The 138,814-nt window shown below is 50.6% G+C and overlaps 7 protein-coding genes and 1 pseudogene across 12 annotated transcripts in view; 3 read left to right on the plus strand and 5 right to left on the minus strand.

The window, feature by feature from the left end:
• CATSPERG (cation channel sperm associated auxiliary subunit gamma) overlaps window positions 1-20,796 on the minus strand; it is a 28,794-nt gene extending 7,998 nt beyond the window's left edge. The window contains exons 1-17 of one of the 2 annotated variants that reach the window (XM_040252878.1): window positions 20,511-20,796; window positions 20,370-20,423; window positions 15,606-15,750; window positions 15,113-15,239; window positions 14,861-14,933; window positions 13,715-13,870; window positions 7,568-7,739; window positions 6,388-6,525; window positions 5,338-5,397; window positions 4,985-5,104; window positions 4,091-4,141; window positions 3,856-3,985; window positions 2,883-2,994; window positions 1,549-1,707; window positions 1,345-1,457; window positions 411-624; window positions 27-89 (exon numbers count right to left, since the gene is read on the minus strand). In XM_040252878.1, the coding sequence (XP_040108812.1) occupies window positions 27-89; window positions 411-624; window positions 1,345-1,457; window positions 1,549-1,707; window positions 2,883-2,994; window positions 3,856-3,985; window positions 4,091-4,141; window positions 4,985-5,104; window positions 5,338-5,397; window positions 6,388-6,525; window positions 7,568-7,739; window positions 13,715-13,870; window positions 14,861-14,933; window positions 15,113-15,239; window positions 15,606-15,750; window positions 20,370-20,423; window positions 20,511-20,765 (2,142 nt within the window). In that variant the 5' untranslated portion in view covers window positions 20,766-20,796. The other variant, XM_040252877.1, reaches the window with a different exon arrangement.
• Window positions 20,797-28,210: 7,414 nt separating this feature from the next.
• Window positions 28,211-36,839, minus strand: KCNK6 (potassium two pore domain channel subfamily K member 6). Its single transcript, XM_040252882.1, has 3 exons — window positions 36,446-36,839; window positions 28,916-29,311; window positions 28,211-28,745 (listed from the first exon to the last, which is right to left on the minus strand). The coding sequence occupies exons 1-3, from the start codon at window positions 36,765-36,767 to the stop codon at window positions 28,525-28,527; spliced, it is 939 nt and encodes a 312-aa protein (XP_040108816.1). The 5' UTR covers window positions 36,768-36,839; the 3' UTR covers window positions 28,211-28,524.
• Window positions 36,840-39,194: 2,355 nt separating this feature from the next.
• On the plus strand, window positions 39,195-48,529 carry YIF1B (Yip1 interacting factor homolog B, membrane trafficking protein). Of its 2 annotated transcripts, none has more exons than XM_040252883.1 (8): window positions 39,195-39,333; window positions 43,999-44,237; window positions 44,322-44,426; window positions 44,572-44,650; window positions 44,781-44,838; window positions 45,821-45,976; window positions 46,064-46,157; window positions 48,135-48,529. In XM_040252883.1, exons 1-8 carry the CDS (start codon window positions 39,282-39,284, stop codon window positions 48,288-48,290), a joined length of 939 nt encoding a protein of 312 aa, XP_040108817.1. In that variant the 5' UTR covers window positions 39,195-39,281; the 3' UTR covers window positions 48,291-48,529. The 2 variants fall into 2 exon arrangements, with proteins under 2 accessions (XP_040108817.1, XP_040108818.1); XM_040252884.1 differs by having other exon boundaries at window positions 39,196-39,324.
• A 95-nt stretch (window positions 48,530-48,624) lies between these two features.
• Window positions 48,625-49,452, minus strand: CUNH19orf33 (chromosome unknown C19orf33 homolog). Its single transcript, XM_040252885.1, has 4 exons — window positions 49,326-49,452; window positions 49,110-49,210; window positions 48,901-48,981; window positions 48,625-48,766 (listed from the first exon to the last, which is right to left on the minus strand). Exons 1-4 carry the CDS (start codon window positions 49,345-49,347, stop codon window positions 48,662-48,664), a joined length of 309 nt encoding a protein of 102 aa, XP_040108819.1. The 5' UTR covers window positions 49,348-49,452; the 3' UTR covers window positions 48,625-48,661.
• Window positions 49,453-59,527: 10,075 nt separating this feature from the next.
• Window positions 59,528-87,841, minus strand: SPINT2 (serine peptidase inhibitor, Kunitz type 2). Its single transcript, XM_040252886.1, has 7 exons — window positions 86,484-87,841; window positions 67,143-67,313; window positions 63,786-63,839; window positions 62,506-62,559; window positions 61,809-61,970; window positions 61,437-61,475; window positions 59,528-60,166 (listed from the first exon to the last, which is right to left on the minus strand). Exons 1-7 carry the CDS (start codon window positions 86,587-86,589, stop codon window positions 60,000-60,002), a joined length of 753 nt encoding a protein of 250 aa, XP_040108820.1. The 5' UTR covers window positions 86,590-87,841; the 3' UTR covers window positions 59,528-59,999.
• Window positions 87,842-94,853: 7,012 nt separating this feature from the next.
• PPP1R14A (protein phosphatase 1 regulatory inhibitor subunit 14A) lies at window positions 94,854-99,442 on the plus strand. Its single transcript, XM_040252888.1, has 4 exons — window positions 94,854-95,301; window positions 97,336-97,416; window positions 97,999-98,031; window positions 98,853-99,442. The coding sequence occupies exons 1-4, from the start codon at window positions 95,101-95,103 to the stop codon at window positions 98,979-98,981; spliced, it is 444 nt and encodes a 147-aa protein (XP_040108822.1). The 5' UTR covers window positions 94,854-95,100; the 3' UTR covers window positions 98,982-99,442.
• A 7,950-nt stretch (window positions 99,443-107,392) lies between these two features.
• LOC120873296 lies at window positions 107,393-107,619 on the minus strand (annotated as a pseudogene).
• A 21,152-nt stretch (window positions 107,620-128,771) lies between these two features.
• The window catches only part of DPF1 (double PHD fingers 1), an 11,421-nt gene continuing 1,378 nt past the window's right edge, over window positions 128,772-138,814 (plus strand). Inside the window, exons 1-11 of one of the 4 annotated variants that reach the window (XM_040252895.1) lie at window positions 129,414-129,570; window positions 129,645-129,752; window positions 131,156-131,283; window positions 131,553-131,642; window positions 132,035-132,113; window positions 132,296-132,427; window positions 133,313-133,363; window positions 133,456-133,575; window positions 134,635-134,747; window positions 135,301-135,412; window positions 135,505-138,814. The exon at window positions 135,505-138,814 is cut by the window's right edge and continues 1,378 nt beyond it. In XM_040252895.1, the coding sequence (XP_040108829.1) occupies window positions 129,546-129,570; window positions 129,645-129,752; window positions 131,156-131,283; window positions 131,553-131,642; window positions 132,035-132,113; window positions 132,296-132,427; window positions 133,313-133,363; window positions 133,456-133,575; window positions 134,635-134,747; window positions 135,301-135,412; window positions 135,505-135,575 (1,029 nt within the window). In that variant the 5' untranslated portion in view covers window positions 129,414-129,545 and the 3' untranslated portion in view covers window positions 135,576-138,814. Of the gene's footprint in view, window positions 129,571-129,644; window positions 129,753-131,155; window positions 131,284-131,552; window positions 131,643-132,034; window positions 132,114-132,295; window positions 132,428-133,312; window positions 133,364-133,455; window positions 133,576-134,634; window positions 134,748-135,300; window positions 135,413-135,504 lie in introns of all 4 variants that reach the window. The other 3 variants (XM_040252896.1, XM_040252894.1, XM_040252893.1) reach the window with 3 other exon arrangements.

The following is a 138,814-nucleotide window of genomic DNA, read 5'->3' on the forward strand; positions in this document are numbered from 1 at the left end:
CCCGACTCGCCATCCTCTCCACGCACCTGGTCCTGCTTCTTGTTCTTCCACCAGCGCCAGGTGGGGTCGTGCGCTGGGTCCGCGTACGGCTGCAGGAATTGCAGGCACCGAGGGGAGGGGGTGGGTATGTCAAGGGGCGTGCCCAGACAGGCAGTGTCCCCAGCCTCAGTCCCTGCCCCTGACCCAAACTGAAAGATACACACCCAGCCCCGGCTTTCGGCCCGACCGCCTACCCTCGCCCCCAGCCCAAAGCCATCTCTTCTGAGCCGAGCTTGATCCCCTCCTCGGCCCCCCTTCAGCCTCGGAAGCACCGAGACGGCTCTGCTCTGCTCCGCCCTCCGCCGCGGTTCTCCGGCGTAGAAGCCCCTGTGATACCACCTCAGGTAGGACCCGCCCCGGACGGCGCCCACCTTGTCGTACTTCGAGTGCAGCCAGAGCAGGTAGTAGACGAGGCCCTGATAGACAGCCAGCGAGTTTTCGCTGTGGAAGCCCCAGGGTTCCGAGACACGTGGCGGCTGAGCGCGGTAGCGCTCCTGGCGCGTGTAGATCTGCGGGTTGGGCAGCTCCCGCAGACGCATTACCGTGAAGGGGCAGAAGTTGGAGAAGGACAGCGTCAGGTGGCTCCTGAGCGGAGATAGTGGAGGACGGAAGCTTTCCCAGGATCCGCGCCAGGAACCTCCGCGGGCCTGCTTCCCACTCCTGCGCGGCTGACTACGCAAGGCTGATTCTGACCTACGCAATCCCTGACCTTCCTCCTCAGGTTAGGCCCCTGGACGTATTCATCTGCTTGTCCCTCGACCCCTCAGAACAGAGTCCTGGACCGCATTCTAGACTCTCCCCGACCCCTCCACGGTACTCAACCTTCTAAGGGTTCTTCCACCTCACTCCTCCACCACTCCCAGCTGCCTCCCTGGGCTCCTCTGCAGGTGAGCAGAAGGATGTAAAATCTGACCATGAAGTTCAAGTTCCTCCCTGTGACCTCCAGGGTCATCTTTTCCGCCTGGTCTCCAGGGCACTTCATTGGCAATGCATTCTATCCATACTACACTCCCTCTCAGTTGTTGATCACCCAATCTCCTTTCCACTTGGCACAAGTGGTTCCCCGTTTGGAACACCCTTCTCCATCTACCGCCTCGTCAGTTCTCCTCACCCTTCATGCACCTCTTCTCGTTGAAGCCCTCCCTGATGCACCTTGCCCCTAGGCTGGTTAGACCCCTCCTCCTTTGAGCCCAAAGGCTGTCACTGGGGAAGGCTTGGTCTCCACCCCCCACACCCCAGAATGGGAGCTTCAGATGGCAGTGCCTAAGGCTCTCTGACTGTCTCTATGGTTCAGTATCTTCTCACCCTTGCCGTTCCAAGACATATTCATCACTGATCTGCTGGTATATCAGTAGCTGCTCCACGGGCATGAGCCTCTTGACGAGCCTGCCCTGCTGGCTGTCTATCAGGTACACCAGCTGCAGTGGGAAGGTACGGGCCACATGAGCAGGTGTCAGCCACCCTGCAGCTCCCCCCTGCCTCGCCCGCGCTATCCTCCCGCCTTGGCACCTGGTACAGTTTGTTGTCTTCGTAGAAGAGGGTGACCATGGTCTCATTGGGGGCGTAGAGAGAGGACTGCTGAAGAACCTGGAGGTTGATGTACATCTCCCAGGCCTTGGACGGGAACAGCTGGTACACATGGTAGCTGCCGTCCAGGAGATACCAGATCTGGGGGTGTGACAGCCAGGTGTGTGTGTGAGGCCCGTGGGCGCTGTGACCCCCACCCCTCCCTCTGAGGGGTGAGGACCCCACTCCCTGAGGGGTGAGTCTTGGGTGCTCACCTCCGGCTGGGACCAGATGAGCCATCCTTCTGCTTCTCAGACCCCACCACCTCTGCTTCCAGCCCTCACTCCCCATGATACGCTTCTTCACTGTTTCAGTCTGCTTGAGTTTTTATTACTTGCAATGTAACCATTCCTAATATACACAATGGCTGAAGGCTGGGGATCTGAGGGCTAAGCCCTCTTTTTCCCTTCTCACCCTTTTTAAGATTCTTTTTTAAGGTGGACCATTTTTAAAGTTGTTATTGAATTTGTTACAATACTGCTTCTGTTTTCTGTTTTGGTTTTTTGGCCCTGAGACATGTGTGATCTCAGCTGCCTGACCAGGGATCGAACCCACACCTGCTGCAATGGAAGGTGAAGTCCTAACCACTGGATGGCCAGGGAAGTCTCCCTTCTCACTCTTTGCCCCCTTCAGGGTCTCAGCATCCCCTTGGCCTCAGTTTCCCACCTCTGCACTGATGCCCACCCTCTCATCCCCTAACTCATTTGGCTGTAGACCAAACCTCCTCCTTAGCTTCAGCTTGGAGGATCCTCTCCAGCCTCCAGCACATCCTCCCTCCATGTGGCCTTCTCTATGAAGCCCTCCCTGACGCATATACCCCCAGACAGGGTCTGAACTTCCATGGGTGCTGTTTTCCTCACTGCAGCCTTGGTTGCTCTGAACTGGCACTGTCTGGGAATGAATCCATCCTCCCAACTGGACTGGGACCCTGTGAGGGCAGGGCCCACAGCTGACTCACTGCCCACTGTGTCTCCAGCAGCAGATCAGGTGTGCTGAGCTGCATGGCGGAATGAAAGGGGGCTACCTCTGGGCATCCCCTCATGACTCTGAGCACAGGCCCTTTACCCTACTGAGTAACTTTGGAAAAGACACATCCTTTTTGAGTTCAAGGATTTTCAGCTATAAATGGAGCTTCTGCTGCCCTTCCATTCCCCAGGGTCCCTGAGAATGTTCCCTCTCCTGGGCCCTTTTACCCTGACGGAGTGGGGGGAAAAGAGAGACCCCTGGGCTTTGGGGCTGGGCAGAAAGAAAGTGGGGAGAAGGGCAGGGCAGCCCACCTCCTCATTCTCGGTGACAATGGCCATGTCCCCTCGGAAAGAGTTCACCAGGTACTTGATGGACAGCTCCTTGGGGAAGTCCGCCAGGTAAATGAAGTTTTCACTGTTAAAACTGAAAGGGCAGAGGTGGGAGGTCAGGACACCCAGGTGAGACCCGGAGAATATCTGCTTCCCTGACTAGTCCTGACATGCCGCTGCAGGAACCACCTACTCGCTTCTCCGCCAGGCTGATGAGAACGCACAAAGGAAGCCTGGGACTCTAGTTTCTGCCCCCCATCTCCAAACCCTCTGGCTGACCTGCCCATCCATAAACAGGAGCCATTGACCAAACTGGCAGTTTACCAACATCCCCCCAGAGTTGGCTCTGGGTCCTCCAGCTTCCTGGAGGGTGAAAAGCATCCTACCCTCTCCCCGGACCATGTCCCTCTATTGCTCACACAGGTTGGGTCCTCATAGCAGGTTTCATTTAAGAAAGGATTCCCACCACTGGGACTTCCCTGGTGGTCCAGTGGTTAAGAATCTGCCTCCAATACAGAGGGTATGACTTCAGTCCCACACGCTGCAGAGCAACTAAGCTTGTGCACCACAACTAATGAGGCCAAGTGCCTCAGCTACTGAAACTCTCATGCCTAGAGCCTGAGCTCTGCAGCAAGGGAAGCCACTGCAAAGAGAAGCCCGTGCATCATGACGAAGAATAGCCCCTGCTCGCTGCAACTAGAGAAAAGTCCATGCACAGCAACCAAGACCCAGTGGAGCCAAAAATAAATAAGGATAAAACATTGTTTGTTTGTTTTTTAAGGACTCCTAGCTTTAAAATATCAGCTTCCCCTGTTTTATCTGTGCCCACCCCAGCCCATGTTTTCCCCCATGATGGTTCTGATCACTTCTGGCCTTGGGCATACACACCCTGAAAACTTGGTGACTTCAGAATGGAGCCCCACCCTACGTGGGGCTGGGGAGGCTGGCTCCATACCTCTGGAGGAGGAAGTTGCCCCAGATGAACAGCAGGTTGTTATATGGGTTGTAGGACATGCCCTTGGGGACCATCGGAAAGTTGGTATAGGACTCTGTCCCTAGAATCATCAGGAACTCCAGGCCTCGAACTGGCAGGGGGCACAGGCAAAGTGGACACAGCAGTGAGGCGGGGTTGCTTGGGCCTCTCCTGGCACCCACCTGCTTTTCCAGCCCCCTCTGCCTTCCCCTCCTACCGTCAGGGATGAATTCTGGGATGGTGTGGAGCACAACCAGGTAATCATTGACTGCAGGTGAGGAAGACACAGCAAAATCTCCTGAGACCCTGAGTTTTCCAGACCTGCAACTGAGCAAGTCCCCAGCTCCCCAACGCCTCCAACCCCATCCCAACAGCTTCCTGTTTGGGCCCACTCTTGTTGCTGTTGTTTAGTTGCTAAGTCATGCTAAGCTCTTTGTGACCCCATGGGCTGTAGCCCACCAGGCTCTTTAGCCCTTAGAATTTCTTCATGTGAATTATAAAAAGGCACTTCCTCTAAGAGGATACAGTCCTGTGAGGGCAGAGGACTTGATTCCTTGGCTGGGGAGCTCCAGACACAGCCTAAACAACTGTACATGCACACCTGCTAAGTTGCTTCGGTAGTATCCAAACCTATGGACTGTAGCCCTAGAGGCTTCTCTGTCCAGGGATTCTCCAGGCAAGAGTACTGGAGTGGGTTTCCATGCCCTCCTCCAGGGGATCTTTCCAAACCCATGTCTCTTGTTGTCTCCTGCATTGGCAGGCGGGTTCTTTACCACCAGTACCACCTGGGAAACCCTAAACAACTGTACACAGCAGCCCTATTCTCACTCCATCAGCTCACATCAAATCTTACTGTGAGCCACAAGGCCCTCCCAGGTCTCACATCTGCTCATGCTTCCAATCTCCCTCCCTCCCCTTCCCCCTCTGCTCCAGTCTCACTGACTTCCCGTTTTCCTCCTGTTCTCCACCACTGCCGCTGACCTAGCAGTGGCAGGAGCCACATTTCCTTTCCGTTATCTGTGGAGCACAGATGCCACAGGATGGAGCAGCAGTTCATAACCCCAGCTCCTGCCCCTTCCCGCTTAGCAGCCCCCAATGGTGCCCCAATTACCCAGGTCATAGCTGACCACCTGGAAATACTTCGAGGAGGCAGGGCCTACAATCTCCACCAGCATCAGTAGATTGTAGTCACCAGCAACGAATATGGCCCAGGTGATGGAGCAGTTGACAACTGGGGAGGGAAGGCAGAGGTCCAGAGAAGCCCCTTCGGCCCCATCCCCCTCCGTGGTTTCTGTGACTGCCATGCCTATCCTGGTGACTCTCCACCCATCCCCAAGAAACTGCCTGTCTTTTCCCATGGCCTCTCCCCCGCCTTCCCTGCTCTCCTACATCCCCGATTGCCCCCCAACCTTCCCAAGCCCACCCTATTCCCCGCCCCCACAGACCCATGTGGGAGCAGGGTACCTAGAATTGCACTGCACACGGACCGATGCCTGGGCAGCAACTGGAAGGACACGAGGCCATCTGAGGAGCAGAGCAGGTCAAGGCTCAGGCCCTTCCCAGCCCATCTGGCACCCCACCACATCAGCTCTTCAGTTATCCAGGGTTGAATACCTGTGCCTCCTTCTTAGCCCTGGGGCAGCTCTCCCCCAACTGCCCTTTCTGTCCATTCACAACCGGCCTATCAGAATATGTCTGCCTGCTGGTCACAGTAATTGGCTCAGGTCTGAGCACATGACCCAGAAATGGGCCAGTCAGAGTGAACCCTGGGATTTGAGCTAAGGCCAATGGGGGAAGAGTCTGCTGTCACTCGCTAGGGGTGACTCAAACCAGTGGGAGATGTGAGTCCCGACTTCCTGGTTGCCATCTCTAACCCCTGCGAGGGGAGTACCTATCTGAAAATGAGGCCAAATTACAGGGCTAATAATGATAAACCCTTGAGTAGGACTCACCATGTCCCTAGTGCTCTAAGATCTTCATATATGCCAACTTATTTAACCTTGATAGCAACACAATGATGTGGGTATTAGTATTCTCAGCCCCATTTTGCAAATGAGGGTAAGCACCCAAAAAGAGAGGTTGAGTTACCTGTCCAAAGCCACAGATGACTTGAGTTGGGTGTGTTAGAGCAGTCTGTCTCCTGAACCCATGCTATAATCCCTAGGCTATACTCCCTTGCCAAGGGATAGTCCTGACGATTCACCCTGCAAGCCCTGGATCCAGCTATGCCTGATGCTGCACTGGGTCTTTTCATCTATATAAGTCTACACATTTTCTACACTTAAATGATTTTTGAATTGGGCTTCTGCCCTTTGAAACCAAACACACTGTGAAAGATACAAAACCTCCCAATGCTGCCAAGCCCTGCCACTACAAAGGCATAAACCTATCTTGACTCACAGCCTGGGACCCCTCCTGAAGGGAAGGGTGAGAGGTGAGGGCCTGGGGTCAGAACTCTTAGGAGTGAGCAGGTTCAGAGGGGTCTCTTGGGCTGCTGGAGACCCCTGACCTTACCTGTGATGGTCCCAAAGTGGACGTAACCTTCGTGCTTGCCAGTGGTGAGGGCCATCACATACTCGGAGCCATTGCTGTGGAAATGCACGGGGCACAACCTCTTGACGCACTCGTTAGCCAGGACTCGAACCCATCTCTCTGCGGGGACCAGCATAGACATTTGAGCCTGGGCCTTGAGCCCCCAGACCCAACTATGCCTCAAACCAACATGCTCCTGAGTTTTCTAGCTGTCTAAGCCAGTAAACCCCCCTTTCTTTGACTTATATCTATTCTAACCTGGTTCTTCCCACTGTCAAAGTTCCCTAAGAAAGAGAGTGAGAAAAATAAAGCCTTTGGGAACACTCACTAACTAATGAAATAGGGGTTACAGTGTAAGTTTCTGTGATCCTGTAAATTCACATCGCTCATTTACATGGGGCAGGGGCAGGGGGCGGGGGTCAGAAGAACTAGGGCTTTGACATCATTTAAAAGACGAGGCCGAATCCAAAGTCTCTCTTAGGATTTCCCCAGTGGTCCAGTGGTTAAGGCTCTGCCCTCCCAAAGCAGAGGGGCTGGGTTCAACCCCCGGAGCTAAGCACCACATGCCACAACTAAGAGTTCACATGTCTCAGCTAAAGATCCCACGTGCTGCAGCTAGGACCTGATGCAGCCAAATAAATAAATGTTAAAAAATTAAGTCTTTCTTTTCCTCCCTGATCAATCTCCTTCATGGCTCTGCCTTTTCAACAGCCCATCTCTGTTTCTCTAACTTTCTGCCCCTCCCCAGCACCTCACACTTCTCACTTGGTGCGCATCTCTCTCTGGTATGACTTTCTGACCCTCTCGGCGCCTTTGCATATGAGTGAGCATGCACCTGTGTCTTTCTCTCTCTGCTCCTCGCCCCCCACTCTCAGGCCTCTCTCTGCCCTTAGTCGGTTCAAGACTCCTGGGAAGGTCTGGATGAAAGCCTTGCCCCAACATACAGAGGGTAGGAGGAGGTGCCTACAGGGTGGGAAGTGATGCTTCAGGAGCTTGGGAAGTCCCTCCTACATCCCCCTCTCCCCACCCATGGTAATTCCATTCCCAGATGCCTCCAGTGATGGAGTCCCTGAAGCGCCCTCCCTGGGGCTCCAACAGGCAGGTCCCACGGCCTAAGATGCCCAGGAGGCCAGGGCATGTGACCCGGCCAGTGACCCCTCACCGCTGCCACGTTTGCCCTCGTAGAGTGTGGTGTAGGTGCCTGTGAAATAGTAGATGAGCTGGTTCTGCCGGATGAAGAGGGTGCTCTCAGTGGCAATGGCATCGTAGATGGTGGCGGTGAAGCTGGCTTGGGGGCAGTAGAAGGAGCCTACCCAGCAACTGTCAATGCTCAACTGCGGGGGAGTGGAGCCAGTGGTGAGCAGGTGGCCTTGATCTCCACTCCCGTGTCCCGCCTTGTGGGGAGGCACCTGCTCTGACCACTGCTTGGGGTGGACGCATGTGGCTGCCCCCAGGGCTCCCTTCCTGCTCACCCTACAGCAGCATCTTGGTGGCCAAACTTCCCCCAACAAACTTCCCCTGGAAGCAGGCGACCCAGGCCAGAGCCAGTGGGGGCTTTCTGTGCTCCCTGGAGTTGGGTAGTGCTCCATGTACTCAACAGGGCTCAGCACACCTGGGTCCCCAGGCCCCAGTCAGGATTGTCCTCATGTGGATCCAAAAGATTCCATGCTTGGCCTAAGGCACATTTTAATAATCCTATTCTGTATTTTTCATATTTATTTATTTTTGACGGCACTGGGTCTTTGCTGCTGCACGTGGGCTTTCTCTAGTTGTGGTACAAGGGCTTCTCATTGCAGTGGCTTCTCCTGTTGCAGAGCACGGGCTCTAGAGCACGGGCTTCAGTAGTTGTGGCTCATGGGTTTAGTTGCACTGCGACATGTGGGATCTTCCCAGACCAGGGATCAAATTCATGTCCCCTGCAATGGCAGCTGGATTCTTAGCCACTAGACCACCAGGGAAGTCCCTATCCTATTCTATTTAAACGACTAGCTATCTGGACTCACTGACTGATCACTAACACTGGCAATATCATTAACAGTGGGAAAGCACCGCCAATGAAGGGCTCTTGCCTAAAAGATTGAGTATAACTTCAACCAAGCTTCTAGAACTCACTACCAGTTTATAGGCAATATAGGGTGTTGTGGCTAGAATTTACATGTTGAAGCTCTATCTCCCCACCATGACTGTGTTGGGGCCTTAAAGGAGATAATTAAGGTCCAACGAGGTTATAAGGATGGGGCCCTAATTCTACTGGACTTGTGTCCTTATCCGAAGAGGAAGAGACACCAGAGCCACCTCTCTCTCCACTCATGCACACAGAGAAAAGGCCACATGAGGACAGTGAGAAGGTAGCCATCTGCAAGCCGTGGAAACAGGCCTCACTAGGAACCAACCCTGCTGACACCTTGATCTTGGACTTCCAGACTCCAGAACTACAAGAACATAAATCTCTGTGCTTAAGCCACCCAGTCTGTGGTATTTTATTATGGCACCCTGAGACTAATATTCAGTACATAAGGTCAGAGGAATAAGTTAATTGATTCTATGAAGAAGAAAACAGCCAGGGCTTCCCTGGTGGCTCAGTGGTAAAGAATCCACCTGCCAATGCAGGAGACATGGGTTCGATCCCTGGTCCAGGAAGATCCCACATGCTATGGAGCAACTAAGCCCTTGAGCTGCAACTACTAAACCTCACGTGCCTAGAGCCTGTGCTCTGCAATAAGAGAAGCCAGCGCAATGAGAAGCCTATGCACTGCAGAGTAGCATGCATTCACCGGAGTAGCACGCATTCACCACAACTAGAGAAAGCCTACGTGCAGTAATGAAGACCCAGAGCAGCCAAAAAAAAAAAAAGCAGCAAACAGTCAAATTATATAGGACAAAAGGCCTGGCTCCTTAAATTACCTGCGAAAAAAAGGCGATTGATGGTTGTGGGTTGGGGGAGAGCAGACTTACAGGTGAGAAGAGAATTAAGAGAGTTCACAACCAAATGCAACAGGCACATTCTGATTCAAGCAAACCAACTGTAAAACACATTTTCAGACAATGGGGGAAATTTAACTATGACCAGGTCAGATGATATTGGCTGAAACTGAGATATGCTAAAGCTGAAACTCCAGTACTTTGGCCACCTCATGAGAAGAACTGACTCATTGGAAAAGACTCTGATGCTGGGAGGGATTGGGGACAGGAGGAGAAGGGGATGACCGAGGATGAGATGGCTGGATGGCATCACAGAGTATTTCCAGAATTTACAAGTGAAATGGTATGATGGCTAGAATTTTCTTTCAAACATTCTAGGGGAAAAAAAAGTAGGGCAAAAAAAAAAGCAAAATGTTAATTATTGAAGCTGGGTTCATTATACAATTCTATTTTTCTGTTTGACTGAAAATTTCCACTAGAAAGTGGAATTTTCTACTAACTTTTCCAACAAAAAGCATAAATCAGAGATTTCCCAGTGGTCCAGTGGTTAAGACTCTGAGCTTTCAATGTCCAGGGCATGGGTTCGATTCCTCGTTGGGGAACTAAGATCCCACATGCTGTGCAATGAAGACAAGAAAAAATAATTTTTTACTTTAAAAAAGTATACATCAAAATAAAACTCTAGGCTCTGCTGCTAAGGGAAATTTTACCAAGTTAAGAGGAACATAAACATTCTCACTTCCCCACCTATTCAGTACATGAGATTTCTGCAGACTACAGACTTTGTTGCTATGCCTGGGCAAACTAACCTGCACCCTCTCAATCTGTCATTTTGATTGGATATCACAATGTATTGCCCTGTTAATATTTAAAGTGCTGCCTCTGTTTTCTGGAAGAAATACTTGGAAAATTTATTTGTTAAAGTAGAAGATCATCACACCTCCCCTCTTCCTCCACATGCCTGAGAAAAAGAAAAGCTGTGAGTCAGCTGGATTTCTTATTTGAGCAGTGTTTGAGAGTTCTGACTCATTTCCCCCAACACGCAGCCTGTTGGGGTTCTTTGGCCACAATGACTGAGTCAAGGTGGGCGAATGGTGAGCCACACCAAGTGGAAGGAATCTTGTGATTTGAGGGTTAGAAGATAATGGGAAAGATATTTCCCACTGAATGTGGGCCTGAGAAGATACAGCCTTTGCAGTTCCAAGTCCAGAGATGTTTGAGCATAAAGTCAATCGTTTGAGCAAGCTCTGGGAGTTGGTGATGGACATGGAAGCCTGGTGTGCTGCAGTCCATGGGGTTGCACAGAGTTGGACATGACTGAGTGACTGAACTGAATTGAACTGAACTGAAAGTCAGTACAGAGGAATCAGGTCTGAGAACTGGAGAGAGAGAGACTCAGATTTGGTGACACTGTTTGAAATCCTGGATCAAACTGGACCTGAAGTCCTGAAATTTTTTGGTTACATGAACCAACAAATTCCCTCTTCCATTTTTGGCAGGTGGCTAGTTGGGCTCAACTCCATTTCTCCCATTTTCTTTGGTAATGGAGTTTTAGTAGGGTATGTGCCAGCCAGGTGGAAATGAGACTTCCCAGCCTCCCTTGCAGTGGATGTTGCCAACTGACTAATTCCTCAGCAATGGAATGTGACTGCAAGTGAAACTTGCTTAAGAGAAAATAGCTTGCCCTTCACTTCTGCTCTTTCTCCTTCCAAGCTGGCTTCAGTATGGACATGGGCATGACGCAGCTCCAATCACATGGGTCAGATCAACACCTGGGGCATAGAGGATGGTGAAGCAGGAAAGTAAAAGAGATTGGGGTTTCTCACATCTGGGCTGTTTGGCAAATGAGCAATAGCATCCATTTAAGCTGTTCTCTCTCAGGAGTCTCTTTGATACAGCATCTATTAATTTTTTGTTGGGGGGGGATGCACCATTCAGCTTCTGACCAGGGATTGAACCTGGGCCACAGCTCTGAAAGCCTGGAGCCCTAATCACTAGGCTTCTGGGGAGTTCCTGTTACAGCATCTAAACCTGACCAACACAGGGCTGAAGATGGCTGCATAGTGTGTGTGTGTATGCGGGGGGTAGGGGGGCGGGGGTGTTCTTATGAGATCCTAGGGGCAGTTGACAGAAGTGCTGAGGTGTGAAACAGGAAGAAAGAAGGAAAACAGCAGAGACAGCAATGTGGGAAAAGTCCTTCTGGTTAAAAAATGAGAATAAATAGACTTTGATTTTGGAGTGATGGAAATTCTTTGGAGATAGAGTTGGTGATTGCACAATACCGATATATTCAATGGTACTACACTGTTCACTTTAAAATGGTGAATTTTATGAATTTTATGATTTTCATCTGGATAAATTAAAAAAAAAAAGCATGCCTGAAGTTCAAATTGCAATTTTAATTCTCATGACATAACTCCCCTCCTTTGCCCTCCAAATCTCTTCAGCAGAATTCATTGGCTACATCTCTCCTGTGGGTGTGTTTTGGTCAGGAGCGTGAAAACTGAACAAGGTCTGCAAAGACCTGGGTCAGAAGCAGAGAGAGCTGACAGGACAGCTCTATAAACCAGAGATGTTCTATAAACAGAAGGAGTTCAACAGAAGCAGGAATTCAGAGCCAGAGGGAACTGAGAGAACATTAATCCAAGTGGGGTTGTCAGAAATCCAAGTGTGGGAGGACTTTGTTGGTGGTCCAGTGGTTACAAACCTGCCATTCAAGGCAGGGGATGTGGGTTCTATCCCTAGTGGAGGAACTAAGATCCTACATGCCTCGGAGCAACTAATCCCATGGGCCACAGTACAAAAGATGCCACGTGATGCAATGAAGATCCCGCGTGCTGCAACTAAGACCTGATGCAGCCAAATAAATAAGTAAACAAATATTTTAAAAAAATAGAAATCATGGATGGCACTTTCAGCTTTGATGGGAGGAGGTTCAAGCAGTCTTTAGGGGGTTGCTGTGGTGCACATTGTTATCTTAGACAAAATTAACAACCAGCATCTTGTCCTCCCAGCTTGTGGCAAAGCTACCCTGATTTCACTCCGGGGGAGTCATCCTGTCACTGTCTCTTGTCTCGGGTACCCTCCTCATTAGGATAGATCTCATGACTCGTGCTAAGCCAGCTGGCACACTCCATTCTTTTGGGACACATGACCCAAGCTGGGCCCATCAGGACCAAGTAAATAAATTTCAGGAATTTTTAAAAAGTCTATTTGGGAAAGAGGTGCTTCCTTTCTCTGCCCATGAGCTGGGATGATATGAATCACTTTGAGGATGGAGTTAATCCAGAAGAAGTGAAGCTGAAAGTTGGAGTCCTCATTCGAGCCCTGAATCAAGCCAGGCCTGCAGGCTGCTCTGTGTCCAGGCTTTGCAGTTGGGTGTACCTATTCAATCCTATTTCTCTGCTGAAACCAAACTGGTTTGGAGCTCTGCCTACAACTGCAATTAACCCAAACATGTTTGTCTTTCACATTGAAAGGACCCTGCTTCAGACACTACTTCCATGTTTTGGAAGTAATATAGGCTCACAATGCCGAACTTGAAACCCTAGAGGCCAGGTGTATATTGAAATTCAGAATTTTCCAGTGTTTAGAAGGTAAGATGACACATATATGAGGCTTCCTCAGTGGCTCAGGAGTAGAGAATCCACCTGCAATGCAGGAGATGCTGGAGCCCCCTGGATCAGGAAGATCCCCTGGATTAGGAAATGGCAAACCATTCTACTATTCTTGCCTGGAAAATCCCATGGACAGAGGAGCCTGGTGGGCTACCAAATTATCGGATATGACTGAGTGGCTGAGCACGCATCATGGCATATATATACCACCCAAAAACCCAGTGGGGCCTGGGGCAGCACCCTATAGTCAAATTCCTTACTATTTCTGCAGGGCAGCATCAGAATATTATTAAATAGAATGTGTAAAGATAAAAAAAAGAAGTCTTTGTTAGCTCAAGTCAGAGTTTCTCGACAAGTGCGTTTTAGCCTTGAATTGTGAAAATGCCATTTCAAAGATTTGGGATTTCAGAACTACAAACGGTGGACCTATAAATAATAATAGCTTCAACTCCCATATTACTCATTCTGGGTCTGACTGCTATGCATTTGTGCCATTCTTAGAATCATTCTGTAAAGTAAATATAAATATCGTTCCCATTTTACAAATGGGGAATCTGAGGCGAGGGTAGGTGAAGCAACTTGCCCAACATCACACAGCCAGGAGGCGGCAGAAGGAGGATTTGAACCCAGCCTGCAGAGTCTGTCTTTTGTTGATGTTATCTGCCTCTTCTGGGTGTTGGTGTGCCTTTGGGGACCCCTTCCGTGGCCCTGGGCCCCTTTCCACTTTAGGAGCTAAAACCCAGCCCACCATCTGCCCTGCAGTGACTCACCTCCACGAGAAAGAAGTCCTTGAAGTTTGTGTCAGTCAGTAGGATGGCCTTCTCCTCAGGGATGCCACCCAGGATGAGCACAGGTGTCTGGTCCACAGTGTACCACAGCGGCCTCGATGGGACATTCACAAAGTACTGGGGTATCAGATGGAAGAGCTGCGGGGCAGGGGCCAGAGGGCTGCTCAACAACCCCCTCTCTTCCCACGGTTCTGTCTCATTTAAGATAAAACCTAAAGAACTTACCCTGACTCACAAGGCCATGCGCAATTTGCCTCCATCACCTCTCTGACCTCATCCTCCACCACTCTCCCCCTTGCTCACTTTCTCCCGGCCACATGGGCTTCCTCACTGGTTCTCAGAGCCTTCACACCAACTGTTCCCTCTGCTCGAAATGCTCTTCTAGTAACCACATAACTCCTGCTCTGCTCCACCAAGACTGTACTCAAATGTCGACCTTCTCAATTACACCTTTCTTGCCATCCCCTCCTGTGTGTGAGCTCAGTTGTGTCTGACTCTTTGTGAGCCCATGGACTGTAGCCCACCAGGCTCCTCTGTCCATGGGATTTCCCAGGCAAGAATACTAGAGTGGGTTGCCATTTCTTACTCCAGGGGATCTTCTTGACCCAGGGATCAAACCCGAGTCTCCTATGTCTTCTGCACTGGCAGATAGATTTTTTTAGCCCTAAGCCACCTGGGAAGCCCCCGCCACCCCCTCTTACAGGGACCTAATTCCCCTCACTCTGAACTCTCCCCAGTGCACTGACCACTTTTTAACCTGCTGTGGAATTAACTTGATCTCATGTGTGCTGGTCTGGTGTCTGTCTCTCCCACTAGACTGTCAGCTCAGAGAGAGGGCACGGTTTTGGGTCTGTGTGTTCACTGTTATGTTACCATGGCGCCACACTCTGTGCTCAGGAAGTGCCTACTGAATGAATGAATGCACTGTGATTAAGAATATGGGTGCAGGAGTCAGGTAGACATATTACAAGTCTGTGGGCAAATGGCTCCATCCTTTTGGGGCCTCAGTTTGCTCCTCTTTAAAATGGGTATACTAGAGGACCTACTCTCACAGGTCACTGTCAAGACTTAACGTGTACTTAGCAGAGCATGGCACTGGGGCCCTTCCCATCACGGAAGCCCCCTCACCTCATTTCCCACAGTGAATTGGAGTTCCTGGTCTCGCCCATGCTCCAGGAAGCCGTTGATGTTCACATGAAACCTGGAGGTGGGTGTGGGGCAAGCACAGGTGTGGGCTCTGGCTGCTGCCAGAGCTCACAGCCACTTCCCTGCCCCTTTCCCTCCCTGAGGACCCCTCTTGTCTTCTATGGGAATCCGGAAATTAGGAAGCCCCTCCCAGAGTCTCCGTGCCTCACCCAGCCCGGGATCAGGAAAGGGCACCTTTTATTGGGAATGAAGGGCCCCAGGCCATTGCTGCTAACGTCCACGCGCATGACCACGCTGCCGTTCTTCATGGGCATGGGCGTGTACCAGCTCATGAGACACACCTCCTCTGCGTCACATCTCTCTGCTGGCAGGTGGTAGGCACTGAGGCTGCTGGGGCCTTCCAGTAGCCTCCTCCCACCCCGGCCACAAACCACTGGGATCTTCCCACAACTCAACTTGGCATGCTCCATTCTCAGCCATGGATCCCCTGGGGCCTCTGTGTGGCCCCATCTGGGCCCCGGAACCTGCTGAGGCCTCCTTGGCCACCCGCCTCCCAGGTCAGAGATCCCTGTGAGGCCCCCAAACACCCCCACATCCCCACCAGGTCATAGGCCCCTCTGACGTTCCTAGCCGCCCCTTGAGACCATGAACCTTGCTGAGGTTCCCTGGCCACGCCCACACGGCCACGCCCCCACCCACCAGGCAGGCTGTGACCCTCCAGGCTCACCTGGGCTGCGGAAGGGGGCTGCCTCCATCTGGATCTGCAGCTGCTCTATCTTCCAGCGATGGAAGTTGACTGGGGACTGGAAGGTGACCAGCACCACTGGCTTCAGCCCTGTCAGGTGGCCCTTGCGGACCAGGGCCTCAGAGGACTGAGGGTGAGATGGCCCCACAGGGTGTCCTTAATAGAGCCTGTGGGTCCCCCTGCCTTGACCCCACCTTTACTAGCCTGCCATCCTCCTAGGCTGGGTCAGGAGAACAGACTCTCCACCGTGGGAAGGTCAGAGAACACGTTCTAGGTTTGGGGCTCGGGAGGGGGATGGGACCAGTCTAGGAGAGGGGCTGAGATGCTTTCGGCTGGGAGGGGGTCAGGAGGTCTTCCCGGAGGAGGTGAGTCCAGTGCAAGGTCCTCAGACAGAAATTAGACATAGGGAATGCATAGGGCAAAAAAGCATGGGATAAACAAAAAAGGTAAAGGTGGGAGCACCTGGCACCCATAACTACTAGCAGCCTCTTCCCTCATTCAGGGATTCCATTCTTACTCTTGGGGCTTCTGGTTTAGGGACTGGGATCTGGGGTATGATGGGGCAGTTAGCCCCTGGAGAAAGGCATGGCAACCCACTCCAGTATTCTTGCTTGGAGAATCTCATGGACAGAGGAGCCTGGAGGGGCTACAGTCCATAGGGTCACAAAAAGTCAATCATGACTGAGGTGACTTAGCAAGCAGGCAGGCAGGGGCAGTTAGAAAGGATCTAGGGACGAGGGTGACCAGGCGGCCAGGGACAACCTCCCAGAAATGCCAGGATCCTGGCTGGGCTAAGAAGGGAGGGCAGGGCTTAGAGCAGCCCCCAACCTTTTTGGCACCAGGGACCAGTTTAGTGGGGACTAAATTTTTCCCCTGACCACGGTTGGGGTGGGGGAAGGTTTTGGGATGATTCAAGTGCATTACATTCATTGTGCACTTTATTCCTATCATTACAACATCAGCTCCACCTCAGAACGTCAGGCGTTAGATCCCAGAGTCTGGGGACCCCTGACTTAGCATGGAGATGGACGGAGGAAGACATGTATTCTGGGGTATGTGCTGTGCTGTGTTTAGTCATTCAGTTGTGTCCAACTCTGCGATCCCATGAACTGTAGCCTGCCAGGGTCCTCTGTCCATGGGGATTCTCAGGCAAGAATACTGGAGTGGGTGGCCATGGCCCTCCTCCAGGGGATCTTCCCAACTCAGGGATGGAACCCAGGTCTCCCACACTGCAGGAGGATTCTTTACCATCTGAGCCACCAGGGAAGCCCATGCATACTGGAGTGGGTAGCCTATTCCTTCTCCAGAGGATCGTCCCAACCCAGGAATCAAACTGGGGTCTCCTGCATCGCAGGGGGATTCTTTACCAGCTGAGCTACCAAGGAAAGCCTGTTCTAGGGTATAGAACAGCATTAATATTTCATTTTTTGACCAGATCATGCGGTATGCAGGTCCCTCATAAGTGATCAAACCCATGCTCCTGGCACTGGGAGTATGGAGTCTTACCCACTGGACCACCAGGGAAGTCTCTAGAAGAGCATTAGCAAAGGCTTGGAGGCATCCCCAAGAGACAGCTGTGCTCAAGTCACTCTGGGCAGGGGTGTGGGGGGAGCTATGAGACACGGGTGGGAGACTTAATGAGTCTTATTCCTTTGGCACAGGCCTTCATCCTGAGGAATGCCTCGGCCCGGGCCCTTTCAATCCTGCCCCCTACACCTGTCCCAGCCCTACCTCTGGCTTCCAATCACAGGGGAGCAGGTGCTGGTGTGTTGGGGACCTCTTCCTTATCAGGACTATACTGGCCACAACTGCCCTGGTGCTGTCCACCCTTAACTCTTGTCTGGACCAAGCATCAGCCTCCTTCCTGTCTCCTTGCTCCTGCTCTGCCCCCCATTCAGCCTGTTAACACCTGAATCCCATTGCATCCCTCCTCTGTTCAAAACCTCATGGCTTCATCTCACTAGAGAGAAAGCCAGGTCTCACTCTCCCCTCCCACGGTCCCCCTCGCTCAGTCTGCTCCAGCCACACACGGGCTCTGGGCAGTTCCTCACATACACCGGCTTCAGTCCTATTTCAGGGCTACTGCACCTGCTGTTCCTTCGGCCCCAATGTTTTCCCCAGTTCTCTCCCTTTTCATCATTCAGGCCTCTGCTCAAGCTCTTCAGAGATCTTCCCCAACCATTCCAGCTAACGCCTTCACCTCATTTTATTTTCATCTTTGCACTGATTACACTAATAAGTTGTTTTCTGTATTTACTTGTTGATTGTCTGCTTCCCTGGTGGGCTGAATCCAGAAGAAAAAGCAGGGCACATTGTTTATCACTGTACCGCTTCCCCACCCCGTTGTGGAAAAAAAAAAGGGGGTCTGACTCAGAGTTCAGTGTTGCATGAACAGATGAAGGAATGACTATCAGGCTTTCACAGATAAGGAGAGAAGGTTTATGGAGTCAACTCTCTGCCCAAGTCACACTCTAGAAACTTATTGCTAGTGTTCACTTTCTATGAGCCAGCCACTGTGCTCAGTGCTTCACACATATTTAATCATTTTATGAAGTGGGTATGATCATTATTGTAGTAGCCTGGTTAAGGAAGAGGAGACTTTGGTACAGAGAAGTTAAGTGACTTGCCTGAGATCACTCAGCTGTTATGAGCAGGACTGGGGTTTGAAGCCAGGCAGCCTGGCTTCAGAGCTCAAAGGATTCACTATCATGCTATACTCCTCCAGATAAGTATGAGTCCATGGTAGATTCAAACCCAGGTCTGTAGCCTTCGAATTTCAGTTCTAAACCACAACATTCTGCTTCTTTCAGTCAAAACAATCTTAAATAAGAACGAATTTGGAAGACTCAAACTTCCCAATTTGAAAGTTACTACAAAGCTACAGTGATCAAAACAGTGTGGTACTGGCATATGGACAGACATATAGAACAATGGAATAGAATTATATCCAGAAATATACCCTTATACTTATAGTCAATTGATTTTTGACAAGGATGTCAAGACAATTCAATGAGGAAAGAATAATCTTTTCAGTCCTGGCATAACTGGATATTCACGGGTAAAAATTAGACCCCTACCTCACACCATATACAAAAACTAACTCAAAATGAATCAAAGGCCTGAACATAAGACCTAAAACAAACAAACAAACTCTTAGAAGAAAACATGGGAGTAAATTTTCATGACTTCTGGTTAGGTAAAGCCTTAGACAACACCAAAAGGACCTGTAACAAATGAAAAAAAATTTGAAAATTGGGCTTTATCAAAAATTAAAACTGTGGTGCCATTGTATGATATGTGAATTATATCTCAATAAATGTAAAGCTTTAGTGCTTTAAAGGACATCATTAAGAAAGTGAAAGGACATGGAAAGTGAAAAATATTTACAAATTATATATCTGAAAAGAAACTATTTTCCAGTATAAAAAGAAATTTTATAATGTGACAATAAAAAGACAAATAACCCAGTTTTTAAATGGGCAAAGGATCTGAACAGACATTTCTCCTAAGAAGATAGATAAATGGCTAACAGGCATATGAAAAGATGTTCAACATCATTAGTTATGAGGCAAATACAAATCAAAACCACACTGAGATACCATTTCACACATACTAGATGGCAAGAATCAAAGAAATGGACAATAACAAATGACAATATAGAAAAAATGGACCCCTCATACACTGTTTATAAGAATGTAAAATGACATGGATTTGCTTTGGAAAACAGCCCGGCAAGTCCTCAAAAGTGAAACAGAGTTATCATGTGACCCAGAAATTAACTTCCTAGGTATATACTGAAGATAACTGAAAACAGATGCTTTTATAAATGCAGCATCATTCATAATGACCACCCTCAAAGTGGAAATAACTCAAATCACCATCACTTAATGAATGGCTAAGCAAAATGTAGCACATCTGTACAACTGAATATTGTTGTTCAGTCGCCCAATCGTGTCTGACTCTGTAACTCTATGGACTGCAGCATGTCAGGCCTTCCTGTCCCTCCCCACCTCCCAGAGCTTGCCCAAGTTCAAGTCCATTGCATCGGTGACTCAGCCATAAAAAGGAAATACTGATGATCCATGTTATAACATGGATGGGTCTTGAAAACATGTTAAGTGGAAGAAGTCAGATACAAAAGGCCACATATTGCTTGATTCCATTCTTATATGAAATGTCCAGAATAAACAATTTCACAGAAGTAGAAAACAGATTAGTGGTCTCCAGGTGCAGCTTGCAGAATTTTAGTTCCCCAACCAGGGATCAAACCTATGCTCCCTGCACAGCAAGCCGGGAGTCCTAGCCACGGACCACCAGGGAACTCTTGAATTGTGTATTTTTAAATGGTGAACTTTAGGACATGTGAATTCTATCTCAATTTAAAAAAATATTTTCTTTACTTTATGAGGAAAATATGTGTCTTTTTCTTTTTGACCCCAATATCTGGCACGTGGGATCCTAGTTCCCTGACCAGGGGCCCAACCTGTGCCTCCTACAGTGGAAGCTTTCAGTCTTAACCACTGGACCACCAGGGAAGTCCTTATATCTCTCTGGTTTTTTTTTTTTTTTTTTTAATGGAAATTAAAAGCTAATAAAGACCAACTATGTGCCTGGTGAGATATCAGGAATCTTGAATCTTTAAGGTCCTTAGGGTTCAATGGTGCCATGCCTATTTAAATATTAGAAAGGGGGAAAAATGAGGCCCCAACAGAATAAACATCCCCTGCCCCTGCACCCACTCACCACTTCTCCTGTGCAGGAGTAGTTGATCTTCAGGTAGTAAGGAAAGCCCAAGTATGTCTGCAAGAAGATGGTGAGCAAATGTCCAGAGCCCAGAAGGCTGCAGCTCCAGGACCTCTCCCATTCGCCTGCCCCTAGTCCCCTCACCTCGTCCCGGTCGATGGGTGCGTCCACTAGCAGGTCGAACACTTTGTCCACTGTGTACAGCTCTTGATCGACGAAATGATCGATCGCGTCGTTCTTGCCTACTGACTCTAAGTTGTTCAGGACAACCTGCCAGGTGCACTCCTGGGTTTCCTGTATCGCCCACAACCTCCACGGTGCCAACAGCACCACCAGCAGTGCCCACAGCGCCCGCAGGACTCGGAGCCTCGGCCACGGAGCAGGGCCAGCAGGAAACATCTCGGGCAAGTGGGTAACGTGGCTTCAACCTGGAGAAGGCGGAGGTCACCAGCCGGCCAGACTGTTCTTGGTAGGCGCCGTCTTAGATCCCGCCTTATTCCTGCGCCCCGCCCAGGCCCTGCTCCTGGTCCCGCCTCTGCTTAGATGTCTGGCCCCACCCCTATTCTTGCTCCTCGCTCCACTCCTACTTTTGCTCCTCGCTCCAGTCCTGTTCTTGCTCCACGTTCCTCTCCTGCTCTCGCTCCTGGCTCCGCCTGTGCTCTTGCTCCTGGCTTCTCTCCTGTTCTTGCTCCTGGCTCCACCTCTGCTCCAGACCTCCCGCCGGCAACTACCGCTCTTCCGGACCCTGCCTCTGCTGCTACTCCTGGGCTCTCCCCTACTGTTGCTCCTGGCCATGCCCCTACCCCTGGTTTCGCCCCGTCTCCCAGGCTCACCCCTTAAACTTGCCCTATCCTTCTTTGCTCTGCCTGTGCTCTGCCTCCGACCCCTACTCTTCAGTCGGTCTCTATTTCTGTTTCCCGGTTTAGCTATGCCCCACCTATTGCCCCCAGTTCCTCTCCTCCCATACCTGAGCCTGGCTCCGCCCCCACGTCTTGCCCCGCCCCCCCACATTTCTCCGCACCGCCCCTTTCTCCGTGCTCGGGACCTGCCCGGGTACCAGATCCTGCCTCTAGACCTGTCCCTCCCTCGAACCTGTACCTTCCCCATGCCCCACCTCTTCCCCTGTCCTCGCTTTGACTTCTCTCCTGTAGCTTGCCCCTCGCTCGGCTTCTGCGCCTTGTCCCTCCCCTTATCGATTCGCCCTCCCCCCTCATCCTGGGAGAGATGTTCTTCCCAAGCCCGTTCCTTGCCCCGCCCCCTCCTGTGACCCCGCCCCTTCTCGTTGGAGACCCTTTCTTTGCCTCGGGAACTCTCGTCGCCATTGGCCTTCCGCTCGCTCCGCACCCTCTCTTCGCCCTGCACCTCCTCGTTCCCTGCCGGCGCTGCCTTGTCTGTCAGCACTTTCTCGGTCCTCACCTTCCCCCTGAACCGCGGTACCTTGTCTCCTCCCCTGTTCTCGCCACCTCTTTCCATGCCCTGGATAGCCCAGCTCTAAGCTCCGCCTCTTCTAGCCCCGCCCCTATTCATCGCCCGGCTTCTTTTCTTGGCCTCTCCAGGCTCCTCGCCCCGCCCTCTCTCCGCCCTGCCCCTCCTGTGCCCAGTCCCTGGTCTCTTCTCCTTTTCCTCAGCCTTTCCCCGCCTCTCCTCCCCCGGTCCCTCTCCTCCCCTTCTTAACCCCGCCCCCACCCCCTGCATCCCTCCCAGGGAGGCCCCAGGCACTCCCTCTTCTCCCTGCCCGGTGGTACCTGTCACTAAGTTAAAACCGGTCAACCGTCACTCTGCCGCTCCAGTCCCGCCCCTCTTGCCCGGTCTCAAAATGGCCGCCTACACTTCCACAACCGACTTCTTTTCGCGAGGCACGCCTGCTGCACCAGCCTGTCTCCGTGGTAACGCGCTTCCCGACTAGCGCTTAAGGCTTGAGGGACCGAGGGAGGGAGAAACTCAACAGTCGCGCGGGCCCTGGACTGCAGAGGGAGCTGCGGACGAAGTTTGTGATAGGAAGGCCTTCAGGGAGTTCCTGTTGGTGGTTCTGGCCTACTTATCCTTCTACCCAATCAAACTTTGATATCACAGTTCTAGTGAAAAAAAAAAAAAAATTAGGTCTCTGTGTGGGAAATTAATCTGACTGCGGTTTAACACCCTCTTCTGCAGAATAAAGACAAAGGCAGTCATCTCAAGAAGTCAATAAGATAACACGTGAAGAGTACCTGGCACAAATCAATATTCAATAAGTTAACAGTTTTCATTGGTACTCTTGACGCCTAACAGTTAAGGACTCAGACCGTCTTTTCATTTTATTTTGCCGCTGGGATCATAGTTACCCCACCAGTGACTGAACCCGAGCCCCTTGGAGTGGAAGCCTGGAGTCCCTGCCACTGAACCGCCACGGAATTCCCCAGACCATGACTTTCTGATGGACTGCAAAGCTGACTTTAAACTCCAGTGGTTTTAAACTTTAGAGTGCATTAGACTCAATCAGAAAGTGAAAGTGAAGTCACTCAGTCGCTCAGTCGTGCAGACTCTTAGTGACCCCATGGACTGCAGCCTACCAGGCTCCTCCATACATGGGATTTTCCAGGCAAGAGTACTGGAGTGGGTTGCCATTGCCTTCAGAAGGGCTTGTTAAAACAGGTTGTTAGGCTCCACCCCCTTGGACTGCAAGGAGATCCAACCAGTCCATTCTGAAGGAGATCAGCCCTGGGATTTCGTTGGAAGGAATGATGGTAAAGCTGAAACTCCAGTACTCTGGCCACCTCATGCGAAGAGTTGACTCATTGGAAAAGACTCTGATGCTGGGAGGGATTGGGGGCAGGAGGAGAAGGGGACGACAGAGGATGAGATGGCTGGATGGCATCACTGACTCGATGGACATGAGTCTGAGTGAACTCTGGGAGTTGGTGATGGACAGGGAGGCCTGGTGTGCTGCGATTCATGGGGTCACAAAGAGTCGGACACGACTGAGCGACTGAACTGAACTGAACTGAAGTCTTTAGATGGGGCTGGAGCATTTGTATTCCACGTGATGCTGATACTAATGGTTTGGGGACAACACCCTGGGAACCTTCCATACCTCCCCAGGACCCCAGGGAAACATCCAAACTAAATTGTTTTCCAGAGTTCTGTATAATGTCCCTCCTATCCACTCATCTGTTTCTCTCTGTGGTCCAAAGCCTAGTCTTGAATATCCTTGATCCAGTATGCTGGCTCTCCTCCGAACTGTGCACACACTGTAGACCCCTTCTGGAATACTATTCCCTACTTTGTCACCATCTGAGCACTTTCCTTCCTTCATGTCTTGTCTGTGATACAAGAGCAGCCCTCATCCCTCCCCTGACCACACTAGGCTATGGCTGCCTGGGAGTGCGTCTCTGTTTCCCACTGCATCACAGGCTCTGTGAGGGCAGGCCTGGGGCTTTGTCAACCATTGTTGTTTCAAATTCTGTGCAACACAGTGCAGAATAAGTGTTCCATGTAAATAAAGAGCTGATGAAAGTCTGTGCCCCCCACCCCCTAGCCCATCCCCACAGACCAGGGAGGGTGACTTCATCTGAGGGAAGAAACTCAGCAGCTGTGTACCTGAGCCCTTCTAGATTCACAGAGGCAGAGAGACTGGGGTGTCTTCATGGTACTCCCTGACTCTGGAATATAACCGCCTCAGGAGAAAGTACTTCTGTTACTCACATGCCCAAGGTACACCCTACAGCTTCATTTATGCTAGCAAAAGACTAGCAGCCACCCACATGTCCATTAGTGAAACAGGGAAATAACTTGGACTTCCCCAGTGGCTCAGTGGTAAAGAATCCGCCCGCCAGTGAGGGAGCTGCAGGAGATGTGGGTTCGATCCCGGGGTCAGGAAGATTCCCTGGAGGAGGAAATGGCAGCCCACTCTAGTATTCTGTGGGATGTGTGTCCTAGAGGAGGCACAGCGGACATAAAAAAGGATGTAAGGGACTTCCCTGATGGTGCAGTGGATAATAATCCATCTGCCATGCAGGGGACACAGGTTTGATCCCTGGTCTGGGAAGATTCCACATGCTGAGGAGCAACGAAGCCCGTGTACCACAATTTCTGAGCTGATGGGCTGCAACTACTGAAGCCTACAAGCTTTAGGGCCTGTGAGCCACAACTAATGAGCCCCTGTCCTACAACTACTGAAGCCTGTGCTCATGTACTGCAACAAAGGGTAGCCCTTGCTCACTGCAGCTAGAGAAAGCCCACACACAGCAATGAAGACCTAGTGCAACCCCAAATAAAAATAAAGAAAAGGATATGAGACCTACCCTTGTGCCTCTGAAATGATCTCTGAATGACACTGAGTTGGTAAAAAAAAAAAAAAAAGCAAGGTGCAGAAAGAGAATATTAGAAAAGCATATAAAAATTATATATGCATATATGAGACATATAATATGAAAAAAGTGCAGAAATGAGCCAATATTTTATTGAGCACCAGACACTGTTCTAAGAGCTTTACAGATATTGCTTAATTCTCCAACAAGTCCACGAGGTAGGTGCTGTTATACCATTTCACAGATTGGCAAACAGCACAGGAAGGTGAAATGAGTGGCCCAAAACTACAGACTTAGGAATGACAGAGTTCAGATTTATACCCAGGGACTTTGCCTCCAGAGTCTGTGATTGTAATTACCTCACCATTCAGTACCACTTTTGCAACGTGAAAGAAAAAAAATTGACACACGTATACACACAGGTATATTGCTGGTACATGCCTAGGAGGCCTGAGAAAATCTGTCATCACAGCCTACATACAGGAGAAAGACTTATTTCTATTGAATATTCTTCTACTTTTTCCATTTTTAAGTGTGCACTTTTTTTTTTTTTAAGTATTGGTTTCTTTTAGAGGAAGGAATTTGGAAGGAGAAGTGGTGGGGAGCAGAAGCCAGATCACGCAGGCACCTTCCTCCCTCAAGCAACTGCCTCTCACCCAGCTGCTGACTTTAGCAGCAGGGTCAACAACTGTGCTGAGGAGCCAGGAAGGCTGGGAGACTGAGAAAGAACTGGACAGTGGATATTTCTGAGCCTCTATGTGGCAAGGTGACCAAAAAAAAACCAAAAATCCTCATCTAAATCCCCGTCTTGCACTTCCTGTGTGATATTGGATAAGTTATTTAACCTCTCTGGGCCTCCTGTCCTCATCTGCAATATGGAGAAGGTACCAGACTTAGAGAGTTGCTGAGAGCATAAAATAAATTCTGGTGTATCAAGAGCTTGGAACAGTGCCTGGCAGGTAGTAAATCCTATACAAGTGTTCTCTCTCATGTTATTAAAATGATTTTGTGTGACTTCTTCTGACAATGTTGACTTTTCCCTTTTTAAAAGTCTCTCAACTCTCACCAATATTTCCCACTCTCCTGGTTTTCCTACTCCTCTCTTGAACTTCCTTTCTGCCTCTTTTGTAAGTTTTTCTCTTTGGTTGAGGGGTCATTGCTCATCATATGGGACTATGTTAATTAGAAAAAGAAGTCTCCCCTGAAAAAAAAGAAAAAGAAGTCCCCTTTGGACATATTCAGCCTGGAACTTCTGCTCCAAGTTGTTTCCACCCTGCCCGCCAGGCAACCCTTATGCAGGTCCCTACCTGCATAATTATACATCATCACCCTGGCTGACTAGTTTCTTGATAGCTCCCATTACCCCAACTTTCTGCCTTTCTAATAGAAGCCCAGTTTTGTTCAAGTATTTACCAGCCTGCAAACTAAAACCTCAGCCCCAGCCTCAGTCCCTGGTGGCAGGGGGAATCCTGAGGAATTCAAGCTAATCATAGAGATGCCATGATCACTCTGGCCGATGATTGATTCAGGAGCCAATTTTGGTCAATGATATTGAAGAAGAAGTCTGCTGGGAGACACTGGGAAAAGGTTTCCTTCTTTCCAAAGAGGCACCATGGGAAGACACACCCCTTTCCCTCTTCTTGCACTAAAAATTAACATGTTTTATTGTGATGCCTGGACCTGTGGCAGCCACTTTGTGGCCATAAGGAGAGCCCATGTGGGAGCCAAGCCTTCAGCTGAGGGTAATAGAGCAGAGAGAGAGGGAACCAGGAAACACAAGACCCTCTTGGAGTTGTGAACTGTATCTTACCCAGAGATCTCTCCAACTCGGATGATATACAATATATAAACATCTTACTGTTTCAGTCAGTGCCAGTCAGGATTATGTTACTTGCAACCCAAATCTTTCCTTACTGATATATATATATATATATATATATATATATATATATATATATATATATATATACCCTATGGCTGATTTCTCAGGGCTGGTCTTCTCTTCATTCCCACCCAGGGCTGTCAATACCCACGTTCATAGTCTTGGTTTCCTCATCTGTCCGCAGCCTCAACCACCCCCTAAGTCCTTGCTCTGAGGGTCCTGTGACTTCCTGCTTCCTTCTCCTGGGTGTCCCTTTAGCCCTTCACAGCCACCATATTCCAAACAAGCCTCAACATCTCCCTACAAATTTGTTTTCTTACAGGTCCCCCACCTCGGGGGCAGCTGAGCATTGTTGGACCTTTCCCTGGCCTTGTCCCTCCCAAGTCTGTAAGCCTTATGGCCCGTCCACCTGGCCTTCTGAGCATCCCTTGACTTGCCCCCTCCTCCCCTTCCCTCAGCCTCACCCAGTCCCATTGTCTCCTGCTTCATTCCTGCCCCAGCCTCCCCTCGGCACCCAGCCTCAGTCTCCCCCCAACCCCACAAACACACAGCAGCAAAAGCCCAAATCTAACCATGGCCCTCTCCTGCTCAAATCCCTTCCATGGCTCTCTAGTGCCCTCAAGAAAGAAGCCAAGTTCCCAAGATGGTCATTTAAGGACACTTACAATGTGCCCACATCCAATGATAATACTGCATTATCTTCCTTATGTGTAAAGTACCCAGAACAGGGCCTAGCCAAAGAGATCATCCCAGAATAACATGGCAGGCTCTGTGAAACCATCTTTTGAATGATCATTATTGCCATTTTACTGATGAGGAAACCAAGGAAATAGGGGCAAAATGACCACCCAAAGACACGGGCACGACACCGCTGAGTTGGGATTTGAGCCAAGGCAGGCTGGCTCCAGCTGGAGAAGGGCATGGCAACCCACTCCAATATCCTTGCCTGGAGAATCCCATGAACAGAAGAGCCTGGTGGGCTACAGTCCATGGGGTCGCAAAGAGTCGGACACGACTGAGCGACTAACACAGACACAGGCTGGCTCCAGAGCCCAGGGAACGTAATGTAATTAGTTCTTGGTAAACAGGAACAGCTTCTACGATGGTGTCTCACTAAAAGCAGTACCTTCCACACTGGGCTAGGATCCCATCTCAGCTTCCTGGAAGACTATTATGCAAGCCTACCCCAGGCATATCTGAATATGTCTAGCTCCCTGGACACACTGGAGCAAAATGAGTCAGGTACACCTTCTTCCCCAGACTAACTACTCTTCAGATTTCAGGCCTGAGTACAGTTGCCTCTTCTTCCAGGAAGCCCTCCCTGACCTTCCCAGCTGGATTGGGTACATTCCCTGTGCTTCCTCTACCCCAGCCCTGACCACTCTGCGCACCTTCCCCTGCCCCCACTAATGAAGTCCTGCCTGTTATGAACTGTCACTGTATGGGAGACAGGACAGCAAGCCCCATGAGAGCAGGGCCCAGAGCATCTGGAACACTGTGGTGGCCCCAGCGCTGCCCAGCACGGATTGGCACAGAGGAGGGAGTTTTGAATGAGGGAATATATTCTTTCCACTTAACCCAAGAGGTGAATCAAGGCTCAGAGCAGGCCAGTCACTGGCCCGAGGTGAAGTGATCAATCTAGCACCTGAAATGAGGTCTAAGCCCAGAGCCTGGGAGAATTAGCAGGTGATGAGTGGCTACTTGAGTGAGAGAGGCAGATGGCGCGAGGCAAAGACTGAGAAATACAGAGTCAGTGAGAAAGTCAGGGAAGCAGAGTGTGCTGGGAGGTAAGAGGAGGGGCAGGGGAAGCAAGGCAGTGTTGCTTCCTGGATCCAGGCAGCGCTCAGGCCGGTCAGACAAAGGACAGACTGTGGAGGCAGGGCCTCAGGAACACTAGCGTGTGCTTGTAAACGGGCCAGTCCATCAGTTCCAGTCCCGAGGGCCCCTCAGCCACAGGCCTGGTCTGCAACTGCCCCAACACTTGCCCCAGCTACCTGGGGATGGAGGCGTAGTCCACGTGCGAGCCAGCGGTGAGCTGCTGGTGTGGCTCGGGCTCAGGGCTCAGGATGTCCACCCGGTCATCTTCCTCCGCGAAGCTGGTGGGGCACGGAGTGGGCAGCAGGATGAGCTCTGTGAGGCCGTGAAGATCAGACACACGGCGGAAAGTCTGCACCAAGAGCACCATGGCAACCAGGCCCAGGAAGAGGTAGACTGCAGAGATGGCAGAGAGGCAATGAGTGGACCCAGACTGCCCAGATCATGGCCAGGGGGCTATGGGATCCCCCAGGATGGGGCTGTGACTCTCAATGCCCCATCCCTCCGGGACGGGGCCAGGTCACCCTCACACCAGCCCTCAGTCCCCAGCCAGCCACCCCACTCACCTGTGACTAACAACTTGTAGACGGCCCGGTAGGGCTGGCCGGGGGCTTCTCCCGGCACGTAATCACCCAGGCCGATGGTGGACAGAGAGATGAAGCAGAAGTAGAAGGCATCCAGGAAGCTCCAGGCCTCCTCAAGGTGGGCAAAGATGGCAGCTGGCACCAGGAAGCAGACGGTCACCACGACCCCCAGCAGGATGGCCAGGTGCCAGCGGGCTGCCTTCCGGGGGGCACAGCCCCAGCGCTGGCTCACCCAGGACAGGGGCGTGTGGGTGAGCAGCAGTGACAGTCGCTGGGCAGAGGCGGTCAGCAGCAGCATGGTGGCTGGGACGCCCAGGAGCGCAAAGGCGATGGAGAAGGCCTTGCCCCCGTCGGTCAGTGGCGTCGTGTACCCGTAGCCTGCGGGAGTCAGGGGGAAATCCTTCGGCCCACTCAGCATCCACTCTGGAGTCTGTGATTGCCCTAAACTGAGCACTAATTTCAGTCTCAAAGCCACCCCTCCCAGACTCTTATCTCTGGTGATGGCACCTCCACCCTCCCCACAGCTCAGGCTGAGAGCCTGGTGTCATCCTCGGCTCCCTCGTCACTCACATCCACTCTGTTGTCTCAACCTTTGCACAAAGCCCAAACCTACCCACTTTCCCCCTCACTCCACCCCAAGGCTTCATCCTGGTCCTGTTCTACCGGCAGCCTCCTCCCTGGTCTCCCTTCTCCCCCCATGCAGCCAGAGGGACCCTGTGAACACGGGAGTCAGGTCATGTCCCTCCCCTGCTCAGGGCCCTCTTGTGGCTCCATCTCAGGTCAAAGCACTTTGTCTGGTGACCCACGGGATGCCACACAATTCAACAGGGCAGCACACGCCCGGCAGGGGATGCAGGTTCTATCAGGGGAAGAGCCCACATGCCCTAGAGCCCACGTTCCACAATGAGAAGCCCACACATCGCAAATAGAGAGTAGCCCCCACTCTCCTCAACTAAAGAAAACCCATGTGCCGCAACGAAGACCCAGGGCAGCCAGAAATAAATCAATTTTTAAATGGGTGTGACAAGCCCCACCGTGCTCTTGGAGGACTGTGGGAACACAGGAAGGTCACTATGGGTGTGAGTTCTGCAAACAGAAATATGGCAAAGGTGAATTCAGGTGTTAGTGAAACTGGCTAACTTTGGCAATGCATAATTTCCTAAATAAATCAAACCAAAGGGTCAGAGATATGACTGGGGTGGTAAGGGGCTTGATTCATGTTGACAGTAAAATGTCTTGCCCAAAAGACCACAGATCCAGCCTTGTGGTCCATAAGAAAGTTTGAAAGCATCGCCCATATGAGCAGGCTTTCCCCTGAGCCCATCTTCCACACAAAAGGATCCCCTGGCTCTGACTTTTTTAAAAAACAACAACGAAAAAGTATTTATTTATTTGACCAATCCAGGTCTTCTTAGTTGAAGCATGTGGGATCTAATTCCCTGACCAGGAATTGAACCCCCGCCCCCTGCATTGAGAGCATGGAGTCTTAGCCACTGGACCACAGGGAAGTCTCCCCCTGGCTTCTATATAGTCAAAGGAATTGAAAGCAGGGGCTCAAGAGATACCTGCACAGCCATGTTCATAGCAGCATTCTTCACAATAGTAAGAAGGTGGAAACAACCCTCGTGGCCACCGATGGGTGAATGAATCAACAAAATGTAAGTACAAACAATGCGATATTACTCAGGCTTTGAAGGAAGGAAATTCTGACACATCCTACAACATGGATGAATCTTGAGGATATTATGCTAAGTGAAATAAGCCAGTTGCAAAAAGACAAAGCCTCTGCAATTCCATTTATATGTGGCACTTAGTGTAGTCAAAATCATAGAGACAGGGGACTTCCCTGGTGGTCCACTGTCTAAAACTCAGTGCACTCCCAACCAGGGGGCCAGGATTTGATCCCCAGTCAAGGAACTAGATCCCACATGTCGCAACTAAAGATTTTGCGGGCAGCAACAAAGACTGAAGATCATGTGTGCCACAACTAAGATCTGGTTACAGCCAAATAAATGAATTAATTTTTAGAAAATAAATAAACATTAAAAAAATCACAGAGACGGAAAGTAGAACAATGGTTGCCAGGAGTCGAGGAAGGGGCAAGTGGGGAGTTAGCGTATACAAGGGTATAGATTCAGTTTTGCAAGATCCAAAGAGTTCTGGCGACTTCCCTGGGGGTCCAGTGGTTAAGGATCCATCTTCCAATGCAGGGGATGTGGGTTTAACCCCTGGTCCCGCTGAGGAACTAAGATCCCACATGCCTTGGGGCAACTAAGTCTGTGTACTACAACTAAAGAGAAGCCCCTATACCACAACAAAGACTTGATGCGGCCTAAATACATAAATGAATATTTAAAAAGTAGAAGTAGAAAGAGTTCTGGAAATGGGTGCTGGCAATGGTTGCACAACAATATGAATATACCTAATACCACTGAACTGTACACTTAAAAATGGTTAAGATAGTAAATTTTATGTGTATTTCTCCCCAGTTTAAAAAAAAAAAAAAACTAGGGAAAAATAAAGGATCCTCTAGATCTTGCTGGATACGTGGCTACTGGGAATAAAGACAGCTAGATGTGGTCTGGAATAATTTATGGCCAAGGAGATAGAGATGAAAGAAGCAAGTAACTTCAGAAAGTGTCCTTAAAGATAGGGAGATGCCTATCTCCCTCCTTTATTCCCTCCTCCTGCTGACTAGATCACAGAGAGGAAGGCTGGAGCTGAGCAGCCATCTGGGACCATGAGATGAACTTGGGAATAGAAACTGCGCCTGGTTGAGAGTTATACTGGAACCTGAGGGTCTCTGACCATGCAGCACCAATTTGGTCTTGGACTGACTCCCTTGAACGTGAACAAGAAATAAACTCCCATTATATTTAAGCAACTGTTATTTGAGGTTTATCACTTATGGCTCCAAGCTTCATTAATACAAGGATTTTGATGGAGAAACTCCAGCAGCCTGGCTGAAAGGACAGGTTTGCAGATGACATGAAATCCTTATAAACAGAAAAAATCAGAGTTAGAACAGAGTTGGGGGCGGGGGGGCTTCCCTGGTGGTCCAGGGGCTAAGACTCAGGATTCCAGATGCAGAGGGCTGGGTTTTGATGCTTAGTCAGGGAACTAGATTCCACGTGCCACAACTAGGAGTTTGCATGCTGCAAAGAAGACTGAAGATCCCTTGTGCCCCAACTTTGACCCGGGGCAGCCAAAAAAATAAACAAATATTTTTGAAAAACTAGTGAATATTTAAAAAAAGAAAGAAAGAAGAATAGAAAGTGGGCTATGAGCCTCAACTTGCGACTTCCAAGAGTTGAGTCCAAAGCAGTGCTTTGTTATTTGGTCCCTGAGTGATATTGGCCAAGTGACTTCTCTCTGAGCCTGTTTCCTCAGAGTACTTGAAAATGGCCTCATAAATGATCCCTTCCTTGAGTACAGGTTGGGCAGGGCACCTGGCATAGTCATGGAAAGAGTCAGCAAGACTGGGATGCTCGCTCCCTCTCTGCATTCCCAGTTCCAAGCGGGCCAACTCCTCCAGCCCTGGCCTCAACCGCAGTAAGGCCACCTGAACCAGCTCCAGGCCTCAGATCTTTCTTAGAAGACTAGGGCCTATAAAAAGCCCAGGAACGCTGTGGGAGAGGCCTCTCTGAATGTTGTCGGGTTTTCCATTTCTCTAGATATATTCAGGGCTCCTGGTTTCACCAACAGCCCTAATGATAAATGAGGCTCTGTCAATCTCGGTTATTATTATTGGCATGTCTCATGGACACAGCCTTCCTGCTTGACCAAGCTTGAGTCAGGCCCCTCTGAGTTCTCTTCATGATTAAGCCCAGTTTTAGCAGGAATCCTAAGGTAAGAATCTGCCTGCAGTGTGGGCGATGTAGGTTCAATCCCTGGGTCAGGAAGATGCCTTGGTGAAGCAAATGGCTACCCACTGCAGTATTTGTGTCTGGAGAATTCCATGGACAGAGGAGCCTGGCCGGCTACAGTCCATGGGATTGAAAAGAATTGGATGCAACAATGCCACTAAGTTTATTTAGGGAGAATCCCCCACACTTGACATCTGATCAAATTTCTCATTATCCACCACTTGTATTGAAGTCCTTGGCGGTCTTTAACAAGAATCCTGTTAAGCCAATTTAGCAAGAATCCTCCTAGCGTCCATATCCCCTCTTAGTACTTTTCCATCCACTAGTCCCCTCCTTCTGCTCTCAGCTCTAAATCTCCAGCTATCTTTGCTATACTCTGAATTGAGGTCAATCTCTCTCCCCTATTGCAATAACTTACCATTTTTAAGGAATGTCAGAAATTTTTTTACAATATACATGTATCGCCCTTCATCATTCATGGAAGCCTAAGAAGTAGTGTGGTGCACTGGTTAAGAGCATGGGACTCTGCGGAATTCCTTAGTGGTCCAGTGATTTAAGACTCCATCTTCCAATGCAGGGGACTTGGGTTCGATCCCTGGTTGGGGAACTAAGATCCCACATGCCACAGGGCAACAAACTTCATGTGCCACAACTACTGAGCCTGTATGCTCTGGAGCCCGTGCTTCACAACTAGAGAAGGTCTAATGCCACAACAAGAGAAGCCTGCATGCTACAACTAGAGAAAGACCACACCACGTGCCACAACAAAGACCCAGCGCATCCAAAATTTAAAAAAAAATTTCTTTTATTAAAAAAAAAAAGCATGGGACTCCAAGGCCTAACAGCCTCGGTTCAAATCTGCACTCTACACTTCCTAGCTGTGTGGCCTTGGGCAAGCTGTCCAACCTCTCTGGGCCTCTGATTCTATTGCTAAGAAATTGGACCACACACAGCACCTGGCTCACAAGGCTTATTGTGATGAGTGAGTAAAGTCCATATGTGGTGTGGTTAAGTCTTCTACCAGTTCTTACTATTCCTGTGAAGTAGGAAGTGTGATTATCCCCATTTTACAGATGACGGAGGACAAAGAGGACTAGAGATCAGGAGTGCCTGAACAGGAATCTGAACCTGTGCCTGCCTTGAGTTTGGCTTCTTCACCTGTCCTGCCTGGGATAACTTCTCAAGCCAGGATCTAGGAGGAGACAGGGAGAGTGAAGCTCTGAAGCAGGTTGGGCAGGCCCAGCCAGCAAGTGGGCAGAGTCTGTGAGATCCAGCCCAGCTGCTGGGGCCTGGTTTGCTGGTCCTCTTGAGAGTGACAAAAGGGCCTCACGGTGACAGATGGCAAAGGCTACTATCAGCAGGGATGGGGAGTTAGGGGTGTGGGCTAGCTGAGCCCCAGACCCCTCCCCAGTCCAAATCCTAGCATGCTAAATCGCCAAGCCATGTCCAGCTCTTTGCGACCCCATGGACAGTTGAGCCCTCCAGGCTTCTCTGTCCATGTAATTTTCCAGGCAAGAATACTGGAGTGGGTTGCTATTTCCCTCTCCAAGGGATCTTCCCAACCCTGGGATCGAACCTGCCTCTCCTCAGTCTCCTAGATTGGTAAGCAGATGCATTACCACTTGAGTCTCCTGGGAAGCCAAATCTTAGCTAAGAGGCAAAGAGGAAGTTTGGGGGCTGGGGAGGGGTTGTGGGAGGACCAGCAGAGCCTGACAAACAAAGGGATTTTCCAGGTCTGAGGAGCGTTGAGGTGAGGGATTTCCCAGGTAGGGCTGATGGAGGGGTGTGTTGGTCCTCCTTGAGGCTGTAGGAGTCCAGAGAAGGGGATCTGTGGGGTCCAGTTAGTAATCTGAAATCAGAGGCCAGTGTCCTGGTTTGAAACAGATCCTGGTTTGGGGCTGGGTCCTGGGTCCAGAGGAAAAAGGGGGACGGGCACCAGTGGTATTACAAATGGGATTAGGAGGGGGGGTTCTTAGGTAGAGGGGGCTTCTGAGCCCAAGGATGCCTGAGGCAACATGATGGGGGGAGACAATGCTAAGGGGATGATGGGAGGGCGTGTGTGTCTCATGTCCTGGCTGAGAGTGTCCAGGGTGAAAACTGGTAATGGTCTTGAGTGAACAGTGGGGAGGGTTCTGGGGTACAAAGAGCCTGGAGCATCCTTGATGGAGGGAGAGTCCAAACCAGGCTGGGACACAGCTGGGGCAAAAGGTTCCAACTGTGGGTCTGGAGGAGACTAAAGGGGTCCCAGGTCCCAAGGAGGTTCCCTTTCTTGGGAAATTCATGGTGGACAGGGGGAGTCTAGGGGCAGGGGCAGCAGGTTCAGAGAGTAGAGTCTCTGGGCTGGTACCCTGGTTGGGGGGGGGTGGATTCTTGTCTCAAGGATAGCATGTGTGACCAGCATTGGGGTCCCAGGTATTCAGGGGCTCTTATAAGGAGTGTCAGGGACCAGAGATTGGTGACAATCTCAGCTAGGGTTGTCACATTCAAAGAGGCCCCTATAGAATTCCCTGGTCGTCCAGTGGTTAGGACTCTGAGCTTCCACTGCAGAGGGCACAGGTTAAATCCCACATGCTGGGTGGAGAGGTCAAAATAAATAGAGGCCCCCATGGGAAGTCCCTGGTCTGGAAAACACTAGGGGTTTTCGCTGGAGCTGTTTTGGGACTGGAGGGGTGGAAGTCCTGGGTGAGGACCTTCCGGTTAGAAAGTCAGTGGTTCTTCCTGGAAGGCGCTCGACTTCTCTCCCACACTTCCACAGCTGAGGGCTGCAGAATTGGAAATCACAGGTTTAGAGGGAACAGGGGTGTTCCTAATGGAAGGGAAGCCCTGCATTGAGGGCTCCCCCAATACAAAGGAGATGCCAAGAAGGAGTGGGATGTGAAGAGGGGTCCTGTGTCTAGAGTCAGGGCTACCTGCAGGGAAGTATGACAATGGTCAGGAGGAGGGCAGGGGCCCTTGCTGGGGAGTGGTCTAGGTCCAGAGGGGTGGAAGTCTGAGATGGATTCCCTGGGTCTTTGCTGAGGGATCTCTACTGGCAGTAAGGTCTTTAGTGATGGTGCCTGGAGAGGGTCTGGAGATTGAGGGTCCTCACTGGGCCACCAGGGTCAGGAGGAGATTGAGGTAAAGCTTCCGGAAGGACATATCCCAGAAAGATATATTTGCAGAATCGGGAGACAGTGTTGGAGGGGATGGAGGTCTGAGCCAGAGAGAAGGGCGGAGGTCCTGGGTGGCTAAAGGGGAGAGAGTCTCAGGCAGAGGGCCCTGCGTTCTCAAAGGAGGTCTCTGAGGATTGTTCTAGGCCCAGAGGGGACTGGACCCAGGTCTCCAACGTGGCTAAGGCAGAGGAAGGGAGCCCTAGATGCTTGCCAGAAGGTACTTTGAGGATGATCCTGGACCCTAAGTGAACTACAGGACTTCCTACTGGGAGGAAAGGTTTGGATGGGGACTCCCCAAAGTGGAGGATCCCACAAGTGTGGGTCCCAGGTTCTCATCAAGGGGTTTTGAGGGGATCCTGGGCTCAGAGTTAACTGAGAATGATCTGCTGGGATCGGGGTATTTTTGTGGTGGCTCTGGGGTCCCTAGGGAGGCGAGGGGAAGCAGGGGGTCCCGGGTCCTCGTGGGCCGGGGACTCAGGGCGGCGCTCACGTACCCACGGTGGTGACCAGCGTGCTGGCGAAGAACAGAGCAGAGGCGAAGTCCCAGGCGGGGTCCGAGGCGTTGGCAGACCCGGAGGCATTGGCGACCGCGGCGCGCCCCAGCCGTCCGGCCGCCAGCACCCGCTCCACGAAGGCGTCCAGGGCAGGGGCGGCCACACACGGGCTGCGCCGCAGCAGCTGCTGGCGCAGCATCCGCAGCTCGGCTCGGAGGCGGGTTTCGTGCGGCCCCTCCAGCCGGGCCACCAGCAGCGCGCCGAGCACCAGGTACGCGATGTATGCTGCCAGGGCGCCCGCCAGGAGCGCGCCCCGTCGCATGGCTCAGCCGGCCGGCCCGCGGAGCCCCCCGCCGCCCCGCTGACGTGGCCCCCGCCTCCCGATCGTTCGGCGCCGGGCTTCAGTTCCGGGAGTGCTCGACGCTCTGCCACCAGCGACCCAAAGAGGAAGAAGAGAAAAAAGGGGAGGGGCGGAGGTGGAGGAAACTGAGGCACGCCCCACCGCCAGGTGTGGGCACCGAGGGGGAGGAGCCCAGCGCTCACGGACCTAGGAGACCGGCAGGGTGCTCTCTGCCCCTAGCGGGCGGCTCCCTATACCAGAGAGAATCCGAAAACTCCTTTACGCCCGTGGACCGAGGAGTCGCTGCCCGACTGCGCCCAGAGGAACAAACTGAAACCCAGCCCTCCATCCATTCGTCAAGTCATGCGTTCTGGAATGGGAATGCATCCACCTGGAGGGGGCGCCACAAAGGGGGCACCACAGGGCCAGGTGTCACCTGTGCCCTCACAGACTGGGGATCCTTGCTGCTGCTTCTGCTAAGTCGCTTCAGTAGTGTCCGACTCTGTGCGACCCCATAGACGGCACGCCACCAGGCTCCCTCGCCCCTGGGATTCTCCAGGCAAGAACACTAGAGTGGGTTGCCATTTCCTTCTCCAATGCATGAAAGTGAAAAGTGAAAGTGAAGTGGCGCAGTTGCATCCAACTCTTAGCAACCCCTTAGCTAGTCACTAAATCTTTGTTCAGCGCCCACTTTGTGCCCGGCCCTTTCCTGGTTGATGCCAGGGAAACAGCAGCGACCAAGGCTGTCCTGGGTCCTGCCCTCAGGGGGCTCCCAGCACTTCAACAGAGTGACAGACCAGAGGGTCAGGGGCTGTGATGAGGCAAGCAGAGAGACAGGGGCTGGGAGGGCGTTGCCTACAGGACTGTGGAGCCAGGACTCATAACTGAGAGACCAGAACACTCTTCAGGTTCCCCAGAAAAGACAATGTCTCATAGGAGGAAAGGGAAAGCCACAGTGACAGGGTCACTTGCTGACATCCTTCCGGAATACTACTCAGAAGTCATTTCTACCATTATCTTTGCCTGAGATAACTGGAGGAACTGAGGGACAGAAAAGGGGAGGCTGAGGGGCAGAAAGAGGAGGAGACAGAGTTAACCAGGGAGAGAGAGAGGGCAGACACAGGAAAAACTAAGGTAACAATTTTCAGGGCTCCTCACTATCAGGTGCACCTGTGTGCACTCAGTTTCGGAGGGTTATAGTGTTTTTGGGAAACCAGGTTGAAACACAGGAGCATTTTTATGAATTTGGGGGGAAATGTCTAAAGATAGTGTTAAAAAGAAAACCAGAGACCCCCAAATGTGTCACTTGTGCTAAAGCCCATGATACCAACACATTAGTGAAAGTTGCTCAGTCATGTCTGACTCTTTGCGACCCCATGGACTATACAGTCTGTGGAATTCTCCAAGCCAGAATGCTGGAGTAGGTAGCCTTTCCCTTCTCCAGGGGATCTTCCCAACCCAGGGATCGAACCCAGTGCAGGTCTCCTGCATTGCAGGTGGATTCTTTAAGAGCTGAGCAACCAAAGAAGCCCCATGATACCAAACCTAGATTTTAATATCTGACCTAGTTGCAATTTTGTCCTTCCCCAGGAAGGTAATCTTAATCAGCCGGTTTGGAATTTCTTGGTCAGCACCAGTAAGGTAATCTATCATACGGGACCTCTCCATTTCTACACTCCACACTCCCACCCCCAACTCCCACCTACAAAAGTACAAGTATTCTACATGATAGATTCTCACCTTCCCCCTAAAAGAAGGTGACCTGGCCTGAAACAATTCTTCCTTTTCTTTTGTTAATAACTTCCTTGCCTCCTTTCATAAAAACCCTGCGTTTTGTACAATTCCTACAAACTCCCTCCTATTTACTAGATGTGAGGCTGCCTAATTCATAAGTTGTTGAATAAAGCTCGTTAGGTCTTCATATTTTCCCTGTTTAATTTTGTTTTTCAACAATACACCTCAAGAAAAGACAACTGGTTCTTCCCATCTAACTTGTTGGATGTCCTTTTGTCACTCTAAATAATCACTTTAATACTTAAAGTCTGGCAAAACTGTATAAGCCCCAGAGCCCGCACAACTCCACTTAGCCGCTGGGGAATACAAATGTGTCTCCTCGTGCTCCATACCCTTCTCTGGCTTCCCAGTACGCTCAGGAGCTAAATTGAGCGCTTTTTACAGAGAACTCCATTTCCCATCGGCCTCTTCGCGCGACACCTACATTTCCCAGCATACACGACACCTCCCACTCCACGGATTCTTCCCGGCTCCGCCCTCCTGGCCCTGCAGGCCTGACTCTTGCCTTACGTCACCGGCGTCCAAACTCTCCTCTTACCGCCAACTTCTCTAGGCCTCCGTGAGAGGGCGTGGCTTTTGCGCGATCGAGACGTCCATTGGCTGCCGTGTTGCCGGTAGGGCGTGGTTACGGGAGCCGGGCGGGCACATTTCGAACCGTGGCTGGGGCGGCGGCTGCGGCGGCGGTGGCTACGGCGGCGAAAGATGAACCCGGCAGGCTTGGCGGCGGTGGGGACGCCCCGGCAGCGTAAGTGGCGTACGTGGCCGACCGAAGCATTCGGGAGGGCGGGGCGTGGCGGGGCCGTCTCGGCGGTTGGCGAGGTAGCCACAGGTCAGAGGTCACGAGGTCAGGGAGCTACGAGGTCAGGGAGCTACGAGGTGTGCACAGCGCGGGGATGCCAGGTCGGGTAGGGGGCGCGTTGGGGTCGATTCTTCTTTTCTTTAGGAAATTCCTTTAGAAGAAAACAAGTTTGGGCAAGATATTGTGTGATGTGCAGAAAAACGCGACTTCCATTCATTTGTAGTTAGCCCTCTGGCCGCTCTCCACCCTTCCGTAGCCTTGCGCGGTTGCCCACGCACCATAGGAAGGCGTTTATAGTCCTATAGCCCTGCGTGATCGCAGAGGGCCGTGTTTACTCCTCATTTAAGATTTAAACCTGGATTTGCTGTGCTGCTTTCCCGTGTCTGTACATTTCTGAGTTCCTCTTCATCTCCAGGAGTGTCCGTGCATCTCGTTTATCCATTCAGCGTATCTCGCTTCAGCTCACTTGTGCCAGGCCCTGTGCTGGTGGAATTTGAATACCCAGTGGTAGCCTACAACTTGACAACTTACAGCGCAGAATTTAGTGGAAAGACAGACACTAAAGTCGGAAGTAAACTAGTCAGCAAGATAATTTGGGAAGTAATTAGAACTGTAAAGAGAGTAAATTGGAAATTGATGGGGTGGGGGGCGGGGGGCGGCAGTTAAATAGGCCTCAGGTCATAATGCCTGCATTCCTCCCTTCAACCTTTGTTAAGATATCTGGTTGGCCCTCTGGTAGGAGATCTTGGGGACACAGACGTGCCCATCAGTCCTGCTTCCTGTCTTCATGGAGCTACCAGTACAAAGCGGAAGACAGCAACAGTCTAGTATGATGGAGCTATGTGCAGGCATAGGGCTCAGGGCTGGGATGGGGGAAGCACAGTCAGAGAGCTTATGACTGGGATGGAGGTGTGTGTTAGCCAGATTAGGAAACTTGACCCAGCCCTGCTGTGTCAGTGAGGCTTCCTGGAAGAGATACAGCTGATGATGAGGAATGAGAAGGGGATTTGTGATGAGAGGGAAAAGCCTGGGAGGCTTGTGCTGAGGAAACAAGTAGACAAATGAAGATAGATTTAGAAATTGTGTTAACTGCTTAAAAGAGAAAAAAGAACCACTGGATATTACGAGAAAGAGCAAGGTAGGGCTAGGGCTTCATATGGAGGATAAGGAAGGTCTCTTGAGAAGGAGTCTTTTGAGCTGAGGCCAGGTGCTCTATTGGCCGGTGTTACTTGTGGGAACGTGTTCCAGGGTGATAGCACTGTCTCTTCTAAAGCTTGAGGAGGCGAGGAGCTTGGCAGGGTCAGGGCCCGAGAGGCGGAGGCCCTTGTGGCCAGGTGGAATGAGTCCCAAGAGAGGTAACAAACCAGGGTGGTTGGCAGGGCTGGGTCATGCAGGGCCTCAAAGGCATCTGGATTTTATTCTCAGTGCAGTGGGCAATGATCTTAGGCAGAGGGCATGAAATACTCTCTGCTGGGCCCAAGGATGAACAGGGGAACCTGGTAGGACATTTAATTCAGGTGCAAGATGACAGAATCTGAGAAAGGAGGGTAACATTGAGACATGGTGGGTGAGAACCAATGTCAGAGGTAAAGGCCCAGGGGCAGCCAGAGGGCTGTGGCAGGATATGGTGGCTAGAGACAGCCCAGGGCATCAGGTGGGTGGTTTTGAAAGCCAGGAGTGTGGTGAGATTGCCCTAGGTGAGAGAAGGGTAAGGGTGAAAAATTGGGTCACACAGTTCGGGGAGCTGGAGAGAAATCAGTGACTGAGGGACTGATCAGACCATCGGCTCCATAAAGGCATGAGCTGTTCCCTTTTGTTCACTGCTGTATCCACTTTGCCTGCCAGCAGAGCCTAACACACAGAGGGGCTCAGTCGATGTTTGTGGGACTCTGACAGGAGAGAGGAAAAGGTAGTATGGTGTCTCAGAAGCCAAGAAAGCAGATACTGAGTCAGAGGTTGGCATTTGTGGCAAGGACCTCAGTGCTGCCAAGGGCCTTGAGTCCGAGCAGAGAGGAATAACAGCCCCGGCCTGGTGGTGCAGGTACATTTAAGGGACCAGTGAGAGCAGAACCCCAGCTGCCAAGGTCAGAGGTGGTGACAAAGAGGAAGGAAGGGTTTATGCCAAAGCTTTCAGGAAACCAGCCCTTTGGCCAGAAGTGGGAGAGGGAAAGAAAAGTGGTGCTCAGGGACAAGTGGGCCAGGGCCGGCGCTATTGGCTTTGAGATCGAGGACTTCCCTGGGTCTGTTCTCAGGCTACACATAATGAAGAGGAAGAGTTGAGGGGCTGATAACTGATGGCAGGTGATGAGATGGATCACTCTTCTATGGGCCAGGCCAGGGGCTGAGCAGTTTATGAGTGTCACTTTGCCCCAGAGAGTGGACACCTTTCCACCAAAAAGAAAATGGAGGTGCGAAGAAAGCCGTGATGTGGATTATTTGACCCCTCTCCCCCATCCCATTGTTATCCTACTGCCCTTTTCCCACCATGGCGCTTGGCACAGAGGAGGCGCTCAGTAAATCTGCTGTGGAGGCATTGCTTTGGGTCAGGATGCTGGAGCCAGAGCGCTGGGTTCAGATCCTCCCTCTTCATATTCCCCATCTCTGTAGACAGCACCCCACCCACGCAGATCAGAATCTGAGAAGACAACGTGGATTCCTCCCTCTTCCTTACCCTCCCGCAGCCAAGCGCACTTCCCGAAATCCTGCCCTACCTCCAGATTCATTCAGAATCAGCGCCCCCCTTGCCCCCCACAATGCCCACCTCATCCATCTCTCCTACCTGGACCATCTTCTCGCTTCCTTCCTCTCCTCTCCCTGTCCTGGCCTCCCCATATGAAGCAGAGGGACCTTTTGAAAACTTGAGACCCAGCTCTGCTTCATGCTATCTGTATGATTTTGGGCAAGGACCTGAACCTCTTTGGGGGCATCCCATCTGTAAAGGAGAAGGCAGTGGCACCCCACTCCAGTACTCTTGCCTGAAAAATCCCATGGACGGAGGAGACTGGTAGGCTACAGTCCATTGGGTCGAGAAGAGTCAGACACGACTGAGCGACTTCACTTTCACTTTTCACTTTCATGCATTGGAGAAGGAAATGGCAACCCACTCCAGTGTTCTTGCCTGGAGAATCCCAGGGACGGGGGAGCCTGGTGGGGTGCCGTCTATGGGGTCGCACAGAGTCAGACACGACTGAAGCGACTTAGCAGCAGCATCTGTAAAATGCGATGATGGTATCACCAGGACAGAATGGGTTGTTGTGAGGATTAAATGAGTTCATCCACAGTGTTTAGAACATGGCCTGCTGTGATTTCAGTGGTCAGTTGGGGCTTAATTATTATACTATTTAACAGGTCGACCTGGGGTGGAATCCTGTTCTGTCTCTCCCTTTGCACAAGTCATTTAGCCTCTCTTTATTTATTTATCTATTTACTTACTTGGCTAAGTCAGGTCTTAGTTGCCGCACGTGAGATCTAGTTCCCCGACCAGGGATCAAACCCAGGCCCCCCTGCATTGAGAGCACAGAATCTCAGCCACTGGACCACCAGGGAAGTCCCCATTTAGCGTCTAAGCCTGAGTTTCCACATCTGTAAAATGGGAATGGCCATTTACTCATTCATCAGGTTTTTTTTTTTAATCAAGCATCTACTCCAACCTTGTTCTAGAGGCTAGGGCTTCAGCCACAAACAAGACAGAGCTCTTTACCTTGGTGGGGAGACAGTGAAACAAGAGAAATTAAACAGCTAATATGTCAGCTGGTGCTGAGTTCTATAGATACAAATTAAGCGCAGAAAGGGAATGGGGGCTGTTACCCAGGGAGATGCAGTTGTAGACAGGATAGTTGGGGAAGGTCCCATGGAGCCAAGACTTCGAGGGGAAGAGAGAGTCCTGAGGGTGTCTGAAGCAAGAGCTTCAGAACTGCCAGTGAAGAGGGCCTGAGATGGAAGGTGCCTGTTGTGTTCAGTGAGCAACAGGCCCCTGCGGTTGGAGCTGAATGATAAAGAGGGAACAGGAAGAGAGACTGTCTGTCTAGACAGTCTGTCTTGCTGTAAAAGGCTTAGTACCAGACTTTGTGCAGTCAACCCCAGTACATAGTGGCCATCACTGTCATCATCATCATCGTTATTTGGAAGGATGGATGGATGGATGGCGGCCGCCCAGACCTGACTGGACAACCCTAAGTTCAGTTCAGTTCAGTCGCTCAGTCGTGTCCAACTCTGCGACCCCATGGACTGCAGCACGTCAGGCCTCCCTTGTCCATCACGAATTCCCGGAGCTTGCTCAAACTCATGTCCATCGAGTCGGTGATGCCATCCAACCATCTCATCCTGTGTCATCCCCTTCTCCTCCTGCCTTCAATCCTTCCCAGCATCAGGGTCTTTGCCAATGAGTCAGTTCTTCACATCAGGTGGCCAAAGTATTGGAGTTTCAGCTTCAGCATCAGTCCTTCCAATGAATATTCAGGACTGGTTTCCATGCAGTCCAAGGGACTCTCAAGAGTCTTCTCCAACACCACAGTTGGTTAGATAACCCATCTGACATCAAAACCAGCACCCTACTGTAGCAGGAGCCAGAGGGAGAGCTTCTGACAAATGAATGAGGCTCCCACCCTTCTTTCCCTGCAGCCTCGAAGCGGAGGGTTCCCGTGTCCCAGCCAGGCATGGCTGACCCCCACCAGCTTTTTGATGACACGAGTTCATCCCAGAGCCGGGGCTATGGGGCCCAGAGGGTGCCCGGCGGCCTGGGCTACCCTGCACCCTCTGCCTCGCCCCAGGGGGCCTTCCTGGCTGATCCTGTGTCCAACATGGCCATGGCCTATGGGAGCAGCCTCGCTGCGCAGGGCAAGGAGCTGGTGGATAAGAACGTGAGTGGGCCGGACTGGTGGGAGTTGGGGGGCCAGGCAGGGGCTGTGGGGCCAGGGCTTTAGGTTTGAGCTCTGCCTCCCCAGATCGACCGCTTCATCCCTGTCACCAAGCTCAAGTATTACTTCGCCGTGGACACCATGTACGTGGGCAAAAAGCTGGGCCTGCTCGTCTTTCCCTACCTACACCAGGTGAGCACTGGGCCCCCAGGGCACATGATGGGCAGGGGTAAAGGAGACTGAGGAGCAGGCCAGATAGATTGGCCCCGAGAGAGGGCTTGCAGGGGGGCAGGCACCTCGCTCCAGGTCCTGCCTGCTCCCCCCACTCTCCCCACAGGACTGGGAGGTGCAGTACCAGCAGGACACGCCGGTGGCCCCCCGCTTTGACGTCAACGCTCCTGACCTCTACATTCCAGGTTTCGTCCCACCCACCTCCACCCGGCGACCTCCTCCTTCCGGGCGGGCCTGTCTCGGGCAGACGTTTAGGTGCCCGGAGGCCCCGATGGTCCTTCTTCTGACCAGTGTCTGTGTGTCTGCCTCCCACAGCCATGGCTTTCATCACCTACGTCTTGGTGGCTGGCCTGGCGCTGGGGACCCAGGATAGGTAAGAGAGGCCTGGGGTCAGCTGAGTGGTGTGGGATTTGTGGCACGGGGGGGACAGTCAAGAAGGTCTCTGGTTCCCCTGGGTCAGAACAGTCCTATCGTGTAGCCAGTTGGCCCAAGACAGAGCCCTCGGTACTCTCAGGGTTGCCTTCACCTCTTTCTTCTTCCCCACTCGTGCAGCCCATCACCCCACCCTGTGGCGAGTGACACTGAATCTAGCCTTCCCCTGGCCTCTCCTAACTAACTGCCCGGCCCCCACACACCCTCTGCACCCCAACTCCAACAGGAAGGTCTTGTCTGAGAGGTGGGCCTGGCCGTGCCAACCCCCCTCCGCCCCCTGCTCAGATGCTGTCCCCAGACCATGCCCCAGCTCCAGAGCCTATCACTGCCCGCCTGCAGTCTCTCTCTGCTCCTTCCCTTCACTCTGCTGAGCCACTCTGGTCCTCTTTCTGTTTCTGCCAAGGACCTGGGCTGCCTCCCCAGGGTCTTTGCACACCTGGTTCCCTTTGCTGAGGAGTGCGTTCCTCCCCACTCCTCATGTCTCCACTGTGCTAGTACTGCTTCAGGGAAGCCTCCCCACCCTCCAGCCTGGGTCAGGCCCCCACCTCTTGCTTGCAGACCCCTGTTCATTACCTTCATGGCATGGAAAACCATTGTCATTACAGCCATGAATTGTTGAGGCTGGGGATATGGCAGAGGTCTCCTTCCCCCATCAGCTCTTTACTCTTTCAGCTCAAGTGCCCCTCCTCGAGGACACTCTCCCTCCCCAGGGGGTCACACACGTGCCCCGCCCTGTACTTCCCCCAATCCTGGCCTGACCTCTCTGGGCTGTCTGTCACTCAGGATGGGATTTCCAGGACAGGGCCCACATCCATCTTGGTCCCTGCCGGGTCTCTAGCGCCCACCCCTCCCCCAGAGGCTGTCCCCCCTGCTCTGGGAGGGTCTGGGCCAGCCAGCTGGCTGACAGAGCTCGGGCGTCGCAGGTTCTCCCCCGACCTCCTGGGGCTGCAGGCGAGCTCGGCGTTGGCCTGGCTGACAGTAGAGGTGCTAGCCATCCTGCTCAGCCTCTACCTTATCACTGTCAACACAGACCTCAGCACTATCGACCTGGTGGCTTTCCTGGGCTACAAGTATGTTGGGTGAGTACCCCCTCTGCCTCCCTGCTGCCAGCCTCCAGCCCCGGGGCCTCGTCCTCAGACCAGCCTTCCCCCCGTCTCTCCGCACAGGATGATTGGTGGGGTCCTCATGGGCCTGCTCTTTGGGAAGATCGGCTACTACCTGGTGCTGGGCTGGTGCTGTGTGTCCATCTTTGTGTTCATGGTGAGCTGGGGCTCAAGGGAGGGTGGAACTCTGGGCACAGGCCTTCTGGACAGAGTTGGGGGTCCCTAGGGTCATCCAAGCAAGGGATGTCAGGCAGGAGTTTAGACCCATAGCCATACTGGTGAACTGAGGAGTCCTGGAGTGGCTGCCTTAGCCCTGGGGTCCAGAGAGCTTCCCAGAAGAGGGGGGTGTCTGGGGGGTTGCTGAAGGGAGAGGAGCCAGCCAGTGGACTGTCACTCCACTTTTCTTGTACGGTGGGCTTTCCTTCCAGAATTTCCTTTAGGATGAAAAGACTATAGTGTCCTTGAAATAGCTTCTCTGAGAGTCCTTTCAGCTGGTATAGAAGGGCTGGTTAGGAGCCCTGGGATACAACAGGCCTGGCTTTAACCCCAGGCCTTGCTGGCTCCTGGGCAGCTCACTTCCTCTCTTTAAACCTGTTTCCCCTTTTCTGAAAAGGTTGTTGTTTAGTTGCTAAGTCATGTCTGACTCTTTGTGACCGCCTGGGTTGTATAGCCCACCACGTTCTTCTGTCCAAGGGATTTCCCAGGCAAGAATACTTGAATGGGTTGCCATTTCCTCCTCCAGGAGATCTTCCTGACGCAGGGATTGAACCTGTTTTCTGCTTGGCAGGCAGATTCTTTACCACTGAGCCACCAGGGAAACGCTTTGTAAAATGGGGTGATAATAATTCCACTTCAGGGTACTGAGAGAATCAGTGTGAGCAGGTGTTAGGTGGTTCAGTTGTTCAGTCATGTCTGACTCTTTGTGACCCCATGAACGGCAGCACTCCAGGCTTCCCTGTCCTTCACTGTCTCCCAGAGTTTGCTTAAACTCATGCCCATTGAGTCACTGATGCCATCCAAGCATCTCATCCTCTTTCGCCCCCTTCTCCTGGGCGACAAGAGACTGAGCCAGACTTGCCTGTGAGTGCTTGGGAGTCCAGCAGAGGCATGGGTCAACAGTGGCCTGCCGCAGGGTCCTGACAGTAGCAGTCCCGGGAGGCGTGTGGCACGCTGGCATAAGTCCTTTTCGAGGAGATCGCCCTTACCCTTACCATAGAGCCTATAACCTACCATAAAGACTGCAGACTCTAGGACTGGGCCACTGCAGGCCAAACTACAGGGAGGGAGCACAGCCCCACCCATCAGCAGAAAATTGGATTTAATAATTTACTGAGCATGGCCCTGCCCACCAGAGCTAGACTCCTGTTTTCCCCACATCTAGTCCCTCCCATCAGGAAACTTGCACAGGCCTCGTATCTTCATCCATCAGAGGGCAGACAGAATGAAAACCACAATCACAGAAAACTAACCAAAATGATCCCATGGATCACAGCCTTGTGTAACTCAATGAAACTATGAGCCATGCCGTGTAAGGCCAGCTGAGAGACAGGTCATGGTGGCGGGTTCTGACAAACTGTGGTCCACTGGAGAAGGAAATGGCAAACCACTTTAGCATTCTTGCCATGAGAACCCCATGAACGTATGAAAAGTGTGAGGAGCAGAGAGCAAAAGCTAGTGACTGGTGGGCCAGATCTGCCCCACAGATAAACTTCTATTTACATGTCATTATTTACAACTTTCAGTTCAGTCGCTCAGTTGTGTCCAACTTTAGGGGCGGTTTAAACAAAACAGTTGGGGAGAAAAAATGGCATTTCTGGCTTGTGTTAAAAAGTCATCAAGTGCAGCACAAGCTGATGGTGGCCAAAGGGCCAAGTCTGGCCATCCCCTTGGGCCCGGCCGTTCATTCTGAAGTTCCCCACTTCACCAACTTAAGGCCCTGGCTTGGCAATTTAGTTTGGAATCCTCACATTTTCTCCTAAGGCCTGGGAGGACAAGGAGGTCCTCCCTGTGTGTTAGGAGAGCTAAGAGAAACCCGAGGCTCTCCAGGAGCAGACTTGAGCCCAGCCACTCTATGAAGGAAGGGTGGGGAGCCGAAGGAGGCCGGGCTCAAGAGTGATCTCCCTCCCCGGTCCAGATCCGGACACTGCGGCTGAAGATCCTGGCGGAGGCGGCGGCCGAGGGCATCCCGGTGCGTGGGGCGAGGAACCAGCTGCGCATGTACTTGACCATGGCCGTGGCGGCGGCGCAGCCCCTGCTCATGTACTGGCTCACCTTCCACCTGGTGCGGTGAGGGCGGCCCCGCGACGCCTCCCGCCGCTGCTGCTTCCGGCGGCCGCCGCCCCCTCAGCCCCACCGGCGATGCCGCCACAGCTCATCTCCCGGCCACATGCCGGCCACCGGGGGCGCCCCGCAGCCCGAGCCCCTCCCACCCTCCCCGCCCTCGCCGAGGTGCTGAGATCTCCAGCTGCACAGGCCGCCCCCCAGCAGGGCGGCCACCGTTCCAGAAACAATAAACCGTGACGGACACGGCGTAGCCGGCTTCTCCTTGGCGCGCGGTGTCCAGCAGGGGGCAGGCCCGGCCCGGGGACCGCTCACGGCGCCTCGCAACCAGAAGGCGACCAGGAGGCAGAGCAAAGGTTTAATGAGCCCCGCCCAGACCCATCAGTGGGAAGCCTTCTTCTTCCCTTCCTCCTTCTTCTTCTTCTCCTTTTTCACCTTGGGCTTCTTGACCTTGCCTGAGGCGCTCTTGTGCGGCTCCGAGCCGGGCTGTGGGGCCGGGGGCGGTGGGGGTAGGAGAGGAGAGAGGGTTCCGCCTGTGAGTCCTCGGCCCGCGTTCCGGGCTGGGACTCCGCCCTCACTTGGGGCGCCGGGCACCCGCTACAGAGGGGGAAGCCTCTTACCTTCGCCTCATTTTCCGAATCACTGGAGCTGCTGCTGGAATCTGAGGCGCTCCCTTGGCCGTGGCCATGGCCGTGGTGATGCTAGTTGGGAGGCACACCAGTGAGGCGAGGGGACCCCTTTCCCAGCTCCCATTCCCCCCAAGTCAGAGGCCCCAGACCAAGCAGGGTCCTGGGGTCAAAAAGCAATTCCCAGGAATGAGGTGACTTACCTTTAGGTTATCGGCTGACCCGCCCTGAACTTTGGGGGGGCTGTGCTTGGGGTCTCCCACCTTGCCTGCCCCTTGGGGCTTCTTGGAGGTGGACTCCACGGCTGCAGGGAGAAGAGACATTGGATGGGTTGGCGCAGGCGCAGAAAATGCCCCCCTTGGAGGCAGACCCTTGGGCTTGATTCTGGCCCTCAGGCTCCCCACTCCACAGCAGCGCACCTGCCGACAGGTCGAACTCCATTGTAGTGAGAGGTGTGTATGCAGGGCCAGAGCGCCGGAGCAGGGCTGCAAGGGTAGGGGGCGGGCCTTGGGGAGGGGCGGTGGGCCTGCCAGGAAGTTCTGAGGAGCCCCACCCGACCTCTGTTCAAAGTCCTTAACCCTGACTCATTGCCCCTCCCCGGCACCGCCCAACTGGTCCTCTGGGAAACGGGGAGGGCGTACGGTTAACTGCTATGCTCCCCGACACCTCACCCACCCTGTGGTGTTCAGTCGTGTCCGACTCTTTGCGACCCCATGGACTGCAGCAAGCCAGGGTTCTCTGTCCTTCACCTTCTCCTGTAGCTTATTCAAACTCATATCCATTGAGTCAGTATTGCCATCCAACCATCTCGTCCTCTGTCGTTCCCTTCTGCCTTCAATCTTGCCCAGCATCAGGGTCTTTTCCAGTGAGTCGACTCTTGGCATCAGGTGGCCAAAGTATTGGAGCTTCAGCTTCAGTTTCAGTCCTTCCAGTGAATATTCAGGACTGATTTCCTTTGGGATTGACTGGTTTGATCTTTCAGTCCAAGGGACTTGGGGTTGGGAGAGGAGTATGGGCCAGTGAGGATTTCTGGGGAGGGGACTACTAGCAGTGTTGAAAAGTGAAGTGAAGTCACTCAGTCCTGTCTGACTTTTGTGACCCCATGGGCTGTAGCCTACCACACTCCTCCACCCATGGGATTTTCCAGGCAAGAGTACTGGAGGGGGTTCCCATTTCCTTCTCCAGAGAATCTTCCCTACCCAGGGATCAAATCCGGGTCTCCTGTCTTGTACGCAGACCCTTTACTGCCTGAGCCACCAGGGAAATCCAACTAGCTTCCGCTAAAGGGTCAGATGCTTGCACTTGAAGAAAAGAGAGAAAGGGTGCCTCTGCATGCTCTCTGTACCATAATAATACTGACACTCCTTGTGTACTTTTGTGCCTGGCGCTGTTCCAAGGGTTTCTTGTACATTAACTCACTATAACATTGCCTCTGGCCTGGTGAGAAGCAGAGTCTGAAAGGAAGAAAAGCATGAACTTGGGAACTAGCCTCACGATTTGAAGTCCGTCTTTATTACCTAGTAGTGCTTCCCAGGTGGTTCAGTGGTAAAGAATCTTCCTGCAGTGCAGGAGATGCAGGTTTAATCCCTGGGTCGGGAAGATCCCCTGGAGTAGGAAATGACAGCCCACTCCAGTATTCTTGCCTGGGAAATCCCATGGACAGAGGAGCCTGGCAGGCTACAGTCCATGGGGTTGCAAAAGAGTTGGACACCACTTATCAACTAAACAACAACAGAATGATCTGGGGAAGTTACTTCCCCTCTCGGTGCCTCATCTGTAAATGATAACTACCATATGGCGTTGATGTAAGAATCAAACGGATTAGTTTCCTACAACCATGCCTGCACACAGTTACTAGCAGTACTTTTGAGTGTTTGTTTTTTAAGTAAAAGGTAGGTATGGTGGCTGTCTCTATTGTACAGATGAGAAAACTGAGGGACCAGTTAAGATGATGAGGGGCAGGACTTCCCTGGTGGTCCAGTGGTTAAGAATACGCCTACCAATACAAGAGACATGGGTTCAATCCCTGGTTAGGGAACTAAGATTCTACATGCTGCACGGCAACTAAGTCCATGTGCCACAGTGAAGACCCAGCACAGCCAAAAAAAAAAAAAGAAGAAGAAAAAAAAAAAAGATGGTGAGGAGCAGAAACAGTAATGAACAGATTAGAACTAAGATTCAAACCCAGGCAGTATAGCACAAGTCCAAGTATAGCTCAAGTCCAAGTGTAGCCCTTTGGCCTCACCGTGGGGGAGGGAGCACTTAGTAGGAGGGACAGCCACGGGAGCCCAGCCTTCCCTCCCCACACTGCGTGGGGCCCAGATGAGGCTCGGAGAGGAGTTGGGGGCCTGAGTCATTTATTCCAATTGCTGTGAGGCTAGGTGTCCTTGAGAGTCCCTCTCCAGCCCAGCCCTTCCCCCCGACCTGGCTGCTGGACCTGCAGAAGTGGTGGGCAGGGCTGGTACTTAGGCCTGAGGATAATGACAAACGTGCAGTTATCAGCCTTGTGCACTCAGGTCTCTGCTCCAAAGTCCATTCCTTAGAGGAGCCTGCCCTGACTGCCAACTCCATGGAGCCTCGTCACTCGGTCCCCTTTCCCCTAGCTCAATGACCAGCGTAGACAGCCCTTGCTTCCCACTCTCTGAGATTATCTTTATTCTGATTCCCTCAGCACATAATAAATTTTATAATAAAATATTGAGTATCTACTGTATGTCCAGCACAGTTCAAGTGCTGGGGGCACAGAAGTGAATAAAACCAGCAAAAATCCCAGCCCTATGGAATTGACGTTCTAGTGGGGGGAACATGGCAAAATGTAGAGTATGTTAGAAAAAGCTGGAAACGAAACTGTCCAACAGCTGGTGAATAGATACACGCAATGTGATAGATCCGTTCATACAATGGAATATTATTCAGCAATAAAAAGGAATGAACTCCTGGTATTTATGTAGCAACAGCTACATAAACCTCAAAAACATCATGCTGGGTGAAAGAAGCCAGACACAAGAGACTACATGTCATATGACACCATTCATATGAGTATTCAGAAAAGACAATTACAGAGCTAGAAAGTCGATTAGTGGTTGCTGGGAGCTGAGTGTGGGAACGGTGATTAGCTCTAAATTGGCCCTGAGGGATCTTACTTGGTGAAGGTGATGAAAATGTTCTAAAACAGATCTATGGTGATAGTTGCACCACTTGGTAAAATTACTAAAAGTCCTTGGATGTTTGAAATGGGTTTTATGTAACCAATAACAGCTTTATTTTTCTTCAAGTAATATGTATTAGGAGAAATACAGTAAGAAAGGGAATTAGGTAATAACTACATAGTATGTTTGGGAGGCACTGGATTTCAGATAGAATTACCAGGAAAGCCACACTGAAGTATTTTTTGTTAAGATCTGAAGGTCAGAAAATAAGCCACACAAGCACATGGAAGCATATCTAGGCAGAAGGAACGGCCAGTGCAAAGGCCCTGAGGCAGGAATGTGTCTGTGAGCCTGAAGAGCTGGAGGAAAAGAGGTAGGAGATGAGGACAGACGACAACCGGGGCAAGGGGGCTGTGTGGGGGAAATGTCTTGTAAATCAAAGACCTTTGGTCTTTGAGTGAGAAGAGGAGGTGAATGGAGATTGTGGCTTTGCCAACAACCACATGCAGGATTTGAGAGGCAGTGTCTGTCTCTCCTGGCAGAAAAGAAATTTCAGGAGGGTGGAGGTTTCATTGCTTTGCTCAGTGCCAAACGGTATGACTCAGAGTCAGTGCTCCCTATCATTTGGTCAATTAGGCGACCTGCTGCTGGGCAGTGTGGTGTCCACAGGTTCGAGCAAGCCTAGAATGGCTGTGAGCTCGGTGAATCTTCACTCTACCCCTTACTGCTCTGTGGACAATTTGGTCAGTTACTGGCCCTCATTGTTCTCCTCTGTCAAATGGAGTTTACCTCACAAGGCAAATGGTTTTGCATGGAGCCTGTCTGGGACAAGGTAAATAGATATTTGATAAATGTTAGTGGCTCCTTTGGGTGTTTTTTTTTTTTTGGCTACACTGGGTCTTTGTTGCTTTCTCTAGTTGTGGCGAGTGGGGGCTACTCTTGGTTGAGGTTGCTCGGGCTTCTTGTGGCGGTGGCTTCTCTTGTTGCAGAGCATGGGCTTTGAGGAGTTGCTCCTTGTCTTGTGGAATCTTCTGGGACCAGGGATCAAAGCCCCATCCCCTGCATTATCAGGCTGATTCCTAACCACTGCACCACGAAGGAAGTCGTAAATGTTAGTTTTAACTGTGATCCATACACACAGTCTGATTATTCCTCATGAAACTGATAATACAATCCCCATGGTAAAGGAACTGTCGGACACTGGGCTAGTAGGGAGTGGGGCAGCAGTGTGAGACCTTCCAGACCCAAGATGAGGTCAGCTCTTCACTACTGTGCTAAATAAAATGGGGTGAGTGGGTCCCGGGAGACCTTGGCCTGGGCCTCCAGACCCCCACCTGTTTGCTTCATTACAATACATTTAGGATGTGGCAGCTTTCTCAGGGACTTTGAAGACAGAGGCTTGACGAGAGAGCTTCACTTTTCTCTCCGGCAAGAGCCTGAGCTGGTGGGAGTCCAGAGCAGGTGATGGGAGGCTCTGTGAGGTCATCCAGGAACGAGGTTCCCTGTCTGGGTGCTCTGCATCCCTCCAGGATGCCACCCCCACTAGGGAGGCTGGTACCCACCATCTGCTTCTCAGGAAGGGAAGGGCAGTGGAGGGCACACTGCTTCCTTTTTTCTTTTCTGAATTTGGTTAATCTCAAATGGCCATTCACACATACATTAAACACATTGTGACTTTTTCTTTGGCTGTGTCACTTGGCACATAGCATTAGTTCCCTGAACATGGATTGCAACCTGTACCCCCTGCGGTGGAAGCACAGAGTCTTAACCACTGGACTGCCAGGGAAGTCTCACCACTTCCTTTTAAAGACCCGAAGACCTGGAGGCATCACACACCCCTTCAGTCTGAATTTATTCACCTGGTCACATTCAACTGCAAGAGAGGGAAATGAGAGTTCCGAGCTGGGCAGCCACGTCCCCGCTAAAATCTGGGGACTTTTATTACTGAAAGGAAGAAAGAGAAATGGGATAAGGAGCCCATCTATCAATATTCCTGTCGGTGGCAGTGAGAGACCCTTAATTGTCTACTCTGGAGGGATTACAAATGGGAGATGAGATTTAAGCTGGGAAGGTGTATGTATAGGCTTGGATGAAAAACACAGGTGTGGGCTTGTGAGACAAGGCCATGTCCATCTGCTCTTTAGAGGGAGAGTTCCCTGTCATTCACTTCTCATCTTCCATGGCTAACAGAAGCAGAGATGGTAGCTTATGCCTGTCCTCCCCAGGCCCTGCCTGCTCCTGGCATCCTACGGTACTGCTCTCCCCTGCTTGTTTCCTCATTGTTTTCACCTAAAATGATTTGGTCCTAAGAGTATTAGCAATGCCTTCTCCTTTGTAGGACAAGTTCCCAGCTGGCCTGCGATCTCCATGTCATTCACAGCTAGATCAGCTCACCCTTTCGCCAACATTTCACCAGCAAACATGCTTCAAAGGGTCACTTGAACCCTCAGGTTTTTACGTAGTCACTGCAGTTAAGGAAGAGATTTCTGGATGCCAACTTTAGCAGTACAGGACTGAGGAGATTGCTGGGATAGTCCTCCCTGGGGGTCTTGTGCTTCTATAGGTCTGTGGATGGACATGCCTAACTGGAAGAGCAACTGCTGGAAGCCTGGTTTTGTCTCCTTTGTGAAGCTTACACGACCAGAGCGCCCCGGTCCTATAAACATCATAATCCCCATCCTGGAGTGTTTTCTTTGAACCTAACCACATCCCGGGAGATGGATGACCTTACGCACACAGTATGCAGGGTCTCAGTTTTTCCCACAAGACAGAAACGCTGCCCTGGATGTTCTAGAATACTGGTAATCAGCAAATTGCAACAGATCATCCTCTGGGAGGTTCCAAGGGGCTGACGGCCCAGCTGGAGAAACCCAAGCTTGGTCTACACCCAGCTGACTGTTGTGTCTGGGGTTTGACTTTATTCTATTTACAAGTTATTGATAAATTAGCCTTGTGGACTTTCCCAGGTGGCTCAGTGGTAAATAATCTGTCTGCCAATGCAGGAGACTTGGGTTTGATCCCTGGGTCAGGAAGATATCCTGGACATGGAAATGGCAACCCACTCCAGTATCCTGGCCTGGAGAATCCCATGGGCAGAGGAGCCTGGTGGGCTACAGTCCTTGGGGTCGCAAAAGAGTTGGACATGACTAAGCGACAATAAATTAGCCTTTTAACTGTTTCCAAAATGCTGGCAGAAGCCTTTCGACTCTTGGGTCAGAGACAGAAGGCTTTATTATAGCAGCAGCATAAGCATCAACCTGTGTATTGCCCTCCCTTGCCCCAGGGGGCAAAGCACCGGTCCAGATGGAGTCTGCACATGTGGTGACTGGCATTACAAGAGAGGGCCACTGTACAGCAGGCAGTAGGCAAGCCTGCTCTTTGTCCTCGAGGGAGCCACTGCCTCACCTCATCCCTCAAGGTGCTCTCACCACAAATCCAACTGAGAACGGCCCAGGTAAGCAGCTGTCAGGGTTGTCTGTTCTTGACACGCTCATCAAGATTTGTAGAAGCAGATCTCCATGGAGGATCGTCTGTCCAAACAATGCATCTCACTTGGCTTCTAGTGAATTTTCACGGGAATATGCCATCTGTCAGCTGTTCTGATTAACCAGACTGAAAGTGAAAGTTGCTCAGTCATGTCCAACTCTTTGCAACCCCATGGACTGTAGCCTGCCAGGGTCGTCTGTCCTTGCGAATCCTCCAGGCCAGAATACTGGAGTGGGTAGTGGTTCCCTTTTCCAGGGGATTTTCCCAACCCAGGGATCGAACCCAAGTCTCCTGCATTGCAAGCAGATTCTTTGCCGGCTGAGCCACCAGGGAAGCCCAACTGGGCTGAGGCTGGGGCTAAATTCTGTTTGTCTCATAAGGTACTTAGTTACTGTCAGCAGGACCCCAAGCAGCAGTGACTCCTGTTATGTGGCCAACCTGCCATCCAGCGTCCCAGCCTCATCCAGCTGTGCCTGAGCAGGACACAGCCAGCAAGATCATAATCAAAGGTTAGTCTCTCGTCCATTAGGAACCACACGAGGGAGTTCAGACTGACCTGCTGATCTTCGGTGTCACTGCCAATAATCACACAGCCCCTGAGCGGCCCTCATGCCCCACGGAGAGGCATTGTGACTCATTCTTTCCCACAGGCAAACACGCACAGGGCTGGGCACAGAGCACTCCAGTTCACCACTGGTTTGGTTAAGTCATGTGGGCAGTGCCGTGAGAAGCTGAAGCCTCAACTGTCATAAATGGCATAGCCCAGGGCCGCTTGGGCGTCAGAAGTGTGTACTTTTGTTATCAGCCAGATTAGAACAGGGCTGAGCAGGTCCATGTTTGTAAAGGTCTACGGGTGGGACTCACATTCAGGCGGTGACCGGATCAGGCATAGAATGTTTCAGGACTGGCCGGGTCTATGGGCCACACTGCCGGCTGCAGGGCTCAGGTGGACCAGGTGGTGGGTTGGCAGGCAGAGGTGCAGGGTCTAGAGGAGAGAGTGCTGATGGCACCCCTCCCGCTCCCTACCCCCACTTCCTGGGATCTTAAGATGTTCCCTCAGTAGGGGTTCCCAGGTGGCTCAGATGGTAAAGAATACACCTGCCAATGCAAGAGACTCAGGTTTGATCCCTGGGTCGGGAAGATCCCCTGGAGAAGGAAATGGCAACCCACTCCAGTATTCTTGCCTGGAGAATCCCATGGACAGAGGAGCCTGGCTAGCTGCAGTCCATGGGGTCGAAAAGAATCAGACATGATTGAAGCAACTTAGCATGCACACCAGGTGCTAGGGTGTTATACTCCCTTCAAAGACAAAGAATCAGCGTGACTCCCATCCCACTGGGTACAGCTTTATCTTTTCTGTCATCTTCTACTCACACCCAGACCTTTGTTTAGAAAGGTCAGATGTGAATGGAACAAACATTTTTACAAATTTACAGAGACCACTTGGGCCCCTGTAGGGAGACATGGCAGGCAGGGCACTCAGCGACCAAGCGGCCATTGTCCCCATGACTTGGGACTAGTTGTCCAAGAAGGAATCTTGGGGGCTAAACCAGCATTAATTCCTGAGGCTCCCTTTGATCAGCTGCCACCTGGAGGTTGCACATGGGCTTGCTCTTCAGGGGAAGATGCATCATACACAGGGCTGATGAGGGTAGAATTCCAAATTTTTCAAAATAGTCTACATAACTCCCAACCCTTTTAACCTGATTTTTACCCAGGAAATGGTTGAGAGAAAAAACCCTTTCTGATGACAACCACATTCAGTGACCAAACTGCCTTACTTAAGTGTATGGACCAAGAAGAAGTAGAGGAGAGATCTTTGTTGATTTTTTTAGAAATCCATTCCACCTCTGAATGATACCAGCAGTCTGTCTGATAACAAAGGCCATGAAATGTCTGTTGAGCACCTTAGCTACTCGCCTACTGTTAGGCAGTTTTTGCAACAAAAAGAGGACCAATGTCAGCCTGTAAATAGTCTATAAAGTGGAAAACATGGCAGTTTAGTTTCAGGGGCCACAGTGGTGTGGCAGGAGGTGGCCAACCAGACTGGAACAGTGGTACCGTAACATGGAAAAGTACAGAAGGGAGACAACCCTGGCAGACCAAGAGGGCTCAACGGCCCCCTGCCAGGAGCAAGTGGGGCCACAGGGCCTCCCAAACCACGAGACAGGACAGGACAAATCTGGGCAGAAGTGAGTCACAGAGATAATGTCTGTATAAGAAACACATAAAGGCACAGCATAGGAAAAACCTGCAGAAGCTCGACTGGCCTTGATGGTGTCAGGAGAATTCACTTCATGATCTCCTCCTACTGCAGTAGATTTAAGAGTGATTCCCAATAGTTTCTTTTAAAATCCAACACGCTACTTTTTTTCCTTCATATGACTAAGATATGAAGGAGAGGCAACTCTTGTTCAAGTAGGTGGAGAAAGGCCTTCTGCTAGGCCAGAGGCGTCAATGGGTCTGAGGCTCCTGAAGTTGACAGGACACGAGTGGACCTGAGGGTTGCCCGTGGGGTGGTAAGGGGCGTGTAGGGGAGAAACACCAAGTCAGGAGCAATGAGGAGACAGGTAGGTGGGCAGAGGTGGCCACCACTTTCCATGGGTGCATCTAACAGGTGAGGAAACCGGAGGTTCAAAGGAGTTAAGTGACCTGCCTGCTTGAGGGCAGTGGGTGGAAGGTCTCTTCCCAATGCCTCGGCCCTCTTTCCCTGGACCACAGGCTCTTCTGGAGGCACTGAGGGGTCCTAATTTGCCTGGGACGCGACAAGTAGGTTTCCCCTGCTCACAAACTCTTTGAGTCAACTGCAGTGAGGGCCTGGAGTGCCAGGTTGCCTGGAAGGTTTGGCAGGGAGAATACCAGAATCCAGGAGCAACATCTACCATGGACCAGAAAGGCTGGGAGTGGATGAAGTATTTACCCAATTGCTTCTGCAACAGATTTCTAAGCCCTAACAGACACAAGTCTTTCCCTCAGTGTGCAGGCATCCTTCCAAGACACTGTGTGTTTGGTTCCAGACTATCACAATAAAGCCAGTCGCATGAAATTTTTGACTTCCCCAGTGCATTTAACAGTTTTGTTTACACTATAGTCTATTAAGTGTACAACTGCACTAGGTCTAAAATAAACAATGTATATACATTAATTTAAATGTACTTAAATGCGAACCCCATTATCTAACAAGGCCACCATGTCTTCAGAGTACAATAAAAGGTCTACCTGTATAGTATGTATAGAGGGTGGCCTTTGGCCTGAAGGGATTTCTAGGAAGGGTCAAGGAAAGGAGGGCTTACTGTTCCAAGGAGAGGCCACAGCAAGACCTGGAACTGTTGTGTCGGGTAGCATGGGCCCCCAGCCAGGCCCAGCACCTCTACCTACTCCCAGGCTGGAGACCAGCCTCCTGAGTCACTGAGGCAGGTGGAGGCCCCAGTCTACCTGCCTGACCCCATGGGTTGCCCAGATGCTGCCCCTTGTTTAGGACTATGTGTTTAGGAGAAGGGTGAGGAGAAAGGCAGCTTTGAGAGCTTTGAGAGGAAGGGAGTACCCTCAAGCAGGCAGCAGAATTGGGACTAAGCCTGGAGGCAGAGTTCAGCCTGGTGGTGCCCTGTCCCCATTTCTATGCAGGGAGGGAGGCCTGGGGATGATTGCAGACATGCAGCAAAGATGAAGATCATGGATGCCAAAATGAGTCATTAAAAAAAAAAAATCAGCATGGTATGACCAGAATTTTTAAAAAGTGAAATGGAGTAAGAAAATATCAGAGCTAAAAAAAGAGAAAACATCAGAGCTTACCACAGGTGTAAAGCTAAGTGTTGTTTGGCGAAACTTTATGAGCACTCAGTTGTAATGTAAGATGTATTTCATTCAAAAAGATCTGAAAGATGTTGTTTTGTTACAGTCTGTTCCTCGACGGGGACATATGTCCTGTGGATACTTTGGTAGAGTCTATATTAACAGTCCCATAAAGAAAGCACATGCTGAATACTTTTTTAAATGGGAAGGCCCCTTTTTATTAAACTTGTACATTTTACTTTCTTCCTTTCAGAATCCTAATAAAAAAAACCCCATGTTTCTGTTTACTTAAAAAAAAAAAAAAAAACCTCTGAAAACATCACTTTTGTGATGGGAAAGGAGGCAACAAGATTCAACATAAGCAAAGAAAACTACACCTGGAGCAAAGAAAGAAATCGAAGAGGAACTGACTCGGATGGAGGCCAGACCACCTGCACTGTGCACAGAGCTTCACTGAGAGGACTTCTAAAGCAAACCCATCTGGACGGCCAGGGAGCAACCCTCTCACCTTCTGGAAGAACAAACAGACCAAAAGCCCTAATGATCGTGCAAGTACAAATCAATCGCTCTATTTGAAAAAGCACACACGCGTCAACACTTGTCCCCCCTCCCTTCCCAGATTCTCATCAGCAGGGGGTGGGGGGGCAGCCCCTTGGCAACGGGGGTTCACAGGACGTAAGAGTTCTTCACCAGCTGCTCCTTGTCATCCCCAGAGCTCCAGACGGTGCGGAGGGTGCGCTCCTGGTTCCTCCGCGCCACCCTGATCAGGCAGACCACGGAGGCTCCCAGCAAGAGGATCAGGACCATCACGAACAGCCCCACCAGGACCACCACTGTGGATGAGAGAGAGGCCTCAGAACTTGGGGGGAGGGGGGCCAGGAGGCCACAACCGGTGTCCGAGGGAGCTCAGGAGGAGGACCAACAGCCCTTGGGCCACATGTCCCCCCGCCCCAACCCAGGAAGCCTGACCGGAAGTCGAGTCCTCAAGAGAGTCCCTACAATCTTGAGAAATAGGTTTCTAAAAATTGGAGGTGCTATGCAAGGTGCACACAGAGTGGCTATTTGTGTTTCTTCTTTTTGAACAACAAAAAAATCCTCACTTCAACTCTATCTCCTTACCACCTCTCTGGGGCAACCTGCACAGGAAAAGCACCCATCTCTGGCATGGGTGTGTAAACATGCCCCTCCCCCAACCAGCCCAGAGAAAGATGTGGCCCTGCAGGTTGCTGGGGTGGTGGCCTGTGGAACGAGGGATGGGCACCGAGGGCCAGGAGGGGACCCTCACACTCCTAATTGCCCAGGCAAATCTGACAGTGGTTGCCCCACTGCAGCCCCACTGGTCAGTTAAGACGCTTTTTCTTCAGGCGAGGCTCCCCGTAAGGAATGCGGTCCGGTGGCAGTTGCCCAGCTCCCTCTCCCCGCGTAGCCGCAGAACCAGACAAGGTCAATTCCCTCCCCATCTCCCACCCTCCAGACCCTGATGCCTGGCCAACCAGGTTCCAGCTTCATTCCTTTTTCTAAAGGGGGGCAGACACACAGGCCAGGCCTGGGCTCCTGAACAGGAAACAGGTGGAAAGAGGCCAAACCAGCGTGGCAGGTCTTTTGTGCGTGATTAGGGCTCAGAATCAGAGACAAAAGCGAGAGAAGGCCCAGCCTCCTCACCAGACCAGCCTGGGTGGGGACAACAGCGCTGCTGGGGGCCAGGGCCCACCCACTGCGAGGGCTCCGCACTCCTCGTTGCCACCCAGGGCCAGCGATGAACACGCCAGGGCGGCAAAGCTCCCCAAACCTGCACTCAATCTCAGGCCTGAGTGCGGCAGGGGAGCCCACATGCCTAAGCAGGAGGAGGTGTCCCCCGGTCGCCCTCGGGGCTGCGGGGAAGAGACGACCACATTTCTAACCCCTGTTTATTGTAAGCCGCACCATGGGACACCCATCTACAGCGTGTTCCAAGCTGCCCAGCCATTCTCGTGCAGAAACGTGGCTTTTTAACAAAAAGATGTGGACAGTGAAGGATGACGTGTCCAAGACAACATGAGGGCACAAAGACAGAGCTGAGTTCAGTCAAGGCAGGCAGGTGGAGGGGAGCAAGAGGCCATTTACCTTTACTGCCAAGGGGCAGGGCAGGATACAACTGCTTGCCTGGAAAAAAACACACAACCTTGAGGTCAGCTCCCAGCCCTCGTTCACTCAGAGCGGCAGCCACGAGAGGCTTCCCCTTGGTCCTGGGCCTTCGAGGGGAGCTCTAGCTAAGCGACTTCTTCCAGTTCTTCAGAGGGTCTGAGGCATGCCACCCCAGTAGGGACATAGGACATATCTGCCCAACAGCTGGGGCCAAAGCCACCCCCTCCCCACTAGGGAGTCAGAAGAAGGTGAGGGTAAGAGTCCAGAGGACAAGGAAAGGGACTGGGTCCTCTCGGGAGGGTCCCCCCTCCCCGTGGCTGTGTCTTGGATTGAGACCCTAGGCAGACTCACCAAAGCATTGCTGCATGCACTCCTCCTTGGAGCGATAGTTGTTTTTATTGCCCCGGCATCCTCCGTAGATGAAGTTATCACAAGTGTTCTCCTCGGCATTAAAGTACCAGCGTGGGAAGGCTGCGCGGCAAGGCCCAGTGACGGCCTTGGCAATGCAGTGTTCTGGGAGCGAGACAGCCCGAGGGGCACAAATTAGCAGGGCCCAGGAGAGGTGACTGGAGCTGGAATGCTCCTAAGCAGTCATATGGCTGCTGGCCCACGGGGAAAACCTCTCTCTGCTAAAAGAAATTGGTTAATTGCAGACATGGCCAGTCTGGCCCATATTTTCAGATGCCTCTCTCTTTACACAGTAGCATAACCAGACTACGGTTATGGAGGTTACCCTATGTCAGTCACTGCTGTAGGCACTCAATCTGTGTGAGCTCTGAGAGGTCTGAACCAGGCTGCTCATTTCAATCTCAGGACTCGGGGGCAGAGCTAGTTACCCGCCCCACAGCGCAGCTGCTGGCAGGCAGGGCAAACTTCTCCAAGGGCATGCTGTGGGCCCATCCTGCTTCCTGTGCCCCAGGGCATCCTCACGAGTCCTAATACCCGGGCAAAGTCGGGAAGCCCCGCTCTACCATATCCTTCATAGAAACCCTCAAGTGTGTCTCAATTCCCAACTAAGTAAGAAAACGTGCTTTTTAAAAAGTTGTACCTTCATAGCTGAAAATATCACCGGAGAGGTCATCAGAATCCTGCCTTCTGGGAACTGAAACACAAACATCCATGTCTCCATGTCAGGGAGGCCGGAATGGTCACAGGACACGTGACCTAGCTGGGGCTGAGTCGAAAGGGGCCCACTGAGGGAGCGTGGACACTCTGGCACCTGGAAGGAAGGGAGTGGAGTCCCCTCTGCGTGGGCAGCTTGGCTCCATCACCTCTCAGTCCTAATGCGCTGTACAGCGCCTCCAGCACCATGGCTGGATGGGGAGGCCTGCTTGGCAGGTCAGGGGTCACTATGGAAACCAATCCCAGCCACAATTTCTGGGTTGACCAGAAAGACCAGAGGTATAGGAGGTCACTTATTCTCTTGGGGAAATTTTCCTCTGAAACAGGACAGACACCAGAGTTATGAACCCAGTGCCCCATGGCTCTGGATGACCTGGCAGAGGCCAGTTCGGGAATAAACAATGAACCCAGGCAAAGCGGTGGCCAGGACAGTCACAGGAATCCTAGCCTATCTAAACTGTAAAGTGCCTCTAACCTTAACTCTCAGCATTCTGCCAACTGGTTGACTGCTAAACTAATAAATGCTTACTCGCACGTGGGCGCTGAGGCCAGAGTCAAGGGACCAGAATCAAGACTGCAACCAGTGTGTGGCCACTGGCTGACTGGGGCCATCCTCAAAGGGGGTGAGGGTGGACTCCCTCCCTCCACAGCAGGACTCTCCCGGCAGAACCCACTGCCTGGGGACTGGCCTTGCTGGTGCATCTGGACCACCCACCCCAGGCTCCTGAGGCAGAGTCCTTTAAGCATAAAGAAAGAAAGGGGCAGCTGTTCTCAGCACTACAAAGCAAGCTAACACAAAGAGATCAACGACTGCAGTGGGAAGGGAGGCGGGGTGGCAGAGGACAGACGACTCGGCACAGGGAGGGAGATGGACCGCAAGGATGACAGAGAGCAAAGGAGGAGCGGCAAGGAGTGGGGATCCGGTAGTGAAGACTTGAGGCCTGAGCCACATGCAGCGGTAGCCACACCCCTGCCCCCAGGAGGGAGCACTGTGGAGTCCCTCAGCCCTCCTGTCTGCAGGACAATGCGAACTCCCCAGCGTGAGGAGGCGGCAAGGAGCCAGAAGCTGGCAGCCCCAGCTTGCCAATTCTGCGTCAACAGAACCAGGAGGAGGAAGCCTTGGTACAACTCCCAAATGACGAATGTCTTTTCACATTACCCATCTGGATGGCCCTCATTCCATCTCGAGTCTTTTTAAAAACCTACCACTTGGGACAGAGGAATCTGCTTTATCCCTGGTCCGCTCATCAATGGTGTTCTCTGCAAGGGGACAAACAAACAGCACAGTGAGAAAGGGCACCTCTAAGATCGCTGGTCAAACAAAACAGACTGCATCCCTGAGCAGGCCTGGTCCTGTGGGCCTCTCACAGACTCCCATTTCTCCTTTATGTGGGCCCTTCAGTGTGCACGCTGGACCACAAACCTGCCAGAACTTGGAAAATAAGGAACCAAGACTGTCCTTGTGGGTTAAACGTTAAGATCAACCAGCTGGAAATCAGAGCAAAGACGTGTGAAGTGACATTATAAAAAGACAGAATGGCTTCCAGGGCCAAATAACCTGTTGAACTGTATTAACTCACGAAGTGAATTAAAAACTGAAAGGCGTGCTCAGCACTGGGAATGCACTTCCTGCCACCAACCCATGCACTTAAAGCTGTTAACATGGTCAATTGTATGCTGTGTATATTTTCTCTCTCTCACACACACACAAAGCTAAGAGGGTGGGTGGAGAGGCTAGCCATTTAAGGAAGTGCAAAAAAGGGAGGGCTGGCAGGGTGCAGGAGGGAGGAGCCCTCCCGAGTGCAGAGGCGTGGGGCTGGTCTAACCTGATGCCACTGCACACTTGCATACAAACAAGCTCTCCTGGTTCCGCCCCACCCCTCATCAAGCAACCTTTTGGGAATTTGGCTGAGCTTTGTCTACGCAAACTAAAGCATAGACTAAATGGGAGAGTCTGGTCCCTTCAGCGGCTTTGGTTCTCATTATAATTAATTAATCAGTTGTTAATGAACTGTCTTTCTCATTCTCATTCGGCTCCCCACAGAGCTTGGCTGCCTGGGGGGGAATCTGCTGGCAAGGACTCCGTGAGTGACTTGTTGCCCGTGAGTGACTTGTTGCCCAGTCGTCACCCTGGCAGTTCCAGTTCTCCTTGCAGACTCACGAGAGAACGCCTCAGGAGCTGTGTCGTGCAGCCATGCTCAGGTGCCAGCAAATGGGTTTTCTGGGACCTCCAGGCGGGGGCCAGACTCTGACCTTTAGGAAGACAGCTGTCTGCCTTCTGCCAGCAAAACACTACACCCCACAGCCCTCAGCAGAGACATTCCATCTTATGCCCGCTGTTCACTGCTTGTGTTCTTAAAACTGAACTTCCCCCTGAGAAACCAAGGAGTAACCAGAACGGCATGTACATGTGCTACTGTCAACTTTGTTTTTTTAATGTAGACCATTTTCAAAGTCTTTATTGAGTGTGTTACAATATTGCTTCTGTTTTATGCGCTTTGGTTTTTTGGACCAGGAGGCATATGGGATCTCAGCTTCCCAACCAGGGATTGAACTCATGCCCCCTGTACTGCAAGGTGAAATCTTAACCACTGGATCACCAGGGAAGTCCCATACTGTGAACTCTTGATAGGGAAAGGACAGGAAAGGTAGCAAAAAACATTTCCTCTTAATTCCTTCCCCGACACTGGATCACAGCTTATGACAGAAAATTACATACAATAAATGGTATTTTCCTTACTCACCATTTGGTGAGGCTGCCAGTCACCCCCTAAAAAATGAGGGGCTCACTCACAATCCAAAAATAGTACCAGCCCCCTTGGCTCTCCAAACACGTGCTGAGCACTGAGCACTCGCTGGGCACATAAAGATGAGTAAAACGCTCCTCTAGGCACTGGGTCTCGGCTGGGCTTGTGCGCCTGGGCGCTGCTGTAAACCTCAGGCCACGGCCAAGGCCACTGCTGCTGTCCTCTCTTTATGCACATAACTTTAATTCACTTATGTGATTTCTGAATGCAGAGCTCAAAGCCAACAGAGGGTACAGCCAGTGCAGGAGGAGATACAAACACCTGGCACAGGCTCCCGGGGGGCGGGGCTGTGAGCGCTGAGGGTGCCACAAGCACTTTCTGACCCAGAATCACAATCCAGGTGCTACCAGCGATGCCCAGCTGTCAGGAAAGGATGTAAGAAGTCCCATGACAATGAAAGCAGCAGCCAGTGAAAATCTTTAACAGACAGTTTGGCTGGCCAAATCCTCAGGTCTCTGGAACACTTGGGAGGGATCAGGCCCCAGAGGGCCAACATCTCACTGCCATCAGGTCTCAAGGAGTCCCCCGAGGCTGCGTTCAGAGCTGGCACATGCTGTGGTGGGGCTTAGGTTTTTATTTAAACTGGGAGGCTCACAGGGTCAACATGACTGCACAGAAGTCCTCACTTAAGACTGGGACAAGGACGGATTCCAGAAGTGTGTTCTAGTTTTAACTTGATTCATTACTCGGCTGGCTGGCTGAGCTCCTCAAGTCATTTGTTCCAAAGGTAAAAATAACCCAAAGGCCCAGGGAACAAGGGGGCTGCCTGTCTGAGCAGACCTGGCGTGGCGTGGAATGTGTACTCACTAGTGGGAGGAAGGAAGCTGCGGGGGAGAAGCAGTCGTGTCCCCCCTCCCCTGGCTCTAGAAGAGAGGGAAGGGTACTGCTGTGAAACCACCGTGTGTGCGTGACCTTCATACCAGGCCAGTTTCTTCTGCTTTTAAAAATATCTCCCAGTTTCAGCCAGGAAGAACTAGCAAAGAGCAAAAGACATCTATGACCCAATTAATAAGGTGTCTCTAGATAACACGAAGTTAAAAGACGCCTGCTCCTTGGAAGGGAAACTATGACAAACCTAGACAGCGTATTACAAAGCAAACTCCGGGACTTCCCTGGTGGTTAGTGACTAGGACTCAGCGCTCCCAAGTGCAGGGGGTCTGGGTTTGATCCCTGGTCAGGGAACTAGATCCCACATGCCGCAACTAACACCTGATGCAGACAAATTAATAAATAAGTTTATTTTAAAAGTAGAGATGTCACTTTGTTGACAAAGGTCCATATAGTCAAAGCCATGGTTTTTCCAATAGTCACATATGGATGTGAGAGTTGGTCCATAAAGAAGGCTGAATGCCAAAGAATTGATGCTTTCGAATTGTGGTGCTGAAGAAGACTCGTGAGAGTCCCTTCAACAGCAAGGAGAACAAACTAGTCAATCTTAAAGCAGATCAACTGTCAATATTCATTAGAAAGACTGATGCTGACGCTCCAATACTTCGGCCACCTGATGCAAAGAGCCGACTCACTGGAAAAGATCCTGATGTTGGGAAAGACTGAAGGCAAAAGAAGATGGGGCAGAGGATGAGACAGTTAGATGGCATCACCAACTGAGTGGACATGAATTTAAGCCAACTCCAGGAGACAGTGGAGGACAGAAGAGCCTGGTGTGCTGCAGTCCATGGGGTCTCAAAGAGTCAGACACAGCTTAATGACCGGGAAACAACAACAGGTGATAAAACCTCCCCAACAGCACTCTTACCTGTGACACCAGCACACTTTGCAAGACACTCCTCCTTGGTCATGTAATTATTGTCATTCCTGTCACAGCCTCCATACACAAACTGCTGGCAGGACCCGTCAGTGACATTGTACCACCACCGAGGGAAGGAGGCCCGGCATCTTCCCACTTTCTTGGGAAGGTGGCAAAAATCTAAAACACAACCAGAGACCATGCTTAGCAGGGCAATTCAGGCAAGAGAGAACACAGCCCTGGAGGAAGAGGCTTACAGCTTTCCAGAGCCTTAAGTTCCAGCAGCTCCTCTGTGAGCCGTTTCTCAAGTGTCGCATCAGACCTGCTTAGGGATTCCTTCTTTGTATAGGAAAAAAAGGCGTCATCTAACAACAAAGATACCGACTACCCAACTGCACTACATGTCAGTTGTGTGCTGATACTGCCCCTGCCCCATTATCAAACACACACCCACCCAGTACAGGAGCTGGACTTCAGAGGCAAAACACCAGACTGCAGCAGGATCCTTTTGGATATGTGTCTGTCTCACCGGGCCAAGGGGAGCTTAGCACTCAAAGGCTAGAGCTGGCAATGTGCGGTCAGGAAGGACACGCACAGCAAGGTGCTCTTAGCAACCCAGAAGAACCTTTCCTAACTTTTCCTGTCTACTCTCTGCCAAGACTGGCCACTTCATAGTCGAGTTACCACTAGAGCCTCAGAAAGAAGCTCCCGATTATTAGTTCCCCCCACCGACAACCCTTCAAAGGCAACTCAGGTCGCTCCTTTCTTCCAGCGTTTATAATGGCTCCTATCTTGATGGTCTGAGGTTACAAGGTGCCTCCAAATCTGGCCCCACTTTGGTACCAGGGAAACAGAACAAAGTTAGATGTGCTCGCTCTCTTTTTAAATATTAATTAATTTCTGGCTGAGCTGGGTCTTTGTTGCTGCAGGTGGGTTTTCCCTAGTTGTGGCAAGCAGGGGTTACTCTCTAGTTGCAACGCTTAGGCGTCATGTCAGGCTCACAGGCCCTAGAGCGCGGGCTCAGTAGTTATGGTGCGTGGGCTTAGCTGCCCCACAGCACATGGGATCCTCCTAGAGCAGGGATTGAACCCATGTCCTCAGCATTGAAAGGTAGAGTCTTAACCACTGGACCACCAGGGAAGTCCCTCTGCTCTCTCTCTTGAAAAGGGAGAGATAAACAAGTCCTGGAGACAACACCTTTACTAGAATGACCATTTCTTCTGGAGGAACTTGGGAGGGTTGAAAGCAACCTGAAAAGGGAAGTCACCTGACCGTGTGGTTCAGTGTCTGCTCTGCACTCCCACGTCACCCCCTTCTGGGATCACGAGCCCACATCGCTTCTGCCTCCACCCTGGGCTCCCACATCTCTGAAGCGAACTGAAGCCGTGTCTGACTCTTCGCAACCCCATGCCCTGTAGCCTACCATGCTCCTCCATCCACGGGATTTTCCAGGCAAGAGTACTGGAGTGGGGTGCCATTGCCTTCTCCATTTCCGACCCAGGAATCAAACCCAGGTCGCCCACATTATAGGCATACGCTTTACCATCTGAGCCACCAGGGAAGTCCAAAGCCACCAGGGAAGTCCTACATCTCTGCCTTCTTGCATAAGGGAATTGCAACCCGCCTAAGGCCCAGCACAGGGTGCTTCCTAAACATCTCAGATACAACCATCCCAGGGCCCAAAACTTGGGTTATATGTTGCCAATGACTCCTCCCTGGTTGTTCGCAGCCTTGCTAGGTTTATCTCACTGAGGGGAAGCCTTTCAAAGCAGAGAGCAGTATCTGTGCTTCTGCTGCATCTCCCAAAATGCGTCACAACAATGGGCAGGAAACCAAACATTCCACAAAACATCTATCTATGGGCAAAAAAGGCTGGTACTATGTAAAACAAACAAACATCCCCAAGGAATTCCAATAAATCACAGGTAACTAGCAGAGCAGAAAAAGCATACTCTGAAGTAAACAAAATCTTCTGTTAACGTGCAAGCAACCATCACCAAAGTCATCAGCTAAAAAGTACCTTATCTGGACACTTCATATGAATGGAATCATACCATATGTCCAGAAAAGGCAAACCAAGAGAGACAGGAAGTAAGATTAGTGTTTGCTTGGTGCTGGAGGGTGGGGGTGGGGTTGGGGTGGTGGAGAATGACTGCAAATGGGGATAATGGAAATGTTCTAAAATTGGATTGTGGGGATGGTTGTACAACCCTGTAAATGTACCATTGGGTTGTATGCCTATAACAACTGATTTTATGGTATGTAAATAACAAATCAGTTTTGTTTGTTGTTGTTGTTTTAAACAGGCTCAGACCCCTTTTGTCCATATAACTGCATCAACCAGAAACAGCTGGGTGTGCACCCCAAACAGGCATTTTTGACAATGTGCCAAAAGTCACAAAACAAACACCATCAACAAGGCCCAGGGAAGACATAGCAGAAGAGTTCTCTGGTGTATGTTTCTGCCCAACCCAAAAGGCTTTCAAAGGCCAGAAGCAGCACTGCTATCCATATGACAAGCCGGAGAGGACCCAGACAGGATCCCCTATGACCCCAAACTGAAAACATTAGGGCAGAGGCACCCAACTGCTGCCGAGGTGTGGCAGCTGCCTGTCCAATGCCCTGCCAAGCTGAGAGCCTTGAAGACCACTGACTGCTTGGTGTCCTTGCTTCCCAAGCAGCTGTTAGGGAAATGAAAATGGAAGCAGTCTTGTCCAGGCTTCAGAAGCAGGGGAGCAGGCCTCTGATTGACTTCTGACCCTGCCTGTACTACCCGCCTGCTTGCAAAAACACCAACTGCTACCAGCAAGTCAAGAGGCACTTTAGACGAGAGAGGGAGTGGGTCTCAGCCAGCCCCCTGGGGTCCGGAAATCCTGCGGCTCACCAGGTGAAACTAGAAGCACTGCAAAACTTAAAACCAGAGCTACAAGTTTTGCAGGCAAACTGACCAGGGTATCAGTTTGCAGCCTGGGATTACAAATGGGGGCCCCCCAAAACTGGAATTTGCAGCCTCATCAACAAAGCGGATGCACTATCTCCAGGCTGCTGTTAACAAGCGACTTCCCAGCGCTGCTGAGGTCTGAATGCTGGTGGGCCCAATTTGGTGATGTACATACACACTGTTACTCTTCCCTATTGTTTCTATTTCTCTTTTCTTTTAATGACTGTGTAGTAAAATTAAGTTAAATAACCCTCTATTAAATACTGAAATTGTTTATTGTGTGTGACAAATAAAGGTTTCTTTTGTTAACAAACCCTTCAAATCTAAAACAAAAGCAAAACTTTCAACAGCTTCGGGTATGGTCTTTTAAACAAAAATACCTGAAAAAGGAATTGTATGCTTTAAATGGGTTGACTGTGCGGACTGTGAATTATGTCTCAGTTGAAACAAACACCTGAGAGGGGCCGAACGGAGCTCAAGGCAGGGTTGCTGGGAACTGTCAGACGCCACAGCAGAGAACACAGCAGGGCAACCACAATATAAAGAGTGGGAACTGGGTGGCTTTTCATAAGCAAGGATGCCAGATACTTCTGCCAGAGGTTCTGTGCAGGTACAGAAGCCTGAGGGTGCATAAAGAGGAGGAGGGAGAAAGCTTATCCAGGGATGGACAGCAGTTACCCTGGTGAAATAAACACTGCCTGGAATCTGGCCTTTTCTTTGCAGGCTCAGACAGGCACTCCTAGTGCCCCAGGGCTGAAGAGGCGCAGGGATGCTGATCTTGGTAACAAAGCACACTGAGGAAACTGAGAAAATAACTGTCCAGCAGGGTGGATGTGTGCCAACATACCACCTCAGAAAGCCAGCTGACATGAAGCAGGTCACTCGGCATCTGAGTAAGGCAGTTTTCTGGAGGATTCCTATGAAGATCCACTCTGCTGGGATCTACCAGGCGGACTAGAGGCTCTCAGGAGACAGCTCAGGATGTGCTTCGGTCAAGAGAGCGTGGTCAAGGTTTGTGTCTGAACACTTTTCTGACTGCCGCCATGAACCGATGCCACTTCCTGACTGGAAAGCTCTTTCTGTAGATGTGATGGTTCCTTCCTTATGAACTTTGTGGGACTGAGAGGCCATTCTGTCTCAGCTGCTCACATCTGCTGTCAATGATCACACACTGATCTCATGGTTTAAGTTTTGGAAGCAGGCTTATTTTCAGGTTCCTTGAGTCGGGTAGGAGGGGATGGGGGTGGCTTCATTTTTGTCCCAGGGAATTTAGAAATGTCTGTTTAAGAGAAGCTCAGTGGATAGAGAATTTGCCTGCAGTGCAGGAGACCTGGGTTTCATCCCTGGGTCCGGAAGATCTCCTGGAGAAGGAAATGGCTACACACTCCAGTATTCTTGCCTGGAAAACCCCATGGATAGACAAACCTGGTGGGCTGCAGTCTATGGGGTCACGAAGAGTCAGGCACGACTGAATGCCTAACACACCCACCTGCTGCACTAAAGACATAGTACATATGGAAGGAAAGACATAATGTTGACAATTGTTGAAGGTGAGTGATGATCTATGGGAGCTCATAAACCTGCTTCTACTACTTCATGTACACTTGGAAATTCCTGTAATAAAAACAGAAAGAAGCTAATCTCTTTTTAAAATAAATTTGAACAGAGTAAAAGAGCTCTAAGTAGCAGATTAGTTGGCCAAAGCTAGGTTCGACCAAGATGAAATTTAACCACACAAGACAGAGTACCTTCTGTGAGGAGGGAGGCTCCTTGTCAAACGGAATGGAGAAGAGTCCACTTTGTTGCATGCCTTTCCTAACTAAATTGCTTTTAAGCTTCTACGATACACATTTTTACTCTCTAGGCTTCAGGAAATGATCTTATGAAGAAGGAGGTTTTTTTTTGTTTGTTTGGTTGGTTTTCTTTCAAAGAAGAGAATGTTCCTTTAGGAAACACAGGTCACATGTTCTTCACCTCACTCCAAATCACACTGATGCATTCTCTCTTCTATTGTACAAAGAGCCAGAAATACTTTAGTATGTAAGATGACTTCCATGACTTATCAACTTCCTTAGAAAAAGCTTCCAAAAAGTCAGAATACTATCTCTGGTAGACTCAGCTTAAAATCAAAATGCAGAGCATGGATTATTTCTTGACACTCCATTTCACTGCCTTCACTAAGCCAGATGCCGGGCACATTATGTGCGCTATTTCTAATAGTCATGATAAAAACTGTGACTCATGCGGTAACACCCACTTCCCTTTACAAATGAGAACACTCTGGGCAGGTTAACCTAAGCAAGCAGCAGAGCTGGATCTGAAATCAAACTGACCTGATCAGACAGCTCAGGCACAAACTTAAGGACCCCTTCGATGGAAAGAAAGAAAAAGCCACTGCAGTGACAGGCAGTGGGAAAAACAGGAAACTGAAGTTGCCTAAAAGCCAAAACATTCCTCAAGGCTTCATCACAACTGGAGGCCAGGCCTTTTGCTAGGACTTTTCACAATGACAGGGTCACTGATAGCTCCATACCAAAGAACTGCCCCGGGCTGAGGGGGCTTGGCTGGACAATTTTCAGGAAGTTATTCCTTAATAACTGTTATTGTTAAGAGATGACATTTTGGTCTCAATAGTTTTGGGAAACAATCATGAAAAACGTGTTTCAAGTCCTAGTTCTAATGCTCAACAATGTTAGTGCAAAATTAAATACGTTCCGTTAAGTTTTCAAAACGGAGGGAAAAATAGAGGGTAAAAAAAGAAGGAAAAAAAAACAGGGGGAAAAGCTGAGGGGCGCCAAATTTGGATAAGTTTGCTTCAGAATACGAAAAAATGGGAAAGAGTAACACTGTCTTGGAAAAGCATCAAAAATGGTTAAAGTCACACATTATCTGAAATAGGAATCTAAATTACAAAACCCTGGCAGGCATTTTGAACATTAGCTGTTACAAAATTGCCAAACAGACAGGTCTTTGTCATAGAAAACAGGTTTTTCTGGTTCTGAAGTCACTTGAGCTTTAACCAAAATAAGGAGCCAATGGCTTAGACGTGCTCTACTTCACTCTACCTGCTAGAATGACCTGCTACTACCTTCTAACAAGGACATCACAGACATTTTAAGCTCCCAGGCACTATTAACCCAACCTAATTTTACAGGCCTCAGAAGATGGTATCCAATCATTCTTCAGAAATGCACAATTACAGCTGTCCCTACTGAAAAGTTTAATATATTTCAAATATTTTGAAAACTACAGAAAATGTCACAACACTGGTACACCGACTTCTCAGCTCTATGAAATTCTAACATTTTAAGGACCAAAACATGACAGAGCTGAAACCCTTTGTGTACCCCCTCGCTTCAATCCCACTTGTTCTCTCTCCCCTAAATTAACAACCACCTTGAACTTAGCATTTTTTTTTAATTCATGTTTTTTATACCCATTCAGAGTCAGTTTACTTACAAAACAAGCAAAAACAACTCTCCTGAGACTCTAGTCCTTGATACACTTTTTACTCCTGTGGGTGTTATACACTGAAAAACCCTGGATCAAAAAAAAAGAAAGCCCTGGATCATCTCACAAGCTCGGACCCACTCATGAAATGGTCCTTTTCTTCCCCCGATCTGTTTTCTCTACAGCAAACGTCAATACACTTTTTTAAGATAGGCCAGATAGTAAATACAGCCAGAACAGTGTGAAATAAGGCAAAACAATGGAAAAAATTATGACTGTTTCATGACCTTTAAGATTAAAAAAAAAACCTGTGGGTTACAAATGCATAGGATAAAAAATAACAAAATGAATATTTATTTAGTTCACTGTAAGTTAAAACATTAGAAACTTGAGAACTGAAGTGTTAATTTTCTTTGTAAATAAGTACTTTGTAAATAAGGGCTGCCCTTGTGGCTCAGTTGGTAAAAAATCCACCTGCAATGCTGGAGACCTGGGTTCAATCCCTGAGTTGGGAAGATCCCCTGGAGAAGGGAAAGGCTACCCCCTCCAGTATTCTGGCCTGGACAGTCTATGGGGTTGCAAAGAGTCGGACACAACTGAGCAAGCAAAGAAGCAAGCAAACTCACCAAGAGTAGTGTGAAGAGTACTTGCAAAGGTCTTTAGTCATATATGTTACTGATATGAGGCCAGTTTCTTTTCAGTTCACCTTAGATTGGGTCGGCTTCTAACCTTTTATCCTTTGCTCTATCAATGCCATGAGACTGCTCGGAGAGTTGCCTGGCATTCTGTCCGAGGTTCAGCGAGCGTGACTTCCACACACACACCACCACCCTTTTTTGTCCCAACTACTCTCTTCATGCCTGTGAGCCCCTCTGGCTGCACACCGGTCTCTAATGGCAGCAGTGCCCACTCCCACAGCTGGCTCGTCCTCTGATCACTCCATTTATGCTCAACCTGAATTTCACATCCAGCGATATCACTTGTCTTCTTTGCTACACTTTGGTCTATTTTGGCCCAATTTCCTCTATCGATCAATCATTTTTGTAAACTGTCGAATTTTCTGTGGAGCAAGGAGATAACACAACTACATGCTTTGCTGTGTATGAACTGAATAACACATGTGTAGTGACCAGGTACCATGCATGTGTGTCCATGCAAACCAAGGACTGCCTTTATCTCAAGCTTCATGGGTCACACAGTCTAACTAGTCAACTCTGTCATTACAGCACGGAAGCAGCCTAATATGTAAATAAATGACCATGACTGGCATTTCAATAAAAATTGATTTCATACAGTTTTTATGCCGTAAAATATTCTTGAGATCGTTTTCAACTATCCCTGTTGATCCAGTAGTTATGGGTTTGATCCTGTGGTGCGGCAACTACTGAAGTCTGAGGACCCTAGTACCTGTGCTCTTCAACTAGGGAAAGCCCAAGTGCCGCAATGAAGACCCGGCACAGCCACCCCCCCACCCCAAAAAAGAGAGAAGCCATGCTTAGTGTGCAGGCTGTATGCATGCAGTCACCATGAGCTGGAGTTTGCCAATCAGCTCTTTAGAGAGTTTATAAAAACACCCTGCTCAGATTTTCCACATCCACCCCTCCCCCCGTCATGTCACAGAACTCAGCAAATCCTATGTGTGGTCAGGAGCTACCACACAGACTCCGAGGGCTCACATTTCTTATGACAACACACCCTTTCATCACTGAAAGCAGCTCTACTCGTTTCATGAAAGCCACATAGAATTCAAAGGATAATGGCCAACAGGAAATGATTTGCTACAATAATACTCAGACATGTGAAAATATGAATTTTACACCAAAAAAAAAAAAAGAGGACAGAATACACTTCACTCCTCAGTACCGAAAAGCAAACTAGGAAGAATACATTAATTTGAGTTTCAAACAACAGGGACAACTATTAGCATACCCACGAAGGGCTTGCTACCCACAAACCTATATTAGCTGAAAATTCACCACTGAATTTTCATGAACACCCTGTTCAGGCTGGTGAAGTAACTTGCGAGACACCCACACACAGTACATATATGCTGCTATAGAACTAGGGAGACAAAAGCAAAAGAATGGTTTACATGCAATATTATGATTTTTTAAAACTTTTAATTTAGATATGTGTGTGAATATACCTTTAGCGAAAAGAGACTAAAGGAGGCAGAAGCTTTTCCAGTTGTTTTTTTTTTTTCCCCTCTGTATGTTTTAGGATAATTTGAGCAGTATTGTGAATGCACAACTTATTTTCTTTCAGAGTTTTATCTGGATAGTGGATTACAGTCACCCCTTCTGTTTGCTTAAATTGTTATATTTTTCATGGTAATGAAATGAACCTATTAAATAAATTCCCCAGTATCTTGAGAATAGTAAGCAACTAACTGCAGATGGTGATTGCAGCCATGAAATTAAAAGACGCTTACTCCTTGGAAGGAAAGTTATGACCAACCTAGATAGCATATTGAAAAGCAGAGACATTACTATGCCGACTAAGGTCAGTCTAGTCAAGGCTATGGTTTTTCTAGTAGTCATGTATGGATGTGAGAGTTGGACCGTGAAGAAAGCTGAATGCTGAAGAACTGATGCTTCTGAATTGTGGTGTTGGAGAAGACTCTTGAGAGTCCCTTGGACTGCAAGGAGATCCAACCAGTCCATTCTAAAGGAGATCAGTCCTGGGTGTTCATTGGAAGGACTGATGCTAAAGCTGAAACTCCAGTACTTTGGCCACCTCATGCAAAGAGCTGACTCACTGGAAAAGACTCTGATGCTGGAAGGGATTGGGGGCAGGAGGAGAAGGGGACGACAGAGGATGAGATGGCTGGATGGCATCACTGACTCGATGGACGTGAGTTTAAGTGAATTCCGGGAGTTGGTGATGGACAGGGAGGCCTGGCGTGCTGCGATTCATGGGGTCACAAAGAGTCGGACATAACTGAACAACTAAACTGATTGACTGACCCTTCCCTGGTAGCTCAGCTGGTAAAGAATCCATCTGCAATGCAGGAGACCTCAGTTCAATTCCTGGGTTGGGAAAATCCCCTGAAGAAGGGATAGGCTACCCACTCCAGTATTCTTGGGCTTCCCTGGTGGCTCAGATGGTAAAGAATACATCTGCAATGCGGGAGACTTGGGTTCTGTCCCTAGGTTGGGAAGATCTCCAGGAAGAGGGCGTGGTAACCCACCCTAATAGACTTGCCTGAAGAATCCCTATGGAGAGAGGAGCCTGGCAGACTACACAAGTCCATGAGGTCATAAAGAGTCAGACACGACAGAGTGACTAGGCACACCAGTGTTTGGTTATGGGGCTTCCAGGTGGCACTAGTGGTAAAGAACCCACCTGCCAATGCAGGAGATTTAAGAAGATCCCCTGGAGGAGGAAATGGCAACCCACTCCAGTATTCCTGCCTGGAGAATCCCATGGACAGAGGAGCTTGGAGGGCTACAGTCCATAGGGTCGCTGAGTTGGACACGACTGAAGCAGATTAACACAAATTAGCACACAGTGTTTGGTTAATAGCTCATCATTGTAAATGGGGTGATCATACCATTTATCCTCCGATCAAGATACTTTAAAGAGTGAAACGGGGTGTTCTTAACAGCCACCCTGGGAAGTACAGTGGCATAAGTTGGAACCCTCTAAGGTAATCTGAGCGGTGTAGCCAGCCTACATAGAAGGCACCCACTGGGAAGGTAGCCCCTGACCTCCAGGGGTTTACGATTAAGTTAGAGCCACAAGACTGGCTTGGACAGAAGGAAAAAAAGAAAACCACACAAGGTAAACTACTACAATCACACCCTAAATTCAAAGGGCTTGTAAGCCACACAGGGCACAAAGGAAGTGAGGAAAAGCTCTGCTATCGGGAAGTGACACAGTAAGAAAAGTCATTCGGCCAAAGTGTAGGGGACAGATTAGAGGACAGGGCCCACAGGAAGCTGTCCTGCTGAAGGACCAGTGTGTGTAGGAGCCCCTGGCTGCCTCTTACTTGCCCACTGTTTGGGGTTAGGGGTGGGGATGGGGGCAGCTTTCCTAACCTCCCTGTACATGTATTTCCTCATTCATAATAAGGAAACAATAATACAAACAACAAAAATGTGTAAACCTCTCAATAAAGCTGGAAAACACAAAAACGCAGCATTCTTCAATTCAGCAAGCCCTCTATTCTGATTTAGGTCGGGCTAATTAAAAAAAAACTTTTTTTCAGAGGCTTCTAAATCAGACTCTTGGGAGGCTTGATAAGGCAAAGCTCTGATTACAGACCTATCATATCTGTGACATAATTAGAAATATGTATTTGGTCTCTCCCTACCCCATGCTCCTGACAGAGAGCTCCTAAAACCCTTGGAATTCCTTGAGTGCCATATCATGTTCTACTCTAATATTCGGTTTTCTGACACAAGAACTAAAACCCTAGCAATCTCTGGAGTGGCACAATCGTCTTACTGAATGCCAGTGAGATGACTAGTGGCTGGGGGTGCCCTAGAAAGTTTCAGGAACTTCAGGATAGAGGCTGGGGGAATTCCCTGGCAGTCCAGTGGTGAGGGCTCCACACTTTCACTGCAGTGGGCCTGAGTTCAATCTCTGACTGGGGAACTAAGATCTCACAAGCTGTGTGGCACAGCACCCTGCCCCCCAAAAAGGATGGAGATTGGGTGCCAGAAAAAACAAGCCTAGATTAAAGGGTTGGGACTTTCAGCCCCACCCCCTATTCTCCAGGGAGTCTGAGTTAATAATCAATCATGCCTACCTGATGAAGCTTCAATAAACTATCCCAACTGAACGGGTGGTGAACACACCCACATGCCAGAAGGGTGGCTCACTCCAAACTCCATAAGGACAGAAGCTTGTACACTGGGGGACCCTTCCAGACCTCTGTCTTCACCTGGCTATTCATTTGTACCCTTTATAATAAACTGGTAAACGTGTTTCTCTGAGTTCTGTGGACTATTCTAGCAAACTGGATCTGAGAGGGTTATGGGAACCCTTGAACATTTCAAGTTGGTGAAACTGACAGATGACAACCTAGGGCTTTGATTGGCATCTGAAGGGAGAGGGGCAGTCTTGTGAGACGGAGTCCTTAACTTGCACGATCTGTGCTCACGTCCAGCAGCTTCAGAATTGAGTTAAATTGCCAGACACCCATTCTGAGTCTGCTGAGAATTGCCTGATGTGGAAAAACCCACACATCTTGTATCAGAAATATTTTCTGTAGTAGACAGGAGAGTGTTCTCTTTAAAATCCCTTCAAGATTAGAGCGAAAGCTAAGAATGTTAGCTGAAGAACCAGAGGACATTATAAACATAACTCAGCCCCGGCTGAAGGCCTCTCTGTGTGATTAATATCCATTCTAGATCTAGTTAATATAAAAATGTTTTTTGACAAGTTTGTTAGCAGCAAGTCGCATCTTGTGAGACCTAGACTTTTGCTTACTGCTGTGGAATGCACCATGTACTAGAGGCTATCTTGCAATGGCTTGTCTGGGAAAGGGCATTTGCTCAATGTAACCTGAATTCACTGCTGAGTAATAAAGCAGAGATTCAGTTGGCTTTCCCTCCATACGTCCCACTGAGATAAATTCTGTGGGCTTGCAGATGCATCTCTTAAAAAGACTCAAATGGAAGGGACTTTTTTGACACTGGGACTAATCATTAAATAAGAGTGTTGTAAAAATTAAAGGCATTTTTTTACTCCATTATAAATGCTTAAAACATTTGGCATGAAGCTTTGAGTAAGTAGTGTATTTTTATGAAGCCCAGACTGGTGGTGACTGACAGGATAGAGGGGATATAGAAAATCAAAGTACAAACTCCTCAGTGAGTTGATCAAAGCAATCCAACCACCACTCTTCCCCTTTGTTTTTCTGCTGTGCAACCACCTGGCATGCCTGCCTGAAGGTATAAAATTCCTTATAAAGTCCTGCAACACTACAATATCGGGAGATTAAGAGGTGGGAAAGAAGAAAATAAGAAACACTATGCGTGATTTCCCTGGTGGCTCAGATGGTAAAGCGTCTGTCTACAATGTGGGAGACCTGGGTTTGATCCCTGGGTTAGGAAGATCCCCTGGAGAAGGAAATGGCAACCCACTCCAGTACTCTTTTGCCTAGAAAATCCCATGGACGGAGGAGCCTGGTGTCCATGGGGTCGCAAAGAGTCGGATACGACTGAGCAACTTCACTTCACTTTATGCGTTGGTTACCTATTTTGACTTCAAGTTATCTTTTCACCAAGGAATGAGACTCACATTCTGTGTGAGTGAAGAGGTACTAAATACTGGGGAGGCAGATATTCACCCGTTTTAATTCTGCTGGGCCAAATCGCAAAGTTGACATTTATTTCACAATCAGTCTTATTTCAAGGTGATCTATAAATCCACCTGTTTTGGTTAGCTGGATAGGCTCTACATACTTAAGGAGCCTACATACATACTTCTGCTTCTAGGACAGAAGGCTATTACTACCCATGCCTTCCTCTAGGTTCGGGTGCCTGGAAGTTGTCATTATTAGGATAAGTAATTCAGAAACTTTATTTTAAAGTTATTTTAAATAATTTTAACTGCTAGGTATTTACGAGGAGAGAACATTTACAATGACAAACCCAACTTATATTGTAAAACTCATAAAATCTTGTTTTAGATATAAAATCTTGCCATTCTAGATATAAAATACATATTCATCACTCAAGCAGGACTATAAATTCTACCCTTACCTAAATCTGTAACTAGAATTACAGTGGTCAATCTGAATAATTTCAAACAGTAGTTTCAAAGTCTTTCATAGGCTTTGAACTGTTAATTCACATTCAGGGGTTCTTAACTTTTTTAAAACCTGGGACCATTTTTCAGAAACTGATTATAGCTTATGGGCTGTCTACCTAGAATAATGTTTCCCGACCTTTTTTTCTATTATCACCCCCCACCCCCGGAGACGTTTTAGACATTTTCTCTAATCACCCCACTACCACCACAGACATATATGTAGCCCTTTGAAAGGTCAAAAACTATTATACTATCTATTATTCTACCCCACTTCCCAAACATATCCTAGATTCTAAATGACTGACCCTGGAATAAACACAAATCACAGGCTTCTGAAGCCAGGGACCAAGGACCCCACTGGTGAGATCGATCTCAAACACTTGCCTCATTTCTAAAATGGCTTCCTAGTAATAAAAAAGTGTGCTTCAAATAAATTTCCAAGTAACTTTAACTTCAAAGTTCCTGGGCCTCAGCATCCCTTCATTACAGTTTTCAAAATTATCTTGTCAGAAACAAGTGAAACGACATTTGTGAACAGCATGGAAAAAGGAGGTCCATAATCCATACACCAATGCTCCTGCGGTCATTTGTGAACTCCTTATTAGCCAGTGACCAATGGGCCATGAAATCTTCCTGGGGTCAATTAAGTCATTTCAGTGTGACCCCTTCAGGGTTCTCTCCTGCCTCACATGAATCACAGGCTACCTCATCCCTTATTCAGCCTGTCAGCCTCAGGACATGGTAAACAGAGGTTTGGCTGCCTGGCCAACTACCTGAAGACAAGCCTGAGTGTTGCGAATGACTCAGGAGACAGGTATACAAGTCACAGGCTGGCTTTCTCTATTACAGGCTGACTTCTCAAATGCTGACCAGGGTAAGGGTCCACTTTCCCTCAGTGGGCCTGAAGGCAAATCCTTCGATATTCTTTAAGTTTTGTCAACATTTCAGCCTCAAAGGCCATGTTTTTAGCGCTAAACACACCAAACCTTACCTTCCTTTCTTCTCTTTTTAGTCGTTGTTCACAGTGCTTCAGGTTTACAGCCAAGTGACTACGTTTTTCAGATTTCTGTCCATTGTAGGTTATTACACTATGCTGAATATCTTCAGTACCAACAGTTCCCTGGGCTATACAGTAGGTCCTTGTTTATTTTATACATAGTAAAGGAGATCAACCCTGGGATTTCTTTGGAAGGAATGATGCTAAAGCTGAAACTCCAGTACTCTGGCCACCTCATGCGAAGAGTTGACTCATTGGAAAAGACTCTGATGCCGGGAGGGATTGGGGGCAGGAGGAGAAGGGGACGACAGAGGATGAGGGGGCTGGATGGCATCACGGACTCGATGGACGTGAGTCTGAGTGAACTCCAGGAGATGGTGATGGACAGGGTGGCCTGGCATGCTGCGATTCATGGGGTCGCAAAGAGTCGGACATGACTGAGCGACTGAACTGAACTGACTGTGTATCTGTTAATCCCCAATTCCTAATCTATCTTTCCTCCCCACCATATTTCTCTCTATAGTACTCATTACCAAGTCTTCTATTCATTGTTTATTTATTGTATTGTCTTCCTCTCATTACAATGTAACTGTCATGGATTGGGGGTGGGGGGGTTGCCATCTGTTTCATTCAGTGCTTTGTTTCCAGGGCCTAAAACTGTGCCTGGTTCTTGGTGGGTGTTTGTGTAGAATAAATCAGTTAATCAATATTTAAAACTGCCCTGGAACCAACCTGTCTTTCCTGAAAATAGAACGAGCGCTTCTATGAAGGATGAAAATAGTGTAAGATGCCACTTTGGAGACCTCTCAGCTGATCACCAACACCAGCTGCAATTTCACTCTTATCTCTCATCCTCTTTTTGACTACCCAGTTTACAACTATTCATGGGGGTGAGGAGAAGAGAAATGAGTGGTGATTAATATGCTTATGGAGATTTATTGGAAAGTTCACTCTTTCAGTCAAAGTTCTGGAGAAACTAATTCAAGAAGTTGATGCAAATGGAAGATCACGGACTCTCCTGGTGGTCCAGTGGTTAAGAATCCACCTGCCAATGCAGAGGACATGGGTTTGATCCCTGGTCCAGGAAGATCCCATATGCCATGGAGCAACAAAGTCCCCATGCTCTAGAGCCCGTGCTCTGCAACAAGAGAAACCATGGCAATGAGAAGCCCCCAACTGCCACAACTAGAGAAAGCTGGGGCCCAACAGCAAAGACCCAGTGCAACCAAACATAAATAAATAAAATAAAATACACAGAAGATAACTTCAAAGTGCACTGGAGGCTTTCACATGAATGCTGCCACACTTGTCTCCAGTGGAAATTCCCAAGAACAATCAACAAAGGGCTATGAGCCAGGGAACCATTAACACAAGTTCTCATGTGTAAGTTACTGGCAGTAGGAACTACATTTAACTGACCACTCCCAAAAGGCATTTTTGAGGTTCTATTCTGAAAAGGAATATACTATTTGCCCTTGTACTGATCAAAATGATATATCTGCAGGTACTTCAAATACCAGGACTTACCACGAAAGAAGAGATAAAAATCATGCACATTTGTGGCCACCTGTTAAGGGGTGTTCCCTGAGAATAACAACACACATACACACACTGCACTGTACAATTTATAAACTATTATGTTTTATCTACCTTTGTTTACTAAATGGGGCATATTCTTAATGTGGGAGTCACAACTCAAATGCTCGGAAGATACAGAGGGCAGGCCAGGGGAATAAACACAAGAGAGCAGTCTGTGTCCTTTCCAGAAGTACTTGGCACTACCCCAGGGTGCTATGTGGGAACACTGAGCCAGATCTTCATATTTTTTAGGCACAGCCCCAAATCAAAATGTTTCATTAAAAAATTCTCAATTCTAGAAACAAGTCACATAAAGCCTGTCTGAGGCCTCCTGGGAACAGCCAGTTTGGTGGGTTTTTTTTTAATAGTTTTATTTACTTTTTACTTTAAAATATTTTGGCTATGCCACATGGAATGTGGGATCTTAGTTTCCCGACTGGGAATTGAACCCCAGACCTTGCATGGGAAGTGCGGGGTCTTAACCACTAGACCACCAGGGAAGTCTCAACAGCCAGTTTATAATCTATGTGTTTCCATGGCAGACTGGCTCTGTCCCTGGATGCTACGAACACCCGGAGATGTGTCAACTGTCCCCCACCTCCATGTGCAGAGGTGTGCCTCCAAATGCCCACTACATTCCACACCCCTTCCTATCTGCCCTCTGCCACCCAGTGCCTCACCAACACTGTCTGTCTCGACACCATGTGACGCTCCTACCCCTTGCTTATCACCACACCAGCCCCAGACTCCCAAGTTACCCTTCATCCCCATGCATCCTGTTTCGTTGCCATCTCCCTTCCCTCAACTCCCGGAGTCTCTGATACGGCCTGTCTTCAGCAAAACCTCTCATTCCCTCAATCTCTTCTCTGAACAGTCTTACCCTAACTGAACCCAGCTTGCCCCTGAAGAGATGGCTTCTCTTGTGCCCTTGCAAGTGGGCACTGCTTCTACACCGTTCTCCCTCCACCCTCAACACCCCAGTTATGAATCTCGTCCTTAGAGTAAATCATACCCCACCCTGTGTGTCATCTGCTGACCCAGTTCATCCCCCCTGGTTTCTCCGTTGATTTTAGCTCCCTGTCATCCCCACTGTGGCTCTTATCACTATTCTTGGTGATTGCTGTATCCAGATAGGTGCTCCTCCAACCATCCTGGCCTCTTGGTTCCTAGACTTCCTCTCCTCCAATGATCTTGTCCTCCCCACAGCCGCTCCCCTAGACCTTTCAGAACCTCAGCGTCATGGGTCTCCCTCACTGCCGAGTGTAGTTTATCTTCCTAGTCCATTCTTTTCGGAACCTCAGGTCCAATAACTCACTGGTCCTACCACCTTTCCACTACCCCTCAGCCCCTCATACCTTCACATAGATTGTTCTTTGACCAACCATTATGATCGCCCCCTTACACACTCCCCCTCCCTCCATTATATTCATCTGGAGGTACCTGTGCAGTTGTGTGTGGCTGGAGAAACACCTCACTCTTAGTGGACGACTTTGCTTCTTGAGAAAAATCAAAGCAATCAGAAGGTGGGCAGAGGAATAAAAACTACTTCTTGTCTCCAAATAAGCTGTTGATTCAGCTCTCATACAAACAGAACTTCAGATAAGCAAGGGCATTAGTTTACCCAGCCAGATAGGAATACTTCTGAAAGGTCAGGAGGTCCAGCCAGCTACAGCAGCTGGGAAAACCACTGGAAACAAGCAGAAAAGGTCTCTGTAGCCAGACCCAGCTTTGTCAATTACTAACGTGTGGCCTTAGGCAAGATTTGTATCTTCACCACCACATCAAGTTGTTTCAAGAATTAAACAATGCATAAGTGCTCAAAGTAAGCAATAGATGTTAGCCCCAAACTCGGTTTTGACAAAAATCCCAGTTGTCCAGGGTTTCCTGGACAACTCAGACGGTAAAAGAATCTAGCCTACAATGCAATAGACCCGGGTTTGATCCCTGGGTTGGGAAGATCCCCTGGAGAAGGGAATGGCTACCCACTCCAGTATCCCGGCCTGGAGAATTCCACGTATTGAGGAGTATATCTAAGAAAAGTCCAGAAGGAAATTCTAGTTCAGATCACAAGAATGATCAACACCTGCATTCCTAATTCTCTGGAGCTGAGTCTCTCCCCACAGGCCCTCGACTCACTTTTTCCTCTCTATCTTGGGCACAGGGAAAATAACAGTCTTCAGAAGTCACCGCAGGAGATGACCTGGTGTACAAACACCAATGCTTTCTCTTTCTATCCAAAATGCTGGCCTGTAAAGTAACCTGGCTCCTGGCTGCTTTCCCCACTTGGCCTCCTCTTCCCATCTCCCACCTCTCCCTCCACACCGCTACTCCAGTCGCGCTGGCAGTCTTTTCCTCAAATACCACCAAGCTCATTCCAGCCTCAAGGCCCCTGTACTCCATTGCTTCCAACTGGACAACCATCCCTGAGGCTGCTGTGTCACTGCCACTTGTTCCTTCTTCACATTAGAGCTCAGCTGTCCCTGTCCTCAGGGCGACCTCCCCTGAGAACATGAGCTAAAGTGGCCTCCATCATCCCTGTTTGTCTGCTTCTTCCTGTTCAATTACGTCTTAGTAATTTAATACTGCGGTAAGTACTCTTTACTTAAATGCTTACTCCCTGTCTCTGTCTATCCCACTGGAGTATCAGCTCTCTAAGTGCAAGGACATGGCTTGCCTGAGTCACAAATGGTATCACAGCTTTCAGCACTGCCCTCTGACACACAGCAGGGGCGCAAGAAGTTTTGCTGAATCAACGAATTCTTCTTTCAGGAGGATTATTTTCAAAATCTGCTTGTACTTGTCTGAGGAAGTAAGGTTAAACCAACACTTGTTCAAAAAGATCTTTCAGGCCGAACTTCCGAAGAGTTTAGAGGTTTAAATTGGGTCTAAGGACCAACCTCTAAGGACAAATTCAAGCCCAGCTTCTCAATGCCAATATTCTTAAGCCAAGAGGCGCTCCATCCCCGCCCCTTGCACCCCGTGCAAGTTTTCCCTCCCAACATATTTGCTTTTCTTTTCCTTTGAATATCACTGAGAAGCACCTTTGTTCTGGGAGGCGCTCTAATGCAACTGAACCCAGAAAGATTTCTTAGGAGGCTGTGGTCCAATACCCAAAAACATAGGGTGCAGGCTTCTTCCCAGGGGTTAAAAGGCCAACAGGTTAGGTCCCCTAACCCAAGCCCTGTCCTCTGGGCCTGGCCCCCCACCGCGGGCTTTCTTGGGCTTCTTTTTCGCTGGCAGGAAGAGGCTGGTCTTCGGTTCGGTCCCTTACCTCCTTCCTGCCACAGGAAAGGCCGCTGCCACTCCTTCTTGGTGAACAGCCCTAAGCCAGTCTCCTCCTCCTCTACAGGAAACTTTTCCCAGCCCGGGCTCTGCCACCCGCCCTCGCTCCCGGGAGCTCCCGAATCTCTTTCTCAAGGTTCAATCCAGCAGGGCTGGCTCCACTACACCCCCCTAAGCTTCACCCAATCGCCCCCAAACTTCCTCCCTCGCGAATTCTCCCTGCTCGGACCTCGCTCCGGCCCTCCTCGTTCCCCAACTTAGCCCCTCCACCCTCCCCTACCGCCCCGCCTTCGGCCTCTCGACCCTCCACAACCCCCAGGACGCCCGCCCGGGCCCTCACCGTGGACGCCACGTTCTTCGTCGGCCGCCTCAGCCCCGGAGAGGAGCAGCGATGCCAGCAGGGCGAGGAGCACCCCGCACCGCCTCGGCTCAGAAAGCTGCGCCATGACGGACTCCGCCGGCAGCCCAGGGGAGAGGCCTCGAGCCTCTGGTCGTTGGGGTCTCGCGAGCGGGTGCGGGAAGACCCTCTCCGCGCACGCGCACTGGAGCGCCTTGCGTTCGGGTGCGGGCGCTCGTAGGGGTCTGCGGGGTGCACCTCTGCCCTCGCCACACAGGAAATCTCCAGGAAGCCCTTTTCTCGGTCCTTCGGTGTGCGGATACTTTGCCTCCTGTGCCCACGATGATTTTCTCTGCTCCTCAGTCGCCCCGGACTCCCTCTACCCTCAGAACCCCACCACACCCCCAGACCCTCGGTGGGCGCCAGAGGTAATGGCGGCCGCCTCGAAGCAGCTGTCGAAGGTGGAAGGCCAGGTAGGGGGCGGGGCGCACCTGGTAAGGCGGGACGCGTAGAGCGCAGGCGCAGAGAGCCTGCACCTGAGCGGCCGTACTCCTCCCTAGGCGCACCTGGGCCCGCCCCTGGCGCTGAGGTAAGGGCGGGGCTTATATTGGCTCCGCCCCGCGTGAGGCCTAGCCCGGGGCGGTAGGCGTAGGGTGAGCCCTAGGGCTCTTGCTGCCCGTGGGCGTCGGCTTGTTGGGCTTGTTGATCTTGTCCGAGCACCTTCGCTCTTGAACTTGGCCTCTGGGAAATGAGAGTGCAGGCGTGCTCTCACTGGACACCTGTGTGGGTTTTTTGCCCAGCTTGCTTCAGCCTTCCGATGACAGCAAGGGATTTCTTCTTTCTAAATTCCAACGTTCACTAAGTGCCTCCCCAGCGTGGACCAGTTCCCGCATCACCAGACAGGAACAGTGCAGCAGAGTGATGACAGAAGCACATGACGAAGTGATTATGGATGAGACGGGGCAAACACAGGCTGAATGATCAGGGGCTGCGTGGTGGAAGACCTGGGAGCCCAGACAGGTTCCCCGTTCAGTCTGAGAGAGGGCCAGAGAGGGCTCTCAGAGGAGATTATAGACCCATGAGTGAACAAGAGCCCCAGACTCTGCCTTTGCGTTTCCAGTACTGAGATGAAGACAGATAATTAACCAGAGACAGATAGGTGTCAGGAGAGTGTTGGGGAAGCACAGGCAGAGTAATCAGACCTGAAAGGAGTGAAACCCAAAGGAGGCACCTGACCAGCTTAGGGGCCATGGCGGGACTTCCTGAAAGAGGCATATGTCAGCTGGATCTCGAAAGGAGGATGGAATAGGGCAAGCATAGGAGTAGAGGACAGCTGATGAATAATTAAAATAAATATATTATTAAAAGCCCGTAACAGTGCTATGAAGGAAATAAACTGGGGGCTAGGATGGAAACTAACAGTGGAGGAGGTGATTTAGATATGAACCCTGGAGGATAAGAAGAGCTGATGGACAAACATTCTAAGCAAACAGCAAGTGCAAAAGTCCTGAAGCAAAGAAGATGTCAGTGTGTTACAGAAGCCAGGGCCACACCCACTACTTGGCTTCCCTCCTGACATAATAGTATCTCAAGAGTCTTAACTGGGTTAACTAAGTGGTGTTTACCTTAAACAATTAAAGTTTTATGCCCGCCATCTTCTTTAATCTTGCAGTGAGGCCCTGGGACTCAAGGCCAAGAGTCTGAATGTGAGGCCCAAGATCTCTTAAGCACTTGAACCCAGTATCCCCACCACATTCCACTAAACCCAGGTTTATGCTGGAGGACTGAGAGGACTGTGGTGGGAGGTGAGGCTGGAGAGGAGACACAGGCCTGTTCATTCATTCATACTTTCTTTGAGCACCCACTATGAGCCAGGTACTCTTGTAAACGCTGGAGAAGATACCACAGTGAACAAAGCAAAATGTCTGACCTGTTGGAACTCACTTTCTACTATTGAGAACAGTCATGTAACTAGCATATCTGAGACTGAGCCCCCTAATTCTGAGTTCCCCTGCCTCTTTATCCAAAACTTTATTCCCTTTCTTGTCCTGCCCCTGTGCCCTTCAGGATTGAAGAGTATCAAAGAAAAAGGGAACTGAAACTGAGCAGGACCCTGTTTCTTGTTTGTAGAAGAAAGCTTTGGTCTCTTAGGCCTTCCTTGAGTTCCAAAGAGTCAACTCAAAAGTTACTAATTAGGGAAGTAAGGGAATGGAAACAAAGGAAACAGGCAAGAAGCAACAGTTCACTGATAAAACAGAGTCCTAGTTCCTCCTCAAGGGATATACGTAACAATCTGACGCATATCTTTAAGTTTTGTTTGCAGAAACTAAGACCCCCACCCAGGTGGAGGACAGTGACTAAATGCTGACCACAGGCATGTAGACCCCAGACTGGCTGGAACCAGAAGGTTGATGATTAAGATTCCTGAAACATCACCCAGTTACCTCACCACCAACCAATCAGAAGAAAGTCTGTGAGCTAAAACCTTTACCCCAAATGTTACCTTTAAAACTCCCTCCCTGAAACCCTTCAGCGAGATCCATCTTTTGAGCTGCCCCTTCTCCCTGCATGCGTGCATGCATGCTCAGTCATGTCCGATTCTTTTCCACCCCATGGACTGTAGCCCTCCAGCCTCCTCTGTCCGTGGGATTTCCCAGGCAGGAATACTAGAGTGGGTTGCCATTTCCTTCTCCAGGGGATCTTCCTGACCCAGGGATTGAACCTGTGTCTCCTGCATTGGAGGGCAGATTCCTTACCACTGAGCCACCTGGGAAGCCTCTCCTTGCTTGCTGTCCTGCAAATAAATGCTGCACTTTTCTTTACCACAACCCAGTGTCAGTAAATTAGCTTTGCTGTGAAAGTGAAAGTGAAGTCACTCAGTCGTGTCCGACTCTTTGTGACCCCGTGGACTGTAGCCTACCGGGATTCTCTGTCCATGGGATTCTCCAGGCAAGAATACTGGAGTGGGTTGCCATTTCCTTCTCCAGGGGATCTTCCCGACCCAGGGATCGAACCTGGGTCTCCTGCATTGGAGGCAGTTGCTTTAACCTGAGCCACCAGGGAAGCTTTGCTGTATGGCAGGCCAATGAACCTACATTCAGTTCTGTAACAGCCCCTGGGGTGAATAATTGTTTATACCTCCTCCACTTTATCAAATTATTTTCAGTAATAATCATGTAAGTATCATTATTTTATTTGTTCTTTAATTTTAAAATTAATAATCAAAATTTAATAAATTTCCCTTTTAAAGATATTACTCAAATTCAGTAAAATATTTTATGTATGAATGAAAGTTTGTACTTATCAAATAAAAATATTATGTCTTACAATTCATACCCTGATTCACTCTCTTTTGAATTTTTAAACACAAAAACTCCAAAAGAACATGTAGAATGACAATAGTTTCTCCATCTTTACAATCATTGTGCTATCCTTTAAATTTCTAATGTATTTAAATGCAAGACTATATAGAATCACAGAAATTGGAGACTCAAACTGTGCCTGATACAAGGCCAAATGATTCCAAATTGTTACGAACTTATTTTCAAAATGAGCACACATAGCTCAGTCTATATATGTCAGAGGTCAACAGTATACATGAGAGTTCTCCATATTAACTTTCCTTTAGACTATTGTTGCAAACAGCCCCCTATAATCCCCTCCACTTAGGTGTGAGCAGGACCTGGGACTTGGCTTCTAACCAATAGACTATGGCAAAGGAGGTTTATGTTACATTATGTAAGACTGTCTCCATGGACTGAGAGACTGTCCATGGCTGGCTCTGAAAGAAAGAAGTTGCCACATTGTGAGAGGATTGATGGAGAAGACCGCATGGTAAGGGGTTATAGGTGGCCTCTGGGAGTCGAGGGCCATTCCCACTGATAGCCAGCTAAAAAATGAAGACTGCATCCCCACAGCCTCAAATAGATGGAAACGCATCTTTTCTCAGTGGAGTCTCTGATGAGATGGCAGCACTGGCTGACCCCTGGGTTGCTGCCTGATGAGGCCCTGGAGAGAGAAGGCCCAGCTAAGCCATAACTGAAACCATGGGATAATAAACAAGTGTTTTTTGTTGCTTGCTTGTTTTATTTATCTGTGGCTGCACTGGGTCTTCATTGCTGCGTGGGGTCTTCTGTAGCTGAGGTGACTGGGGGCTATGCACTACTTGCGGGGCACGGGATTCTCACTGCGGTGGCCTCCCTTTCTGCAGAGCACGGGCTCTAGGGCGTACGGGCTTCAGTAGCTGCAGCATATGGGCTCAGTAGCTGTGGCTCCCAGGCTCTAGGGCTCATGCTCAGTAGTTGTGGTGCATGGGCTTAGCTGCTCTGCGGCACCTGGGATCTTCCCAGACCAGGAATCGAACCATGTCTCCTGCATTGGCAGGCAGATTGTTTACCACTGAGCCACCAGGTGTTGTTTTAAGCCGCAGAATTTGTGGTAATTTATTCAGAGCAATAAAAAACTAATACACATACAATATTTGCTAAAGGATAAGAGTAATAAAAATATCTAATTTGAAACTTACCAATATATTATTAAAAGTCAACAGTTTTAAAAAACAAATTCAACAGTATTGCATTAATTGTTCAGTCAGTAGACCTCCAAACAATTTTTTTCCTAGGGGCGGAATGATTCTTTTATCACTGATACTGTTTAGAATTTGTCAGTGCATGGCATAATATAAACTTGGCCAATTTTTTTTTCCCCAGACTTTAAACTTTTTATTTTTTATTGCATTATAGCTGATTAACAATGCTGTGGTAGTTTCAGGTGAACAGCAAAGGAACTCAGCTGTACATACACATTAATCCATTCTCCCCACAAATCCCCTCCCATTCAGTCTGGCACATAACACTGAGCAGAGTTCCATGTGCTGTGGTCCTTGTTAGTTATCCATTTTAAATATAGCAGTGTGAACATGACCTTCCTAAAGTCCCCAACTATCCCTTCCTCACCCCCTAACCCACAACAATAAGTTCGTTTTCTAAATCTGAGTCTCTTTCTGTTTTATAAGTTCATTTGTATCGTTTCTTTTTAGATTTCACATATAGGGGATGTTGTATGGTATTTCTCCTTCTCTGTCTGACTTACTTCACTCAGTATGACAATCTATAGGTCCACCCATGTTGCTACAAATGGCATTATTTTATTCTTTTTAATGGCTGAGTAATATTCCATCATAAACATGTACCACATCTTCAACTTTTGATCAGTTTTATTATTATTTTAAAATTCTCTACAGGGTTGGCTTGTGGTAAAGAATTTGCCTGCCAGTGCAGGGGACATGGGTTCAATCCCTGGTCCAGGAAGTTCTCACATGCTGTCGGACAACTAAGCCCGTGCCCTGCAACTACTGAGCCAGTTGCTCTAGAGCAACAAGAGAAACCACTGCAATCAGAAGCTTGTGCACCACAACTAGAGAGTAGCCCCTGCTTGCTGCAACTAGAGAAAGCCCAGCATAGCCAAAAATACATAAATAAATCTTAAATAAACCTTAAAAACTTCTGTACAGACCGTGCATCCCCTTTTTTCCTATGCCCAAGTTGGACCATTCCTGTTTCCCTCCCTTTGGTATACCACTAGCTGGGAAAAAGACAGTAAATAAAATAAGTAAATTATATACTAGGTTAAAAGGCAGTGAGCATTATGGATAAAACATACAGCCAGGTATGGGGCATGGGAGTTGCAATATAAGATAGGATTGCTGACATCATTCTAGGGAAGAGTTTTCATGATGGAGGAACAGCTAATGCAAAGGAGCTGGGGTAGGACTGTTTGGCAGAGCTTTGATTGTCCCACAACAATGGGGAGCTATGGACAGTTTTGTTTGGTTTTTCAAGATATCTCAGCTTTATTGAGCTACAACTCACACAGTGTACAATGTACCCTTTCAATGTGTGCAATTCAATGGGTTTTAGTATATTCATAGAGTTGTGCAACTATCATCACGTTCAATTTTAGAAAATTTCATCGTCCTCAAAAGAAGCCCCTTACTCTTTAGCAGTCGCTCTCCTTCCTCCAGTCCTCTCAGCCACAGGCAACCATAAATCTATTTTCTGTCTCTATGAATTTACCTATCCTGAACGTTTCCTGTAAATAGAATCATACAACATGTGGCCTTTTGTATCTGGTTTCTCTACCTTGGGCTTCCCTCGTGTCTCAGCTGGTAAAGAATCCGCGTGCAATGTAGGAGACATACCTGGGTTTGATCCCTCAGTTGGGAAGAATCCCCTGGAGAAGGGAAAGGCTACCCACTCCAGTATTCTGGCCTGGAGAATTCCATGGACTGTATAGTCCATGGGGTCACAAAGAGTCAGATACTACTGGGTGACTTTCACTTCACTTCTCTGCCTTAGCATGTTTTCAAGGTTCATATATAGGTACTTAATTTCTTTTTATTACCAAATAAGAGTCCATCATATGGATATTCCAAATTTTATTTATCCATTCATCAGTTGATGGGCTGGGTTTTTTCCCACCTGTTGTCTGCTATGAACATTCATGTACAGATTTTTGTGTGAACATATGTTCTCAACTCTCTGGTACACTAGGAATAGAATTACTGGATCATAAGGTAACTCTAAGTTTAACTTTTTAAGGAACTGCCAGGGGCTTCCCTGGTGGTCCAGCAGGTAAGAATCCACCTGCCAATGCAGGGGACGCGGGTTTGACCCTTGGTCCTGGAAGATCCTACATGCCTCTGAGCAACTAAGCCTGCAAGCCACTACTGAAGCCCACGCCTAGAGCCCCTGCTCCACAGCAAGAGTAGCCCCCAGTCACCTCAGCTAGAGAAAGCCAGTGTGCTGCAACGAAGACCCAGTGCAGCCATTAATAAATAAATAAATCTCTATTTTTTAATAAATCTTAAAAAAAAAGAAACTGCCAGGCTGTTTTCCAAAGTGGCTGAACCATACACATTCCCACCATCAATGTATCAGGGTTCTGATTCCTCCACCTTTTTGCCAGCACTTGATATTTTCCATTAAAAAAATGCTAGCCATCCTACTGAGTACGAAGTGGTATTTCATTGTTGTTTTGATTTACATTTTCCTGATATTAATGATGTTGATCATCTTTTCAGGTATAGACTCTAGTATATCTTTTTTCTAGAAATGTGTATTCATGTCCTTTGTCTATTTTTAAAATGGGTCATCTTATAACTGAGTTACATGACTTCTTTATTTATTTTAGATACAAGTACCTTATCGAATAGATAATTTGCAACTTTTTATCTCATTCTGTGGGTTGTCTCTTCACTTTCGTGAAGTTCTTTAAAACAAGTTTTAAATTTTGATGGTGTCCAATTTATTTATTTTTTTCTTTTGTCGCTTTGCTTTTGGTGTCATATTTAAGGAACCATTGTCTAGGAATGGGGAAGGACATGGCCAAATGTAAGGTTGTAAAAAATTGTTTATTTATTTATGGCTGCACTGGGTCTTCGTTGCTGCTCCTGGGCTTTTCTCTCGTTGCGGCAAGTGGGGGTTACTCTCTCGCTGAGGTGCCCGGGCTTCTCATTGCAGTGGCTTCTCTTGTTTCCGAGCACAGCCTCTAAGGGCATGCGGGTTTTAGCAGTTGCAGCACACAGGCTTAGTTGCCCCATGGCATGTAGAATCTTCCTGGACCAAAGATCAAACTCGGGTTCCTTTCATTGGCAGGCAGATTCTCAACCACTGGACCACCAGGAAAGTCCTGCCAAATTTAAGTTTTGAAGTGCTTTCAATTAAGGTGGGAAGACTTGTGAGGTAAGAAATTTCTCTGGTCACCCTTTTTAAAAGTGCAAACTCCACCCTCCTCCATTTCTCATTTTCTGCTCCATATTTCTCCATAAACCAATCATATTCTAACAAACTGTGTAATATACTATACTTACTTATTATGTCACTACTTGTCTCCACCTCATGGAATGTTGACTGCATGAGGATTAGGCTTGTCTGTTTTGTTCACCGCCCTGTCCTCGGTGCCCAGGGAAGTTGAGCAGGGGGAACCTGGTGATCACCGGGAAGAGGAGAGAACCCTTGGATGCTATCTGGCATAAGGAGACTGATATGAAGGGGAGAAAGAAAGGCGGCGAGGTGGCGGGGAGGGGTGGCTAACAGCTCAGATGACATGATGTCAAAAGAATATTTGTTGAATAAAGCGAATATGAACAAATGGATACATGGGTGACTGAATAAATGAAAGAGGGGTCAAAAGATCTACCGTGAGTACTAAGGCTTGACCTTCCTTTGCAAACAGAGTAGGTAGCACAGGGCCTCCCTCACTGTCCCTGGCAACCACCAGGGGGCGAAGACAGGCCGGGTCCCCGAGAGCCCATCCCCGTACCCGCCCCGCCCCGCCCCGGGGATCCAGGTCTTGGGAGCCCCAGCCACTCTGCCGGGCCTGGGGCTCCCGGACCCCGCCCATACCTGAACCAGGAACAGCAGCGGGCTTCCCGAGGGCGCCGCGGCAAGTCCTCGCGCTGCAGGCGGGGAAACTGAGGCCCGGGGCGGTCGGGGCGGGGCCGGCCCCCCTGCGAGTCCGATCCCCCGCCCCCGGCCGGCCCCGCCCCGGCCCGTAAGAGTCCCCCTGGGCGCCCGGCGAAAGCGCACAGCGCGGCGCCGGGGCCGGGGCCAGGACCACGATGGCAGCTCAGCGGCTGGGCAAGCGGGTGCTGAGCAAGCTGCAGGCTCCATCGCGGGCCCGGGGGCCGGGGGGCAGCCCCGGGGGGCTGCAGAAGCGGCACGCGCGCGTCACCGTCAAGTACGACCGGCGAGAGCTGCAGCGGCGGCTGGACGTGGAGAAGTGGATCGACGGGCGCTTGGAGGAGCTGTACCGCGGCAGGGTGAGGCGGAGAGGGGTGGGGGGCAATGACGGGGAGACCCCGGGGGAGGGGAAGGGGGAATCTGGTTGTTTGTTCTCGCTGATGCACCCTGATGCATCCTCCTTTGCACGGGAGAACGCAGCCTCCTGGACTCCTGGGCCCCGCCGTCTACCTTCCATGACCCTCTGCTTGTGCACACAGACACACACTTGGGTCCAAACTCCCGGCTTTAGCATGTGGGAGCTGGAGTGACCTTATTTGGAGAAAGGGTGGGGGCAAGGGGGATGTCTTAAAACCAAACATAGACATGGTGTCTGGGGGAGATATAACCACAGTATACAGCAAAGGAAGCATTGGCATTCATGGACAGGCTCAGTGACGCGCTGCGGCCACTTGCAGACACAGTGACAGAAGCAACAACTCCACACGGCCTCCCCGGGTCACAAGAGGGGGGCGCTTACAGATCAGCCTGTGTGACTGCCACAGGCTCTCCCAGTCACCCCAACACAGGCCACGGCCACATGCAGACACAACACGGCTATACCACACAAAAGGACTCTAGTCACGGCTGTCCACATGTACAGCAAAGCTGTAGCAACTCGCAGACACTGCAAGCTACAACAGCTACCTCTGACACCCAGTGATTCAAGTAACGACCATCCATTATCTCCTAAAAGCAAAAAAACGATAATCACTTTGCAAGCGCAATGATAGATGCTGCAGCCACGCACAGACATAAAATAACAGAAATTATAGCTACACCCAGACAGTAAACTGCGTAAGCCATGGGCTCCTCCGGCCACACAAAGGCAGAAACTGCATCTGCCCATGAACACACACGGCATATGCTACAGCCTCCACTGCTATCTCATGGGCTACAGACAGACATGACATTTCACTGTCTGTAGTCACATTTGCACAACACACACGTGCTGCAGAGCATGGTCACAGGTACACACACACACACACACACACACACACACACAGAGGATGAGATACTGTCCTCAGCACAGCTCGAAGCTGGGAGACGCCACAGCCCCTTGCAGTGACCCGAGGCCCCTCTGTCCTCAGACACATGTGGGCTCACACTGATGGACAGTGGCTAGTGGTAGGTGGCATCAGCTAACCAGACTCTCAGGGACACAAGCTGTGGTCACTTACTGATTGACCTATGCTGCAGTGAGACAAACACAGCTAAGCCAGAGTCACCCAGCCCCACCCTTAGGGCCACAGACCCCTGACACAGAGAACATCACACACACACGACGCATCTCTGCACCCTCCCGTTGGCCCTGGTCTCAAACACAGAGACTCACATAGGCGGTTTACACACTTACAGACACTCCACGCCACACACCATCCCCCGACTGCCCAGGCCCGAAGCCCACAGTGGAGTCAGCCGGATTTTGCTGGAGGAGGAGAGACTGTAGCCTCTGGGATCTCTTTGCTCAGACAGCTGGGATCTGTCCCCCACAGGGGTACTGAGCCAGCCTGCATTTGGCCCTTTGCCTCGAGAGGCCACCCAAGGGTCCCCCTCTTGGCCGCTCGAAATTGGGCTCGTGACTTATCCCACCCACCCACCTTGGGGACTTGAGGGTTGAGCTAGGGCCCCAGGGGGTTAGGGGCCATCCCTAGCAGGCTCTAGCCTGCCAGCTTCCCTCCCCTCCACCTAGTGCTTAAACTTTTCCTTGAAAGGACAGAGCCAGCCCCTCTCCAGAATCCCAGAATCTGACATTCCAAGACTCGACCAGGCCTGCTTCCCACTGTGGGAACCGGGGCCAAGGCAGGAGTGCAGTGCCAGGTCCGAGACTCCCGGGACCCAGGGGCCAGGATCCGAGCTGGTACAGGCTCTGGGGCCTCTGTCAACCCATCTGTCATCCCCCGCCACCCCACCACACCCAGATGTCCCGCCTCGGCGGTGCTGTCCCTGACTACCACATTATTGCTCCAGAACCCGCCAGCTGGCCCCTGGGGCGGCTGGGGCTCCTCCGGAGCCTGGGACAAAGACAGGGGAGGGAGGGAAGGGACCCTGACTGCCCCTCCTTCTCTGCTCAGGAGGCAGACATGCCCGATGAGGTCAACATCGATGAATTGTTGGAATTAGAGAGTGAAGAGGAGAGAAGCCGGAAAATCCAGGTAGGTGGAAAGGAAAGCCGCACCTAGCCCCCTCCCCTGCATCTCCCTAAAAATCGAATCAATATGTAGTGGGTTTATTGAGCGCTCCCTCAGTGCCAGGCACTGTTTCAATGGTTTTAAGCTTAGTAACTTATTTAATCTTCACAAAACCCTCAAAAAGGGCTGTTATCTCCATTGCACTACTATCGCTACTATTATCTCCATTTTCAACTCGAGGAAAATGACTCCCAGAGACATCTAATCACTTGCCCAGGGTCACACAGCTCAGCAGGGGCAGAGCTGAGAGTCTGAGCCCAGCAGAGCGTATGCAGTGCCCCACTTTCCCGGCCCCCGTGCTCTAGAGGGAGGAAATGCTTTGTGACCTTCTGACCCTCTCTGGATCCACGCTGGTCGGGGGCTGAGTGTCTGGACTCATCCCTAGCCCCCAGTAGCTCTCTAAGATGCCCAGACCTATTTCTTCCCTTGAAGCCACGTGGAAAGTCCACCTGGACGTCCATCTGTCTTGGTGCCTTGGGGCTTTGCTGGGTTGGAGGGGTGTAGGTGTTGGTCATTTACTATTTTTTTCTGTGGGGGGGTGTTTAGGGACTCCTAAAGTCGTGCACGAATCCCACAGAGGTGAGTTTTCTGTCCCCCACTCTAGGCCCTGTTCTGTCCCCTGCACCCGTGGGGGTGGGGGTGGGCTCCGGGGAGGAGGGAGGAAGCTGGCGGGGGCCCGGACCCGCAGAGGGGACCCTGGGGGCCCTGCCTCTCCCAGGGCCCTTCATGTCAGTGGTGTCCTTTGTCCTCCTCACTCCTGTCCCTCTCCCCATCTGCTGCCGGGGGCCCCATTATCTCCCCCTGCTGAGGCGCTCCCCCAGCTGTCTCCTGTTTCTGCCTCTGCTGCGCCATCCCGTCTCTGCCTCTCTCCCCCATCCCTGCCTGCAGCACCCTGGGGCTCCCTTCCCCACCTCTCAGGGGCCCCCCAGCCTTCCAGGCCCAACCCCTCCCACTTCCTTCCCGGCTTTAAAAGGGAAAACTATTCGTGTTTCTCTGACCAGCTCTGGGCTGCCTGAGGGACAAACGTCACTGTGTGTCTGTCTGCCCTGGAGCCGGCTCAGGCCTTTGGCCCCTGGGGACCCTCCTCCTGGTAATCTCTTGGCCTGAGAAATAGCCCCATGTCGCCCCGTGGCTCTGTTTCTTTCTCGAGCCCCTCGTTTCTCTCCCCACCTTTCTCTGCACTGCTCTCGGTTTCTGTCTCTCTCCCTGCCTCTGGTCTCTTCCTCTCCCTCCGGCCTGTTTGTCTCCATCTGGAGCCTCTGCCCCTCCTGACCTCCACCTCCGTCCCCTCTAACTGGCCAGAGGGCAGGAAAAAGAGGGGTCCCGGGTCAGAAGGGCTGGGCTGGCCAGGGGTGCCCCTACCCCTCCCCGTGTTCTCAGCATGCTCACCCCGTCCTCAGGACTTCGTCCAGGAGCTGCTGGCGAAGCTGCGAGGCCTCCACAAGCAGCCAGGCCTCCGTCAGCCCAGCCCCTCCGGCGACGGCAGCCTGAGCCCCCGCCAGGACCGAGCCCGGACCGCGCCGCCCTGACCCCCTCTGGCCTCCGTGACCTGCTCCGTCTCCCCACCACCCAACGCTGTCCTGGCTTGTTTATAAGTCGTATTTAATGGTTCCGTAACAATAACACCGCGTGCCTGTTTTTCCTCTCCCTGGTTACTGTGGGCTTCCCTGAGCGCCTCCCCCCACAGCCCTCTCTCCGCTGCGTCTCCTCGGCCCCCGGCCCCCGCAGCTGGCCCGGACAGATGGAGAACAGTTCCTCAGCCAGAGAGCATGAGAACAGGCCCTGCTGACCTTCCACCCCTGGGGCTCACATCCTGTCCTCGCCTCCTCCAGCCTTGGCCTAGCCCCAGGCAGCAGGGCCTCCGTATGTGGGCAGTGGTGGAAGGGGGGTGCTGTGGGGAGGACCACCCGTGAACCACCACAGCAGAGACCCAGGACCGATGTGCCTGTTGTGACTGCAGCGTACCCGGAACAAACCATTCAGCCTCTCCGTAGATTTTATTGCACATTCATTGGATGCTTTTATCCCTGGGTCGGGAAGATCCCCTGGAGAAGGAAATGGCAAGCCACTCCAGTATTCTTGCCTGGGAAATTCCATGGACAGAGGAGCCTGGCAGGCTACAGTCCATGGGGTGGTAAGAGTCGAACACGACTTAGTGACTAAACCACCACAATTGTATGCTTAGCACTGCCATTGGTATCGAGGCCACAGAGATAAGCAGAAAATGGCCCCTGGCATCAAGGTGGCGGGGAAGGAGAGCCTGCAGGCAGGAGATTAGAGCAAAGTGTGCTGAATAGTTCAAGATACTTGGGAGCCTAGGGAGTGGGAGGAGCGGTTCTTGGGGTGGTGAAGAAATCTAGGAGTGCTTCCCGACACTTGGGCAGGGCTTTGAAGGATGTGTAGGAGTTTGTGTGAAATGGGTACCCATATCTGAGGACTCTGAACTGGTGGGTGACGGGATTAACATTGGGGCTGAGGAGGCATCCCTGGTGGCTCAGATGGTAAAGCATTTGCCTGGAGTATGGGATACCCAGGTTCGAACCCTGGGTCAGGAAGATCCCCTAGAGAAGGAAATGGCAACCCACTCCAGTACTCTTGCCTGGAAAATTCCTCAGATGGACTCACCTGGTGAGCTACATTCCGTGGGGGTCGCAAAGAGTTGGATGCGACTGAGCGACTTCACTTTATTTCTGAGACAGGGAAGATAACAAATAATTGGCAGGCCCATCTATCAGTCAGAATAGACAAGTCCTTCAGAACTGAAACAGGGAAGCCAATTGGGCTGGGGCATGCTCATGCTGGAGAAAGGAGGCCCAGAAGAGTCTTAGGGGAAGGGCCAGGGTATCAAGTGAATAGCAGCTATTTATCAAAGACTGTGGAAGTATTTCATTAACAATAGTTTTGTTGTACCATCAGTCCCAGCTGTGTACAATCAGGAGATGGGGGTGTGGCTGTGGCTGTGTTTAGCACTGCGGTCAGGCCAGAGCTGCTTTGTGACCCTCTGGCCCTCTCTGGATCCAGCACTGGTTGTGGAGCTGAGTGTCTGGACTCATCCCTAGCCTGGAGGGGCAAAGCACCTCTCCCATCTCACCCCTACTAACCACAATTTGTGCCTCAACCCCCATGCCCATTCAGTGCCACCCAGCAGCCCTGCCAAAATTAGGCGCCCATCCCAGGGGTCTGGCAGGAAGAGAAGCTGACCCTGGAGAAGAGGAATATCCAGGAGCCCCTGGTCTGTCCAGCCCTTCAGGTGACCTTGCTGTCCCTGTGCAGACAGACCTCAGGCTTCCAGTGCCTCTTCCCCTCCACACAACCGGGTACAGAGTGTGAGCGGGGAACCCCTCCTCCCAGCAGCCACATGAAGTCTTGGGTGTGCCGGGTGTCGGGCCTCTCAGTTTTCTCGTCTGTAAAGTGGGGACTTCACCCATGAGGAAACTGAGGCCCAGACAGTGATGTCAGTTGCCCCAAGTCAATCAGCTGGGAAGTGGTGCTGGGTTTCAATCCTAGGCATTATGACTCCAGAACCTAACTACTTCTTCACTACAGTGCCCTTATAAGTCATAGCTTTAGCATAAATTGCAGTTCTTCAGGGGCAAGAAGAGGTGTACTAATTCATACTAAGGTGCAAGTGACTGCTGCCAGCTCTCTGAAATAGTCTATCCAAAGGGCAATGCAGGGAATTCCTTGGCGTTCAAGTGGTTAAGACTCCATGCTTCTAATGCAGGGACCGTGGGTTTCATCCCTGGTCAGAGAACTAGGTCCCACACGCTGTGTGGTGCAGCCAAAAAAATTTTTTTAAGTAAAATAAAGGGCAATACAGTTTGAGAACGTGGCTACAACAAATGGATCTGGAAGCAGGATACCATGGTGGGTAAGAGCATGACCTCTGGGGTTAATGCCTGGATTCAAAGGCCATCTGTTCTACTTCGTAGGTGTGGTCTAGTGCAAATCACTTAACCCCTCTGTGTCCACATGGTTCAAGTGTTCACATCTGTAAAATGAAGGTGATAGTACCTGCCTTCCAGGGTGGTTGTGAAGTTTAAATCCATCAATCATAGACTAGCGCCAGGGCACATAATAAGCTTTATGATCAACTTTATCATTGGGGGGAAGACTAAACCATTAGCTCCTTACAGCCACCATCCCTGGCCAACAAAATGTCCTCAGGGACACTGAATCACAGCCCCTCCGTTAAGGAAAAGTCACAAAGGACACAGTGTACCTGGCCTACCAGGCTTGTATCATTACCACACTCACCTCCTCACACTGCCTCCCAGGGATCTGTGATCTTGTTTCTCATTTATCAGCCAAATAATACTTTTTCTCATTTTTAAAAATTTTGGCTTCATATCTCAGGTTGTGGGATCTTGGTTCCCTGACCAGGGATTGAACCAGGGGAGTCAGCAATTAAAGCAGAGTTCAAACCACCGGACCTCCAGGGAAGTCCCTCTTACTTTTTAGTCTTCTTCCACCTTGCTCCCGCCATGGGCTGCTTCTGGCTTCAGAAAAGAAATCCTCCACTCTCCACGCCCCTCCCCTGTCATCATTCTGCCTTCATCCTCTTTCCCTCCTCGACTCTGCCGGAGCACTCTACTCAGAATCCCTCATCATTTAGATGTAATTTCAGACAGGTGTCCTTGAGCCCCTTGTCTAAGGCTATCACTATGGCTATCCTGTCACAATACATTTTCTCCACAGGATTTATCACACCCTGAAATTTTAGTTTATTTTCTGTCTACCCTCCCTGGTTGCTTGCGACCCTATGGGGTGTACCCATGAGGCTCCTCTGTCCGTGGAATTCTCCAGGTAAGAATAGTGGAGCGGGTTGCCATGCCCTCCTCCAGGAGATTATCCCAACCCCGGAATCCAACCTGTGCCTTTTGCGTCTCCGGCTTTGTAGACGGGTTCTTTACCACTGAGCCACCAGAGAAGGAGCCACCCGGGAAGCCCCCTGCCTTCCCCTTCTTTCAGAATATTAGCTTACTGGGCCCAGCGGTATTCCTAACGTCAGGAGCGGCGCCTGGCACCCGGTAGGTGCTGGACCAATAACAGCGCCTCCTGGTGGCCACATTCTCCCCGCATAGTAACCCTCCTCGAGGGTGAAGGGACGTGAAGCCTTAGCGCCCCCTCGTGGCTACGCGACTTGTTTTAAAGTTGTGGTTTTTTTTTTTTTTTAGTTCCTCAGTCTTGTCCGACTCTTTGCGACCCCATGGACTGTAGCCTACCATGGGATTTTCCAGGCAAGAGTACTGGAGTGGGTTGCCATTCCCTTCACCAGAGGATCTGACTTGTTTTAAACTACACCCCAAAGGTCAGTTACTCCAGGGAGCTCAGTCATTCAGTTCATTCGCTCAGTCATGTCCGACTCTTTGCGACCCCGTGAACCGCAGTACGCCAGGCCTCCCTGTCCATCACCAACTCCCAGAGTTCACCCAAACCAGGGGGCTCAGCCGGCATTAATTAAGAGCTGGCTCCAGAGATTGCTACTGCAAAGCACTCGCCCATCTTTGATCAACACCAGAGGCTTTGCTAATAGAATGATAAATATTAGAAATGGGATCACGTTGATGATATGATTGTTAATTGGCTAAAATGTTTTAGAAGTACTACTCGCCTTTACAATAAAGAGGGCAGGAAGGCTATTCACAAAAGGTGTATCATGGTTGATACAAGATAAGCCTACAAGAATCAATGTCATTTCACTAATACTAACATAACCAATAAAACATTATTTTAAAAATGTGTTCCCGGAAATCCGGCACCAAAAAGCAAAACAAACTTGTTCAGCTCTCAGTAGCTACAAAAACTATAGTTTATTTAACACCTTAAAGATACATAAGTCCTTGAAGGAAAAAGCATCAATATGCCAATAAAGGATACAGAAGATAATGTGGAAAAAAATGAGACTATCCATGCCTTTGCGTAAGATATCTTAGTATTATCCACATGTCAGTTCTCTCCAAATTAGTCAATAAATTCAAAGCAACTTCAATCAGAATTCTGGATGGATTTTTTGAGGTACTTGATAAAACCTATTCTAAAATTTGTGTGGAGGAATGCATGCACGCGTGCTGAGTCGCTTCAGTCGTGTCCGACTCTTCGACGCTATGGACTGTAGCTTGCCATGCTCCTTTGTCCATGGGATTTCTCAGGCAAGAATACTGGAGTTGGTTGCCATGCCCTCCTCCAGAGGATCCTCCCAACCCAGGGATGGAATCATGTATCTTATGTCTCCTTCATTGGCAGGCAGGTTCTTTACCACTAGCGCCACCTGGGAAGCCGTATGGAGGAATAACGAAGTCAGCATTAGAGAGGAAAGAGAAGAGGGCTTGCTCTACCAAATATTAGCCACATTGCAAAACCATAGTAATGAAAACTCGGGGGATTTCTCTGGTGGTCCAGTGACTGGGACTCCATGCTTCCATTGCAGGGGACTTGGGTTTGATCCCTGGTCAGGTAAATAGGATCCCACATGTCAACAGGTGCGGCCAAAAATAAATAAAACCATGGCATTGATGCAGCAACAGATGAATACAGCCAAGAAACAGAAGAGACTCACAGACAGGACCACCAGACTCCTCTGTCCATGGGACTTCCAGGCGAGACTTCTGGAGGAGGTTGCCATTTTTTACTCCAGTATTTGTCTGTTTTCATGATTTTGCTTGACTCAGGCAGTAAAACACATCTAGTCCTTGTTATTCCACCTTGGTCAGAGCCAGAAATCTCCATGAAACTTCAAAACATACGTTTCTTGTCTGTCTCCTCTTGTAAGCAGATAGGGTAGAGGGTTCCTGGAGAAAAAGAACGAGGCATGGCTTTCCTGACACAGGAGAAGCCATTTAAAAAACAAATTCATTCATTTATTTAGTTAATTTTGGTTTTGCTGGGTCTTCGTTGCTGCGTGGGCTTTTTTTATAGTTGCAGCAAGTAAGGGCTCCTTTCTGGTTGCGGTGCTCGGGCTTCTCATTTCGCTGACTTCTCTTGTTGTGGAGCAGGGCTCTAGGGTGTGTGGACTCAGGAGGTGAGGCTCCCAGGCTCTAGAGCATAAGCTCAATAGTGTGGTGCACACACAGGCTTAGTTGCTTCTCAGCATGTGTGATCCTCCCGGACCACGGATTGAACCCTTGTCTTTTGCGCTGGCAGGTAGATTCTTTACCACTGAGCCACCATGGAAACCTGAGAATCCATTTTTGACCTGAGAAGTCATTTTGTGATCTGAGCCCAGCCACAAGGCTTGCCCTTGAATAGTTCTCAGTAATCAGTGAACTAAAGGGAATAAAAGAATGCAGAAACAAAGGAGGGTTAGCATGCAAGACAAATAACAATAGTAAAGATAATGAATCCGTGGTAAAGATACAGTTCTATTTCAGTGGTAAAGATTAGCCTGAAGTGCTCAACCACCAGATCAGAACCTCAGCGATGATGACATTGACCTTTTCTGACCCTTGTAACTTTAATCAACTAAAGCTTGGGCTCTGTTGGCCACCCAAACCCCTTCATGAGTATGCATGCACCCTTAGCTTAAAACTTTCCCAGTTTTACTGTTTGAGGAGGCACTGTCTTGGGAGAGATCCCTGGTGTTCTCCTTACTTACTGCTGTTCAGTTCAGTTCAGTCGCTCAGTCATGTCCAACTCTTTGCAACCCCATGGACCGCAGCACGCCAGACGTCCCTGTCCATCACAAACTCCCAAAGTTTACTCAAACTCATGTCCATTGAGTCAGTGATGCTATCCAACCATCTCATCCTCTGTCGTCCCCTTCTCCTCCCGCCTTCAATCTTTCCCAGCATCAGGGTCTTTTCAAACGAGTCAGCTCTTTGAATCAGGTGGCCAAAGTATTGGAGTTTCAGCTTTGACATCAGTCCTTCCAATATTCAGGACTGATTTCCTTTAGGATTGACTGGTTGGATCTCCTTGCAGTCCAAGGGACTCTCAAGAGTCTTCTCCAGCACCACAGTTCAAAAGCATCAATTCTTCAGTGCTCAGCTTTCTTTATAGTCCAACTCTCATATCCATACACGACTACTGTATGTAGCCTTGACTAGATGGACCTTTGTTGGCAAAGTAACGTCTCTGCTTTTTAATATGCTGTCTAGGTTGGTCATAACCTTTCTCCCAAGGCATAAGTGTCTTCTAATTTCATGGCTGCAGTCACCATCTGCAGTGATTTTGGAGCCCCCCAAAATAAAGTCTGCCACTGTTCCCACTGTTTCCCCATCTATTTGCCATGAAGTGATGGGACCAGATACCATGATCTTAGTTTTCTGAATGTTGAGTTTTAAGCCAACTTTTTCACTCTTCTCTTTCACTTTCATCAAGAGGCTCTTTAGTCCTTCTTTGCTTTCTGCCATAAGGGCAGTGTCATCTGCATATCTGAGGTTATTGATATTTCTCCCAGTGATCTTGATTCCAATTTGTGCTTTATCCAGCCCAGCGTTTCTCATGATGTACTCTGCATGTAAGTTAAATAAGCAGGGTGACAATATACCTTGTCGTACTCCTTGACGTACTCCTTTTCCTATTTGGAACCAGTCTGTTGTTTCATGTCCAGTTCTAACTATTGCTTCCTGACCTGCATATAGGTTTCTCAAGAGGCAGGTCAGGTGGTCTGGTATTCCCATCTCTTTAAGAATTTTCCAGAGTTTGTTGTGGTCCACACAGTCAAAGATTTTGGCATAGTCAATAAAGCAGAAATAGATGTTTTTCTGGAACTCTCTTGCTTTTTCTATGATCCAGTGGATGTTGGCAATTTGATTTCTGGTTCCTCTGCCTTTTCTAAATCCAGCTTGAACATCTGGAAGTTCACGGTTCATGTACTATTGAAGCCTGGCTTGGAGAATTTTGAGCATTACTTTCTTAGCGTGTGAGATGAGTGCAATTGTGCAGTAGTTTGAGCTTTCTTTGGCATTGCCTTTCTTTGGGACTGGATGAAAGTGATCATAACCCTTCCTTTTCCCTTGCTCTGGCTTAGTCCTGTCTTTTGGCTCAACGCCCACCAAGAGGCGAACGCAGTTTTTCAGGTAACATCTGTCAGCTAAAGACTGCCAGCAACTGAGTGACAGCAAGGGTACTTGCCATCCTGCTGTGCTGCTGCAGCTACTGACCCTGGGAGCTCAGGGTGCAGAGTGAGATACTCTGTGCCCCGGGGACACTGGTGGAACAGGTCTTTAGATAGTTAGATATTCTCAGGGACTGATTGCATGATCCTAATCCTTGTTATTGTTGTTTAATCACTCAGACCTGTCCAACTTTTTGGGACCCCATTGTCCATAGCCCATCAGGCTCCTCTGTCCATGGGATTCCCCAGGCAAGGATACTGAAGTGGGTTGCCACTTCTTTCTCCAGGGGATATGATATTTCCAACTTAGGGATCAAACCTGTGTCTCCTGCATTGGCAGGCAGATTCGCTACCACTGAGCTACCAGGGAAACCTTTATATCTAGAAAAGCACTAAATCCCTTCATGGTGACTCATGACCAGCAGAAAAACTTTTGTAAAAAGTAAGCACTTGATTTCATTGAACTCCCCCTTTACCGAAGTCTTATATATTGACCTCCCCCTACTCCCTCTTTGGAGCAGTCTCTCAGAGCTATCTGAAGTGCTGTCTCCTGGGCTGCAGGCCTCATTTTGCCCCAAATAAAACTTAAATTGCAACTCTCATGTTGTGCATCTTTTTAGTCGACAATTCCTCTCATATATCAGCTCCAGGAGAGCAGGGATTTTTGTCTGCTTTCTTTCTTTCATTTCCTGCAGGGCTCTTCATCCTTAACACAGCATCTGACACAGGATAGGTACTTGTTAAACTTTTTTTTTGGGCACAGTATTTGTTAATCATTTATTTATCTAGAGAAACTATTCCTTAGCCCAGATATTCATAGTTCATAGGCAAGTGGCAAACTTCCATGGAACACAACCCAAAGAAATTCTTTCTATTCCAAAATCACATTGCACTCTGAAAGATACCAGTTTTCCTGATCTCCTCAACAGCTTTTATGGAGTTATAATTTTTGCAGAAATCTGCATATATCTTCTTTCCTTATTCAATCACATCAAACTTATAGAAAGTTGCAGCTCCCAAGGAGACAGTGAATAATCCAAGGATATGAAATCACAGATATTGGCCAGAAGGCCACACATCTGAGGTTTTGTCAAAGAACTGGAAGCCATGGTAGTTTTTCTCCTTGACAACTCAACAACAACATCCTTCCAGACAGATGGAGAAATGGACCTGGGTAAATATTTATAGAAGAGATGATTAAATGGATGAAGTGGGTCTTATTATGATTCCATTTTACAGATGAGGAAATTGGAGCACAGTGAGGGCCAGTCATTTGTAAAGAGAGTCAAACTCAAGCAATGTGACTCCTGAGCCCAAACTCTTAACCACGAGGCAGCTGCCACTCTACTAAACAGGGACTGGGCTGTCTCTCTGACTTTTTTCTAAGACCCGCTTCCTCCCTGTAGCAAGGAATGCAGTCTCCCATGACTGAACATTCTCATACTCCCAACATGGGCGTGGTGATGGACACGCGGTGAAAGTGAAAGTGTTAGTTGCTCAGTTGTCTGATTCTCTGCAACTCCATGGCCTGTAGCCCCCAGACTCCTCTGTTCATGGAGTTCTCCGGGCAGGAATACTGGAGTGGGTTGCGTTCCCTTCTCCAGGGGATCTCCTCAACCTAAGGATCAAACCCACGTCTCCTGCATCCTGAACGCATTCGGGTGCGTTCTTGATCGTCTGTGCCACCAGGGAAGCCCAACATGGGCACATAGTTGGCACTCATTTGCTGAATCAATGCGTGAATGGATACATAAAAGACCTGAAGACACTTAGACTGTGTCCATCAGGAGTTTTTGGTTGCAAGCCACAGACTTCATGGTGGACCTGAACTAAAGACCTCTCTACTTAGGTCCACTGTGAAAAATCGCAGGGAACAGCCCTGATTGGTGAAGCAGGGTCCTGTCCTGTCTCTGAACCAATCACTGTGACCAGGGGGCATTTCTTTGTTTTTTTAAGTTGAAGTATAGTTGATTTACAATGTTGTGTTAATGTCTGTTGTACAGCAAAGTGATTTATATATATATATATATATATATATATATATAAAACTTTAAAATGTGTTTTCATTATGGTTTACCACAGGATATTGAATATAGTTCCCTGTGCTATACAGTAGGACTTTGTTGTTTAGCCACTCTATATATAATAGTTTGCATCTGCTGATCTCAAACTCCCACTCCACCCATCCCTCCCCTCTCCATTGGCAACCACAAGTCTACTCTCCATGTCTGAGAGTCTAAAAAAACAGGATCTTTCTTAAGGGTTAGCTATGTGGTCAGGTCAGAGACCCCCCAAAGACTGAATGCTAAGCAGACACCCTCATAGGGCACTTTCCCATGGGAATAAATATAGCAATTGGCTGTAAGTTCAGGTTACATGCTGAACGTGTAAGTGCCCAAGCAGGGGCCACAACTTAAGAAAGCAGCTGGAATGAGAAAACAGATTGACTTGGGTGGCTGTGATATACACAGTCTGCTGGCAGCTTGCATCGACTGTCATGGTAATGAAATCATCGTAAAGGACCGGGGTGCCCAATGAGGAATTCACCGGAGACCCCACAGAACCGATGATGCTTGTACAGCTGCACTCCTGGTCCTGTGTGTGGGCCTCTAAGTGTACCACTGGCTTGAGGCGGACTTGGCTGTATCAGTCATGACCCCAAGAGGAAACACAAGGCAAAGCAGATAAAGATAACGTGAGTAAGATAACTTCTCATAGAGAAGCTGTTTACAGAATGGCGGGGAAATCACTCTTGATCTTGTGTCAGTGGAGGGGGCCCAAAAAGGGGCTCTTGTCTAACCCTCGAAGATGAATTGTCTGAGGAGACACACCTGCTGGCAAAGCAAAGCACTTTACTGGGGAGAGGCACCCGGGTGGAGCACAGCAGGGCGAGGGGACCCGGGAGGACTGCCGGCCACTAGAGTAGCAGGATCCGGTTTCGTGGTGATGGGTTAGTTTCCAGGTTGTCTCTGGCCAATCATTTTGACTCGAGGTCCTTCCTGGTGGTACAAACATGGCTCAGCCAAGATGGACACCAGTGAGGAGGATTCTGGGAGGTGGTAGGGCATGTGTCTCCTTTTGACCTTTCCCGAATTCTTCCAGTTGGTGGTGGCTTGTTAGTTCCTTGTTCTTTACTAGGACCTCCTGCCATAAAACGCATGCAAGTGGTTAGTATGGTTCTTGGCCAGAGTGGGCAGTTTCAGTCACTGTTTCCCCTAACAGTACCCACCCGCCTCACCCCTGCCCCATGCATGAGGGCTTCTGGGCCTCTACATTCCCTCTACCACCTGACATGATCCAGCTTTCTGATTTTTGTCTGTCTAGTAGGTGCTATAAAGAAGGCTGAGCATTAAGAATTGATGCTTTCAAATTGTGGTACTGGAGAAGACTCTTGAGAGTCCCTTGGAGAGCAAGGAGATCAAACCAGTCGATCCTAAAGGAAATCAATCCTGAATATTTACTGGCAGTACTGATGCTGAAGCTCCAATACTTTGGCACCTGAGGCGAAGAGCCAACTCATTGGAAAAGACCTTGATGCTGGGAAAGATTGAGGGCAGGAGGAGAAGGGGATGACAGAGAATGAGATGTTTGGATGGCATCACTGATTCAATGGACATGAATTTGAGCAAACTCCGGGAGATGGTGGAGGACAGGGGAGCCTAGTGTGCTTCAGTCCATGGGCTCACAAAGAGTCAGATACAACTTAGTGACTGAACAACAACAACTACGTACTAAGTGATCTCTCATTGTTTTTTTCCCCCCATTTTTATTATGAAAAATTTTCAAATGTATAGAAAAATTGGAAGGAATTTGAACACTCATACCCCAGTTGTTTTTAACTTCCATTTTTCTGAGTACTAACAGTTTTGAAAACATTTTCTTATGCTTGACAGGTTTTTGGGTCTTCTGACATTTAACTGCTCACATCCTTTGCTTGCTCAGATATTTTTTTTGCGGGGGAAGTGGCTGTCTTGTTCATTTTTAAGGGTTCCTTGAATATTCTTATCATTAATCTTTTGTCAGTTTCAGATATGGTACTTTTCACTTACCTGTCTATTTTGTTCATAATTCCTTCACTAAACAGAATTCTTAATTTTATTTACTTATTTTGGCAATTTCCAAGCATCGAAGGTAGAGAGAATAGCATGACCCCTTATTTAGCTGTTATTCAGCCCCAAGAATGATCAATGCACAGTGATTTGTATTTTAATTATCTTCCTTACCCTTTTTATTTTTTAAGCTGAAACACTTTATTTTCCACAATTTCAAAAATACAGAAAAGTTGAAGTAATTGTTCAGGGAATACCCACACACCCATCAGCTGGACTCTACCATTAGCATTTTTTATAGAAAACATTTATCTTTATTTGACTGCAGGAGGTCTTAGTTGCAGCAGGCGAACTCCTAGAGCATGTGGGATCTAATTCCCTGACCAGGGATGGAATCCAGGCCCCCTCATTAGGAACGCAGAGTCTTGGCCACTGCACCACGAGGGAAGTCTTAATCAAAAACATTCTAATCTACTGGCACTAACACTCATTTTTTCCCTCTATCCATCCACCCATCACATTTTTGAATACGTTTCAAAGCTCCACCTTCTTCCTCTAAACTTTTCAGCAAGCATATTAGTTGAATTGTATCCCCTCAAAAAAGATACTTGAAGTTCTGACTCCCGCACTGTAGAGTGTGACCTTATTTCCAAATAATAAGATGCAGATAGGGAATTCCCTGGTGGTCAGTGGCTAGGGCTCTGAGCTCTTACTGCCAAGGGCCCGGGCTTGATCCCTGGTCAAGGAACTAAGATCCCCCAAGCCTTGTGGCATGGCAAAAAAAGATGCATATGTCAGGCGAGTGTATGCGTCTCAGTTCTTGTCTTGTCACAACAATGATTTGGAGCAATGGACATTAAAGCCCTCAGCGCGTCACAGCTCTCGGGTCTTGAACAAACCGTGTCATAGCTCTTAGACCAATCAGTGTTACAGCTCTATTTTATTTAGAAGACAGCAGGAGATTCCATCCTCGAAGAAGAGAGTGGAGGAGCACACGGGCACTCGAGGGCGGGAGGCAGGGGCGGGGTAGGGACGGGGTGGGTGGGGTGGGAGAGAGCATGCTTGGCTCCTCCTTTTATATGTTTTCTTCCCCCTGGGCCTAGCCTATGCAAATTGGGCTCAGCCAGGATTGCTGTTCTACCTGAAGTTCTCACTCTGGTCCTCTGACCTTCCTTTGTCCTATTTTCGTGGGCTTTTCCCTTCCTTGTCTTTTAGCCACTGCCGTTTTGGACTCCTTTCCCCAATTCTAACTGCCTAACATACATAGTTAGTTAAGGGAAAGTCATGCTAGAAGGTTCTAACCCAGTATGACTTGTGCTCTTGTAAGAAGACAGCCACATGCAGACACAGAGTCACAGAAAGAGGCCATGTGAAGACAGAGGCAAAGATCAGAATGGTGCAGTCACAAACCAAGAAACTCCTGGGATGCCCAGAAGCTTGGAAGAGGCAAGGAAAGAGCCTCTCCTAGAAGCTTTGAGAGAGCATGGTCAGGCAGACACCTTGATTTCAGACTTCTGGCCTCCAGAACCATGAGAGAATAAATTTCCGTTGTCTTTAAGACCCCCAGTTTGTGGTACTTTGTTATGGCCGCTCTAGGAAGCTAATACACATACAATTACCTAGCTTCAAGATTTATTTACTTAAAAAAAAAACCTATTTATGTAGTTTTTATTGTTCTGGGTCTTCATTTGCTATGCTTGGGCTTATCTCTAGTTGCAGGGAGTGGGGGCTACTCTTTAGCTGCAACACGCAGGCTTCTCATTGCAGTGGCTTCTCTTGTTGTGGAGCACAGGCTCTAGGGCATGTGGGTTTCATTAGTTGTGGCTCCCGGGCTCTAGAGAATAGGCTCAGTAGTTGTGGCACACACACAGGCTTAGTTGCTCTACAACATACGAGATCTTTCTGGACTGGGGACCGAACCTGTGTCTCCCTCATTGGCAGGCGGATTCCTCACCACAGAGCTACCAGGGAAGCTGGTAGCTTTTACCAAATTTTACCTAAATCTGTACACAAAGAAATTCAAAATCTTAAGTGTGCTCTTGATGGGTTTTTGACAAATGCTTGTACCTGTGTAATCCCAATCTTTGATAAGAAATAGAACACACACCTTGGAAAAGCCCCTGATGTTGGGAAAGATTGAAGGCAGGAGGAGAAGGGGACGACAGAGGATGAGATGGTTGGATGGCATCACCGACTCAATGGACATGAGTTTGAGCAAGCTCCGGAGTTGGTGATGGACAGGGAGGCTGGGTATGCTGCAATCCATGGGGTCGCAAACAGTCGGACACGACTGACTGACTGAACTGAACTGAACTGAGAACACACACACATGCAAAGAAACAGGACATCACCATCATTCAAGAAAATGACCTCACTCTCCTTTAGCTATAATACGTTAAAACAAACCCTAATTTTAAGCTTACACACACAATAAGCCAACCCTAGCTGTAACGTTCTATCTCAAATATTTCACCATCTATCTCAAATCAGTAATAATGTAACAAAAATCATAACCACAATGCCTGTATCATGCAAAAAATGAACAATATTTCCTAATATCTTATAATACACAGCCTATGTTCAAATATCCCAGTTATCTTGGAAGTGTCTTTTTAAGTTGGTTTGTTCAAACCAGGATCTATGCAAGATCCACACATTGTGGGTTTTTTTTTTTTTAATAAAATTTTTAGGAGTATAGTTGCTTTACAGAGTTAGGTTAGTTTCTGCTGTACAGCAAAGTGAATCAGGTGTACATACACATATATCCTCTCTTTCCTGTATTTCCTTCCCATCTAGGCTTCCCTGGTGGCTCAGAGGTTAAAACATCTGCCTCCAATGCGGGAGACCCGGGTTCTATCCCTGGGTTGGGAAGATCCCCTGGAGAAGGAAATGGCAATCCACTCCAGTATTCTTGCCTGGAGAATCCCATGGATGGAGAAGCCTAGTAGGTTACAGTCCACGGGGTCGCAAAGAGTCAGACTGAGCGACTTCACCTCACCTGACCTCACCTTCCCATTTAGGTCACAAAAGAGCCCCAAGTAGAGTTTCCTGTGTTATACAGTAGATTCTCCTTCGTTATACAGTAGATTCTCCTTCGTTATCTATTTTATGCATAGTAGTATATGTTGTAGTGGTGGTTGAGTCACTAAGTTGTGTCTGACTCTTGAGACCCCATAGACTGTAGCCCGCCAGGCTCCTCTGTCCATCGGATTCTCCAGGCGAGAATACTGGAGTGGGTTGCCAAGACGGTCAACCCCAATCTCTCAATTCATTCCACCCTCCCCACTCTTGGTATCCATATGTTTGTTCTCTTATACACGTTGTATTTTTAAAACTTATTTTATGGACTTCTCTGGTGGTCCAGTGGTTAAGAATATGCCTTCTAATGCAGAGGATGCCAGTTCAACCCCTGGATCTAGGAACTAAGATCCCACATGCCATGGGGCAACAAAGCCCATGAGCTGCAACTAAGGCCCAAGGCTGCCAAGTATATAAATATAAGAAAAATAAATAAAATAGAATTACTGTATTAAGTAATTTATTTTGACTGCACTGAGTCTTCATTGCTGCAGGCGGGCTTTCTCTAGGCGCTGCGAGTGGAGGCTACGCTCTAGTCGCGGTGCTCAGGCTTCTCACTGCGGTGGTTTCTCTTGCGGAGCACAGGCTCTAGAGCACTCCAGCTTCAGTAGTTACAGCGTATGGGCTTAGTTGCCCTGTGGCATGTGGAACTGTCCCCGACCAGGGATCGAACCTGTGTCCGCTGCATTGACAGGCAGATTCTTAACCACTGGACCACTAGCAAACTCCCACATTGTGTTTTTAATCTACAGGGATTCTTAACCTGGGGTCCTGGGACCTCCAAGGGGTCCAGAGTTCTATCATTGTTGGTGGGAAAATTTTGAAATGTCTGTTTTCACAAACCTCTAACTAAAATTTGATATTTTTGTCAATTATGAACATTGGCAACAAATCAGTACTATTGCCAAAACCTGTGACTTCATCACTCGCATAAATCACAGCTGTTTTACAGCACATAATTGTTGTAGATATCCTGAAACATTGGTTACACTCATCAGTGCTTGAAATTATGGTAGTTACTGGATCTGCGTGCTAAGGCGCTTCAGTTGTGTCCAGCTCTTTGCGACTCCATGGACTGTAGCCCGCCAGGCTGCTCTGTCCATGGGATTCTCCAGGCAAGAACACTGGAGAGGGTTGATATGCTCTTCCCTAGGGGATCTTCCCAACCCAGGGACCAAACCCGCGTCTCTTACATCTGTCTCCTGCATTGGCAGGTAGGCTCTTTACCACTAGTGCCGCTGGGAAGCCCCACTGGGTCTGCAGCCAGATCTTATTCTTTGAAAGAAGAAAGTGAAAGTTGTTCAGCTGTGTCCAACTCTTTCCAACCCTATGGACTATACAGTCCAGGAAATTCTCCAGGCCATAATACTGGAATGGGCAGCCTTTTCCTTCTCCAGGGATCTTCCCAACTCAGGGATTGAACCCAGGTCTCCCCCATTACAGGCAGATTCTTTACCAGCTGAGCCACCAGGGAAGCCCAGGAATACTGGACTGGGTAGCCTATCCCTTCTCCAGTAGATCTTCCGGACCCAGGAATCAATCCAGGGTCTCCTGCATTGCAGGCAGATTCTTTACCAACTGAGTTATCAGGTTATTCTTTACTGTATTAATAAAGAAGCACAAATATCACAATTACTTTTTAAACTGTAAATCAATACAAAAAGTTTCCTTCGTAACTTTGTGGATGTTATACCTTTGTAAACTTGATTCTCAAAAGGGCCTTATGGGCTTTGCGAGATGTTGAGGTCCATACGGATCCCCCTGCATTCAAAAGCTTAATGACACTCCCTAATAGGCCCTTTTCTTTAAAGCAAATTATTTGTTGAAAAACCCTGGTCGTGTGACTTTGGTGCTCTTCTCTCCCTGGAGAGCTCATCCAGTCTCTTTATGCATGCAAATTTCTCTTTAACCCAACCTCCAGACTTACCCAGCAGCCCCCCTTAGTTGCTTGACATCCAATTCAGACTCAAGGGTTCTGCTTCCAAAGCTGAGCTCCTGGGTTCTCCCAAACCTGCCCCTCCCGCTCCAGCCCCATCCCGAGGATGGCACCTCCACCCCTCCAGCTGCTCAGGCCACTCACCTCGGAGTCCTCCCTGCCATTCCAAAGAGTCTTTCCCTCTTTCTCCATAAATCGTTGCTGCTGCTGTTGTTTAGTTGATAAGTCATGTCCAACTCTTTATGACCCCATGGAATGCAGCCCACCGGGCTCCTCTGTCCATGGGATTTCCCAGGCAAGAATACTGGAGTGGGTTGCCATTTCCTTTCTCCAGGGGAATCTTCCCGACTCAGGGATAGAATTTGCATCTCCTGCTGGGCAGGGAGATTCTTTACCATTGAGCCACTTGGGAATCCCCCTCCATACATTATCCATCTACAAATTCCACCCACTCTGCTGTAGTAGGCGGAATAATGGTACCCCAAAGCAACTGGTTCTAGTCCCTTATAAGGAAAAAGAGTGTGTGATGAAGTTAGGGATCTGAGATGGGAAGATTATCCTGGACTGTCCAGGTGGGCCCTAAACAGCATCACTTGTAAGTGTCCTTATAGGCAGAAGCAGAGAGAGAGAAGCACACACAGAGGAGGAGGCGATGTGAAGATGGAGGCTTTAAGACTGGAGCGGTAAGGCCACAAGCCAAGTAGCGTCAGCAGACACCGGAAGCTGGAAGAGGTACGGAAGGATGCTCCCTGGGGGTCTCCAAGGGAGTGTGGCCCTGCCCTCCCCTTGTTTTCAGCTCAGTGATACCAATTTCTGACTTCTGGCCCCCAGAACCCTGAAAGCATAAATCTCTGTTGCTGGGACCTACCTTGTGGTACCAGTGGATAAGAATCCTCCTGGCAATGCAGGGGACACAGGTTCGAATCTTGGTCTGGGAAGATGAAGCCCATAGGCCCCAGAGCTCATACTTCGCAACCAGAGAAGCCACCGTGACAAGAAGCCCATGCATCAAAACGAAGAGTAGCCCCCCTCTCATCCCAACTAGAGACGAAGACCCAGCACAGCCAGAAATAAAGACATAAATAAAATTATTTTAAAAAAAATAGATTCCTATTGTTTTAAGCTGCCAAGTTCGTGGTCATTTGTTCCAGCAGCTGCATTCTGCTGCCTCTCATCACCTTGTCACCCCTACACTGGCCCCATCCTCCCACCCAAGCCATCGAAGCCCCCTCCCAGGTCTCCCACCTCCTACCTTGTCCCGTGTCTGTCCCACACTTGCAGCCGTGGGGATCTATCTAAAACAGAAGGAGATCATGCTGAAAACCCTCCACTGGCTTCCCCCTAGCCTCAGAATCAAACCCAAACCCCTTACCCTAGGTTTTGTGGTGCTCTCTGATATGGCCTCACCTTATCCCCTGTCTCAGGATTGTTGTGAGGGTCACATGAGTGTGCCCACTAGCACGGTAACCAGTAGAGGTGAGAGTGCTCCTCAAGGGGCTTCCCTGGGGGTCCCTGCTAAAGAATCCACCTTGCAATGTAGGGGACACGAGTTCAATCCCTGGTCTGGGAACTAAGATCCCACATGCCCCAACTACTGAGCCCGTGTGCCACAAAGGAACAACTAAGACCCAACACCACAAAATAAATAAATAAATTTAAAACTGCCCATTAGGGCCGCACAGAGGGTGCTTTGGGTCAGCACACATGAGACCAAAGTCCAGATTTCATGATTTCTTTGTGATCTCTATTTGGAGACCACATTTCTCTAGGCCGTTGAGAAATGTATTTTATGCATGTAAAACCCTCAGCCTGGGGATGGCACTCAGGAGGTATGCAGGCACAGGAGCTGGTATTGTGAGGATCACAAACAATATTTATTGTGTGCTAAAATGTGCCAGCCACTAAGGGCTTTCTCTCTTCTTCCTGCTCAGTTGCTTTTGTGTTTACATTTGAGTCTTTGAGATTCCGCGGACGGTAGCCCGCCAGGCTCCTCTGTCCATGGGGATTCTCCAGGCAAGAACACTGGAGTGGACTGCCATGCCCTCCTTCAGAGGATCTTCCCAACCCAGAGATCGAACCCAGATCTCGGGAAGCCCATGAATTCTACAGTGGGTAGCCTATCCCTTCTCCAAGGAGTCTTCCCAACCCAGGAATTGAACCGGGGTCTCCCATTGCAGGCCGATTCTTTACCAGCTGAGTTGTCAGGGAAGGGAAGCCCACTCAGTTGCTTAGTCATATCCAACTTTTTGCAACCCTATGGACTGTAGCCCACCAGGCTCCTCTGTCCATGAGATTTTCCAGGCAAGAATACTGGAGTGGGTTGTCATCTCCTCCAGGGGATCTTCCTGACCCAGGGATCAAACCAGAGTCTCCTGCATTGTAGGCAGTGTTTTTACCGCTGAACCATGGTGGAAGGCCCAATGGAATATTACTTAGTCATGAAAAGGAAGGAAATTGGTTCATTTGTAGAGACGTGGATGGACTTAGAGTCTGTCATACAGAGTGAAGTCAGAAAGTGAAAAAGAATACTGTACATTAACACATATATGTGGAAGCTAGAAAAATGGTATCGATGATCTTATTTGCAAAACAGAAGTACAGACACAGATATAGAGAATGGACATATAGACACCAAGGCGGGGAAGGAGGGTGAGACGAATTGGGAAATTGGGATTGACCTATACTCGCTGCTATGTATGAAATGGATAACTAATGGGAACCTGGACAGCACAGGGAACTCTACTCAGGGCTCTGTGGTGACCTACATGGGAAGGAAACCCAAACAAAGAGGGGCCAAAGGTATCAACGTAGCTGATTCATTTTGTTGTACAGTAGAAACTAACATATTGTAAAGCAACTATATTCCAATAAAAATGAATTTAAAAAGTCCCAGACCTTCCTGCCATGATGAGTGGGGTCTTTTGATAAGGGTGTTGTCTCTCTGAGCCCAGATTGTCTTGTCTGACTCTGAGTTAAGAGTCCTGCTTCCAAAGTGTGGTCTGTGTGACAGCAATATTAGACCCGTAAAAGGCTCGGGACAGGTCTTGATACACAGGAGGAGCTAACTAATGGGGCCTTGCGTATTGCTTCTCAGTTGTTCATTGGGTGCCCTGGATCTCCATTGTTGCCGTGGGCTTTCTCTAGCTGCAGTGTGAGGGACTCTCATTTCGGTGGTTTCTTCTGTTGCAGAGCGTGGGCCCGTGGGCCCGTGGGCTTCAGTAAGTTGTGGTTCTCATTAGCTGAGCTGCTCCGTGGCATGTGGAATCTTCCTGGACCAGGGATGGAGCCCGTGTCCCCAGCATTGGTGGACGGATTCTTATCCACTTCGCCACCAGGGAAGTCCTGTATTGTGGTTATTATTATTAACTGCTATTGTTTTTGTCCTGGTATTGTGTGACACCCTCCCCGCCACCAGCCACACCTCCTGTATACCTCAGTATCCCCATCTGGGCAGGAGACTTCCAAGGGTCATGTCTGAACATTCCAAGTGTCATGTCTGAACATCCCAAGGGCAGCTTAGGGGAGGGCTGTACCCTCTGAAGAATAGTGGGAAAGAGAGGGATCAGGGAGGCTAAGCAAGTTGCTCCCTCAGAGGCCCAAGCTGGGCTCCCAAGGGTCTGGGACAGAGAGACTCCTATTGATTCCCAGGTGGCGCTTGTGGTAAAGAACTTGCATGCCAATGCAGGAGACAAGAGATGTGGATTTGATCCCTGGGTCAGGAAGACCCCCTGGAGGAGGGCATGGCAGCCCACTGAAGTATTCTTGCCTGGAGAATCCCATGAACAGAGGAGCCTGGCCGGCTATGGTCCATAGCGTTGCAAAGAGTCGGCCACAACTGAAGTGACTTATCACGCACACACACACTGATTTCACAGGAGTTTTTGCAGGGAGGGGCTCTGATCCTGATAACCAAGTCCTGGGCAGTGTCTGAGGCTCAGAGTGGGGGGACCAATGTGTCCACTGGTTGGTCCCGCTGCCCCCTACAATGTCCCTCCTGGATCTGAGGAGTCCTGAACAGCCTGCCCAGACAAAAAGTGGAGCCACAGTGCCCTCTGGTGGTCAAATCTTTGGGTTCCAGGTTGGGAGAAGTGCTTAAAGAAGTGATTAAATTGCTTGTCACTAAGATTTGAGTGACAGGAAGATCAGGCATCACGGACACAAGAGGTCAGGACAGGAACTTGCCTTCTGTCTGGAGAGATCAGAGGGTCAAGACTTAAAAGATTTCCCTGAAACCTCCTCCAAGAAGCCCTCCCTGACCCCCAGACTGGGTCAGGAACCTCCTCTGGGCTCCCCTAACCCGTGTATCTCCTGACCCCTCTGCCTGGGCTTCCCCCACCCTTGGCTGTCATTGTATAGTGAGGGATCTGTTACCCAACAGGACTGCAAACTTAAGGCAGAGCCTAGGGCAGAGCCATCAAACATTTCATTGCTGGGTCTTCCCTGGTGGTCCAGTGGTTGAGAATCTGTCTGCCAATGCAGGGGACACAGGTTCGATCCCCAGTCCGGGAAGATCCCACAAGCCATGGAGCAATGAACCCCGTGTGCTACAACTAGCAAGCCTGTGCTCTAGAGCCCATGTTCCGAAACCAGAGAGTAGCTCTCACTCGCCACAACGAAAGACAAACCCGCACGCAGCAACGAAGATTCAGCGCAGCCAATACATAAATAAGTAGTGCAAACACATCATTGCATGCCCACACAGGGCATGATTCTGTAGAAATGAACTTCTCCTTTCTTTTTGCCTTGAAGCTTTAGCTCCAGACCCTCTGCTGGGAAGGTTGTCTTAATTCAACAACACCCCCCACTGCTACCCTGGCCACCACCCTGGTCCCTTCAGATTATCTAAGTGTCTATGTGTGCGGGAGGGCACAGCCTGGGGCCCACATGACTCTCTCTCTCCTTGCTGGTTGTACTCCACAGAGCCAGACAGTGGGGAGAGACATGGAGCATAATGACTAATTGATTCATTTATTTATCCAACAAATAATTGTTGAGCACCTGCTATTTTTCAAGCCCTGTTTTAGGTACTGGGGAGAGAGCAGCAGATTAAATAACAACCTCTGCCTCATAAAGCTGGTATTCAAGGGGGGGAAATGGCAATAAATCAAGTAAGTAAATAGGTCTATAGTATGAGGATGGATTACTGTAAGTGTTGGGAGAAAAAGAAAGCTTTTTTTTTTTTTAATATGAATCTGTGTGGCTACACCAGCTCTTAGTTGCGGCAACACAGGATCAGCAGTTTGTTGTTCAGTCACTAAGTCGTGTCCGACTCTTTGTGACCCCATGGACTGCAGCATGCCAGGCTTCCCTGTCCTTCACCATCTCCCGGAGTTTGCTGAAACTCATCCCATCGAGTCAGTAATGCCATCCAACCATCTCATCCTCTGTCATCCCTTTCTCCTCCTGCCCTCAATCTTTCCCAGCATCAAGGTCTTTTCCATATGGCAAAGATTGGCATATAGGATCTAGTTCCCTGACCAGGGATTGAACCCAGACTCCCTACACTGGGAGAGTGGAGTTTTAGCCACTGGACCACCAGGGAAGTCCCAGGGGAGAAAAAAAAAAAAGCTTTCAAAAAGACATAGAGTTTCTCAGGGATGCCGTTTTAGCTGAGGTTGTCTCTGAGGGAGTGACATTAATTTAGAAACCTGAATAAAGTCAGGCTTGGAACCATGAAGATGCCTGGGGGAGGAGCATTCTAGGCAGTGAGAACAGCAAGTGCAAAGGTCCTGTGGCTGAAGTGGGGCTGGAATGTTCCAGGAATAAAGAGGAGGCCAGTGTGGCTGGAGCAAAGTTAGTTCAGTTGCTCAGTCGTGTCCAACTCTTTGTAACCCCATGGACTGCAGAACATCAGGCTTCCCCGTCCATCACCAACTCCTGGAGCTTACTCAAACTCATGTCCATCGAGTAGGTGATGCCATCCAACCATCCAACCATGTCGTCCCCTTCTCCTCCCGCCTTCGATCTTTCCCAGCATCAGGGTTTTTTCCAGTGAGTCAGCAAAGCTAGTCAAGGAAAAAAAGAAGGGAGATGAGATCAGAAATGTAACTGAGCGGGGGGTAGTGGGGAGATTTCCCTGGTGGTCCAGAGTGTAAGACTCTATGCTCCTAATGTAAGGGGGCCAGGCTCCATCCTGGCTGGGGAAGTGGATCTAGCATGCACACTGCAACTAAGAGTTTGCATGCCACACAACGAAGATCCTGGTGGCTGCAACTAAGACCCAGCGCAGCCTAAATAAATAGAGGAAATGAGATGGAGGTTGGAGATCTGCTTAGGTAGGGCCCTGAGAGCATCGTGAGGACTTAGAACTTCATTCCGAGTGTGAAAGAAGTCGTCGGAGGTTTTGAGCCAGACAGCGTGGTGATGCCAGCTGTTTTAGGCACTTCACTCTGGCTACCCTGGAGAGAAGAGTTAGGGACTGTCCAGGGGGAAGATGATGGGAGGAGGGAGTCCTAGGATGGAGGCTGTGAAGGGAGAAGGGTGAGTAGATTCTGGATCTATTTGTGAATGTAGAGATAACAGGATTTGATGATGGACTTGAGGTGTGTGTGAAAAAAGAAGAGTCAAGGATGATTGATTGCACTTGGAACAAAAATCCATTTTCTTTATAATGGCCTACAAGGCCCTACATAATCTGGTTCCTTGCTCTCTGGCTAACCTTGTCTCCCTCCTCACTCACTTGACTCTTTTACACTAGCTTTCCACAATAATCTTTGAACTTGTCAAGCTTTTCCTGCTTCTGTGTATTGCATGGTGACAGCTTCTCAGGTCTCAGCTCAAATGTCACCTCCTCAGAGAAGCCACTTTCTTTATAGCACTTATCACTCTCTAAAATTAACAGCTTGTTTGCTTGTTTATCATCTGTTTTTCTCCACTCACAGCTCAGCTCCTTGAGGGCAGCAATTCTGTCTGTTGTTCATGCTGTTTCTCCAGTGCCTAGAAGAGTGCCTGTCACTTAATAAATGAACAAAGGCATTGATTAACCCCTGTGCTTGTTTACAGACTGGCTTACAAAAGAAGAGACACCCAGAGAAGTAGGCAAAGACAAGAATACACGACAGACCCTGGAGTCATCCACACACCCAGGGGAGACCCAGAAATCAGCGGCCACCCGTTCCCACGCGCCCGTGGTTCTTGAAGGATGGAGAGCTGGAGCTGGGAAGGGAGCATTCCGGGGAAGGGAAAGGATGCTCTGGGGCGAGTCCAGCCCCGCCCTGTATCCTCAGTAGCCAATGGGCACACGGTTCTCCCGACGCCCCCTGGGACGTGTAGTCCGGACAGGGGCGCCCTCGGGCGCCGCCGAGCGCCCCTAGACTCCACGTCCCGTCGTGCGCCGGGAGGTGCGAGGATTGGCCGAGCCCCGCCCCCGGCCCGCCCCGCTCCGCTGGCGCTGCAGCCCCAAGAATGAATGAAATCGTAGCGCGCTGGGCGGCAGAGCGGGCGGCGCAGGCCGGGCTGGGCCCGCGCGCGGCGGCAGCGGCGCCCCGGGCCGGAGGCGGCCCAGCCGAGCGGGCCATGGCCACCGCCATTCAGAACCCGCTCAAGTCGTGAGTGTCCCCGCCGTCCACGTCCCTCCATCCGCCCCCTACCCGAACCCTGCCCCCGCCCTCGCTGGGGAGGGGGACGCAGTGGGCGGATGGTAGTTGAATGGGCCCCCCAGCTTGTCCCCCTGTCCCCTCGGGGCGTGCCGCCACCCCCTGTTTCCCCCCTGGGGCTGGGGGCAGGAGCCACTCCAGGGTCGCGGGGGCGCCTCTTCTTTGTCGCTGTCAGTGAAGGAATGTGGCGCGGGCTGGGGGTGGCGGAGGCCGTTTCCCCACCCAGAATGGGGGTAGGGGCTTCCTTCTCCTCCTCCGAGTCTCTGGGGGCGCCGGGTCTGCCCCTGCCTGGGGCTGGGAGTATGAATGCCTAAGTCCGGACCCTAGTCTCCCAGGTCTCTACCTCCTCAAAAGCATCTTTCTCTCTTTCCCCTCTCTTTCTCCGGGAACCTCGGTCTGCGCGGCCGCAGGGTGGGAGCTGAGACGTCGGGGGTCCCCAATTCGATCCCTGCTGTCTCCCCCCTTTTTTTTCCTTCCCGGGTCTTCAGGACCTAAAGCCCCGACGCTCCGGTCAGTTTAGACCGTGGGCTCTCTGCCTCTCCGTGCCCGTTCACATGTAATGAGAGCATCTCCTATCTCCTTGGGGACCGGATGCCTCGGGAGAGGGTGCTGGGAGCGCCCTCAGTCTCCGGGGATTCCCTCCGTTTCTCCCTGTCCGCGTGTCTCCTCCGAGCTTCGCTTCCTCCCGGACCCCGCGGCTGGCATCCTGGACGCCTGGGTTCAAACCTACGCTCTCTCCCAGCCCTCTCCTCTCCTGGCCAGCCCTCGCTCTCTCCACTTCTTCCCTCTCTTTCCGTCTCTCTCGCTCCTTCCTCGGGATCCCGAACTCCTGGGTCCCAGTGCTCCCCGCCCCCTTCCCCAAGGGTGACAGCGGGCTGGGAGTGACAGGCGCGCGGCCGCTCCTGCTCTCCCTCCCCGGCTGGCGCGCGCGGCCCTCCCCTCCCCCGCTCCCCGGCCAGGCGGGGAGGAGGCGGAGGGCGAACGCCCGCGGCGCCGCACAAAGGGGCCGGGGCGACCTCCCCCACCCTCCTCCCAGCCCCTCGCCTCCGCCACCTTGACCTTGAGCTACGGGTGCTGGGGGTTGGGGTGGGGGAGGGGCTCGGGGCGCCCCCCGCCCCCGCCCTCCGGAAAGGCTGTGCCTAGGGTGGCCGGACCTAAGGCCCCCGGTAGCTTCGGGTTTCTGATGGTGAGGGGAGTTGGGCCATGGAGGGGGCCGGGCCTTACAAGCTCGCGCCTACACGTGTGGCTTTGCGGAGAGCCAAGCCGGCTTGGAGGGCGTGTGTAGGGTTGGGGTAGGCGTGAGACAGTGTGTAACGGTGACACTTCTGCCTCCCTCTCGCTCTAATTCTTCAACACAGACGTGTTACCCCTATCAGGGACACCCTCAAACTGGCTGGCACTGGGCTCGTGTGCAGGTTGGTGGGTCTATAGGTATCCACACCTCCTCACTTTGACCTCTTGGAGTAGGTGTGGGGCAGCCATTGCGGGGGCCTGAAGACCTGAGTAAGCTTGGGGGTGGGAGTGCCAGTAGCCCTCTCTGCACTCCCCTTCTGAGGGATCTACAGGAGATGAGGGGAGGGAAGGGGCTGGCTCCTGAGAGAACCCAGTCCCCTTAGGAATGGGCTCTGGAGGGTTCTGACTGCCCTATTGGAACCCTATCTTGAGCACTAACCACCTCCCCACCTTGAGCCTCAGCGTTACCATCTGTGAACTGGGGCATCATTACAGTTCTTATTATCTCATGGTTGCTGCTGTGATGTTTGAAAAGCACTTGGTACTGAGCCTGACTCTAACTAAATGTAGTGAGAGTGTCAGTTGTGTCTGACTCTTTGCGACCCCATGGACTGGAGCCCGTAAGGCTCCTCTGTCCGTGGAATTCTTCTGGCAAAGATACTGGAGTGGGTTGTCATTTCCTTCTCCAGGGGATCCTCTCGACCTAGGGATCAAACCCGGGTCTCTTGCATTGAAGGCAGATTCTTTACTGTTTAGTATCAATGTTGATTTCACTTGTGGTCCAGTTTCCACACAGGGTACGGGGTGATGGGGACAGGACTGTTTGGACAGGGGAGCTTGACTGCGGCTGAGGGGTCTGAGAGGGTGACTAGGGGTAAGAAAGGGGAGAGAGACCCTTCTCTAGGTGTCAGCTGTGGGTCAAATTGCACTGGTGGACAAGGGCCTCCAGGGAGCTGATGGAGTGTTCTGTACTCAGGCTCCAAGCTGAGCAAAACTGATGCCAAGGTTCTGGGGTGAGCCAGGTGCCTGAGGCTGAGGTGTGGGGAGCAAGTGTAAGGATGTATTGGAGGCTGGTAGGAGGTGACAGAGGAAGGTGGCAAGGGCTCTTGGAACTGAGCTGGTGGGTTTCGGGGGCAGGGCTCACTGTGGATGAGATTGGGGTGGCCACTGTAGGGGACCTGGAGGCCAGAGTGACTTTGAGGGGCCAGTGTCCCTGTGGCACTGTGTGATCTGTGACGCAGAGTGAGGTGCCTCACCCTCTTGCCATCTGCTCTAGGCCAGATGTGAAGCAGAGACCCACTCCCTGCTTTTGGAGTTTGAGGAGAGGGAGGTCAAGGCCTTACCTGGGAGAGATGGGGGAGAGCCTGTGGAAGGGGTCTAAGACTAGAGGGGTGTGTGTGTGTATGTGTGTGTGTATTTTGTTTTTTGCTTTGGGGTCATGCCTTGCTGCCTGGAGGATCTTAGTTTCCTGACCAGGGATTGAACTCATGACCCCTGCACTGGGGAGTGTGGAGTCTAAACCACTGGACCACCAGGGAAGTGTGTGTGTGTGTGTGTGTGTGTGTGTGTGTGTGTTTAGAAGTGACCATGGGTGTGGAAGACCTGGAGGGGCCTCTCTCATCAGGGAGGTAGGTAGGGGCATCAAGAGACAAAAGAGGTGAGGGCTTTGAGGCCTCTTCTGTCTGCTGGAGAGCTCCCTGATAGACAAGGACATTTGTGGGCCTCTTTATCCATGCAAGGGCTCAAACCTGAACAGGAACTTTGGATGGGGCTGTGGGTTTGGTGTGGGTGAGTGGGATTTGGCAAGTGCTGTGACTCCAAAGGTCAGCTTCCTCTCTGGGCATCCCTTAGGGTAGAGTGGCAGAAAGAAGGGGGTGACCCACGTGATACAGACATCTGGGCGAGTGAAAACTTATCTTAGTCTCACCTTCAAGCAAACACCAGGGGCTGACGGCATGAGACCCTACTTCCTCCGGGAAAATGGGGGTAATGATAGTATCACCCTGGTGGGTCATTATGAGGATTAGGCGGGTGAATCTCTGTTAAAGAACTGTGCCTGCACTTGGTGGCTACTCAGTATATTTATTCTTAACAAATATTTTGTAAGCATCTATTATATGCCAAGCTTCCCTGGTGGCTCAGAGGGTAAAGAATCTGCCTGCAATCCAGGAGACTCAGGTTTGATCCCTGGGTGGGGAAGATCCCCTGGAGGAAGAAATGGCAACCCACTCCAGTATTCTTGCCTGGAGAATCCCATGGACTGGGAAGCCTAGTGGGCTACAGTCCATGGGTCGCAAACAGTCGGACACGACTGAGTGACTAACACACATATGTCAAGCGTTATTCTTTCTAATAATGGTTAGCTATCACCATTTACATCTTAGTACACATCAGGTCCTCTTTGTGGAATGAATGAATTTATTGAACACCTACTACCTGCCAGGTACCTTTTGTTTTGTTTGTTTGCTAAACTGCATGGCATAAGGGATCTTTGTTCCCCGACCAACCTGTGCCCTCTGCAGTGGGAGTGCGGAGTCTCAACTACTGGACCAACAGTGAAATCCCCGTCAGGTGCCTTTTGAAGCAATTTACCAATATTTAAGGGCTTCCCAGGTGGCGCCAGTGGTAAAGAACCCTCCTGCCAATACAGGAGACATAAGGAGTTCAGTCCCTGGGTTGGGAAGATCCCCTAGAGGAGGGTATGGCAACCCACTCCAGTATTCTTGCCTGGAGAATCCCACAGACAGAGGAGCCTGGCGGGCTACAGTCCACGGGGTCATAAAGAGTCAGATAGGATTGAAGCGACTTAACACATGCAGACCCCAATACTTACTCATTTAATCCTCACAATAATCCAATGAGGCATCATCCTTATTTTACAGATGAGGAAACTGATTCCCAGAAAGATTATTTGCCCAGGGTCACATGGCCACCAAGTGGCAGAGTCAGGATTTGAACCCATGAAGTGTGGCTACAGCACACACCTAACTCGCACGGCTGCTGTCAGGCCGGGGAAGGGGCTGAGTCGGGCGTGGTCCCTGTGAGAGAGACAGCCCCGACGGTGACCAGAGGCCGGGACCGCGAGGGTGCTCTGAAGCCAGGAGGGACTGTGGGAGAGGCGGCGGCAGGGAGCCATGCGTTGGCGGGACGTTTGCGTGGGCATCTGTACGTTGTCTCTAAGTCTCCTGGCACTCAAGTGTTTGTGTGAGTGCAAATGTATGCGAGTCTGTGCGAAGGTGTGGGAGAGGAGTGTGCGTGAGTCTGCGTGGGAGGCTGTGAGTATATGTGTAAGCCGCCGTGTGTGGGTGTGTGCGAGCCCAGGTGTGCATGCGTGAGTGTAGACCCATGTGCGAGACTCCGAGGTGTGCACGGGTGAGCGTGCGTGAGTGGCTATGCGTGCCTCGAGCCGCATCTCTGACCGGCTTCCCGCCGGGGTCCCGCCTGCCGCAGGCGGGGAACTACCACTCCCAGCATGGCCCGGGCGGGCCCGCCCCGCCGCTCTGATTGGCTGTGGCCCCGGTGCTCCCGCCCCCCGGGAATGAATGGATGGGCGGCCTCAGCGCCCGCCCGAGCGCTGGGAGGACCGGCCCGGCGGGGACCTGCTGGGGGCAGGACCCGGGGAGCAAGATGGCCACGGTCATCCCCGGCCCCCTGAGGTGCTGCGGGCCGGCGGGAGGCGGGGGAGGGAGCGCGGGCGGATCGCGCGGGCGTGTGTGTGTGTGGCGGCTGGGGGTGGGGCCGATGGGGTGTCTGGGGGGCTGTCACCGTGGGCCGGGCTGCGCGGGGTTGCGAGTGTGTGTGACTGTGGGTCTCTGGCAAGAACCGTGTCCGACGCGCTGCTTTTGGAGGAGAGGAGAGTGTGCGGAACTCCGAGTCCTCTTCGGGAAAAGGGGGTCATGTCCCGTCCTGAGACCCCCGGGGTTGGGGAGAAGGTGAAATGGACTAGGGGCGCGGGGACCTTGGTAAACTTGAGTGAAGCTCACAGTACCTTTGTCTTGGGATATGGAGTGTGTGTCACTTGTTCGGATTCTGGTGTTTTTTATTTTTTTTGGATATGTGTGTTTGATTTCTTTTATTCTACTCTAGGTATCTTTGGATATTTGAGTCTTTGAGTGTGTGTGCATGTCCTTTGAAACTGTGCCTCATCTGTGTTCTGTGTCTTTGGATATGTAGGTATTCCTGTATTTATGTGCAAATTTTTGCGTGAATATGGGTGGATTTGTTTCTACATTGAGTATATGTGTATCTTTGTGTATTTGAATATGTGGTATTTTAGATGTTGGTTTCTATATTATTGTGTATCTTTGTGACTGTGTGTGTGTATCCTGTGTGAATCTGTGTGATTTCTTTGTATAGTGTATCTGAATTGTGTGTGATTTGTGTTGTGTATTTGGATATGTGTTTAAGTGCTTATACTAGTAGTTTTAACATTTTTTCTCTTAACATTGTGTACCTGTGTCTTCGGATGCATGAGTGAGTGTGAGTGACTGTGGTGTGTAATCTGTTTACATGTTGTGTGTCTTTGTGTGGGTGATTGTTTAGTTGTGTGTCCTTGGATATGTGATGTATATTTGTGCATGGACACGTGTGTGATCTGTCTGTTTCTACACTATGGAACTTGAGAGATCTGTATTTTTCAGAAGATATTTGTGTGTGCCCATATGTGAGATGTGTCTGTGTCTCCCTTTGTGAGTCTTGGGATATGTCTCTCTTTGTGTGTGAATCCTGTGCGACTATGTGTGAGACATTTGTGTTGTGGATTTGGATATGTGCCTGAATGGATGTGTCCTGGTGTATCTTTATCTGTTCCTATATTGTATCCACTCCTTGGCTCGAGGCCCGCTTGAGTCCCGGGTTGGGGGCTCCTGGGTCCCGACAGGAGGGGAGAGGTGAGGTTGGAGGAGTCGGCCCACCCATTCCCGACGGGTGGGCTGGGGGAGGGGTGCTGGGCGACCGGGTGCGCCTGCCCTTGCTGACAGCCGCCCGCCCGCTTACCCGCCCCTCGCAGCCTAGGCGAGGACTTCTACCGCGAGGCCATCGAGCACTGCCGCAGCTACAACGCGCGCCTGTGCGCCGAGCGCAGCCTGCGCCTGCCCTTCCTCGACTCGCAGACCGGCGTGGCCCAAAACAACTGCTACATCTGGATGGAGAAGACCCACCGCGGCCCGGGTACCGGCCGGGAGGGCGGGGTGGGGCGGGGCGGCGGCTTCCCAGCCGCGTTCTTACGGCCCTTCTTACTCCAGGTTTGGCCCCCGGACAGATCTATACGTACCCGGCCCGCTGCTGGAGAAAGAAACGGAGGCTCAACATCCTGGAAGACCCCAGACTCCGGCCCTGCGAGTACAAGATCGGTAGGTGGGGCTCCGTCCTGTGCCTGGGGTGGCCCCTGTGGCTGCCCACACCGCTGGCTGATCAGTGTGTTGATGCCCTTGTGCGTCTGAGCATCTGCCTTTATTTCCCTCCTGGCCCATGTCTGAGTGACTGGCTGTGTCTGCTGGTGTGTGTCTGGGGGTAGTACAGACACTCTCCAGTTTTCCCTGAGTATTTTGAACTGCGTCTTCTACTTGGACCCAGGTGTATTCCTGGACAGAGTGTGGTATCTGTTTTGTGTGTCCAGGTGTATCCCATCCTTGTGTCTCTCTTCCCTTGTGAGTTGGGATGTATCAGAGTATCTGCCGGCTCTTTCCTGTGGATGTCTGAGTGTGTGTCTGGGTGTGTCAGAGTGTCTGGTTGTAACTTTTTCCATTTGTAGTACAGCGTGTCTTGGTGTCTGTGTCGCTTTTCAGGCGTTCCCGGGCTTACTTCCTCTCCAGTGTGTTGGTCTTTCTGTTCCCGAGTGTCTCTCTTCCTTTGAGTACCAGATGCTCTGGAATGTCTGGGAGGATCTCGTCCCTGAGTGTCTGTCTGGAATGTCAGATGTGTTTCTGCCCGTGTCTGCTGCTCCATGAGTGTCTGGCTTTATCACTTCTCAAATGAGTCCAGCACTGATAGGGTCACTGGCTGTTTCTCTTCCCTTGCTCAGGTATAACCAAGGATCTGTGTGGGTCCAGGCAGGTGTACTGGCGTGTCCATCTGGCTCTGTCTTCCTGGGTGTGTCTGATTGTCCCAGCGGGACAGTCTGTATCACCTGTGTGTATGAGTATCCATCGGAGTGATTCTCTGGTGTGTCTCTCTCTCCCCTAAGCATGTTCAGGTGTTTGGTAGGGTTTGGTTGTGTTTTCCCCATGTGGTCTGGGTTTATCTGATGGTCTAATGTTCTCTTTTGGAGTGTCTCTGGGTGTGCCCAAGGGTCTGGATATGTCTCCTCCGTGAGTCTGGGTGTATCTGAGTGTCTGGGTGTACCTCTTCCTTTGTGTGTCTGGCTGTCTCAGATGATCTGTCTGTATCTCCCTTGTGTATGTCCGTGTGTGTCCTGTTCGAATGTCTCTTCTCTCCAGTTGTGGGGTCTGGGTGGGGTCTCCTACTTGTATTATGTAGTTATATAGGAGGGTCCGGCCATGTTTCTCCTGAGTATGTCCAATGGTCTCTGATGGTCTGACTGTGTCTTCTCCAGGGTCTGGGCATTCTTAGGATGTGTGGAAGTATTGAGGGCGGTATGAATGGTTGAGTATTTAAGTCTGTTGCTGGTTGAGTGTGGGAAAGCCTCTTTCCTCCAGAAAAGAGCACGATTCCCCAACCTGGGCAGTCTGAGGAGTCCTCCAGGGACAAGTTCTTCACCTGACCCCCCTCCTACCTACCGTGGTCTTGTCCCCAGACTGTGAAGCACCACTGAAGAAGGAGGGTGGCCTCCCCGAGGGGCCAGTCCTTGAGGCTCTCCTGTGCGCGGAGACAGGGGAGAAGAAGATTGAACTGAAGGAGGAGGAGACCATTATGGACTGCCAGGTAGGACTGCCCAGCCCCCACCCATCCAGGGGCTGTGGCTGCCCTCTCAACCCGCCTGTGTCCTGGCCCATCTTGCTCCTGCTCTGAAATCTCCCCTGATTCCCTAGGACCTTTGAGCATCCTGTCTCCATCCCTCCACATTTCCTCTTTTTTTGGGAAGACTCCTAACTTGCCCTGCCACCCCTGATCTTTGCTGTGTCCAGAACTACCTCCCAAAGCAGAACAATACCCCGTTTCTTGACCCCAGTCTCCCTTCTCCTGGTGCCCAGAAACAGCAACTGTTGGAGTTTCCGCATGATCTTGAAGTGGAAGACCCAGAGGATGACATGCCCAGGAGGAAGAACAGGGCCAAAGGAAAGGTATCGCTCCCAAACCTCCCCCTATCACCCTTCCCCTCAAGGCAGGTTCCATTGATTGCTTGTGCAGTGTTCAGACTCTGCCCCAATTTTACCTTATTTAACTCTCAGAGCAGCTTGAAGGGGTAGGGGATTTTTATACCCATTTTATAGATGAGGAAATTGAGACTTGGGCATATTAAGCCATTTGCAAAACAGAGATTGTACAGGGGGTTAGAGCTATCTTCCTACACGTGGCACAGATGAGAAAATGGAACCTCCGAGAGGTCAAGAGAGTTACTCTAGACTCACAGCTAGGAAGTGGCAGAGCTGTGATTGGGCTTTCAAGTCCAAATGGTGAAAATTCTTTTAGTTCCTTCCCTTTCTTGGCCCCTCACTCCTGACTTTCCCCTCAGGCATACGGCATCGGGGGGCTCCGGAAACGCCAGGACACCGCTTCCCTGGAGGACCGAGACAAGCCGTATGTCTGTGATAGTGAGTCCTTCTGAAGAGGGGGGAAGAGAGAGAGAGAGAGTGGGACCCAGAGACCTTGCCCCCCACTGGCCCCCTTCCCTCCCGTTCTGGACCCTGGCAGAGGGGGGAGGTGTGATCCTGGAGGCCAGGGTGGAGGCGGCAGGGGCTGGAGGGCTGACCGGCCCTCCCTGCTCACTCTCCAGTCTGTGGGAAACGGTATAAGAATCGGCCAGGGCTCAGCTACCACTACACCCACACCCACCTGGCTGAGGAGGAGGGGGAGGAGAACGCCGAACGCCACGCCCTGCCCTTCCACCGGAAAAACAACCATAAACGTGAGCAGGCGGGCAGGGCGTGGGGTGGTGAGGGGCCCTGGGAGTGGGGGCTAAGGAGCCTGGGAGGGAGGGGGCACATTAGACATTTCTGGAAAATCTCCAGCTCAGCGGTCCCCTCCCCCCACCAACCATGGGGATGCTGGCTCTGGGGTTGCCATGGCAACCAACCATCTCTCCCTCGCTCCCGGCCGGGCGTAATATTTCTGGGTCTGATTTATTGTTTCAATTAGAGCTTGGGGAGGGGGGTGATAGATGACTCCCCTCCCTCCCTGCCTCCCTTCCTCCCTTCTCTGCTAAGCTTCGGCCAAGGGGCAGGGGCTGTGGCCTGGGAACCCTTGGCATCCGCCCATGCCAATCCAGTGCCAACCTTGACAGCTGAGGGATGGGGGAAGGCTTGGGGAGAGGCTCTGCCAGTGGAGGAACCATCCTCCCACCCATTCCTCGGTGGGAGACAGCAGTCTCTTCATCCCACCCCTACTACACACCCAGGCACCTCTGTGTTCCGAATTTTCTTTCTGAGTGTCTGTTTCCATACCAGATCGTGGCCAGTGGCCTCTACCTAATTTTTATTTAGTTGGGGCTTAGTTGGGGGTGGCTGTCTGGCAGAAGTGTGTACGGGCAGGGGAAGCAGGGGGCTTATACCTGCCAAGTTTTTACCTAATAAAGAGGACCTGTCAGTCGTTTTCAGAGAGTTGCAAGGTCCTGATGAGAATTACCTGGGCTCCCTGCAACTCTCTTTTGCTGCTGGATGCAGCTTAGGGTAGTGGCTCCCTCTCCTCACCTCCTCCATGCCTGGACAAGGGGTCCACCCCTGGGGCTGAGGCCGTGGGCAGGGTGGAGCCTTGCCTGTGGTGAGAGCCCCTCTCTCTGTCCCCCTACCCCCAGAGTTTTACAAAGAATTGGCCTGGGTCCCTGAGTCACAGAGGAAACACACAGGTAGGGACGCCTCCCTCTGCCCCTACTTCTGTAGCAGCCTTGGACTGAGGGTCCCTTCCTGCCCGCGCCAACCCCTGCCTGCTGTCTTTCAGCCAAGAAGGCGCCTGACGGCACTGTCATCCCCAACGGCTACTGCGACTTCTGCCTGGGGGGCTCCAAGAAGACGGGGTGTCCTGAGGACCTCATCTCCTGTGCTGACTGTGGGCGATCAGGTGATGCCCCCGACCTGAGGCTTCTGGGGGCTGGGGTGGAGAGACTCCAGATCTGGAGGGCAGGAAGCAGAGGAGAGAGAATTGGGGGCACACAGAGCATCCTGGTGGATGCACAGAGCTGACTCAACTGCTGAGGACTGTGGGGAGCTCGGTGGGGTCAGGGAGGCTCTGGGAACAGTGGAACGCGGTTGTCATGACATTGTGGGCACTGGCACGTGCCTGTCTGGCATGGGGACAGTGAAAGCTGGCTGCCAAGACACCAGGGGGTAGTGGGCTGTGATGGCGAGTAACGGATTGCCACTGCCTGGATGCTGTGGACAACAGAGGGCGCTTGCCGTGGAGTTGTGGTTAATAGAATGTGGTTTCCCAAGGTGGACTTGTGGGTAAGAGACTGTGGTTGCTCATCACGGTGGCTAACGAATTGTGGTTGTCATGGTATTACGGGTAGTGAAATACAGTTGTCATGGCGATTGGGTGTCGTGGTGGCCTGGGGTCATGGCTGTGGGTCTGCGCTGGGGTGGTGGGACGACCAGAGGGTTGACACGCTCCACAGTCACGTTGGTAACGTGGTTGCTGTGGCGTTGTGTGTAATGGGCTTGGGCTGCAGGGAACCAGGCTGTGGGGACCCCTCTGTGGAAGGCGGTTGCCATGGCATCGTGGCTGGGAGACTGTGGTTGCCACGTTCTGCGGTTAAGGGAGCGGGTTGGCCACTCTGCTGTGGCTAATGGAATGTGGCTGCCTCAGCACAGTGGTTAACAGAACGTGGCTGCCCCGGTGTTGTGGGTGGTAGAAAGTGGTTGCCACAGCACCGTGGGTAATGGAATGCGGTTGCCATGGTGTTCTGGGGAGCAGAGTGTGGTTGCCATGGTGGCCGGGTAGGAGACTGGTGGCCAGGGCGGCGCTGCCTGCGGAACGGGCGGGCGCGGGGCACCGTGGGCTGGGCGGGGTCAGGCCTTGTGAGCCAGGGGGTGGGGGCTGAGCCCCCAGGGGCTTCCCCAGGGTCAGCAGCCACCAGGGGTGCGACAGCCCCTAACCGCACCCCTGCCCCTCGGCCCCCAGGACACCCCTCGTGTTTACAGTTCACGGTGAATATGACGGCAGCCGTGCGCACCTACCGCTGGCAGTGCATCGAGTGCAAGTCCTGCAGCCTGTGCGGCACCTCAGAGAACGACGTGAGTGCCCGTCCGCTCCCTCCCCGGGACCTGCCCCGAGTAGCCGCCGGCCTGGCACCGCCCCCTCCGCCAGCTGGGCCTAAGCCTTTCCCTGGAGCACCCTCCCTCGTGAACACCAGTTAACCTGTATTATTATTATTGTTAGTGGCCATTAATTGAACCCGGCACTTAACACTCTTCACTCTCTGAGTGCTCCCAACCACCCTGAGGTAGGTGCTCTTGTTCCCACTTCACAGAGAAGACACCGCGCTCAGAGAGGGGAATACACTTGCCCGAGGTCACCCAGCTAGGGACATGGTTCTGCTGGGACCTGAACCCATGGCTTCCGGACCATCTCAGTGTTGTTTTCAGTGTCCCACAGAATCCTATAAAACCCAAACTACAAACCACAAACTGATGGTCCTCAAGGGCGTTTGGTGTGGCCCAGCAGGGTTTTGCAAAGATGACCTTCTCAGAGCCCTTTGTGTCTTGCAAGAAGACCACCTTCTCCAGCCCCTTTGACCTGGCCCCTGCCCCCGCCCCCCACCCCGGTTTCTGGTGCCCGTGCCCCCAGGGTGCCAGCTGGGCGGGTCTCACCCCCCAGGACCAGCTGCTGTTTTGTGATGACTGCGATCGGGGTTACCACATGTACTGCCTGAGTCCCCCCATGGCGGAGCCCCCGGAAGGTGAGAGAAGAGGAGGGTCTGACATGGGGGTGGGGGTAGGGGCAGCCCTGCCCAAACCTGACCCAACTCCCTGTCCTCTGCCCGCCCCACAGGGAGCTGGAGTTGTCACCTCTGTCTTCGGCACCTGAAAGAGAAGGCGTCTGCCTACATCACCCTCACCTAGGCCTGGCTCTGGCTCGCCCGGACCTCTGGGGTGATGCCTGCCTACCTGCCTCTCCTCTCGGAGCTCCTCCACTCTCTCCCCATCCTTAACGCCCCACAGTGGGAGGGGCGGGGGGGGCCAGAGAGGGGGCCGGGCCACCCCCTCCCCTCTGTGCAAGTGGAATGTTTGCCCTGTGGGTTGGTGGGCCCAGCAGGGTCCTCTCCCTTCCTCCCTTCTTCCTCACCCCCTTGGCAAATGGGTACCAGGGCCTTCTGCTCCCCTCAAAGCCATACCCCGCCTCTAGGCGGGCACGAGGGGTGGTGGATGCCGGCTGGGGGCATGGACAAAGCCTTTTTCTAAAGAAAAAGTCAAAAACTTAAAAAAAAAAAGAAAGAAATTAATATATAACAGAGTCCTATAAGGTCTGGCTGGGTGGAGGGGGCACTGCTGAGCGCATCTACTGGGCACCAGTCTACGCCAGCGTCCTGCCTGGCGGCCCCTTCCCCCAGCCCCTGGAGTTGCAGCTGTCCCACCTCCCCACCCAAGACGGGCACCATCCCCTCCTTGTGCCCCGGGCCGGGGGTGTGGTGTCCACCCCTCGCCCCCTCTCGGTGCCCACCGTGGATACTGCATGACGACGTGAACCATGGTTTTGAATTCCGTTCCTGCTCCCTCCCCGAGAGCCCTGCCCGCCTGTGCCCACTCCGTGCCTGCCGGCCTTGGCTGGCCGCTGCCGGTGGGGCGAGGCGGGCCCCTGCCCAGCATCTGCTGGAATGAGAAGCACAGACTTTGCAACGGACTAGACTCTCCCCTTCCTCTGCCCGCCCCACCCCTGCCACCCTCGCTGGCCACTTTCGGGTCGCGAGGGGGCGTGGTTGTTTCTTGTGGTTGTGTGTGTTGTTGTTCGGGTTTAAAAAAAAAAAAGGGAAGTCGAGACTGCAAGTGGGGGAAGTGGTGGGCTTGGGGGAGTCTCCCCCCAATCCAGGCGTGCCCACCCCCCTTGTTAACGAGTCTCCTTTATTGCCTGCCTCTGCTGTGAATTAACTTGTTCTGTGTATTAAAGTGGGGCTGACCCCTCTGCCCACGTCGTCGGCTTCATTCTCCAGGCTGCTTTGGGGCGTTGCCGAGAAGGGGAGATGGGGCCTCGAGAGGGGAGAAGCAACCGAGGTGAACAGCTGGAGCGGGGCCCCTACCTCCATCTCCCTCCCAGCTCCCCTCGGCACCCCCGCCTTTCTCTGGCTTTGTCCCAGCTCCTCCCAGCCTCGCTGGAAAGGAGAAGAGGGGAGGATGGGGTAGAGGGGAGGAGACAGGAGAAGAGGGGGGGATGGGGAAGAGGGGGCTCCCACCCAGCCAGCTGTGGTTGCCCTGGCAACCGACTGCTGCAGCTGCAGCGGGAAGCAGTGACGGGGGGAGGCGGGAAGCTGGGGACTGGGGGAAGGGAAGGGATGGAGAGACGAAGACACCCTCCCCTCGGGGCTACGGGAGGGGGCAGGGGTACAAGCCTAGGGCCTCACCCTAGGACCAGACATCCCCTGGAGCTCCCCATCCCCACTGTGGGGCCAAGGACAGATGGGAAGGGGCAAAGGAAAGGGCAGTGCAGATTCAGGGACATCAGGCGAAAGACAGACTTGGGTGAGGTGAGGTGAAGAGTGAGAACCAGGACACAAGAACGGTCAGGAAAGAGACAGCTATGAGAGTCACACATTTTTAGAAAATCAGAAAAAAGAGCAGGAGAAGGAAGACATAGATCTGGGAGATGCGGATGAAGGAGCCACAGGAATTATGGGGGAAGAGAACAGATGAGATGGAGATTTAGTGGGAGAGAGGAAATAACAGTAATAAAAAATAGCAGACGCACGGGGAGAGACAGAGAAAGGAGGAAGTAGTCAGTGATTTGGAGAGAGGAGCAGAAGAGATTCTGCGAGGGAAGGCAGAGAACCAGGGCCCATCAAAGAGGAGAGGGGAAGAGAGAATGAGAGAGGAGGTACATCTGGGGAGAGATGAAGTCAGCATCCAGGACAGGCAAAGTCCCAGGACAAAGATACAGAGATGAGACTTCACAGGGAAGAGGGCGTCAAGAACTGAGGGAGACAATAGAAAAATCTGGAGAGCGCCAAAGGCACGAAAGGATTCAAAGGCTGGGTGAGGGGAGAGCCAGAAGTGGGGTGGGACGCTGAGGGAGAAGCTGGGGGCGGGGACGGAGGGCGCCTGCTTGGGTTGGGGGGAGAGGAGGGCAACAGGCAGAGGAAGCAGAAAACTGGGGCAAGCCGGGGAAGGGACGCGCAGGGCACAGTTCGGGTGAGAGCGCAGGCTGGCGTGTGTGAGTTGTGGGGTGTTGGAAGTTGGTGTGTGTCACAGGCGCCAGGAGAGGATGTGAGAACAGCTTGTTCCACCGTTTCCGTGCCGGTGGGGGGAGGGGAGCCCGGGTTGAGGATGGAGCCTCAAGGAGGGCGGAGACAGGGAGGGCGTCTGGAACACTCTAGAATTTTTAGGAGGTGTGGAAATAGTTGGTCCACCTCCTCTGGAAAAAGGATATGTACCCGTTTGGGAAAGAGCTTTTTTTTTTTGCAGGGCGGGGGTCTGGGTTAGAGAAGTGTCAGGTATGAGCTCAGAAATAAGTCCAGCACAGGTAAATGGGGAGGTGGGCCAGAAAGCCCCAGATGTGGGGCCAGGCCTGTCAAGAGGTAGTGGGATTGCTTCCTGGATCCAGGCGGAGTTGGACCCAGACTTCCCACAAGAGGCCGGACCATGGGATTCTCACATCAAATTTTGGGATTTGGAAAATAAGTTTGACCCCGATCTCTGGGTCAAACTGCACATGGGGTTTCACCAAGGCAGCTGCAGATCTGGGGCCAGGGGTTTAGGACCCTTCCCGGCCAGGAGAGCCCCTAGAGGAGGGTCTGGCCCAGGGCTGAGGTCCCAGGGGACACCAGTATCTTTCCAAGACACTGACACCGCCCGGAACTCCGGGACTGGAAGCAGCAGCTGCTCTTCACTCCAAACCACCAGCTAGACGACTGGCAGAGAGAAGACAAGGGCGGGGGACGGGGGTGGGAGAGGTGGGTGTGCAAGTGAGCCTGCGCCCGCCTGGAGGGTGTGGCCTGGGGCAATAGCCCAGCTGGGAGGCAGGGGCCCCTCCGTTCTGAGTCTTGCAGCTCAGAGTTTGAGGACAGTTACCAAGCTCAAAATCCAGCTTTCTTTCTATACCACCTCCAGATTTTAAAAAGCATGAGGCAAAAGCTAGATTGGCCCCAGGGTGA

This window comes from Oryx dammah, unplaced genomic scaffold, assembly GCF_014754425.2.
Source record: "Oryx dammah isolate SB20612 unplaced genomic scaffold, SCBI_Odam_1.1 HiC_scaffold_13, whole genome shotgun sequence".
NCBI classification, from domain to species: domain Eukaryota; kingdom Metazoa; phylum Chordata; class Mammalia; order Artiodactyla; family Bovidae; genus Oryx; species Oryx dammah.

Bases quoted from the DNA above. Each gene is read 5' to 3' on its own strand.
- PPP1R14A (XM_040252888.1), top strand. From the start codon at position 95,101: ATGGCAGCTCAGCGGCTGGGCAAGCGGGTGCTGAGCAAGCTGCAGGCT. The intron at 97,417-97,998 runs GTAGGTGGAAAG...GGGGGTGTTTAG, and splicing joins AGAGAAGCCGGAAAATCCAG to GGACTCCTAAAGTCGTGCAC. The intron at 98,032-98,852 runs GTGAGTTTTCTG...CCCCGTCCTCAG, and splicing joins CGTGCACGAATCCCACAGAG to GACTTCGTCCAGGAGCTGCT.
- SPINT2 (XM_040252886.1), bottom strand. From the start codon at position 86,589: ATGGCGCAGCTTTCTGAGCCGAGGCGGTGCGGGGTGCTCCTCGCCCTG. The intron at 62,560-63,785 runs GTAGGTTTTTAA...TTTGTGTTTCAG, and splicing joins AGATTCCTCTGTCCCAAGTG to TTCCCAGAAGGCAGGATTCT. The intron at 61,971-62,505 runs GTACAACTTTTT...TCTCGCTCCCAG, and splicing joins TGATATTTTCAGCTATGAAG to AACACTGCATTGCCAAGGCC.
- YIF1B (XM_040252883.1), top strand. From the start codon at position 39,282: ATGAACCCGGCAGGCTTGGCGGCGGTGGGGACGCCCCGGCAGCGTAAG. The intron at 45,977-46,063 runs GTGAGTACCCCC...CTCTCCGCACAG, and splicing joins CTGGGCTACAAGTATGTTGG to GATGATTGGTGGGGTCCTCA. The intron at 46,158-48,134 runs GTGAGCTGGGGC...TCCCCGGTCCAG, and splicing joins TGTCCATCTTTGTGTTCATG to ATCCGGACACTGCGGCTGAA.
- CUNH19orf33 (XM_040252885.1), bottom strand. From the start codon at position 49,347: ATGGAGTTCGACCTGTCGGCAG. The intron at 49,211-49,325 runs GTGCGCTGCTGT...TTCTCCCTGCAG, and splicing joins GGAGTTCGACCTGTCGGCAG to CCGTGGAGTCCACCTCCAAG. The intron at 48,767-48,900 runs GTAAGAGGCTTC...CCGGCCCCACAG, and splicing joins ATTCGGAAAATGAGGCGAAG to CCCGGCTCGGAGCCGCACAA.
- KCNK6 (XM_040252882.1), bottom strand. From the start codon at position 36,767: ATGCGACGGGGCGCGCTCCTGGCGGGCGCCCTGGCAGCATACATCGCG. The intron at 29,312-36,445 runs GTACGTGAGCGC...TGACTCCCGCAG, and splicing joins CACGCTGGTCACCACCGTGG to GCTACGGGTACACGACGCCA. The intron at 28,746-28,915 runs GTGAGTGGGGTG...CCATCTCTGCAG, and splicing joins CTACAAGTTGTTAGTCACAG to TCTACCTCTTCCTGGGCCTG.